Raw genomic sequence first — 144,179 nt, forward strand, 5'->3', positions numbered from 1 at the left:
GCCGGCGGCCATCTTGGTACACCCAGTAAGCTTAAACAGCCTGTACCCAGCCCTCCCTGATTTAAACCAAGATGGTTCATACCACACACCTGTCTTCCCCAATACGGGAGCATCACATTCCCAGGCCGGATATGTTAATGATGAAGAAGCGTGTGAGTGGGAAGCCCAACAGCAGGCAGCAAGGCCACCCACTGATTTAACCCCCAATCCGGCTCCGGACTCACAGTTCCGAGAGGATCTCAAACACATGCTGGCAACCGTAAAGAACAGTGCCCCTTGCCAGCCCCTGCCCCAACAACAGTCTCGGTTACCAAAAGGGGCACCAGTGATGTATGTCGCTTTTACTCTATCACAAGCAGCGGCCTTAGTGACAAGTCTGCCTGACCCAGAGAAGCAGCCAATTCCCTTCTACCACAGGATAGTGCAGATACAAGAAACTTACTCAGCTGCCTGGAGAGACTTGATCAGCCTATGCCAAATCAAAGCAGGATATGTCTTTTGGCCAGTCATGCAGACGGCCTTCAATGATGCCTGCCTGACAAGTGCCACTTCCTACACCTCAGGCGTGGAGTTCTGTGCACAACTCCACGACTGGGCAAAGGAGAAGTTGACGGATCAGAAGACCACAATCCAAGATATTACCCAAGATAAAGGGGAGTCTGAAGAAGTATCATACTAAACTCGTACAGGCCTTTGATGATCTGAGTTTCTCCCACTATGAAAAGAGACACACATGTTTCCTGCATAGGAATGGATGGGGTGCCCCGCTCCAGTCCACTTCCTGATTTGCTTGCCAGATTTGTGGTGTCCTCAACATGTCCCTTGAATCTACTAGGAGCTGATGTGTTGTCCAGACTACAGGCCTCAATCAGGACACGCCTGAAGGGGGGATGAAGTTACATACTCCCCTATCTTTAGAAGACTCATCTGCCTTGTGTTCTCTGCCTCTCCTGATGACACTTAATGAAGAAAAAACTTCAAGTTCAATACTGCAGGAAGTACTTGACAGAATCCCTGCGTGCCTATGGTCCACAGGACCGGAAGACAACGGTCACTTAAAGGTGACACCAGTTTCAGTCAAGCTAAAAGAGGGCGCATCATTGCCCCGGAAACCACAATAACCCTAAGAAGAGAACCCCTAAAGGTGAACCAGGTACCTGCTGTGGATGCCTTTGACTGCAAAATACCTCACAGAGGTGGACCTTACAAACGTTTTCTTCAGTGTCCACCCTCACCCCTCCTGCTGGTACCTTTTTGCATTCATCCACGGAAAGAAACGGAAACATACCTAAACAGTTGTGCCACAAGGGGTACAGAACTTTCCAAGCCAGTCTTCAAAAACTATGGCTATCATCCTTGACACATGACAAGAGGAACAGCCGGAAGTGATTCTCTTCCAACATGTTGATGACCTTCTCCTTTGTGCAGCTGACTTACCCCCTGTTGAAGTCACCTCAGAAAGCCTGTTGTGCTATCTTGCCAACCAGGGCTGCAGAGCCTCAAAGCCCAAATTGCAATGGTGCTCAACACCTGTCATTTTCCTTGGACACTGTTTGTCCCATGGGACACGACACCCCACTGAAGACAGGGTGCAAGTAATCTCTGACATCCCACTGCCACAAGGTCAGAAATCCCTTCATGCCTTCCTTGGACTAATTTCCTAGTGCAGAGTATGGATTCCAGAAGACTTCCTACTGATGCTCTGCAATCAGACCCTTCCAGATGTCTCCTGAAGAAATATCTAAAGTTTGAAGCCTTTAAGTGCGCCACCCCCGGCGTTAGGGCTCCCAGCCTACGGCAAAATGCTCAAGTTCTTTGTATCCGAACGTCTGGGACATGCTGCAGGTGTACTCACCCAATCACACGGCATCAGCCTACGCCCCGTAGGATATTATTCCCGTCGGCTGGATGCGGTAGCAAGAGGAGGCCTATTGTGTCTGCGAGCTGGATTTGCTATACAAGCCTTGCTTGACAAAACTTTGAACTTGGTCCTCGGACACTGCCTCGTTCTGCTTGCTCCCCATGACGTTGTTGCCATATCCAACCAAGATCCAGCCGAAACACTTGTCCACTACCAGACACTTGAGACTCCCGTGTTCCCTCCTACTGGACAGCATTACTCTATTAAGTTGTCAAACACTGAACCCTACCACCCTTCTTCCACTTCTCGAGGGGGGAAAGGAGGAGGAGTAGAGTCTTGACTTGTCACCCCATGACCACACAGGACACGCGGTCACCACTGAAAACATTGTTCTACAAGCTGAAGTCTTACCACCGGTGATGTCTGCACAGGAGGCAGAGCGTGAAAACTTGATTGATGCCTTGCTTCTCCCAACCCAAGTGACTATTCTGAGTAAAGCACACGACAAAATGAACTCAAAGGAAGCTTAAGGCAATCATCGAGCCAATACAGCTGCCAAACAGACAGCTGGTGGTCCACGGGAAGTGGACAGCAGGGTGGTAGAAGAAGACCACCCCGTGCTTACCTTACAGACTTTCCCAGTGGACAGAGTTTATCTAAAAGAACTACAGGAAACAACAAGTGCGGATAAGAAGGAAAGCTGGAAACGGAGAGGAGCAACTCTCAGAAATGGACTATTCGAGTGCAACAAGAAGCCTTGTCTACCCAGGAGTATGTACCCAGCCGTGGTGCAATGGGCACATGGAGCTGCCCACTTGACAAAGACTTTTATGAACTCTCTTATCAACAAGTGTTGCACGAAGAGTTACTCCACTGACCGACAGCTTCTGCAGATCATGCATTATCTGCACCAAATGTAACCCAGGATGCACAGAAAAAGCACAGAAGAAGCACAGAAGAAGCACCTGGCAAAAGCCCTATACCCCATTCCAGAGGATGCAAATTGATCATTCTCAAGTGCCAAGAAGTGGCAGATTCGAATACGCCCTAGTGGAAGTGGTCATGACTGCCAGGACCACAGCTAAGAAACTACTGAGTGAGATAGTATGTAAATTTGGGGTCCCAGAGGTGATATTGAGAGATCAGGGACCAGCCCTAACAACAACCCTTACTAAAGAGATTTGGGCAGCACTGGGGGTTCAGTTGGCACTACACATCCCATACCACCCTCAAAGTAGCGGGAAGGTAGAAAGGATGAATGGGACACTAAAAACAGGATGTTAAAGATGGCCCAAGAGACTAACATAAGTTGGCCCATTGCCCTGTTCAGTGTCAGACACACCCCCAGGGGAAACATGCCCTATACCCTTATGAAATTTTGTTTGGTTCAGCTCCCAGACTTGGTTGTTACTTTCCACAACAGTTACAGTTACAGTCTGATGTGTTGACTAATTATGTAACCACTTTATCACGAGAATTAACCTGAATGCATGTCCAGGTGTTTTCTTCCATTCCAGATCCTGAATTAGATACAGGAACACACCAACTACTGTCTGGAGATCCTTGAGCCAAGTTATGATGGTCCATTCCAAGTTTTGCTGACCACAGCTACCTCAGTCAAGTTGGCCAGGAAGAACACCTGAATGCACGCTTATCACTGCAGGAGAGCGTGTTTTCGGGTGCTGCATATCCTTTTTCTGTTTGATCTAGGGGGGAGGGGCCCAGGAGGTGGCCATCACAAAAATGATAACATAATTACGTTTTAGTGTAACTCTTCAGGTACACATGTGACCACCTTTACCTTAGATTACTGTGACATAGTACCTTGTCCGTTTGACCCTTCATGGTGATGCCATTGGTACAGTGATATCCCTGACGGTAAGGACATATATGTATGCCACACAGACAGTTACTGGGGACAGAGTTGTGGTTTCTGTGGGGGCCAGTGGGTTGGAACACAGGGCCAGACTGGGCGACCACAGAGTGCATTAGGAAAAAAAAGGAAGATGAAAATAGAAAGCCCCATATCCTAACCAAAGATACCCCTGATACATACACTGACCCAGCACACAGTCAGAGGAGGAAGCGAGCAGCTCTCTCCGGAAGCTTTGATCCTCATGTATACATACATGTCATAGGGGTTACAAGGGGGGTCCCTGATGAGTTTAAAGCCAGGGATCAGGTAAAAGCTGGTTTTGAGTCTTTGATCCCCATAACAACTGTCAGCAAGAATGTAGATTGGATTAACTACATGTCATGGTTAAGCAATAGAGTTTGTCGATCAGCATACCTGTCTCCACGTGTTCATCTCTAGAGACCAGCTGACCCTCACCTGATTGCTTTTGTAACCTCTCCTATAAGCATGGCCCCACCCCAGGCCCTATCAGGGAACCCTATATTAACCTGTGCACTGCAAGCCAGCAGTGCTGATCAACCACTGTGTGTTAGCCTCTGTGTGTACTTGCTATGTTTCCTACATCTGATTTTTGTTACCAACTTTGGCCTGTTCCCGACCATCCCTGTTTGCCTGTGACCCTGATGTTCCAGCCTGCTGCCTCCTTCCTCTTCTCCTGTAGTCTACCGTGAGCGTGAGCTGTGAGACCCTGGGGGCCGCGACCTGGAGCCAGACTGCAGCGCAGCCCATCCTTACCATTAAAGGCTCTGGTGAACACCTGCTGGCTCTTAGACTCCGCGCCCTGGGGAATCTATGCTCTAGCTCCCAGTGGGATCTGTGTCAGTGATCCAGTAGACCTGCTTCCCGAACCCCCCAGGGTTCAATCCGCAGCAGTCAGCCGTAGGGTCCACTACCTTGCGGTGCACTCCTGATCCCAACGGTGTGCATCTGTCACCCAGCCTCTAGGTGACCTGACACTACACATATTATAACCAACAGAGATTTGTAAATTACACTAAAGATGCCCTCCAGGGAATTGCTGACCAGTTAGCCCCCACTTCCTACATGACATTCCAGGACCTGATGGCCTTAGACATGGTGCTAGTTGGGAAAGGAGGTGTTTTGTAAAATCATAGGAAAAAACGGGAACCTGTGGTACATACATTCCTGATAATATTGGCCCAAATGGCAAGGTTACTCTAGCTATAAAGAAATTAGAAGATCTGTCACTGGAGTTGAAGAAGAACTCAGGTATCACAGACCCATGGGACCAATATTTTAGCTGGATGAGTGGGTGGCAGAAGGTGCTCGCCCAGATACGGGTAACGGTATTAATAATCCTAGTTCTTTTAGCCCTGATTGTATACTGTATTCTACCTTTCATAAAAAGTTAATGAGCAAGGCTGTAGACAATAGCACACCTACATTTCTCCACCAAGAAGAAGAGGACCTCCTTATGATGGAAGATGACAAACCCTTCACTCCTCTCAGTCACTCCCTGTTCATAATCTCACAATCCTATAGGGTTATAGGGATAGATAGTGCCTGACTGCACCTCTCCAGCTGTATCGAGGAGGGAAGTGAACAGTTGCTGCCCAATTCTATATACAGCCAAAAAGAGTTGCTGAGGAGAAGGGCCAGGCCAAAGTGGGACCTTTAGTATTAGGGACAGAAAAGAGAAAATAGTCAATTTAGGGGGGATTGTGAAGGAATGTGATGTAGATAATAATAATAGTAATCTGAAAATGTCTATTTTCTTATGTGCATACATATTTTTCTCCTTACTCATTATATAAGTATACAGGTTTGCTCTGTTCCTATATTTTCTCAAGATGGCAGGTACCCCCTACATCCCACACATCAGAAGAACGCGGAACAAGATAAAACCAAAGATCAGCCAGACCTCGTTATGAACATTCTCCATTTTCTTTTTCTATCTTAACCAATGAAATGTACCTATTTTACTAACATAGCAATGACGTATTTGTGTGTATAAAACATTAACACCGCCTTGAATAAATTAGAAGTGTAAAAAGTAACGGTGCTGAGCGTGTCTCAGAGTGTTTACTTTTATATGCATGCATATCCACACTTTTCAAATTAGAGACAGCAGCAGATAACCTTGGGCTCGATTGGAGCTCTTAATCATTTCCTTAACAGCTTTAGGTGCACACTGTGCAGAGGACGCACTACACTAACTTGTAAATACTGCAGCTGCCTGCGGTACTGTACTGACAGGATCAGAAGAACACCACTAATTTTCTTCAGGTAGCTTTTGGTGCACACTGTGCAGAGGACGCACTACACTAACTTGTAAATACTGCAGCTGCCTGCGGTACTGTACTAATAGGATCAGAAGAACACCACTAATTTTCTTCAGGTAGCTTTAGGTGCACACTGTGCAGAGGACGCACTACACTAACTTGTAAATACTGCAGCTTCCTGCGGTACTGTACTAATAGGATCAGAAGAACACCATTAATTTTCTTAAGGTAGCTTCAGGTGCACACTGTGCAGAGGACACACTACACTAATTTGTAAATAATGCAGCTGCCTGTGGTACTGTACTAATAGGATCAGAAGAACACCACTAATTTTCTTCAGGTAGCTTTAGGTGCACACTGTGCAGAGGACGCAATACAGTAACTTTTAAATACTACAGCTGCCTGCCTGTGGTATTAATAGGATCAGAAGAACGCCACTAATTTTCTTCAGGTAGCTTTAGGTGCACACTGTGCAGAGGACGCACTACACTAACTTGTAAGTACTGCAGCTGCCTGCAGTACTGTACTAATAGGATCAGAAGAACACCATTAATTTTCTTCAGGTAGCTTTAGGTGCACACTGTGCAGAGGACACACTACACTAATTTGTAAATACTGCAGCTGCCTGCGGTACTGTACTAATAGGATCAGAAGAACACCACTAATTTTCTTCAGGTAGCTTTAGGTGCACACTGTGCATAGGACGCACTACACTAACTTGTAAATACTGCAGCTGTCTGCGGTACTGTACTAATAGGATCAGAAGAACACCACTAAATTTCTTCAGGTAGCTTTAGGTGCACACTGTGCAGAGGACACACTACACTAATTTGTAAATACTGCAGCTGCCTGCGGTACTGTACTAATAGGATCAGAAGAACACCACTAATTTTCTTCAGGTAGCTTTAGGTGCACACTGTGCATAGGACGCACTACACTAACTTGTAAATACTGCAGCTGTCTGCGGTACTGTACTAATAGGATCAGAAGAACACCACTAAATTTCTTCAGGTAGCTTTAGGTGCACACTGTGCAGAGGAAGCACTACACTAACTTGTAAATACTGCAGCTGCCTGCGGTACTGTACTAATAGGATCAGAAGAACACCACTAATTTTCTTCAGGTAGCTTTAGGTGCACACTGTGTAGAGGATGCACTGCACTAACTTGTAAATACTGCAGCTGCCTGCGGTACTGTACTAATAGGATCAGAAGAACACCACTAATTTTCTTCAGGTAGCTTTAGGTGCACACTGTGCATAGGATGCACTACACTAACTTGTAAATACTGCAGCTGTCTGCGGTACTGTACTAATAGGATCAGAAGAACACCACTAATTTTCTTCAGGTAGCTTTAGGTGCACACTGTGCAGAGGACGCAATGCAGTAACTTGTAAATACTACAGCTGCCTGCCTGTGGTATTAATAGGATCAGAAGAACTCCACTAATTTTCTTCAGGTAGCTTTAGGTGCACACTGTGCATAGGACGCACTACACTAATTTGTAAATACTGCAGCTGTCTGCGGTACTGTACTAATAGGATCAAAAGAACACCACTAATTTTCTTCAGGTAGCTTTAGGTGCACACTGTGCAGAGGAATCACTACACTAACTTGTAAATACTGCAGCTGCCTGCGGTACTGTAGTAATAGGATGAGAAGAACACCACTAATTTTCTTCAGGTAGCTTTAGGTGCACACTGTGCAGAGGACGCAATACAGTAACTTGTAAATACTACAGCTGCCTGCCTGTGGTATTAATAGGATCTGAACACCACTAATTTTTTTCAGGTAGCTTTAGGTGCACACTGTGCAGAGGACACACTACACTAATTTGTAAATACTGCTGCTGACTGCGGTACTGTACTAATAGGATCAGAAGAACACCACCAATCTTCTTCAGGTAGCTTTAGGTGCACACTGTGCAGAGGACGCAATACAGTAACTTGTAAATACCACAGCTGCCTGCGATTTTAATAGGATGAGAAGAACACCACCAATTTTCTTCAGGTAGCTTTAGGTGCACACGGTGCAGAGGACGCACTACACTAACTTGTAAATACTGCAGCTGCCTGCGGTACTGTACTAATAGGATCAGAAGAACACCACTAATTTTCTTCAGGTAGCTTTAGGTGCACACTGTGTAGAGGATGCACTGCACTAACTTGTAAATACTGCAGCTGCCTGCGGTACTGTACTAATAAGATCAGAAGAACACCACTAATTTTCTTCAGGTAGCTTTAGGTGCACACTGTGCAGGGGACGCACTACACTAACTTGTAAATACTGCAGCTGCCAGCGGTACTGTACTAATAGGATCAGAACACCACTAATTTTCTTCAGGTAGATTTAGGTGCACACTGTGCAGAGGACGCACTACACTAACTTGTAAATACTGCAGCTGCCTGCGGTACTGTACTAATAGGATCAGAAGAACACCACTAATTTTCTTCAGGTAGCTTTAGGTGCACACTGTGTAGAGGATGCACTACACTAACTTGTAAATACTGCAGCTGCCTGCGGTACTGTACTAATAGGATCAGAAGAACACCACTAATTTTCTTCAGGTAGATTTAAGTGCACATTGTGCAGAGGACGCACTACACTAACTTGTAAATACTGCAGCTGCCTGCGGTACTGTACTAATAGGATCAGAAGAACACCACTAATTTTCTTCAGGTAGCTTTAGGTGCACACTGAGTATAGGACGGAATACACTAACTTGTAAATACTGCAGCTGCCTGCGGTACTGTACTAATAGGATCAGAAGAACACCACTCATTTTCTTCAGGTAGCTTTAGGTGCACACTGTCCAGAGGACGCACTACACTAACTTGTAAATACTGCAGCTGCCTGCGGTACTGTGCTAATAGGATCAGAAGAACACCACTCATTTTCTTCAGGTAGCTTTAGGTGCACACTGTGCAGAGGATGCACTACACTAACTTGTAAATACTGCAGCTTCCTGCGGTACTGTACTAATAGGATCAGAAGAACACAATTAATTTTCTTAAGGTAGCTTTAGGTGCACACTGTGCAGAGGACACACTACACTAATTTGTAAATACTGCATCTGCCTGCGGTACTGTACTAATAGGATCAGAAGAACACCACTAATTTTCTTCAGGTAGCTTTTGGTGCACACTGTGCAGAGGACACACTACACTAATTTGTAAATACTGCTGCTGCCTGCGGTACTGTACTAATAGGATCAGAAGAACACCACCAATCTTCTTCAGGTAGCTTTAGGTGCACACTGTGCAGAGGACGCAATACAGTAACTTGTAAATACTACAGCTGCCTGCGATACTAATAGGGTGAGAACACCAACAATTTTCTTCAGGTAGCTTTAGGTGCACACTGTGTAGAGGATGCACTGCACTAACTTGTAAATACTGCAGCTGCCTGCGGTACTGTACTGATAGGATCAGAAGAACACCACTAATTTTCTTCAGGTAGCTTTAGGTGCACACTGTGCAGAGGACGCACTGCACTAACTTGTAAATACTGCAGCTGCCTGCGGTACTGTACTAATAGGATCAGAAGAACACCACTAATTTTCTTCAGGTAGCTTTAGTTGCACACTGCGCAGAGGACGCACTACACTAACTTGTAAATACTGCAGCTGCCTGCGGTACTGTACTAATAGGATCAGAAGAACAACACTAATTTTCTTCAGGTAGCTTGAGGTGCACACTGTGCAGAGGACGCACTACACTAACTTGTAAATACTTCAGCTGCCTGCGGTACTGTACTAATAGGATCAGAAGAACACCACTCATTTTCTTCAGGTAGCTTTAGGTGCACACTGTCCAGAGGACGCACTACACTAACTTGTAAATACTGCAGCTGGCTGCGGTACTGTACTAATAGGATCAGAAGAACACCACTAATTTTCTTCAGGTAGCTTTAGGTGCACACTGTTCAGAAGATGCACTACACTAACGTGTAAATACTGCAGCTGCCTGGCGTACTGTACTAATAGGATCAACAGAACACCACTAATTTTCTTCAGGTAGCTTTAGGTGCACACTGTGCAGAGGACGCACTACACTAACTTGTAAATACTGCAGCTGCCTGCGGTACTGTACTAATAGGATCAGAAGAACACCACTAATTTTCTTCAGGTAGCTTTAGGTGCACACTGTGCAGAGGACGCACTACACTAACTTGTAAATACTGCAGCTGCCTGCGGTACTGTGCTAATAGGATCAGAAGAACACCACTCATTTTCTTCAGGTAGCTTTAGGTGCACACTGTGCAGAGGATGCACTACACTAACTTGTAAATACTGCAGCTTCCTGCGGTACTGTACTAATAGGATCAGAAGAACACAATTAATTTTCTTAAGGTAGCTTTAGGTGCACACTGTGCAGAGGACACACTACATTAATTTGTAAATACTGCAGCTGCCTGCGGTACTGTACTAATAGGATCAGAAGAACACCACTAATTTTCTTCAGGTAGCTTTTGGTGCACACTGTGCAGAGGACACACTACACTAATTTGTAAATACTGCTGCTGCCTGCGCTACTGTACTAATAGGATCAGAAGAACACCACCAATCTTCTTCAGGTAGCTTTAGGTGCACACTGTGCAGAGGACGCAATAAAGTAACTTGTAAATACTACAGCTGCCTGCGATACTAATAGGATGAGAAGAACACCAACAATTTTCTTCAGGTAGCTTTAGGTGCACACTGTGTAGAGGATGCACTGCACTAACTTGTAAATACTGCAGCTGCCTGCGGTGCTGTACTAATAGGATCAGAAGAACACCACTAATTTTCTTCAGGTAGCTTTAGCTGCACACTGTGCAAGGGACGCACTACACTAACTTGTAAATACTTCAGCTGCCTGCGGTACTGTACTAATAGGATCAGAAGAACACCACTAATTTTCTTCAGTTAGCTTTAGGTGCACACTGTGCAGAGGATGCACTACACTAACTTGTAAATACTTCAGCTGCCTGCGGTACTGTACTAATAGGATCAGAAGAACACCACTAATTCTCTTCAGGTAGCTTTAGGTGCACACTGTGCAGAGGACGCACTACACTAACTTGTAAATACTGCAGCTGCCTGCGGTACTGTACTAATAGGATCAGAAGAACACCACTAATTTTCTTCAGGTAGATTTAAGTGCACATTGTGCAGAGGACGCACTACACTAACTTGTAAATACTGCAGCTGCCTGCGGTACTGTACTAATAGGATCAGAAGAACACCACTAATTTTCTTCAGGTAGCTTTAGGTGCACACTGCGCAGAGGACGCACTACACTAACTTGTAAATACTGCAGCTGCCTGCGGTACTGTACTAATTGGATCAGAAGAACACCACTAATTTTCTTCAGGTAGCTTTAGGTGCACACTGTGCAGAGGACGCACTACACTAACTTGTAAATACTTCAGCTGCCTGCGGTACTGTACTAATAGGATCAGAAGAACACCACTAATTTTCTTCAGGTAGCTTTAGGTGCACACTGTGCAGAGGACGCACTACACTAACTTGTAAATACTGCAGCTGCCTGCGGTACTGTACTAATAGGATCAGAAGAACACCACTAATTTTCTTCAGGTAGCTTTAGGTGCACACTGTGCAGAGGACGCACTACACTAACTTGTAAATACTGCAGCTGCCTGCCGTACTGTACTAATAGGATCAATAGAACACCACTAATTTTCTTCAGGTAGCTTTAGGTGCACACTGTGCAGAGGACGCACTACACTAACTTGTAAATACTGCAGCTGCCTGCGGTACTGTACTGATAGGATCAGAAGAACACCACTAATTTTCTTCAGGTAGCTTTAGGTGCACACTGTGCAGAGGACGCACTACACTAACTTGTAAATACTGCAGCTGCCTGCGGTACTGTACTAATAGGATCAGAAGAACACCACTAATTTTCTTCAGGTAGCTTTAGGTGCACACTGAGTATAGGACGGAATACACTAACTTGTAAATACTGCAGCTGCCTGCGGTACTGTACTAATAGGATCAGAAGAACACCACTCATTTTCTTCAGGTAGCTTTAGGTGCACACTGTCCAGAGGACGCACTACACTAACTTGTAAATACTGCAGCTGCCTGCGGTACTGTGCTAATAGGATCAGAAGAACACCACTCATTTTCTTCAGGTAGCTTTAGGTGCACACTGTGCAGAGGATGCACTACACTAACTTGTAAATACTGCAGCTTCCTGCGGTACTGTACTAATAGGATCAGAAGAACACAATTAATTTTCTTAAGGTAGCTTTAGGTGCACACTGTGCAGAGGACACACTACACTAATTTGTAAATACTGCATCTGCCTGCGGTACTGTACTAATAGGATCAGAAGAACACCACTAATTTTCTTCAGGTAGCTTTTGGTGCACACTGTGCAGAGGACACACTACACTAATTTGTAAATACTGCTGCTGCCTGCGGTACTGTACTAATAGGATCAGAAGAACACCACCAATCTTCTTCAGGTAGCTTTAGGTGCACACTGTGCAGAGGACGCAATACAGTAACTTGTAAATACTACAGCTGCCTGCGATACTAATAGGGTGAGAACACCAACAATTTTCTTCAGGTAGCTTTAGGTGCACACTGTGTAGAGGATGCACTGCACTAACTTGTAAATACTGCAGCTGCCTGCGGTACTGTACTGATAGGATCAGAAGAACACCACTAATTTTCTTCAGGTAGCTTTAGGTGCACACTGTGCAGAGGACGCACTGCACTAACTTGTAAATACTGCAGCTGCCTGCGGTACTGTACTAATAGGATCAGAAGAACACCACTAATTTTCTTCAGGTAGCTTTAGTTGCACACTGCGCAGAGGACGCACTACACTAACTTGTAAATACTGCAGCTGCCTGCGGTACTGTACTAATAGGATCAGAAGAACAACACTAATTTTCTTCAGGTAGCTTGAGGTGCACACTGTGCAGAGGACGCACTACACTAACTTGTAAATACTTCAGCTGCCTGCGGTACTGTACTAATAGGATCAGAAGAACACCACTCATTTTCTTCAGGTAGCTTTAGGTGCACACTGTCCAGAGGACGCACTACACTAACTTGTAAATACTGCAGCTGGCTGCGGTACTGTACTAATAGGATCAGAAGAACACCACTAATTTTCTTCAGGTAGCTTTAGGTGCACACTGTTCAGAAGATGCACTACACTAACGTGTAAATACTGCAGCTGCCTGGCGTACTGTACTAATAGGATCAACAGAACACCACTAATTTTCTTCAGGTAGCTTTAGGTGCACACTGTGCAGAGGACGCACTACACTAACTTGTAAATACTGCAGCTGCCTGCGGTACTGTACTAATAGGATCAGAAGAACACCACTAATTTTCTTCAGGTAGCTTTAGGTGCACACTGTGCAGAGGACGCACTACACTAACTTGTAAATACTGCAGCTGCCTGCGGTACTGTGCTAATAGGATCAGAAGAACACCACTCATTTTCTTCAGGTAGCTTTAGGTGCACACTGTGCAGAGGATGCACTACACTAACTTGTAAATACTGCAGCTTCCTGCGGTACTGTACTAATAGGATCAGAAGAACACAATTAATTTTCTTAAGGTAGCTTTAGGTGCACACTGTGCAGAGGACACACTACATTAATTTGTAAATACTGCAGCTGCCTGCGGTACTGTACTAATAGGATCAGAAGAACACCACTAATTTTCTTCAGGTAGCTTTTGGTGCACACTGTGCAGAGGACACACTACACTAATTTGTAAATACTGCTGCTGCCTGCGCTACTGTACTAATAGGATCAGAAGAACACCACCAATCTTCTTCAGGTAGCTTTAGGTGCACACTGTGCAGAGGACGCAATAAAGTAACTTGTAAATACTACAGCTGCCTGCGATACTAATAGGATGAGAAGAACACCAACAATTTTCTTCAGGTAGCTTTAGGTGCACACTGTGTAGAGGATGCACTGCACTAACTTGTAAATACTGCAGCTGCCTGCGGTGCTGTACTAATAGGATCAGAAGAACACCACTAATTTTCTTCAGGTAGCTTTAGCTGCACACTGTGCAAGGGACGCACTACACTAACTTGTAAATACTTCAGCTGCCTGCGGTACTGTACTAATAGGATCAGAAGAACACCACTAATTTTCTTCAGTTAGCTTTAGGTGCACACTGTGCAGAGGATGCACTACACTAACTTGTAAATACTTCAGCTGCCTGCGGTACTGTACTAATAGGATCAGAAGAACACCACTAATTCTCTTCAGGTAGCTTTAGGTGCACACTGTGCAGAGGACGCACTACACTAACTTGTAAATACTGCAGCTGCCTGCGGTACTGTACTAATAGGATCAGAAGAACACCACTAATTTTCTTCAGGTAGATTTAAGTGCACATTGTGCAGAGGACGCACTACACTAACTTGTAAATACTGCAGCTGCCTGCGGTACTTTACTAATAGGATCAGAAGAACACCACTAATTTTCTTCAGGTAGCTTTAGGTGCACACTGCGCAGAGGACGCACTACACTAACTTGTAAATACTGCAGCTGCCTGCGGTACTGTACTAATTGGATCAGAAGAACACCACTAATTTTCTTCAGGTAGCTTTAGGTGCACACTGTGCAGAGGACGCACTACACTAACTTGTAAATACTTCAGCTGCCTGCGGTACTGTACTAATAGGATCAGAAGAACACCACTAATTTTCTTCAGGTAGCTTTAGGTGCACACTGTGCAGAGGACGCACTACACTAACTTGTAAATACTGCAGCTGCCTGCGGTACTGTACTAATAGGATCAGAAGAACACCACTAATTTTCTTCAGGTAGCTTTAGGTGCACACTGTGCAGAGCACGCACTACACTAACTTGTAAATACTGCAGCTGCCTGCCGTACTGTACTAATAGGATCAATAGAACACCACTAATTTTCTTCAGGTAGCTTTAGGTGCACACTGTGCAGAGGACGCACTACACTAACTTGTAAATACTGCAGCTGCCTGCGGTACTGTACTGATAGGATCAGAAGAACACCACTAATTTTCTTCAGGTAGCTTTAGGTGCACACTGTGCAGAGGACGCACTACACTAACTTGTAAATACTGCAGCTGCCTGCGGTACTGAACTAATAGGATCAGAAGAACACCACTCATTTTCTTCAGGTAGCTTTAGGTGCACACTGTGCAAAGGACGCACTACACTAACTTGTCAATACTGCAGCTGCCTACCGTACTGTACTAATAGGATCAATAGAACACCACTAATTTACTTCAGGTAGCTTTAGGTGCACACTGTGCAGAGGACGCACTACACTAACTTGTAAATACTGCAGCTGCCTGCGGTACTGTACTAATAGGATCAGAAGAACACCACTCATTTTCTTCAGGTAGCTTTAGGTGCACACTGTGTAGAGGATGCACTACACTAACTTGTAAATACTGCAGCTGCCTGCGTTACTGTACTAATAGGATCAGAAGAACACCACTAATTTTCTTCAGGTAGATTTAAGTGCACATTGTGCAGAGGACGCACTGCACTAACTTGTAAATACTGCAGCTGCCTGCGGTACTGTACTAATAGGATCAGAAGAACACCACTAATTTTCTTCAGGTAGCTTTAGGTGCACACTGTGCAGAGGACGCACTACACTAACTTGTAAATACTGCAGCTGCCTGCGTTACTGTACTAATAGGATCAGAAGAACACCACTTATTTTCTTCAGGTAGCTTTAGGTGCACACTGTGTAGAGGATGCACTTCACTAACTTGTAAATACTGCAGCTGCCTGCGTTACTGTACTAATAGGATCAGAAGAACACCACTAATTTTCTTCAGGTAGATTTAAGTGCACATTGTGCAGAGGACGCACTGCACTAACTTGTAAATACTGCAGCTGCCTGCGGTACTGTACTAATAGGATCAGAAGAACACCACTAATTTTCTTCAGGTAGCTTTAGGTGCACACTGCGCAGAGGACGCATTACACTAACTTGTAAATACTGCAGCTGCCTGCGGTACTGTACTAATAGGATCAGAAGAACAACACTAATTTCCTTCAGGTAGCTTTAGGTGCACACTGTGCAGAGGACGCACTACACTAACTTGTAAATACTTCAGCTGCCTGCGGTACTGTACTAATAGGATCAGAAGAACACCACTAATTTTCTTCAGGTAGCTTTAGGTGCACACTGTGCAGAGGACGCACTACACCAACTTGTAAATACTGCAGATGCCTGTGGTACTGTACTGATAGGATCAGAAGAACACCACTAATTTTCTTCAGGTAGCTTTAGGTGCACACTGTGCAGAGGACGCACTACACTAACTTGTAAATACTGCAGCTGCCTGCGGTACTGTACTAATAGGATCAGAAGAACACCACTAATTTTCTTCAGGTAGCTTTAAATGCACACTGTGCAGAGGACGCACTACACTAACTTGTAAATACTGCAGCTGCCTGCCGTACTGTACTAATAGGATCAATAGAACACCACTCATTTTCTTCAGGTAGCTTTAGGTGCACACTGTGCAGAGGACGCACTATACTAACTTGTAAATATTGCAGCTGCCTGCGGTACTGTACTAATAGGATCAGAAGAACACCACTAATTTTCTTCAGGTAGCTTTAGGTGCACACTGTGCAGAGGACGCACTACACTAACTTGTAAATACTGCAGCTGGCTGCGGTACTGTACTAATAGGATCAGAAGAACACCACTAATTTTCTTCAGGTAGCTTTAGGTGCACACTGTTCAGAGGATGCACTACACTAACGTGTAAATACTGCAGCTGCCTGGCGTACTGTACTAATAGGATCAATAGAACACCACTAATTTTCTTCAGGTAGCTTTAGGTGCACACTGTGCAGAGGACGCACTACACTAACTTGTAAATACTGCAGCTGCCTGCGGTACTGTACTAATAGGATCAGAAGAACACCACTAATTTTCTTCAGGTAGCTTTAGGTGCACACTGTGCAGAGGACGCACTACACTAACTTGTAAATACTGCAGATGCCTGCGGTACTGTGCTAATAGGATCAGAAGAACACCACTCATTTTCTTCAGGTAGCTTTAGGTGCACACTGTGCAGAGGATGCACTACACTAACTTGTAAATACTGCAGCTTCCTGCGGTACTGTACTAATAGGATCAGAAGAACACAATTAATTTTCTTAAGGTAGCTTTAGGTGCACACTGTGCAGAGGACACACTACACTAATTTGTAAATACTGCAGCTGCCTGCGGTACTGTACTAATAGGATCAGAAGAACACCACTAATTTTCTTCAGGTAGCTTTTGGTGCACACTGTGCAGAGGACACACTACACTAATTTGTAAATACTGCTGCTGCCTGCGGTACTGTACTAATAGGATCAGAAGAACACCACCAATCTTCTTCAGGTAGCTTTAGGTGCACACTGTGCAGAGGACGCAATAAAGTAACTTGTAAATACTACAGCTGCCTGCGATACTAATAGGATGAGAAGAACACCAACAATTTTCTTCAGGTAGCTTTAGGTGCACACGGTGCAGAGGACGCACTACACTAACTTGTAAATACTGCAGCTGCCTGCGGTACTGTACTAATAGGATCAGAAGAACACCACTAATTTTCTTCAGGTAGCTTTAGGTGCACATTGTGTAGAGGATGCACTGCACTAACTTGTAAATACTGCAGCTGCCTGCGGTGCTGTACTAATAGGATCAGAAGAACACCACTAATTTTCTTCAGGTAGCTTTAGGTGCACACTGTGCAAGGGACGCACTACACTAACTTGTAAATACTGCAGCTGCCTGCGGTACTGTACTAATAGGATCAGAAGAACATCACTAATTTTCTTCAGGTAGCTTTAGGTCCACACTGTGCAGAGGACGCACTACACTAACTTGTAAATACTTCAGCTGCCTGCGGTACTGTACTAATAGGATCAGAAGAACACCACTAATTTTCTTCAGTTAGCTTTAGGTGCACACTGTGCAGAGGATGCACTACACTAACTTGTAAATACTTCAGCTGCCTGCGGTACTGTACTAATAGGATCAGAAGAACACCACTAATTCTCTTCAGGTAGCTTTAGGTGCACACTGTGCAGAGGACGCACTACACTAACTTGTAAATACTGCAGCTGCCTGCGGTACTGTTCTAATAGGATCAGAAGAACACCACTAATTTTCTTCAGGTAGATTTAAGTGCACATTGTGCAGAGGACGCACTACACTAACTTGTAAATACTGCAGCTGCCTGCGGTACTGTACTAATAGGATCAGAAGAACACCACTAATTTTCTTCAGGTAGCTTTAGGTGCACACTGCGCAGAGGACGCACTACACTAACTTGTAAATACTGCAGCTGCCTGCGGTACTGTACTAATTGGATCAGAAGAACACCACTAATTTTCTTCAGGTAGCTTTAGGTGCACACTGTGCAGAGGACGCACTACACTAACTTGTAAATACTTCAGCTGCCTGCGGTACTGTACTAATAGGATCAGAAGAACACCACTAATTTTCTTCAGGTAGCTTTAGGTGCACACTGTGCAGAGGACGCACTACACTAACTTGTAAATACTGCAGCTGCCTGCCGTACTGTACTAATAGGATCAATAGAACACCACTAATTTTCTTCAGGTAGCTTTAGGTGCACACTGTGCAGAGGACGCACTACACTAACTTGTAAATACTGCAGCTGCCTGCGGTACTGTACTGATAGGATCAGAAGAACACCACTAATTTTCTTCAGGTAGCTTTAGGTGCACACTGTGCAGAGGACGCACTACACTAACTTGTAAATACTGCAGCTGCCTGCGGTACTGTACTAATAGGATCAGAAGAACACCACTCATTTTCTTCAGGTAGCTTTAGGTGCACACTGTGCAAAGGACGCACTACACTAACTTGTCAATACTGCAGCTGCCTGCCGTACTGTACTAATAGGATCAATAGAACACCACTAATTTACTTCAGGTAGCTTTAGGTGCACACTGTGCAGAGGACGCACTACACTAACTTGTAAATACTGCAGCTGCCTGCGGTACTGTACTAATAGGATCAGAAGAACACCACTCATTTTCTTCAGGTAGCTTTAGGTGCACACTGTGCAGAGGACGCACTACACTAACTTGTAAATACTGCAGCTGCCTGCCGTACTGTACTAATAGGATCAATAGAACACCACTAATTTACTTCAGGTAGCTTTAGGTGCACACTGTGCAGAGGACGCACTACACTAACTTGTAAATACTGCAGCTGCCTGCAGTACTGTACTAATAGGATCAGAAGAACACCACTAATTTTCTTCAGGTAGCTTTAGGTGCACACTGTGCAGAGGACGCACTACACTAACTTGTAAATACTGCAGCTGCCTGCGGTACTGTACTAATAGGATCAGAAGAACACCACTCATTTTCTTCAGGTAGCTTTAGGTGCACACTGTGCAGAGGACGCACTACACTATCTTGTAAATACTGCAGCTGCCTGCGGTACTGTACTAATAGGATCAGAAGAACACCACTAATTTTCTTCAGGTAGCTTTAGGTGCACACTGTGCAGAGGACGCACTACACTAACTTGTAAATACTGCAGCTGCCTGTGGTACTGTACTAATAGGATCAGAAGAACACCATTAATTTTCTTAAGGTAGCTTTAGGTGCACACTGTGCAGAGGACGCACTACACTAACTTGTAAATACTGCAGCTGCCTGCCGTACTGTACTAATAGGATCAATAGAACACCACTAATTTACTTCAGGTAGCTTTAGGTGCACACTGTGCAGAGGACGCACTACACTAACTTGTAAATACTGCAGCTGCCTGCGGTACTGTACTAATAGGATCAGAAGAACACCACAAATTTTCTTCAGGTAGCTTTAGGTGCACACTGTGCAGAGGATGCACTACACTAACTTGTAAATACTGCAGCTGCCTGCCGTACTGTACTAATAGGATCAATAGAACACCACTAATTTACTTCAGGTAGCTTTAGGTGCACACTGTGCAGAGGACGCACTACACTAACTTGTAAATACTGCAGCTGCCTGCGGTACTGTACAAATAGGATGAGAAGAACACCACTAATTTTCTTCAGGTAGCTTTAGGTGCACACTGTGCAGAGGTCGCACTACACTAACTTGTAAATACTGCAGCTGCCTGTGGTACTGTACTAATAGGATCAGAAGAACACCATTAATTTTCTGAAGGTAGCTTTAGGTGCACACTGTGCAGAGGACGCACTACACTAACTTGTAAATACTGCAGCTGCCTGCCGTACTGTACTAATAGGATCAATAGAACACCACTAATTTACTTCAGGTAGCTTTAGGTGCACACTGTGCAGAGGACGCACTACACTAACTTGTAAATACTGCAGCTGCCTGCGGTACTGTACTAATAGGATCAGAAGAACACCACAAATTTTCTTCAGGTAGCTTTAGGTGCACACTGTGCAGAGGACGCACTACACTAACTTGTAAATACTGCAGCTGCCTGCCGTACTGTACTAATAGGATCAATAGAACACCACTAATTTACTTCAGGTAGCTTTAGGTGCACACTGTGCAGAGGACGCACTACACTAACTTGTAAATACTGCAGCTGCCTGCGGTACTGTACTAATAGGATCAGAAGAACACCACTAATTTTCTTCAGGTAGCTTTAGGTGCACACTGTGCAGAGGACGCACTACACTAACTTGTAAATACAGCAGCTGCCTGCGGTACTGTACTAATACGATCAGAAGAAAACCACTCATTTTCTTCAGGTAGCTTTAGGTGCACACTGTGCAGAGGACGCACTACACTAACTTGTAAATACTGCAGCTGCCTGCGGTACTGTACTAATAGGATCAGAAGAACACCATTAATTTTCTTAAGGTAGCTTTAGGTGCACACTGTGCAGAGGACGCACTACACTAACTTGTAAATACTGCAGCTGCCTGCCGTACTGTACTAATAGGATCAATAGAACACCACTAATTTACTTCAGGTAGCTTTAGGTGCACACTGTGCAGAGGACGCACTACACTAACTTGTAAATACTGCAGCTGCCTGCAGTACTGTACTAATAGGATCAGAAGAACACCACTAATTTTCTTCAGGTAGCTTTAGGTGCACACTGTGCAGAGGACGCACTACACTAACTTGTAAATACTGCAGCTGCCTGCGGTACTGTACTAATAGGATCAGAAGAACACCACTCATTTTCTTCAGGTAGCTTTAGGTGCACACTGTGCAGAGGACGCACTACACTAACTTGTAAATACTGCAGCTGCCTGCGGTACTGTACTAATAGGATCAGAAGAACACCACTAATTTTCTTCAGGTAGCTTTAGGTGCACACTGTGCAGAGGACGCACTACACTAACTTGTAAATACTGCAGCTGCCTGTGGTACTGTACTAATAGGATCAGAAGAACACCATTAATTTTCTTAAGGTAGCTTTAGGTGCACACTGTGCAGAGGACGCACTACACTAACTTGTAAATACTGCAGCTGCCTGCCGTACTGTACTAATAGGATCAATAGAACACCACTAATTTACTTCAGGTAGCTTTAGGTGCACACTGTGCAGAGGACGCACTACACTAACTTGTAAATACTGCAGCTGCCTGCGGTACTGTACTAATAGGATCAGAAGAACACCACAAATTTTCTTCAGGTAGCTTTAGGTGCACACTGTGCAGAGGATGCACTACACTAACTTGTAAATACTGCAGCTGCCTGCCGTACTGTACTAATAGGATCAATAGAACACCACTAATTTACTTCAGGTAGCTTTAGGTGCACACTGTGCAGAGGACGCACTACACTAACTTGTAAATACTGCAGCTGCCTGCGGTACTGTACAAATAGGATCAGAAGAACACCACTAATTTTCTTCAGGTAGCTTTAGGTGCACACTGTGCAGAGGCCGCACTACACTAACTTGTAAATACTGCAGCTGCCTGTGGTACTGTACTAATAGGATCAGAAGAACACCATTAATTTTCTGAAGGTAGCTTTAGGTGCACACTGTGCAGAGGACGCACTACACTAACTTGTAAATACTGCAGCTGCCTGCCGTACTGTACTAATAGGATCAATAGAACACCACTAATTTACTTCAGGTAGCTTTAGGTGCACACTGTGCAGAGGACGCACTACACTAACTTGTAAATACTGCAGCTGCCTGCGGTACTGTACTAATAGGATCAGAAGAACACCACTAATTTTCTTCAGGTAGCTTTAGGTGCACACTGTGCAGAGGACGCACTACACTAACTTGTAAATACAGCAGCTGCCTGCGGTACTGTACTAATACGATCAGAAGAACACCACTCATTTTCTTCAGGTAGCTTTAGGTGCACACTGTGCAGAGGACGCACTACACTAACTTGTAAATACTGCAGCTGCCTGCGGTACTGTACTAATAGGATCAGAAGAACACCATTAATTTTCTTAAGGTAGCTTTAGGTGCACACTGTGCAGAGGACGCACTACACTAACTTGTAAATACTGCAGCTGCCTGCCGTACTGTACTAATAGGATCAATAGAACACCACTAATTTACTTCAGGTAGCTTTAGGTGCACACTGTGCAGAGGACGCACTACACTAACTTGTAAATACTTCAGCTGCCTGCGGTACTGTACTAATAGGATCAGAAGAACACCACTAATTTTCTTCAGGTAGCTTTAGGTGCACACTGTGCAGAGGACGCACTACACTAACTTGTAAATACTGCAGCTGCCTGCCGTACTGTACTAATAGGATCAATAGAACACCACTAATTTACTTCAGGTAGCTTTAGGTGCACACTGTGCAGAGGACGCACTACACTAACTTGTAAATACTGCAGCTGCCTGTGCTACTGTACTAATAGGATCAGAAGAACACCACTAATTTTCTTCAGGTAGCTTTAGGTGCACACTGTGCAGAGGACGCACTACACTAACTTGTAAATACTGCAGCTGCCTGCGGTACTGTACTAATAGGATCAGAAGAACACCACTCATTTTCTTCAGGTAGCTTTAGGTGCACACTGTGCAGAGGACGCACTACACTAACTTGTAAATACTGCAGCTGCCTGCGGTACTGTACTAATAGGATCAGAAGAACACCACTAATTTTCTTCAGGTAGCTATAGGTGCACACTGTGCAGAGGACGCACTACACTAACTTGTAAATACTGCAGCTGCCTGCGGTACTGTACTAATAGGATCAGAAGAACACCATTAATTTTCTTAAGGTAGCTTTAGGTGCACACTGTGCAGAGGACACACTACACTAATTTGTAAATACTGCAGCTGCCTGCGGTACTGTACTAATAGGATCAGAAGAACACCACTAATTTTCTTCAGGTAGCTTTAGGTGCACACTGTGCAGAGGACACACTACACTAATTTGTAAATACTGCTGCTGTCTGCGGTACTGTACTAATAGGATCAGAAGAACACCACCAATCTTCTTCAGGTAGCTTTAGATGCACATTGTGCAGAGAACGCAATACAGTAACTTGTAAATACTACAGCTGCCTGCGATACTAATAGGATGAGAAGAACACCACCAATTTTCTTCAGGTAGCTTTAGGTGCACACTGTGCAGAGGACGAACTACACTAACTTGTAAATACTGCAGCTGCCTGCGGTACTGTACTAATAGGATCAAAAGAACACCACTAATTTTCTTCAGGTAGCTTTAGGTGCACACTGTGCATAGGACGCACTACACTAACTTGTAAATACTGCAGTTGCCTGCGGTACTGTACTAATAGGATCAGAAGAACACCACTAATTTTCTTCAGGTAGCTTTAGGTGCACACTGTTGAGAGGATGCACTACACTAACTTGTAAATACTGCAACTGCCTGCGGTACTGTACTAATAGGATCAGAAGAACACCACTTATTTTCTTCAGGTAGCTTTAGGTGCACACTGTACAACGGACGCACTACACTAACTTGTAAATACTGCAGCTGCCTGAGGTACTGTACTAATAGGATCAGAAGAACACCACTAATATTCTTCAGGTAGCTTTAGGTGCACACTGTGCAGAGGACGCACTACACTAACTTGTAAATACTGCAGCTGCCTGCGGTACTGTACTAATAGGATCAGAAGAACACCACTAATTTTCTTTAGGTAGCTTTAGGTGCACACTGTTGAGAGCATGCACTACACTAACTTGTAAATACTGCAGCTGCCTGCGGTACTGTACTAATAGGATCAGAAGAACACCACTAATTTTCTTCAGGTAGCTTTAGGTGCACACTGTACAAAGGACGCACTACACTAACTTGTAAATACTGCAGCTGCCTGAGGTACTTTACTAATAGGATCAGAAGAACACCACTAATTTTCTTCAGGTAGCTTTAGGTGCACACTGTGCAGAGGACGCACTACACTAACTTGTAAATACTGCAGCTGCCTGCGGTACTGTACTAATAGGATCAGAAGAACACCATTAATTTTCTTCAGGTAGCTTTAGGTGCACACTGTGCAGAGGACGCACTACACTAACTTGTAAATACTGCAGCTGCCTGCGGTACTGTACTAATAGGATCAGAAGAACACCACTAATTTTCTTCAGGTAGCTTTAGGTGCACACTTTGCAGAGGACACACTACACTAATTTGTAAATACTGCAGCTGCCTGCGGTACTGTACTAATAGGATCAGAAGAACACCACTAGGGATGAGCTTCGAGTTCGACTCGAACATCGGCTGTTCGCCAGTTCACTGAATAGCGAACAATTTGGGTTGTACGCGGCAAATTCAAAAGCAGCGGAACACCCTTTAAAAGTCTATGGGAGAAATCAAAAGTGCTAATTTTAAAGGCTTATATGCAAGTTATTACACTTTTATTGTTTCACTTTAAGCATTATTAAAATCACTGCTCCCGAAAAACGGCCGTTTTTAAAACTTTTTTTGCATTGATCCATGTCCCCTGGGGCAGGACCCGGGTCCCCAAACACTTTTTATGACAATAACTTGCATATAAGCCTTCAAAATTAGCACTTTTGATTATTCATGTTCGTGCCCCACAGACTTTAACGGTGTTCGCGTGTTCGAACAAATTTTTTGCCTGTTCACATGTTCTGATGCGAACCGAACAGGGGGGTGTTCGGCTCGTCCCTAAACACCACTAATTTTCTTTAGGTAGCTTTAGGTGCACACTGTGCAGAGGATGCACTATAATAGGATGTATATATATACACAATACACTGTAAGCACAGCTAACTGACTGTCTACTCTATCTAACTTAAATCAAATGCAACTGTCTCTCTGTCTATCTATCTCTCACGCAACGCCGGAACACACTACACAGGGCCGCCTTGCAGGCGGCCTTATATAGTGTGGGGCGTGTACTAAACCCCCTGAGCCATAATTGGCCAAAGCTACCCTGGCTTTGGCCAATTACGGATCTCTGTACAGATAGCGCTGTGATTGGCAAGCATGCGGGTCATAGTGCATGCTTGGCCAATCATCAGCCAGAAAGGCACTGCGATGCCGCAGTGAATTATGGGCCGTGATGTGCCACTCGAATTTGGCACAAACGGCCCATATCGTTCGTAATTCGAGTTGAACATGGGTTTGATTGAACACGAAGCTCATCTCTAGTGGCAAGACACACTTGTCTTTGTACTCCTCACCTGATTGCCACCACACACGCTTGTTCTGAGTCTAACCTGTCCTGTTAAACCGCTGTATGGTCTTGGCCACTGTGCTGCAACTCAGTTTCAGTGTCTTGGCAATCTTCTTATAGCCTAGGCCATTTTTATGTAGAGTTCTTTGCCATGAGGTGCCATGTTGAACTTCCAGTGACCAGTATTAGAGTGAGAGCAATAACACCAAATTTAACTCATCTTCTCCCAATTCACACCTGAGACCTTGTAACACTAACGAGTCACATGACACCGGAAAATGGCTAATTAGGCCCATTTTGGACATTTTCACTTAGGGGTGTATTCACTTTTGTTGCCAGCGATTTAGACATTAATGGCTGTGTGTTGAGTTATTTTGAGGGGACATCAAATTTACACTGTTATACAAGCTGTACACTCACTACTTTATATTGTAGCAAAGTTTCATTTCTTCAGTGTTGTCACAAAAATGTGAGGGGTGTACCCACTTCTGTGACATATATATAATTTTTTTTTTTTTTTTAGATGCATATTCCTGGGCATTAGTTAACATTAGTTAACCTGGGCATTAACAAAACTAATTGTTATCAACAGATAAAGGATCAGCCTTTCTTTTCACAGTCTAAAGTTGGCTGAAAGGTTGCTTGTCATAAACCATGAAAGTCAAGGTGATTTTTGAAGAACAAAAATATATTTCCTTTTGTCTGTATTTTTCCTGGGTTGGTACGTAGTCTGAACCTGTCATAATATGCATCACGGCCATCCATAGATCTACTTTACAGAGGATCAGGACAGCAGTAAACTAGCAGAAATACCTAAGGTCTTGCAGCTTTGGTGTGACCTCTTAGGCAGTCTATAGATTAATTGATTTTCTTTTCTTGCACCAAGGGTGGAAGGAAAGAAGTTCGCGTGATTCCCCCATCAACACAGTTAGTGTTGATGAGGAAATCCTTCTCGTAGCACTGTTGTATTTTGCTGGCGTGGGTGGGGTGTCACGGTGAGCATCCCTGGCTGGCAGAGTACAATGATTACTGCTAACGGCTATAGCCACCATCAGTAATCACATGTAGAAAAACCTGACAGGCTGTTTGTACCCAAGGCGAACGATGGAGGCCAAAATTTGATCCATGAATGGCTGGCTTTAGAGACCTGTAAATTAACCACTTCAGCCCTGGAAGAATTTACCCCTTCCTGACCAGGCCATTTTTTGCGATACGGCACTGCGTCAATTTAACTGACAATTGCGCGGTCGTGCGACATTGTACCCAAACAAAATTTATGTACTTTTTTTCCCCACAAATAGAGCTTTCATTTGGTGGTATTTTATCACCTTTACGGTTTTTATTTTTTGCGCTATAAACAAAAGAAAAATATCCCCAAATATATATATTTAAAAAAAAAAAAAAACACATTTCTTCCTTAGTTTAGGCCGATATGTATTCTTCTACATATTTTTCATTAAGAAAAAAAAAAAAAAAAAATCGCAAGAACGGTATATTGATTGGTTTCCACAAAAGTTATATGGTCCACAAAATAGGGGATAGATTTATGGCATTTATCATTCTTTTTTTTTTTTTTTTTTTTTTTTTACTAGTAATGGCGGCGATCTATGATTTTTATCAGGACTGCGACCTTGCGGCGGACAGATTGAAAACTTTTGACGCTATTTTGGGACCACTGACATATATACAGCGATCAAAGATAAAAATAGCCACTGCTTACTGTATAAATGTCACTGGCAGGGAAGGGGTTAACACTAGGGGGAAATCAAGGGGTTAAATGTGTGTCCTTGGGAGTGTTTCTAACTGTGGGGGGATGGGACTACCTGGGGGAGGAGACCAATTATTGTTCCTAAGCAGTAGGAACAACAGATCAGTCTTCTCACCCCTGACAGAACGGAGATCTGTCTGTTTACATTGACAGATCTCCCTTCTGTCTCTGTCAGGAGCGATCGCAGGTGCCTGACAGACATTGCTGCCACCAGGCACGTGCATCGGCTCCTAAGTGACGTGGGGGGCCCGTGCATGCCATAGTTGCCAACAGTCCCGATTTTGGGACCCTCGTCCCGATTGGAGGCTGTCCCGAATCGGGATTTTCCCTAAGGAAAATCGGGAATGTTGTTTTTTTTTTTCTTTTTGGAGCAGCTGGCTCCAGCAAAATGGTGGCCGGTGCCACAGCTCGATCTTCCCCCTAGTGTTGAGTAAGTCAGTGGAGAGAGGAAGGGGGCTCGATCCGTGCAGCCAATGAAGCGGCTTCTTTAGCTGCACAGCCCCTCCCCTCTCCACTGACGCAGAAGACATTGCGCCGTCGTGTCTAGCCGAAAAGTTCCCCAGCACCGTACTGTGCAAGCGCTGCGCCTGCGCAGTACAGGGGGTCCTTACTTGCCGAGGGGAACTTTCTCGGCAGAACACCGGCCAGCCGCTCCTGCACTGAGCGGGGGGACTGCACTAATAGAGGGGGCTGCACTAATCTAGGAGGGGCTGCACTGAGGGGGGTCTGCACTAATAGAGGGGGGCTGCACTGAGGGGGTCTATACAGACTCTGCCAGGGGGCACCTGATGCAAGGACAGACTCTTCCAGGGGGCACCTGATGCAAGGACAGACTCTGCCGGGGGCACCTGATGCAAGGACAGACTCTGCTGGGGGGCACCTGATGCAAGGACAGACTCTGCCGGGGGGCACCTGATGCAAGGACAGACTCTGCCGGGGGGCACCTGATGCAAGGACAGACTCTGCCGGGGGGCACCTGATGCAAGGACAGACTCTTCCGGGGGGCACCTGATGCAAGGACAGACTCTGCCGGGGGGACCCTGATGCAAGGACAGGCTCTGCTGGTGGCAGGCGACGTGGCTAGTGACACGCTCAGGGATCCCACTGATTCGGCATTATGGTGAGTTGAATGATTTAATTTTATATTACAATGTAATAATAGAATTAATGCGCTTCAATCATCTTGACACCATAACAACCATGGTGCCGGGATGATTGAAGAGCTAACACCAGGTGTTTGGAGTATCTTTATCTGCTGATTGTTAAACTTTCTAGAATACGCATATTTCTATTGTGTAGGATCTGGGGCTGCTGTCCCATCATTCCCCTCTCCCCCTTTCCCTCTCCATCCCTCATTCATCTCAGACTCTAACCACACCCTCTTGAGCCATGCCCATTTAAGCCACGCCCACTTTTCATGTAATCCACGCCCATTTTCCACCGCAGGGCGCGAAGCACTTCTAATTTTTTGCTAAGCCACGCCTACAAACAAATGCCCCACCCCCTAATTATTGTACGGCTCCGCCTACAGCCAAAAAAAAAAAAGTGTCCCACATATTTTTTTTGCAATGTTGGCAACTATGGCATGCCTCCTATACCCCATTAAAGCGCCCACCATACAGCGACAGCAATTTGCGCAGGAGTGCCATTCTGCTGCCGTCAAATGGCGGTCGGCAAGTGATTAATCAGAGTCTGCTCTGGGAATGAAATTTACAGCCTTATTCTTCTACCGGTAGCTTACAAGGCTACAGATAACAATAACAGATGAGGTAACATCCTTGTTTTTGTTGCAGATTTGAAACAACCTGTTATGGCATTGTGAGATAGGATGGATTGTAAAATTGTGGAAGGTTCAACTATCACTCAGTGCTGCAGGGGAGTGATGCCAACCGTCAGTTTTTTTACTGGAATTTTCTCCTGCCAGTAAAAGGAAAAAGTTGCCAGTAAAAAATATGGCTGTGATGTTCAACTCGGTCCAGAGCTGGTCGAGACTATCCGAGTCCCTGCTACAGTGTGTTCGGGCAGCTCTGGTGGAGGCGGTGTCTGAGCGTGTCATGTGATGTCATGGTTCAAGGGAGCCAAGCAGAGCGGCCAGAGCCTCGTGTGGGGGTCTGCGGGACAGGAGCAGAGCAGGTCGGGAGCGGGACTGTCAGTGCTGTTTAGACTGGAATGGACTGAAGGGACCAAAAGTCAACTTCATGTGTGTGTGTGCCTTCCTACTCTAATTTCTTGCCCTCCTGAGTCCTGTCCCTGAGCTACTTACTTACTATATCGAAAATAAAATAAAAAATATGTTTTTTGCCCTAATATCTACCTTAAAATCACATTGCTAATTGCATATTGTACTTGTCTGTAGCCTAAATAAAAAAAATTGCACTTCAAATGGAAGGGGGGGGGACTTTAAATGAGGCACATATGTGGTGTACCTCCATCCCTGGTACATATGCATGCAAAAAAAAAAAAAAAAAGGGAAAGAGAAAAAAGTGGGACTTTGAATGAGGTGGCTGACATGTGGAGGTGAATTTGAACTTAAAACTGTAATTTTGTAACGTTTGGAAATGCCAGTAAAAACGTGCCTGTGTCAGGAAATTTTGGGTGTCATGTCAGTAAATTTCAATCTGGTAGGTTTGCAACACTGCTGCAGGGTATCATGCTGACTAAATTGTTGGCACTCTTGTTTTGCATTAAAACTGTTTAAAGACCGTGCAAGTACAGAAAAATATATTTTGTTTGCTGAAATGCTCTCAGCTCTTAATACCTGTTGTGGGATGACAACACTCAGCTTTTTGTGGACTGATTGGTGTCAGCCCTGCCCAGTGTTGTTTGCTAAACTACTCAACTACTCCCACTCTCAGATCTCTACAACATAAAGTCTTAGGTGGACTTCACTGGCAGGATTAGTATTTCTGGTACTTTGCAGGACTGTAAATTCCGATGTACTTATAATCAAGTGTTGCTGCACATATTTTATTCTCACGTGAGACTTTATGGGTGTGGCTTGACATCACAATTCCAAAATATCCCAAACCTTTGTAAGTGAAATCAACAAAGCTTTTAGGTACTATCCACCACCTTTATGTCTTGTTGGTTGAGTTTTCCAAAATAAAGCATCGATATCTTGTTTGCACAGCATAGATCATTTTATTGTTGCAATGAAAAGCAGACCAAATACAAAGTATGGAAAGCAAATATAGTAAAGCCAACACATGCGTTTCAGCCCGAGTAGAGCCTTACTCATAGCTAGGTATGGAAAGGATATCCAGCATTTCCACTCACACAACCGGATAGGCACCAGAGTCGGCGATTCCACATTGGTTGCCACGATTTCTGGCCAACTTCATATACCCCTTTTCACCCCAGATTGTGTCCCAGCTGCAAAGAATGTATACAAATAATATTACAGATCCAGAAATTTTAATATTCTGTACAGATTTCTAGCAGAATACTTTTCACTACTTATACAAGGCACTTATCCCCTTCCTGCCCAGGCCAATTTTCAGCTTTCAGTGCGGTCACACTTTAAATGACAATTGCGCGGTAATGCAACACTGTACCCATATGAGATTTTTATTATTTTTTCACACAAATAGAGCTTTCTTTTGGTGGTTTTTAACCGGTTCAATACAGGACATTTTCACCCCCTTCCTTCCCAGGCCAATTTTTAGTTTTCAGCACTGTCGCATTTTAAATGACAATTGCGCGGTCGTGCGATGTTGTACCCCAAAAAAAATTGACGTCCTTTTTTCCCCACAAATAGAGCTTTCTTTTGGTGGTATGTGATCACCTCTGCGGTTTTTATTTTTTGTGCTATAAACAAAAGAAGAGCGACAATTTAAAAAAAAAAAAAAAAAAACTAATTTTTTCCTCAGTTTCAGCCGATACGTATTCTACATATTTTTGGTAAAAAAAAAAAAAATTGCAATAAGCGTATATTGATTGGTACCATAGTAACACTAATACTCTGGGAAAGTGATTTTTTTTTTTTTTTTACGAAAAATATATATTTTTTTTTTACACATTATCCACTTGCCGACCGCCTAATGCATATATACGTGAACAAAATGGCACGGGCAGGCAAAATCACGTACCTGATACGTGATGCCTTCCCGTCAGGAACTTTTTTGCCTGTGAGACTCACTAGTGTACCCCTAAATTTAGAGCCCAAAATGGCAAATCAAAGGTACACTAGTGAAGAGGCCTACATGTTTCTGAGCATGACAGATAGTGAAGAGGAAGTCACTCATCTGTCAGATTCAGGCTCAGAATACGACCCTGTAGAGGACAGCGGCTCCATGACAGATAGCTCTGATGACGGAGTTGTGGTCCCTGCTAAGGTCAGGCATACCAGACCCCGAACTTCTTCTGTCCTCGCAGGGCTCTCGTATGGAGCAGAGAAGTACTAGTGCCGCTATTCCTTCTGGTGAACTGGCAAGCACCAGCGGCCTAGTACACCCTGGTCGTACATCCAGCACTGCAGTATCACGTGGTGAGTCCCATAAGTGCAGTTCAAGCTGGCGAGGTGGCAAGCACTAGTAGTGTCCCGCTGCCACCAAGAAGACAAAGACAGGCCCGTCGTGCCCATAGTGCCCTTCCTGCTGCATTCGCCAATCCGAATTGGGTACCCACCACTTCTGCAGCACCCGTACTTCCCCCATTCACTGGCCAACCCGGTGGAAAAAGTTGACTTTATGCCACTGGATTTTTATTCGCTGTTTTTCACCGAAGATCTCTATAGATCTATTGTGGACCAAAGCAATTTGTACGCTGATCAACACATCGCCACTATTCCCCAGTCCTCCCTTGGCAGAGATCGGAAACCAATTACGGTTTCCAAATTTAAAATCTTTCTGGGCCTTTCCCTCCTCATGGGCTTGAATAAAAAGAGTGAGTTGCGGTCATATTGGTCCACCGACCCAATTTACCATTCGCCCTTGTTCTCTGCTTCCATGGCCAGGGCACGATACGAGCAGATTTTGCGGTTCATGCACTTCAACGACAATGAACTCTGTCGTCCTCATGGAGACCCTGAATACGATCGGCTCTACAAAATTCAGCCCCTCGTAAACCACTTCAACCAACGTTTTGCAGACTTGTTTACTCCCCATCAAGTTGTCTGCGTTGATGAGTCCCTGATTAAATTTTCTGGCCGCTTGTCATTCAAACAGTACCTTCCCAGCAAGCGTGCCAGATACGGGGTCAAGATGTATAAGCTCTGTGACAGGGCCACAGGCTATACATGTAGTTTTATGGTTTACGAGGGCAAAGATAGTCACGTAGAGCTGACAAACTGCCCTGACTACATAGGAAGCGCTGGCAAGATAGTGTGGGACTTTGTGTCACCCTTATTCGGAAAGGGGTACTACTTGTACGTGGACAATTACACAAGCATGCCACTTTTTAGCCACCTTTTTGATCATCAGATTGGAGCATGTGGCACCGTGCGACCTAATCGCCGGGGCTTTCCCCAGTGGCTTGTAGATGCCCGTCTTAGGCTGGGGGAGAGAGCCTGCTTGCAGTGTAATAACTTGCTCGCTATGAAGTGGAGGGACAATAAGAATGTTTTCGTTCTTACCTCCCTTCATGCAGACACGACGGTCCAAATTCCTACGGCGACTGGTGTTGTGGAGAAACCCCTCTGTCCACGAATATAACCTTAATATGGGAGGGGTGGACCTCAACGACCAGTTGTTGGCGCCGTACCTAATTGCTCGTAAGGCCAGACGCTGGTACAAAAAAGTGTCTGTTTATTTATTTCAATTGGCTTTGCTGAACGCTCATGTGCTATACAGAGCTTCAGGACAGACTGGATCCTTCCTTAAATTCCAGGAAGAGATCGTCAGAGCCCTTCTGTATCCAGACGGTGCTCCACCTCACCATCCCCAACCAAATGCAGTAAGCCGGCTGCATGAGAGGCATTTTCCTTATGCCCTCCCGAGTACTCCTACCCAACGAACCCCCCAAAAAAGATGTCGTGTCTGCAACAAGCGCGGATTTAAGCATGACACCCGGTATTATTGTCCCCTCTGTCCTGGCAATCCTGGTCTTTGCAATGGTGAATGTTTTGAACGCTACCATACACTAGTGGATTATTAGCGTAGGGTACAGCACTGCACAGACTAGGACACTTTCACAGGGTCTCCCAAGATGCTGTCGCATTTTGAGAGACCCAAACCTGATACCAGTTAAAAAAATTTAAAGTTACAAAAAAAAGTGTAAAAAAACAAAAAAGTAAAAAAAGAAACAAAAAAAATATAAAATAAAAAAAACAAATATAGTTGTTTTATTGTTCTCTCTCTATTCTCTCTATTGTTCTGCATTCTATACTGCAATGTTTTATTGTTATGTTTTTATCATGTTTGCTTTATAGGTATGCAATTTTTTTATACTTTGTTTTTTATTGTTAACCACTTTTTTGTTTTCAGGTACGCCATTCAGCTGCAGAGCGGATTTATTTATCTTGACAGCAACAGCGTTTGCTCCCACGATACATAAAGCCGTGACTCCAGCGCTGTCGGAGGTGATTTCACCACCACAGTTACATACTTCAGCATATATGCCGAAGCGTGGGGGCAGCAGTGGGTGGAGGAGCGATTTGCTCCTGCCTTTTGCGGGAGGATGCCCCCATGCTTCGGCATATATATACGGTACATGTATGCCCATCATTAGAAGTGGGTGGATGAAGGGAGGTATTCTAATGGTGGGCATACCCACCGATAAATATCTTTTTTTCGTTCAGCCCACAGGCTGCATGAAAAAAAAGTTTACAATGTATGCCCAACAAGGACCAGCAACATACTGGTATGTTGCTGGACTTTGAGTGGTTATACCAGAATGATGCCTGCAGATTTAGGTATCATCTTGGTATCATTCTTTTCAGCCAGCAGTTGGCTTTCATGTAAAAGCAATCCTAGCGGCTAATTAGCCTCTAGACTGCTTTTACAAGCAGTGGGAGGGAATGCCCCCCCCACCGTCTTCCATGTTTTTCTCTGGCTCTCCTGTCCCAACAGGGAACCTGAGAATGCAGCCAGTGATTCAGCCAGCTGACCATAGAGCTGATCAGAGACCAGAATGGCTCCAAACATCTCTATGGCCTAAGAAACCGGAAGCTACGAGCATTTCATGACTTAGATTTCGCCGGATGTAAACAGCGCCATTGAGAAAGCATTTTATCACACCGATCTTGGTGTGGTCAGATGCTTTGAGGGCAGAGGAGATATCTAGGGTCTAATAGACCCCAATTTTTTATTTATTTATTTTTTTTTTTTTTAAAAGAGCACCTGTCACTACCTATTGCTATCATAGGGGATATTTACATTCCCTGAGATAATAAAAATGATTAAAAAAAAAAAAAAAAAAGAAAGGAACAGTTTAAAAATAAGATTAAAAAAAAAAAAAAAAAAAAAAACACCCCTGTTCCCCCCTGCTCTCGCACAAAGGCGAACGGAAGCGTCGGTCTGGCGTCAAATGTAAACAATTGCACCATGCATGTGAGGTATCACCGCAAAGGTCAGATCAAGGGCAGTAATTTTAGCAGTAGATCTCCTCTGTAAATCTAAAGTGGTAACCTGTAAAGGCTTTTAAAAATGTATTTAGTTTGTCGCCACTGCACGTTTGTGCGCAATTTTAAAGCATGTCATGTTTGGTATCCATGTACTTGGCCTAAGATCATCTTTTTTATTTCATCAAACATTTGGGCAATATAGTGTGTTTTAGTGCATTAAAATTTTAAAAAGTGTGTTTTTTCCCCAAAAAATGCGTTTGAAAAATCGCTGCGCAAATACTGGGTGTGAAAAAAAAAAAAAAAATGAAACACCCACCATTTTAATCTGTAGGGCATTTGCTTTAAATATATAATGTTTGGGGGTTCAAAGTAATTTTCTTGCAAAAAAAAAAAAATAATTTTTTCATGTAAACAAAAAGTGTCAGAAAGGGCTTTGTCTTCAAGTGGTTAGAAGAGTGGGTGATGTGTGACATAAGCTTCTAAATGTTGTGCATAAAATGCCAGGACAGTTCAAACCCCCCCCCAAATGACCCCATTTTGGAAAGTAGACACCCCAAGCTATTTGCTGAGTCATGTCGAGTCCATGGAATATTTTATATTGTGACACAAGTTGGTGGAAAAAGACAAATTTTTTTTTTTTTAACAAAGTTGTCACTAAAATGATATATTGCTCAAACATACCATGGGAATATGTGAAATTACACCCCAAAATACATTCTGTTGCTTCTCCCGAGTACGGGGATACCACATGTGTGAGACTTTTTGGGAGCCTAGCCGCGTACGGGACCCCGAAATCCAAGCACCGCCTTCAGGCTTTCTAAGGGCGTAAATTTTTGATTTCACTCTTCACTGCCTATCACAGTGGGAATGCCCAGATGGCACAAACCCCCCCCCCAATGACCCTATTTTGGAAAATAGACACCCAAAGCTATTTGCTGAGAGGTATAGTGAGTATTTTGCAGACCTCACTTTTTGTCAAACTTTTGAAAATTGGAAAAAAAAAAAAAAATCTTGTCTTTCTTCATTTTCAAAAACAAATGAGAGCTGCAAAATACTCACCATGCCTCTCAGCAAATAGCTTTGGGTGTCTACTTTCCAAAATGGGGTCATTTGGGGGGGGGGGTTTGTGCCATCTGGGCATTTTATGGCCTTCAAAAATGTGAAAGGTAGTGAGGAGGGAAATCACAACTTTACGCCCTTAGAAATCCTGAAGGCGGTGCTGGGTTTTTCGGGGCCCTGTACGCGGCTAGGCTCCCAAAAAGTCCCACACATTTGGTATCCCCGGACTCAGGAGAATCAGCAGAATGTATTTTGGGGTGCAATTCCACATATGCCCATGGCCTGTGTGAGCAATATATCATTTAGTGACAACTTTTTGTAAATTTTTTTTTTTGTTATTATTCAATCACTTGGGACAAAAAATAAATATTCAATTGGTTCAACATGCCTCTCAGCAATTTCCTTGTCTACTTTCCAAAATGGGGTCATTTGGGGGGGGGGTTGTACTGCCCTGCCATTTTAGCACCTCAAGAAATGACATAGGCAGTCATAAACTAAAAGCTGTGTAAATTCCAGAAAATGTACCCTAGTTTGTAGACGCTATAACTTTTGTGCAAACCAATAAATATACGCTTATTGACATTTTTTACCAAAGACATGTGGCCGAATACATTTTGGCCTAAATGTATGACTAAAATTGAGTTTATTGGATTTTTTTTATAACAAAAAGTAGAAAATATTTTTTTCTTCAAAATTTTCGGTCTTTTTCCGTTTTTAGCGCAAAAAATAAAAAAAAATGGCAGAGGTGATCAAATACCATCAAAAGAAAGCTCTATTTATGGGAAGAAAAGGATGCAAATTTCGTTTGGGTACAGCATTGCATGACCGTGCAATTAGCAGTTAAAGCGACAGTGCCAAAAATTGTAAAAAGTGCTCTGGTCAGGAAGGGGGTAAATCCTATGAATTTCACTGGTATAAACAACCATTTTTCCTGAATGAAACTGATTCATTCAGTATGTATTGTTGTGATTAGCTGTAATTGGCCAAAGCTAATCACATGGTACAGATGGGCTGTGATTGAACCTGTCTGTACCATGTAATCACTGTGACCAATCACAGCTAGTAACACAAGTGTACACAATGAATGGCATGAAAGGAAGCCATTCATTGTTTACAATTGTCATGTGATCTGCTGTGATTGGTCACAGCAGATCACATGGTAACGGCAGCAGGCCAGTACAGTGATCGGCTGTGTCCGCTGCTACGGCGCATTCCTGGAGGATGCTAGGCCCCGCCCCCTCCTCTTTTCTCAATGGAAGGCTAAACCTCCTGGGATATGTGACAAACACATCCCAGGAGGCAGGACAGACCAAGTGCAAGTCAATTGCCTATGAAAATGACTTGCACAGAGAGTGTGGCGTTGGTGGTGCTGGACCTCAATTGACAAAATAATAAAAATCCTAAACAAAAAGTGCCTGATACCCAACCCTCCATGACATTCTCTGCAGAACGAGGTAAGTGCCAGTAATATCTTGTTAAATAAGATTTCTTTACCTGGTTCTACCTGGAGAAATACTGAGGGTCAGAAGAGGCTACCACAAAAACCTTATGGTTGTAGTCATTTTATCCACAGTCTGTATGAAGTTCTCATTTAAATGTTTTCCCTTTTATATCTTTTTATAAAATGCATACCTGTTTTTAATCAGCCAGTAGTCATCTCCATTTTCTCTACCGTATCCAACTATAACTACTGCATGGGTCGGGGTTTTAGGACGGCAGTTAGGGTCATAGTACACACCTAATACATAAAAAGGAAAACAAAAAAGATCAGCTTACATTTCTCTATAATAATGACTGTAAATGAAAAAACATATTAATATACTACATGGCCAAAAGTATGTCAAATGTTGACAACCCCTCCACATTGCTGAGTTGATTGGTTCCTCCTGTTGCTGGAGGAAGATCCAGAAAGCAATGCAGGAGGGTCAACTCCATGGGTTACAAATATCTAACCTAGCCAATCTCGGAGGAGCTGTATTTGAAGGTTGGACTTGCCTGGCCATTCTTCAGAGGCTGCTCTTCCGAATTTGGTTGGTGTGTCTCCCTTACTTTGTTAAGCCACCTGACACCAACATTCTATCCCCCCATCCTTTCCCCTCTTCCTTTCCTCCATTCCCATCCCTTTTCCCTTCCTCTTTCTATACTCTTTCAAATTTCTCTATCTTACTTACTTTAATTGTTTTTAAAGTATTACCTATTATTAACCCAGACCCAGGTCACAACGCACTTATGCCCCGTACACACGGTCGGACATTGATCGGACATTCCGACAACAAAATCCATGGATTTTTTCCAAAGGATGTTGGCTCAAACTTGTTTTGCATACACACGGTCGCACAAAGTTGTCAGAATTTCCGATCACCAAGAAAGCGGTGATGTACACCACGTACGACGAGACTAGAAAAGGGCAGGTCCGAACCAAGTGCGGCACCCTTTGGGCTCCTTTTACTAATCTCATGTTAGTAAAAGTTTGGTGAGAGACGATTCGCGCTTTTTCAGACTCGTGGCTTTCAGATCGTTTTCTGCTGTTCAGTTTGTGCTTGTGGGTTTGTATCTGGTCTTCAGTGCGTGCAGTCAGTTCGTATTGGAGTTTTTTGTGCGATCTTGTCTGCTCGTTGCTGTTTTTCAGGTCGCTCTTCACAGGCCTTGCTGTTCTTCAGTGCGTTCTGTTACTTCGTTCTGAACAGCCGACCGTTTTCTAGCCATGTTGCGTATACGTACTCCTCGTAGAGTTCGTGCTGTGCGGGGGGCTTGGTGTTGGGGTCCTTACCTTGACACAAGTCCAGTCCATGAACAGGGTGGGGAGAAGTTCATGGACCAAGAATTGGTTGCTTCAGCGTGACCAGTTCTGTCATATGCCTTTGCTCCGTGAGAATAATCCTGATGATTTCAGGAACTTTCTCCGGATGATGGACCCCGTATTTCACCGTTTGTTGGCTTTGGTGACCCCTTATATTAGCAGGCAGGATACCTGCATGAGGCAAGCCATCACTCCGGAGCAGAGGCTAGTCGCCACCCTGCGGTACTTGGCGACGGGGAGAAGCCTGCAGGACCTCAAGTTCGATAGGCATCTCCCCCCAGGCTCTGGGGTTCATTATCCCAGAGATCTGTTCTGCCATCATACAGGTCCTGCAGAAGGAGTATATTAAGGTAAGATTTTTATCCTTTAATATCACATTTTATTGTATTTAATGTTTGATAATATATTGTATTTCTTTCCTCATTCCCTAATTACCATGATTGTAATATGCTGTGAATGTCCCCTTTGTCCTCATGCATGCTGGATTTTTCTGTAATTATTTTTTGTCCTTCATATATATTTGCCTTCACTTACCTCTCCAGCATGGTCTCCTGGCCCTTTATTCACCTCATGTAGTCACTTAACAATGTATTTTATCAGCTCCATAGTAGTGCTTTACCCCAAACACCCCCTAAAATGTTTTAAAATGTGATTTGTGCTTAAAATTCAGGCAGAGTGCCAGAGGCTCTTTTTTGGGGTCCCCAAATCATTTGGAACCCTCCCTCCCCCCAACTGCCAAGTCAGCTGATACCAATTCTCTATCCTCAATCATCTATCTGCTGACTTTGCCAAACCCATGCACACCTCTTTTGTGGTCAGATGTATGGATGAATTCCCCAAAACATGGAGTGCAAGGGCCTGCCTGTATACTTTCAAATGGTACTGTTTAAAGTTTTGGTATTCTATTATCTTGTTCGGTAATAGCAGAATGTCCAAATGTGCTAAAATTTGTACAATGTGTATTTATATCTTTTTATTATGACGCTTCTTACCTGTCCAGTGGGCTGCCAATAGTGTAACTAAGGAGGGGCTGGCCAAAGTAATACACATTATTTAGGCATTCATCTCTCAATGAAGTGGAGGGGGTTACCTGTCCAAGAGCTCTCCCCCTATAATGTTAGAAATGGCCCATGAGGGGGGGGGGGGGGGGGATCTGATAAGTGTACCTTATACCTTGGTCTTTAAAAACTCCCTCAAATAAATGTTATCTTGATGTTGGCCAAGAATGTTTGTGTCTAATCTGCTTTCTCTGTTTATGTGCAAAATGAATACCGTATTTATCGGCGTATAACACGCACCCCAATTTAGGAGGGAAGTTGAAGGAAAAAAAAAAAAAAAAAAAACTTACATTTAAATGCCCATCATTGCAGCCATGTCAGTGCAGCCATGTCAGTGCAGCCATGTCAGTGCAGCCATGCCAGTGCAGCCATGCCAGTGCAGCCTTCCCCAATGCAGGCTTCCCCAATGCAGCCTTCCCCAATGCAGCCTTCCCCAATGCAGCCTTGCATCCTGTGATCCCTGCCATCCTGTCTTCCAAAATCACCGACCGCGATTTGAAAATGGCGCCGCCGGTGCCAAAATACACAGAGCCGGTCCTCGGCTCTTCTCGGCGGCTCTCGTTTACTTTAGGTTCCACTCGTAGTCCCGAGCGGAGCTATCCGAACCTAGCCGAGTACACTCGGCGCTCGAGTGAAGACGAAAGTGGCCGAGAAGAGCCGAGGACCGGCACTGTGTATTTCGGCGCCACCATTTTCAAATCGCGGTCGGCGATTTTGAAAATCTGACAGCTCCGGATCGCAGGGGATTGGCGTATAACACGCACCAGCGATTTTCCCCCGATTTTAAGGGGAAAAAAGTGCGTGTTATACGCCGATAAATACGGTAATTTTTTTCTTGTTTGACTCCAGTTTCCTTCCAACCCACAGGAATGGCAGACTGTGGCCTCCCACTTTGCCCAGCGGTGGGGCTTTCCTAACTGCGGAGGGGCAATTGATGGGAAACACGTCCACATCGTCCCACCACCCAACTCGGGGTCATACTATTTCAAGTATGGGGTTCAATAGTATTGTGATGTTGGCAGTGGTGTCGGCTACTTATGAGTTCCTGTATGTGGACGTGGGGAAGAATGGCAGGATGTCCGATGGTGGAGTCATCGCCCTGACGGAGTTCTACAGGCATCTCTAGAATGGCAGCTTGGACTTGCCACCTCCAGTAGACAATGCGGAAGGACTCTGGGGGACCATCTTATGCGGCCATTCCTGACGAGGACCCTCACCCTGGACCAGAGGGTTTTTAATTACCGGCTGGCCAGAGCCAGAAGAGTGGTGGAGAACACGTTTGGAATCATGGCCAGCCGGTTCCACCTATTTCTTACACCCATACACATGGCAGAGTACAAATTGAATCATATCATCCTGGCGTGCTGTGTTCTACACAACATTTTACGGCAACATTCTGCCAACTATGCTGGCTCAGTTGGGCCTGAGGCCAGAATTCCAAATGAACCAACCCTGAGGGTGCTTGAAAGTGTCCGTCCTGGCTTGCCCCCCTTGGATGTCCGTCTAAGATACCTTGAATACTTTGCTTTAATTTTTGGGGTCACATTAGAAAAAGTAGAAATGTCCATTTAAGATAAAACAGCCATGTTTAAAAACATCAAGAAAGACACAAATCTGGAACTTATAAAGTTCAACTTTTGTAGAAATTGAAGGCAATATCAGACATGAGTATTTACAAACTGTGTTTGATATTGCGTTCAGATGGGGTGAAGTCACCCCAGCAAAAAAAGCCAAATTTTAAAGATGCACACAAATTGCCGAATGTCAACATGAGCTAGCTGCGATCATGGGGGATCAAGGGACGTGTTTTGGGGGTGCAACCCCTTCCTCCCAGCTACTTTATTATTGAGGAAGGGGTTGCACCCCCAAAACGCGTCCATTGAGCTCCCGTGATTGCAGATAGCACATATTGACACACTGTGTGCATCTTCAAAATTTGGCTTTTCGTGAATATGTCAAAAAAATGATAGAAATTTTTAGATCACCAAAAGCACAATAGGAAAGGAATTTGGAGGGATTTTAAACTCTCCCTAAAACATCAATGATGTTCTTCACTTTTTTTTTATCATCATTGATGTTTTCCAAGTCCCTATTACACCCCATGATCTCCCCAATCAGGATCTGTGCACTTTCAGAGGAGAAATGATCTGAATCCACAACATCACGATCACCTAAAAAGATAGAAACAAAAACACACCATGTATTATAAATATGCCGGCATTCATCCCTTACCTGAGCCTGTGGTCGCAAACACTCACCTAATGGTGACTATTTCCACCACGTCTCCTTCCTCCTCATGTTGTGTTTGGGGGATTTCTCCTTCTTCCAGAGGTGGGGGGTCTGTGGTCTCCTCAGATGAGGGGTGTCCTCCCAGTCTTTTCTTCCCTATGTAAAAAAAAAATATAGGTATAGTTAGCACACAGATATTTGATGGCAGAACTAGGAATATGAAACATTGTTTGGAAGTGGTGTACAATTGTCTGTTTTGGCAAGTTCCAAGATGAAGACATATTTTGTCCTTGGTCAAGCTTGAATACTTACCTGTTTTGTACCAGCTTCACAGATGGAGTCACCCCTATAGTATCCACTGGAGCACCTGTATGGGACCAAAAAAAAAAGGTGTTCTGGTGTCCCTCAGTAGTGCTCCAGCGTCCAGATGTGAAAACGGCTGCTGAGTGTCCTCTCCTTACACAGAATCTAGTTTGCATTTCATTCTAGTTACAAACCCATATAGGCAACCAACTTATTTTAAAAGAAGTAGGCCCTAAAAAAAAAAAATATTCGAATGCATATGGCCAAAACAATGGTGTTTTCTAGTCCGAATGAACAATGTTTCATACAAACGAATAATGTGCCCATGAACATAAAAGTTGCCATTTTAAACTGTACAACAGTAAAGAAAAGCACATGGAGCAGCACGAACGTAATAAGCATAAATAGGAACACAGCACAACTACTTACTTTTTGCAGCACTCTCCGGATCCTTCTGTACTGCTCGGGCTCCCTTAATTGAGGTCCGACCACCGCTTCCTGAGCTGATCTTTCGATCGTCGTACCCCGAAATTCCGGTGCAGACTCTTGACCACTTTCGCCATGATCTTGGCCTTTCTGACATTGGGGTTGGGGTAAGGTCCATACTTCCCGTCATAGTCGGCCTTCTTCAGGATGTCAACCATCTCCAACATCTCCCCAAAGGACGTATTTGATGCCTTAAATCGTCTCTTCCGGGATCGGGCGTTTCAGGCTCTGGGCTTTCCTCCTTCTCCTCATTGCTGTAATTAGCACGCACCTGCTCTTTCTCCGCCATGTGTTCTTCCCCACTGTGCCGAATGAGAAGGGGCGGGGAATAGACTAGAAAGAATGTCAGGGGTGGGCGGAGTTTCACGCATGCGCAGTGTATATAAAGCGTAACACGCGTGCGTAGTACATACGATCTGTGAGAGGAGGAAGGAGTATCGGAGGCGCCGATCATGATAATGAAGGTAAGATCTAAACTTGGTCCTATACTGCTTCTAGATTGAGGCCTATATTGTAACAAGATTAGAAGAGTTTCGCCTGACATTAGGGTTTGTTTTGTGTTGTGTCTTGCAGAAAAAATGGATGGCTTCAATGACCACAACTTCCTCCCTCTGTTCATAAACAAATACAGGGAGCTGCCCTGTCTGTGGCAGGTGAAACACCCGCATTATAATCATAAACAAAAGAGGCAGACAGCGCTGGAGAAACTGCTGGAGTTGCTGAAGCCGGTGGTCCCCACGGCAACCATCCCCTATTTAGAAGCCAAAATTGGTGGCCTGAGGAGCACTTATCTTAGGGAGCACAAGAAGGTCACAGATTACCAGAGATCAGGAGCTGCAGCAGATGACATTTATGTCCCCAGGCTGTGGTACTATGAGAGACTGCGATTTCTGTCAGACCAGACTGAAGTCAGGAAATCCCTCTCAACCCTTCCTTCCACCCCAGCTCAGGCTTCCGATGTCCAACCTGGGACTTCCAGCCAGGAAGAAGTGGAGGAGCCCAGCTTGAGCCAGGTATAGCATTGTTCTACAGATTTCTGGTCAATAAAGAAATTATGTTTACTAGATGTTATTATTGATCACTAATTGCTGATTTAATAAAGTGTTTTACATATCAATAGACAGTAGTGGGCAAAAATAATTGGAACAAGAATGCAAAATGCTGGGCTCAGGATGATAATCTGTTAGATTTGTTAAAATTCAATTTGCAACAATCATGAGGTGAAAATTGTGTGTGATTGATGACTAAAAAAACTAAGTCCCTTTTTCATACACAGGAAAACCTCAGCAAGGTGGAGGAGGCTGTGGAATGTGCCACACAGGAGGAGGCGGGGCTAAGTGGCAGCCAGTAGGAGGCGGGGCTAAGTGGCAGCCAGGAGGAGGCGGGGCTAAGTGGCAGCCAGGAGAAGCCAGACCGAATCGCAGGTTCCTCCCCTCCGCCTTCCAACCAAAAGACCCAGGAAGGGGAGTCATGTGCAGGATTCAGCACTCAGGCTGATTCAGGAGGCTTCTGTGTCCCGCAGAGCCACCCCCAATCCTGAAAAGGCCTTTGCCTGCATGGCTGCCACCAAACTGAAGGGCATGCAGGAGGGCCAATGCCTCATGTGTGAGGACCTTCTTTATAAAGTCTTAACTAAGGGGGTGAGGGGCGAAATCACACCCAATACCCACCTGAGTGAGTTGGACCCTCCTCCTCCTCCTGCCACAACTACACCACCAGAGCCACAGCGTGGAAGGAAGACCAGAGAGTGATGATCTGGGTTCAGTCTGGTCTGGCAAAAGATGCAGACTCTTGTAGTACCACAGCCTGGGGACATACATGTCATCTGCTGCTTTCAGGATCTCTGGGACTTCTGGACCAGATTGTACTCCCTTATATATGGACTCCTCAGGCCACCAATTTTGCTGTAAAATAGTTGATGTCTGCCCTGGGGGCCAAAGGCTTCACCAATTTCTGTTTCTCCAGCGTTGCCTCCCTCTTTGTTGGGTTGTGAGCCCTTAATAAAGGTTTTTTTGTTTCAGTTATACTCGCCTATGTGTGTTTTCCTTCAAAAAGAACAGTTTGTTTGTAAGGAGGCAGGTACATTTCAAAAATACAATGTGAAATTAACAAGAGGAGACACCAACACCAAACAATCTCTTTGAGATTAAATAATACAAGATAATAATGGTGTTGTGGTAACTTGACACAAAAATATTCAGGATGTAAAATAAATAAAACAAGATCACCCTTGAAAAAAATACAAACCCCAAAAAAAAAAAAAAAAAAAGGGAAAGTGCACCAACAAATAAGCCACATAAGCCACGTCCATAAATCAATGAGGATACAAAATAAGGTAGTACTGAATATTACCAGGGAGGTGGACTTTTTAGGCTAAGAACCAGTGGAGAATAGCAGTATAAAAAAAATATAAATTTATTGAAAAATACAATATCTAAAAAAACAATGACAATTGTAACTTATAGCATCTATGATTATTGTGCAGTGAGCCCTTGTATGTCTACGCGTTTCACCGTTAGGCTTCCTCAGGACACAGCCAAGGTTCACAGATGAGACAGGGGAGGAAATATCTCTCTATCTAGAATGAGATATAATGTCATTAGACACACACACACACACACAACACACAACCAAACTGTTAACAATAAAAAATCATGCGCTAAGCAACTGCGAGCATAGGAAAGAACACCAAGCCGGTACCTTTAATTGGAATGCAAAATTATGCAAGTCACGGTAGCATGAGAAAGTTCCTTGTCAAAAGAAGTTTATTGAGTATACAATGTTATAAAGATACATAAAGTAAGTTTACAAGGATCTATAAAGTAAGCTCATTGTTTTACAGTAGGGTTTATATAGGTAAATATCATGAAATTTCCTTGTCAAAAGAAGTTTATTGAGTATACAATGTTATAAAGATACATAAAGTAAGTTTACAAGGATCTATAAAGTAAGCTCATTGTTTTACAGTAGGGTTTATATAGGTAAATATCATGAAATTTCAAATATTAAACATTGGGTTCACGTAAACCTAAATTAAAGATATATATCATTTCCTTAGTTACTTTTGTAGGTATTTAAATGATTTATACCTACTATACATATTGTTTACAAGTAGAGTGTGTATATAGGTCAAATAAATTCTGATAATGAGCTTTAATCGTAAGGTGGAGAAAAGGAAAGAAAAAGAAGAAAAAGGGTTGAAAGGTAGAGGTATGGTCCACAAGGTTGTCCCGCTCGTCAGTTTATTATTCTTTTTAGTTCTCTTTGAAGCCTTAGAATGGGTGTCTCTGTAAGTCATTTAATCTGTTACCATGGCAACAGGACAGAGTCATTGAAGTTTGACAGGAACTGTTGTTTTATCCAAGGATGCCAAAGTTTTTCAAATTTTGGAATTTGATTTTGATCGATGGCTACCATCTTAGCATGGGACATTGTATTATTCATTCTGTGAATTGTTTCTGCTAGTACCAATGTAGGAGATTTCCATGCCTTGGCCACTGTTTGTTTTGCAGCCGTTATTAGTTGGATCATAAGTTTGAATTGAGAGAGTGTTAACCATTCCGGTTTTAGATTAAGTAAAGTTAAATATGGATCTGGTTGTATTATTTTTTTAAATATTTTAGATGCAATCACGAAGACTTCCTTCCAGAAGGTTTGGATTACTGGGCACGTCCACCATATGTGTAAATATGTGCCTATTTCTGGGCATCCTCGAAAACAAAGAGCTGAGGTATTAGGTGAATATTTTGCCACTCTAGCGGGTACAAGGTACCAGCGAGTTAGGACTTTATAATTTGTCTCCAGTGCTAAGATGTTGGGTGAAGATGACTTAGATGTGAGCCATATGTTAGACCAGTCCGTGTCTTCTAAAAATCGTCCCAGGTCCTCCTCCCACCTCTGAACGTAAGAGGGTCTATTAAGATTTGCTACTCCATATAATTGATTATAAAGTGATGAAATTGTACCTTTAGCAAATGAATCTTTTGTACAGATTGATTCAAAAATGGATAATTGGGATAATGGTGTATCCCCCTTTAGGAATGGTGTATAGAAATTTTTGATTTGGAGATATCTAAATATCTCAGAGTTTGGTAGATCATATTTTTCTCTAAGCGATGGGAATGAAAGGAATGATTTAGATGCTATGAAGTCATTTAGTGTCTGAATTCCTGATGTTGTCCAAGCTTTAAAAGAATTTGGGTAGATCCATGCCGGATAAAAGGCCGGATTTCTGATAAAAGAAAGGAGAGGATTGTGTGGAGATTGTAACTGATATTTGGTTTTTAGTTTATCCCAGAGAGATAAGAAGTGTTTAGTTATGGGATTATGAATTTTAAAGCGGTCTTTAGGATCAAGCCATAATAAATTTGATATTAATAGAGGGTCATTTTCTGAAGCCTCTGTAAATACCCATAATGGGATTTCCTGTTTTGCATGGTATTTGGACAGACTGGCCAAATGTGCTGCTCTGTAGTAGTTAGTAAAATTAGGGTATCCCAGGCCTCCTTTATTTTTGGGAAGATGTAGTGTGTGTATAGATATACGTGGTTTAGAAGAGCCCCATATAAACGAAGTTGCTCTTTTTTGTACTATTCTCAAAAAATAGGAAGGAATTGGAATAGGGAGGACTCTGAATAGATAAAGCAATTTGGGTAGAATAGTCATTTTGATTGCATTAATCTTCCCTATCCAGGATAAAGGAAGTTGCGACCATTGTTTTATTAGATTTGTGATCTGTCTTAATACAGGAGGATAATTGGTTGAGAATAAGTCAGAATGAGATGCTGTTAAATGAATTCCAAGATATGGGATTGATTTTTATGCCCATGTGAATGGGAGTGCAGCCCTAGCCGGGATCAATTCCATGTTTGTGAGTGAAATATTAAGCACTAGGCATTTCTTAGGATTAATCATAAGGCCGGATAGGGCTGCAAATCCATCAAGAGCTGGTATTAAGTTAGGACCAGAGACCTGTGGTGATGATAGAAAAAGTAATATATCGTCTGCAAATATACATAATTTGTGTGTAATACCTCCTACTTCAATGCCAGTTATAGTTTGGTTTGTTCTGATGTATTGGGCCATGGGTTCGAGTATAAGGGCAAATAATAAGGGAGATAATGGGCAACCCTGTCGGGTACCTCTTTCGATATTAAAGGCTTCAGATTTGTATCCAGCATATTTTATATAGGCTTTGGGTTTATTATATAATGCTTTGATCCATGTTAAAAAGTGGGGTCCAAAACCCCATTTTTGTAATGAATATTGCATATATTGCCAGGATACTGTGTCAAATGCCCTCTTAATATCGAGAGATAGAAAACATAAAGGGATTTTCCGTTTTTTAGCAATATGTGCCAATAACACTGCCCTGCGTATATTATCGCCTGCCTGTCTATTTGGCATGAAGCCTACTTGATCTCTATGTATTAATTTTCCTATAATGCTATTGAGGCGTTTTGCTATTATTTTTGCTAATAATTTAATATCGAGGTTTAACAGAGAGATAGGCCGATAATTCACACAGGAAGTATCATCAGAAAGGGGTTTTGGGATCATACAAACAATTGCCATTAGTGTTTCTTGCCGAAAAGAATGTCCATCTAGAAGTTTGTTAAAAGTTTCAGTGAGAATGGGAGAGAGTATTTCTGAGAATGTTTTATAGTATAAAGCCGAGTAGCCGTCTGGGCCTGGTCTTTTGTTAAGTTTTAGGTCTTTTATGGCGTTAGCAACTTCATCTATAGTTATAGGCTCATCCAAACAGCTTTTTTGATTCTGAGATAACTCAGGTAAGGTTATTTTTGAGAAGAAGGATTCGGCTTCTGTAGGATTAAATTCATTGTTTGTCTTGTATAAAGTTGCGAGATGTGAGTGAAATTTATGGACTATTTTAACTGGATTACAAGTGTAAACATTTTTTGATCATTTCAAACGTATTGGTTTGAAAGATTTGTTAGTTGAATTTAATGTCCGAGCCAAATATGTACCTGGTTTGTTTGTATTCATGTAGAAATTGTGTTTGGAGCGTTTGAGGGATTTATCAACTGACTCAGTGAGAAATAGATCGTATTCCAATCTAGATTTTTCCAGATGAGATTTTGTACTCTGAGATGGATTATCTTGAAATGATATGTAGGCTGCATTAAAATTGAGTTCTAGTTTTTTTGCTAGATTTTTGCGTTCCCGTTTAAATAGTGCCATTTGTCTTTGTATTGTACCACGCAAGACAGGCTTATGAGCTTCCCACAGTGTTATTGGGGAGATGTCTGTTGTATTATTAATTGATATGTATTCCTTTAAAGCTTGTTCAATGGCCATCTGATGTAGTGGGTGTTTGAGCATTATGTCCGGTAAGTACCACGTTGGGTCATGCGCTTTTGGTATGGCTGAGGCTATAGTAGTGTATACTGCATTATGGTCAGACCACGGAATCGGAATTATATCTGATGCAATAATTTCTGGTATCATTCCTATTGTTAGAAAAATATGATCTATTCTGGTGAAGGTTTGACGAGGGTGCGAGAAATAAGTGAATTTCTTTTTCATTGGGTTACTTTCTCTCCATGAATCTACCAGATTGTATTTGGAAAGAAGTTGAGAAAAAGGTAATCTAGAGGTTATTTTGGATGGTGTAAAAGGTGATTTATCTAGAAATGGGAGGAGGACCTGGTTCGAATCCCCACACATTATCACTGTTCCTATTTTGTGTGTATTAATCACTTGTAATATATGTGAGAGGAATGGTGTAGGTTGTTTGTTAGGAGCGTAGTAGGAAATCACCGTGATTGCTGTATCCATTATATAACCCATGAGTATCAGGTATCTACCTTCTGGGTCTTTAATTTCTGATGATAAGGTGAATGGTGTGGATCGGTGAAATGCAATTAGAGTTCCCCTTTGCTTGGTACAGGCAGAAGCCGTGTAAATTTGTTGATAAAAAGGAGAAATATATTTTGGAGTAGAATCTTTGGTGAAGTGTGTTTCTTGGAGGCATACTATGTGAGCCTTCTTGTTATGGTAAGTACGGAAGGCTTTGGTCCTTTTTTGAGGGACATTTATTCCCTGAACATTCAGGGAAAGTATATTCAGTGGTGCCATGGCAATAGATCAAATAGTTTTGACTTACTTTTTGTTATGCAGAGCTGACTGCGCAGATCAACCTGTGTGGACTGAAGAGATGAATAGATAGAAAAGAAACCAGTGAATTCTGGAGTAAAGAGTAAACAAAAAACATATGAGATTAGATGATACATTGTATAAATTATTTTTTGCAAGTAATCACAATTTACCCGTGAAAGAGAATAAATATCTCTCTCAGGGGAATAAGTGCCTTCGTCACACTCCCACATAATATGGTTGGGAGAATGAGGAGGGCTAATGGGGGTACACGGATCTTCCGCTTACAGAGAGAAGTGCTATGTCAAAAGACATCAAAGTGATGTTTCATTAATTGGAGTGCAGAATATAGTTTTTGTTGAAATTATTTATTCCAGGGTGGTTGTATATGGTTAGTCTTGCCCTAGGCTAAATAATTCAGTTAGAAAGGTACTGTTAATAACTTTGGTATTGATGAAGATAGTTTGAATTATTTTGGGATTTTAACCCTTTTAGAGTAAACAATTACATATTTTATTCATATGTAACTGTTTAGATATGTTAACTCATAAAATTGAGGTTGTATTGCTTCAGATTAGAATAAACAAAAACATAATTCTAGGAACTAGTTAGGTAATAATATATTTGTTTTAAGAAAAGAAAGAAAAAGCTTCCATTACTTCTGGATTATTGAACATATTTGTCCTAAAAAGTAATAAATCTATTGTTATTACCTGAAAATATATAACTGAACAAGAATTTCCTTATTTCACTTATATATTCTAAGGCTATATGAAACAGAAGTAATAAGAAATATAACTGGAATGTAACATGATCCCACACAGTGTGTGACTATCAGAATGCAGTTACATTCAGTTATAAATATAGGTTTTTTATAGAGAACCATCTCTTAGTATAATAAATGAAGAGATATCAGGAATTAGAATGTCAGTCCATTGAATCTTCTTGGTCCATGGATGATGTGGCATAACGGCCTCTTTTGTGAGAATGATGATTCCCATTTTGTTCTGAAATTTTCTGGGTGCTGCCTGAAGGTGAAGATGACGCCATTCTTCTGCGTGTGGGAGTGTTGCTGCTTGTGGGTTCTGTCAGATTTAATTTTAAAAGGGTTTGTTGTAGTTCATCTGCTGATCTGCTTCTGTAAATTGTACCTTGGTAGTTAAATCTGACTGAAAAGGGGAAGCCCCATTGATACATAATGTTGTGGCGTTGCAGTTCCATTAGTTGGGGTTTCATGGATCGTCTTTTAGTAATAGTAAGTTGGGATAGGTCAGCAAAAATTTGATAATTGTGTCCTTGAAAATTAAGTTCCTTTTTTTCTCTTGCAGCAATTAGTATTTGTTCTTTCGTTCTGTAATAATGAAATTTTGTGATTATATCACGTGGGGGTCCATCTTTCTTTTTGGCTGTGAGGGCTCTGTGTACTCTGTCCAATTCTAAACGTTCAATAGGGATATCTGGCTTTAGTTCTTGTAATAGAGCAGTAATAGTAGATTGCAGGTCTGTCACAGTTTCAGGTATTCCCCTTATGCGCAAGTTTGAACGTCTGGCTCTATTTTCGTAATCTTCGAGTTTAGTTTGAAGTATGAAATTCTCTTTTTTTAATTGTTCCAATTCTGTTATATTTTCTTGGGTTGTAATTTCAATTTCATCCATTTTAATTTCTAAGGCTGCGGTGCGGTTTCCCAGCTCTCTTATTTCTTTGGTTAGGCTTTTTGTTATTTGGTCTGAGGTTTGTTTTAAAGCCTTATGAAGCATCTTTTCAAATTGTAATAATATTACTGGGGATACTGAGGAGGCTTGTGGAGAAGTTTGTGAGAGGATTTGTTCTGTATCTGACTCAAATGGAGAGTCTTGCTGTGACATTTTCTGTCTGTGAGAGCGCCCTGATGCAGTATCTTGTGAGGTGACTGGAGCTGCTTCAGCTGCAGTGAGTGCCTGTGAGCTCTTTGTGAGGTGATTTTTATTTCTGCCACGGTTTCCTCCCAGTACCATATTTCCTGCCCAAACTTTCACAGTTTGTTCCCTGGGGCAAAAAGGTTCAAATGGATACCTTTTGAGCCCGCAGGCTCTGCTTTGTCCTTCTCTTCTCTCCTCAGCGGTGTGGAGCTCTAACAATGCATGTCTGCTCCGTTAGGCTCCGCCTCCTGCCCCCCCAGCATGAGAAAGTTCAATCAGCAGTAAGAAAGCTGAAATTAAAGCAAATGCAACCAGCGAGAATATGCGTTTGGGCAGAGAAAACTTTATAGGTTTGTTAAAGAATGAGACTTACTATATTAGATATAGCTAAATATCTCAGCAGGGGCATGTAAACAATATTCCTAATTAAGGGAGCAGCCATTAGAGGGAGGAGGGCCAACACCGGATTCACCACTTAGATCCTGGATTTAGTATCAGCAATGCTGAAGGCTCAATACAATCCCATTGCTGCATCTATAAGCATATAATGACAGATTAAGCTAAATATAGTAATCTCATGTAGAAATTTTACTGCAGCAATGGTGATAGCATATAGGGCGTTTGATGCAGCAAGGGCCAAGTGATCGTATATAGCTCAGTACTTACATTCAGGATACAAATAATTCAGCGTGCCCCTGGGAGACCGCAATACACTGACAGATATTTATATCCTTGATCAGTCACAGCTGATCCTGAGAACTAGCATCATGTGATCCCAGGATAGCAGATTGAATTATGGGGATTGTAGGCCAACAGCAACAAAGCTTTCTGCACATATGCAGAAAGATATCCCAAAAAACAAAATCCTATCTGTGAAGAGAGCTGAACGAGTACAGCGTCCGAGCGAGAAGACCTCGCACATACGCCGACTCTTAGTGCATTGTAGGATAGTGCCTCTGTCCATTACTAGACTTTTGATCTGTATCGAAATAGGTGGATTGCCAGTGTTGCAGTGACATCGCTATCTAGAAAACGCATGAACCTCCAGAACTCTGCGCAATCATTGTTGTCTCAGCTATAATTAGCAAAGGTCAGCAGGTGCTAGACAGTAAAAAATCTCTTTAAAAAATACCGTGATCAGTATGCTACTCCAGACATACATATCTGAGGAGCTGCATACTTGAAAGTAGATAAACAGCAAGTACTCAGCTTCAGATATTCCATCAATATCGCTCACAGGTGGCTAGCGTATGATACATCATAAAAACAGAACAAAGATGCATATAACACAGTATATAAACAAAATGATACACATATGTATTAGAACAATGTCTAGACCATGCATGAATTCTCCAAGTCACATTCAGTTTATGATTAATGCTCATTATGCGTACATGACATTATATCGGTATATATGTCGATATCTCCATTCATATCATCTACCAAATCTTACAAATGATACAAATACGGACTAATAGGGTGTACACACGGTCAGACTTTGTTCGGACATTCACAACAACAAAATCCTAGGATTTTTTCCGACGGATGTTGGCTCAAACTTGTCTTGCATACACACGTTCACACAAAGTTGTCGGAAAATCCAATCGTTTTAAACGCGGTGACATAAAACATGTACGTCGGGACTATAAACGGGGCAGTGACCAATAGCTTTCATCTCTTTATTTATTCTGAGCATGCGTGGCACTTTGTCCGTCGGATTTGTGTACACACGATCTGAATTTCCGACAACGGATTTGTCGGAAAATTTTATCTCCTGCTCTCCAACTTTGTGTGTCGGAAAATCCGATGGAAAATGTCCGATGGAGCCCACACACGGTCAAAATTTCCGACAACACGCTCCGATCGGACGTTTTCCATCGGAAAATCCGACCGTGTGTACGGGGCATAAGTCTGTTTAACATATGTTACCTTATCTAAAAGGAACAGAAAGGGGAAAAGGGGGGATGGGAGGGAAATAGGGAAGCAATTGAGTAGGGACACACAAGATCTGCAAGTGAAGCAAATCGCATGGTACAACATAGGATGACCGTATTAAAGAAAGGGTTTGAAACTGATCATGTCATTCAAGCCTGGATAGACTGTGGCTCGTAACTTATGTATCCATTGCGTTTCACGCTGGAGTACTTTTTTATCAAAATCACCCCCACGGGGGTCTGCATAGACAATGTCAAGAGCTGCAAATTTAAACTTCACAGGGTCATACATATGCTTGAAGGCTATGTGATAACCCATTGTGGTGTTTAAAAGACCATTTGTAACATAGTATACGTGGTCTTTAATTCTTCTCCAGAAGGGCCTAATTGATTTTGCCCACATAGAAGGCTCCACATGGACAAAAGATGATGTAAATAACTCCTTGAGTTTGACATGTGATGTGGTGCCGTAGGATGTGTGTGTGTCCATTTGGGAGAGGAACCGAAGGTCCTGTCAGTAGCAAATCGCAAAAGTCGCATTTGCCACATTTAAAGAGGCCCACAGGGGATTCTGTTGCATCAGTGGCTTTGCAATAGTGACTTCGTACTAGACGGTCTTTTATGGATCTTGCTCGCTGAAAAGTAATCTCGGGGCGGGATCCTACATACTTACTGATGGTGGGATCAGTAGTTAGAATGTGCCAACGTTTTTGGATAGTTGAACGTATGGTTTGATGTTGGTCAGAATAGGTTTTGATGAACCTAACTACCTCTGAATTAGTTTGTTTTGGTTCCGGAAACAGCAGGGCGTTTCTCGGTTTGGTTATAGCTTTTTTAAAAGCTTTTTTGAGAGTGGTTTTGGTGTATCCTCTCGCTAAGAGACGCTGATAAAGAAGGTCTGCTTCATATTTGAAGTCAGCATCCGTTGAGCAGTTGCGTTTCAAACGTATGTACTGACTAAACGGAATACTCTGGACTAGAGGGCGTGGGTGCGCACTCCGCGCGTGTGGTATTGTGTTCCCCGCTGTGGGTTTTCGAAACAGTGATGTATTTATTTGGCCCTCCTGATTAATTTTGATAGTAATGTCTAGATATGTAATTGTAGAAGGGCTGAACTGCATGGTGAATTTCAGGTTGTAGTCATTCTGACTTAGAACGACCATAAATTCCTCTAGTGCTGCTGGTGGTCCCGCCCATAGTAACAAGATGTCATCTATGTAGCGGAACCACCGCAGCACATAGGCAAAAAGATTTGAGTGTCTATCATTGGCAAATAAGTCCCGCTCCCACCCCCCCAGGTACAGGTTCGCATAGGAGGGTGCACAACATGTGCCCATAGCGACCCCCTGTACCTGGAGGAAGTGGGAGCCATCGAAAGAAAAGACGTTTTTAGAAAGAATATGTGACAGAAGTCACAAAACAAAGCCATTGAGATCCGAAAACGTAGGTCCTCTTTCATTCAAAAATCTAGCAACTGTGTTTAGATTTACTTCGAAGTACGAAGTACTTAGTGTGCCAAAAAAGACTGGCTTTCCGCTCAAAGACTTGCACTAGTTTGTGATAGACAATCTCCATTTCAACATTGTTATTTACAGAGGAACATGTTTGCTTAATGTCCAGAATAAAACCCTTCCAATTGCTTCCTGCCAGTTCCGCCATTCTGGTAAACACCTGCTGACCTTTGCTAATCATAGCTGAGACAACAATGATTGCGCAGAGTTCTGGAGGTTCATGATTTTTCTAGATAGCGATGTCACTGCAACACTGGCAATCCGCCTATTTCTATACAGATCGAAAGTCTAGTAATGGACAGAGGCACTATCCTACAATGCACTAAGAGCCAGCGTATGTGCGAGGTCTTCTCGCTCGGACGTTGTACTCGTTCAGCTCTCTTCACAGATAGGATTTTTTTCGGGATATCTTTCTGCATATGTGCAGAAAGCTTTGTTGCTGTTGGCCTACAATCCCCATAATTCAATCTGCTATCCTGGAATCACATGATGCTAGTTCTCAGGATCAGCTGTGACTGATCAAGGATATAAATATCTGTCAGCTGCTGCTAGTCCTGTGTGCAGTGTATTGCTGTCTCCCAGGGGCACGCTGGATTATTTGTATCCTGAATGTAAGTACCCCCCAATACTGATACAAACACTGCAAAGACTGATACTGCAGTGGGAAACACGGGGTTAACTATGTTTTCGAATCAAGCACAGGGTGACTCTTCTGATCTCTCTTCTACCACTATACCTCCAACTTCCAATAGAGAACTGAATACTCGATTACACATTATAGACGGCGCTAAAACCTTGATGGCATCTAGACCAGCAAGTACTGCGACAGCTGGAGCAATCCAGAAAGATACTAAGAAATGACACATAGACCAATTTTTCCCGATTACCACTAAACAGGTAAGCGCTAACTCTGACAATAGACCACTTTCTGACCCTATAACAAGTACACCTTTAGTAGTTGAACAGAATTTTTCGACCAAGAAAGATAAATTGGAAGTGATCAATTTATCATCATATCCTCTGAATACTGTTGAACGGGAGCTCCTGCAGCTTGGCCTCAGTTTCTGTCCCAACTCACTACCAAATAAGTTTGACATCATTAAAGACCTGTATTTGTTTGCAAGAAAGTTGACTTTAAAATTCATTTATGATAGTGACAGATGGGGTAAACAAGCGCAAATCGCCCACCAGGAAATCTGGAAAGATTTCTCAGTGGCTGAATTTAGAGCCCTAAAAAACTTGGTCCTACTCCTGGGGGAAAATGAATCTGTCCCAACTACCCAAGATACTCTTGTATTGGATGTAATTCTTGGCCAACAAATACAAACGACTCTATTTCTAGAAGACATCAAGTCACTAGGAGAGGCAATAAAGAAAAAATCTACCAACTTTCCGTCTTTATATATTAATTCTAATATATGGACTTTCTTGGTCCAAACCAATAAAGACATTGAATCTATGCCACTAAGGAAGATAGTAAACCCCAATCTAAATGAGGCTCATCAAGCAGCCCTAATTAATTTAAGTAACAATACTGATGTGGTGATCAAGCCATCAGATAAGGGCGGTAATGTGGTTTTGATGGATACATTATCATACAGGAACATGTGTTGGGACATCTTAAAAACCGACTCTGGTACAAACTGATTACTGCTAATATCCTAACCAAATTTGATCAACAGTATGATGATCTATTACAATCCGCCCTCGCCAACGGCCTGATCACACAAGAGATTTTTAAAGGTATTCAAGTGGCTCATCCGAGAGTACCCACTTTTTACTCTCTGCCCAAAATCCATAAACACCCTACAAAACCACCCGGTCGCCCAATTGTCTCAAGTATAGGCTCAAAAACGGAAAGAGCGAGCATTTTTGTAGATCAATATCTAAGACCCCATGTCACCACTTTACCCTCCTATATAAAAGATACCCCAGATCTGTTAAAAAATCTGGAGGGCCTAACTGTCCCCTATGGATGCCTTTTGGTAACGATTGATGTGGAAACCTTGTACTCATCTATTCCAAATGAATTAGGTCTAAACACAGTTGCTAGATTTTTGAATGAAAGAGGACCCACGTTTTCGGACCTCAATGGCTTTGTTTTGTGACTTCTGTCACATATTCTTTCTAAAAACGTCTTTTCTTTCGATGGCTCCCACTTCCTCCAGGTACAGGGGGTCGCTATGGGCACATGTTGTGCACCCTCCTATGCGAACCTGTACCTGGGGGGTGGGAGCGGGACCTATTTGCCAATGATAGGCACTCAAATCTTTTTGCCTATGTGCTGCGGTGGTTCCGCTACATAGATGACATCTTGTTACTATGGGCGGGACCACCAGCAGCACTAGAGGAATTTATGGTCGTTCTAAGTCAGAATGACTGCAACCTGAAATTCACCATGCAGTTCAGCCCTTCTACAATTACATATCTAGAGATTACTATCAAAATTAATCAGGAGGGCCAAATAAATACATCACTGTTTCGAAAACCCACAGCGGGGAACACAATACTACACACGCGGAGTGCGCACCCACGCCCTCTAGTCCAGAGTATTTCATTTAGTCAGTACATACGTTTAAAACGCAACTGCTCAACGGATGCTGACTTCAAATATGAAGCAGACCTTCTTTATCAGCATCTCTTAGCAAGAGGATACACCAAAACCACTCTCAAAAAAGCTTTTAAAAAAGCTATAACCAAACCGAGAAATGCCCTGCTGTTTCCGGAACCAAAACAAACTAATTCAGAGGTAGTTAGGTTCATCACAACCTATTCTGACCAACATCAAACCATACGTTCAGCTATCCAAAAACATTGGCACATTCTAACTACTGATCCCACCATCAGTAAGTATATAGGATCCCGCCCCGAGATTACTTTTTGGCGAGCAAGATCCATAAAAAACACCGTCTAGGACGAAGTCACTATTGCAAAGCCACTGATGCAACAGAATCCCCTGTGGGCCTCTTTAAATGTGGCAAATGCGACTTTTGCGATTTGCTACTGACAGGACCTTCGGTTCCTCTCCCAAATGGACACACACACACGTCCTACGGCACCACATCACATGTCAAACTCAAGGAGTTATTTAAATCATCTTTTGTCCATGTGGAGCCTTCTATGTGGGCAAAACCATTAGGCCCTTCTGGAGAAGAATTAAAGACCACGTATACTATGCTACAAATGGTCTTTTAAACACCACAATGGGTTATCACATAGCCTTCAAGCATATGTATGACCCCGTGATGTTTAAATTTGCAGCTCTTGACATTGTCTACGCAGACCCCCGTGGGGGCGATTTTGATAAAAAAGTACTCCAGCGTGAAACACAATGGATACATAAGTTACGAGCCACGGTCTATCCAGGCTTGAATGACATGATCAGTTTCAAACCCTTTCTCTAATACGGTCCTCCTATGTTGTACCATGCGATTTGCTTCACTTGCAGCTCTTGTGTGTCCCTTTTTCCCTTTCTGTTGCTTTTAGATAAGGTAGCATATGTTAAACAGACTTAGTCCGTATTTGTATCATTTGTAAGATTTGGCAGATGATTTGAATGGAGATATCGACATATATACCGATATAATGTCATGTATGCATAATGAGCATTAATCATAAACTGAATGTGATTTGGAGAATTCACGCATGGTCTAGACATTGTTCTAATACATATGTGTATCATTTTATTTATATACTGTGTTATATGCATCTTTGTTCTGTTTTTATGATGTATCATACGCTAGCCACCTGTGAGCGATATTGATGGAATATCTGAAGCTGAGTACCTGCTGTTCATCTACTTTCAAGTATGCAGCTGCTCAGATATGTATGTCTAGAGTAGCATACTGATCACAGTATTTTTTAAAGAGATTTTTTACTGTCTAGCACCTGCTGACCTTTGCTAATTATAGCTAACACAACAATGATTGCGCGGAGATTCGTGCGTTTTCTAGATAGCGATGGTGTAGCATACTGATCACGGTATATTTTTAAAGAGATTTTTTACTGTTTAGCACCTGCTGACCTTTGCTAATCATAGCTGAGACAACAATGATTGCGCAGAGTTCTGGAGGTTCATGCGTTTTCTAGATAGCGATGTCACTGCAACACTGGCAATCCACCTATTTCGATACAGATCGAAAGTCTAGTAATGGACAGAGGCACTATCCTACAATGCACTAAGAGCCGGCGTATGTGCGTGGTCTTCTCGCTCGGACGCTGTACTCGTTCAGCTCTCTTCACAGATAGGATTTTATTTTTTTGGGATATCTTCCTGCATATGTGCAGAAAGCTTTGTTGCTGTTGGCCGCCAATCCCCATAATTCAATCTGCTATCCTGGTATCACATGATGCTAGTTCTCAGGATCAGCTGTGACTGATCAAGGATATAAATATCTGTCAACTGCTGCTAGTCCTGTGTGCAGTGTATTGCTGTCTTCAAGGGGCACGCTGAATTATTTGTATCCTGAATGTAAGTACTGAGCTATATACGATCACTTGGCCCTTGCTGCATCAAACGCCCTATATGCTGTCACCATTGCTGCAGTAAAATTTCTACATGAGATTACTATATTTAGCTTAATCTGTCATTATATGCTTATAGATGCAGCGATGGGATTGTATTGAGCCTTCAGCATTGCTGATACTAAATCCAGGATCTAAGTGGTGAATCCGGTGTTGGCCCTCCTTCCTCTAATGGCTGCTCCCTTAATTGGGAATATTGTTTACATGCCCCAGCTGAGATATTTAGCTATATCTAATATAGTAAGTCTCATTCTTTAACAAACCTATAAAGTTTTCTCTGCCCAAATGCATATTCTCGCTGATTAATGCTGGTTGCATTTGCTTTAATTTCAGCTTTCTTACTGCTGATTGAACTTTCTCGTGCTACCGTGACTTGCATAATTTTGCATTCCAATTTAAGGTACCGGCTTGGTGTTCTTTCCTATGCTCGCACTTGCTTAGCGCATGATTTTTATCGTTAACAGTTTGTTTGTGTGTTAGTTGTGTGTGTCTAATGACATTATATCTCATTCTAGATAGAGAGATATTTCCTCCTCTGTCTCATGTGTGAACCTTGGCCGTGTCCTGAGGAAGCCTAACGGTGAAACGCGTAGACATACAAGGGCTCACTGCACAATAATCATAGATGCTATAAGTTACAATTGTCATTGTTTTTTAGATATTGTATTTTTCAATAAATTTATATTTTTTATACTGCTATATCTTCTCCACTGGTTCTTAGCCTAAAAAGTCCGCCTCCCTGGTAATACTCAGTACTACCTTATTTTGTATCCCCCAAAAAAAAATTATATAGATTTTTTTGTCAGATGTGACAAATCCAAATATATTGAGGGAATCACGATAAATAATAAAGAAAGTTTGTGTGAATATCAGCAACAAAACTACTTCATTCTTCTAGCATTATAAAGAAGAAGAGAGTGCGCTGTATTAAACAATTTTAAACATTGCAGCCTGAAGAAAGTGCTCTATCCTTTCTGAACGCTAATTTTACCAGACCAAGCTGTTCCGTCTCAGAATTTCTTCTGAGCATGCGTAGCACTTTGTGCGTCGAATTGTCCACACACGGTCGGAATTGACGCGATCGGATTTTGTTGTCGGAAAATTTTATAGCCTGCTCTCAAACTTTGTGTGTCGGAAAATCCGATGGGAAAAAGTCCGATGGAGCCCACACACGGTCGGAATTGGCGACAACACGCTCCGATCGCACATTTTCCGTCGGAAAATCCGACCGTGTGTACGGGGCATTATACTTTACTCCCATGTACTTGCCGCCCCTGATGATCTTTGGGTGATTCTTCTATATTTAGATTTGTTATAGACATTATGCTTATGTCTTTTCTGTTTGTCAACATTTTTTCTTCAATAAACAGATATTACCCCCTTCAGATCTGCGCTATAGCCGAATGACGGCTACAGCGCGGATCTGCTTTGCCGGGAGGCCGTCAATAGACGTACTCCCCTTTGCACTCTTGTCATGCCCCCCTGAAGGGCACACGCTGTGATCACCCGAGTCAATGAGACTCGGGTGATCACAGATCGGAGCAAGGGGTCGATCCCGGGGGTTTAGGTGCCCAGTAAGCAAGTGGTTAAACAAAACCAAAAAAAAATCAGAGGCTTCTCCTAAAGGTGCTGCTAATTCAGTATATCTGTCCTACATTTTAGTGCTACTTTTTCTTATCCTGTATCTCTACATCCTTTCTCTTAGTACTGAGATCTGCAATAAAAGATAAAAGACTTGAGTGACTGGAACCCAATGCAGGTGAAAAACCTGGAGGCTTTACAACCTCTTTAAACCTATTGAACAACTACAGTATGGGATTAATGAAATGGTGACTGTGAGCCAGGCCTTCTCATTCATTATGAGTGCCTGACCTCACAAATGCTATTTTGCCTGGTTGCAAATTCCCTTAGACACACCCCAACATTGTGTGGACACTAGAATATCTGCAAAGGGTGGGTGTAAGAGAGCCCAGAGCCTCCCTCCTTACATCAGGGTCCCCAGAGCCTCCCTCCTTACATCAGGGTCCCCTGAGAGCCTCCCTCCTTACATCAGGGTCCCCCGAGAGCCTCCCCCTTACATCAGGGTCCCCCGAGAGCCTCCCCCTTACATCAGGGTCCCCCGAGAGCCTCCCCCTTACATCAGGGTCCCCCGAGAGCCTCTCCCTTACATCAGGGTCCCCCGAGAGCCTCCTCTTACATCAAGATCCCCAGAAAGTCTCCCCCTTACATCAGGGTCCCAAGAGAGCCTCCCCCTTACACCCGGGTCCCCAGAGAGCCTCCTTTTACATCAGGGTCCCAAGAGACCCTCCCCCTTACATCAGGATCCCCAGAGAGCCTCTTCTTACATCAGGATCCCCAGAGAGCCTTCCCCTTACATCAGGATCCCCAGAGAGCCTTCCCCTTGCATCAGGGTCCCCAGAGAGCCTTCCCCTTTACATCAGGGTCCCCAGAGAGCCTTCCCCTTTACATCAGGGTCCCCAGAGAGCCTTCCCCTTTACATCAGGGTCCCCAGAGAGCCTTCCCCTTTACATCAGGGTCCCCAGAGAGCCTTCCCCTTTACATCAGGGTCCCCAGAGAGCCTTCCCCTTTACATCAGGGTCCCCAGAGAGCCTCCCCTTTACATCAGGGTCCCCAGAGAGCCTCCCCTTTACATCAGGGTCCCCAGAGAGCCTCCCCTTTACATCAGGGTCCCCAGAGAGCCTCCCACTTACATCAGGGTCCCCAGAGAACCTCCCCCTTACATCAGGGTAACCAGAGAGCCTCTTACATCAGGGCCCCCCCCCGAGAGCACCCCCGCACATTAGGGTTCCCAGAGAGCCTCCCTCTTACATTGGGGGGAGAGAGAGAGATTTTCCAGCAGCACTCTCATTCTTCCGCCCCAGCCATGGCTGTTCTCCTACTGCTGCCCTCCGGCATAATCACAGTGTAACTCTGCAGGCCGGGCACCAGACTAGTGGGAGGCACTGCGCCGGCAAAGAGAAATCTAGCACCACGGGCGTTGGCAGGTCTCCTGCTGGCTTCAGGCATTTCACTCTGTCTCCGCTGGTAACAGTTTAGTGGGAGGCGCCGCACCGGCCGGTTTGAAGAGAAGGCATCGCATCGGAAAATGCGGCTTCGGCCACTGCTGACTGGCACTGAGGGCAGGCGGCCTACATACTCGGGGCTATAGCCCCAATTGCCACCCCCTAGCAACGCCACTTGGGGGAGCAATTCCATATTGATGCACATGGTTTTGGAATGGCATAGTCAACAAGTTCATACAGTATATGTGTGAGGATCAGGTGTCCATGAACTATTTGCTATATAGTGTAAATGAATGTAAAGCACGAGTACCACTACATCCAGGGCAGACAGTGCACTTGCACCATACCCAGGAAGAGAGGGCCCATTTCAAGGTGACCCTTTTCTTTTTTGGTCGGTTTCTTTTATGAACAGCTAGATTAATCAAAGCCCTTTATCAACAACTGACAGTAAACAAATTGAATGGATTATTAAAGTAGGTACTTTTGTCAGTATAGATGTTTACTTAAAGCTTAGTTGAAGCTTTGTTTTGTATTACAAAAAGTAAAAAAGAAAGTTGCCCAAGAGACTTTTTTTGGAGGTTAATACATGTACAGATCCAGCATATAAAAAAATCTTAAGCTTTATTGCATACAAAAAGATTAACAACAAAGGAATGCACCAGGGATAGTTCTTATGATTTTCCACATTTTGATTATACACTCGCTCCTTAAAAAGAGCTGTGAAGATTTGTGTAGTCATCAACAGAAGAAATAGAAAACATTACAGATCTCAACGCGTTTCATTAAAACAAATTTGACTTCATCAGGAGTTTGATGCTTCTGACAGGGTGTAACTAATCATGGCAATCAAAGTTTAACCAATCCAAAACAGTCAGGAGATCAACCAACAGATGGAGAGTCTGTCCTGGGGTTTGTGGTGACAGGGGACAGGCGAGAAGTAGCCTGAGGGGTAAAGATCAATGGGCAAGCATGGCTGAAGCACCCAGCCAAAAAACTCAGAAATCCACGGTAACCATAAGTACAGGATCTAAGTGATATGAACATTAGGGCTCTTTTACACTGGGGATAGGTGGGGTTGATAAAAACAGGTGGCTGAGCTGCGGTTTTACTGCCCCAAAGCCCCCTTCCCCAAAATTCTAACATTGCAGCCCCATAGGGCTGTATACATGCTTTTTCAGTGAACCAAAGCAATTTAAGTTGGGCAGCACCACCTGTCAATCTCGCCTAATGAGATTAGTGGGGATGCACCACAACTGTACACCAAACACTTGGCTCACCGGTTGTAACACGGTGTCACAATGTAAAAATGCCATTTTGCATTAAATTAAAAAACAGTTCAAATGAAAATAAACAGACAACAGGAGGTGGCAGTAGCCAGCTACTGCTACAGCACCCTCTGAAAAGTAATCCACTGAGGATCGCTTGCCATGTCACCTGCCACCTGAAGCAGATTGTCACCTGTCACCATTTGCAGATTGTCACTTGCCATGTCACCTGCCACCTGATGCGGATTGTCACTTGCCACGTCACCTGTCATCATTTCCAGATTGTCACTTGCCACGTCACCTGCCACCAGATGTGGGTTGTCACTTGCCAACTGATGTGGATTGCCACTTGCCATGCCAGCCAGTGCCACCAAATGTGCATTGTCGCTACATTGGTGGCAGGCTGGCAGCACTGGTCCATTTAGTGAGGGCAGGCAGTGAGAGATGATGTCATCTCTGCTCATCCGCCCGCTTGCCTCTCTCTTCTCATCCACCTCTAATGCAACCCGCCGCAGCCGTGGCCCGCTGGTTAGGCAGGGACCCTGAGGCAAGAGACTCAGGGCTATGGGCCACCCCCTAGTGATGCCTCTGGTGGTAAGCATTAATGCCTGCTGAAAGAGCAGTGTTATTAAATACGACTCTAGATCTGACTTGTGCATTGGGTACAAATACATCATACGCACCCTTTTTGTATGTCTTGAAGGACTGTAGAGAAGAATGTAGTCTAACAGACACGGGTCCATTGATTGCCACAGCTTGTTGAAGTGACAGTTCATCCCCAGATGTTATATTCACATAACTGCTGCAATTAGCAGCTCTAGGAGCAGAGATGCAGGTGCCTTCCTAGTGAATGGATAAATACTATTAAGTACAGGATTCATGGTCTGAAGTCTGATAACTTATTGCCCATGTCAACCAATTAAAGTTGAACTCCAGGAATATATAAAAGACACAAATTATTTCAGCTCTGCACTCATTATTATATCAATAAATGTATGTTTTTTTATTAAATGTAAAAATTTAATAAATCCTAATATAAATCCCTGCTATGTATCAGCCTCATGTAGACCCTGTATAGCAGTTCAGATGGGGGTCAGAGAAGCAGCACAAGGAGCCAATCAGATGGGCTGCAGTCCAAGAAGCATGTTGATAGAAGGAGAGAGCAAAGTGACTAAAAGATGAGCTGCTTCTCCTTTTACTGTCCAGTCACATGCTAGGGTGGAACAAGACCTGTAAGTGTTACTGAACTAATTTCAGTACAATACAGCCTGAATTTTGTGAAAGGGGCACAGGGATTTGTGATACTAGTTAGAGCAGGGGCTTCAAACTTTCTAAATAAAGGGCCAGTTTTCTGTCCTTCACAGTAAATTATGGCCAGAGGAAGTAGAAAATGCCCCAGCATCCAAGGGAGTAGACAATGTATCAACCTTGGTGTTCAGTGGCAGTAAGTAAATTACATAATGCCCCGTCATTGGTGTCAGTAGAAGGAATAGTGCCCCATCATTGGTATCAGGAGGAGGAATAGTGCCCCATCATTGGTATCAGTGAGAGGAATAGTGCCCCATCATTGGTGTCTTGTGGAAGGAATAGTGCCCCATTATTGATATCAGTGGGAGGAATAGTGCCCCATCATTGGTATCAATGGGGGGAATAGTGCCCCATTGTTGGTGTCTTTGGGAGGAATATAGCCCCATTGTTGGTGTCAGTAGAAGGAATAATGCCCCATCATTGTTATCAGTGGGAAGAATATTGCCCCATCATTGGTGTCAGGGGGGAATAGTGCCCCATCATTGGTATCAATGGGAGGACTAGTGCCCCATCATTGGTGTCAGTGGGGGGAATAGTGGCCATCATTGGTATCAATGGGAGGACTAGTGCTCCATCATTGGTGTCAGTGGGGGGGAATAGTGCCCCATCATTGGTGTCAGAGGGGGAATAGTGCCCCATCATTGGTATCAATAGGACGACTAGTGCCCCATCATTGGTGTCAGTGGGGGGAATAGTGCCCCATCATTGGTGTCAGTGGGAGGAATAGTGCCCCATCATTGGTGTCAGTGGAAGGAGAAATACTCCCTCAATGGTATCAGTGGAAGAAATAGTGCCCCATTACTGGCGTCAGTGGGAGGAATAGTGCCCCATCATTGGTGTCAGTGAAAGAAATCGTGTACCATCGTTAGTGTAACTTGGAGAAATGGTGCCACATTGTTGGTGTCTTTGGAAGGAATTTAGCCCTATTGTTGGTGTCAGTGGGAAGAATAGCACCCCATCATTGGTGTCAGTGGGAGAGATAGTGTCCTATCATTATCATTGTTTATTATGGGGAGAAATAGTGTCCCATCATTGGTGTCACTTGGAGGAATAGTGTCCCATAATAGGTGTCAGTGAGAAGAGGATAGTATCTCAGGACTGTGTTTTGTTACCTTTGCTTGGTATGGGTATGAGGATTCCAGTGCAAGTCCATGTTTAATGATGTAATTAAAAGCCTTTTCAAACCGTCCTCCCTTGCATCCATGGTTTCCAAAGCTCTTGCTGCAATCCACAAGCTCCTGTTCGCTCAGTGACTGCAACTTTCCTGTCTTCAGCTTCATCTGGCATTCAAGAGCGCCTGTTGCAGCGAAAGCCCAGCAAGACCCACATTGTCTCTGCAAATATGTATAATGCTGAGGATCAGATATATTGTGATTGTGCAATTTTTTTCTTTTTAACTATTTATGACATCACTATTTATGACATCATGCATGTACACAGTAAGTTCCAAGATAGAGGAACAAGCAAAACGGCATTACCATAAAGTTACAGAAAAAACATGTAACATATAGTTCCAGAGAAAAGAAATAACCCCCCAATAGACAGTAACCAAAAAACATCAATTGTATCCAGCACAGTGTCACCCAGCATATAATGTCCGAAATCCTTGCAGTAAGTGCCACATATATTGTGAAAGCCTCGGGCCCTACGTCCAGCCATGGGACTACCAAACCCATATGTAGCAGCCTCTAGTGTGCTACTAGTGTAATTGTAGGCACATTTATGCTTTTCTTATGGTCTAATTGATGGCTTTTGAATCTGGGTCAAGAGTTTACTGCAGGCAGGCTGGATAACTCATATAGGCAGGCAGGGGCGTTGCTAGGTCTGCAAAAGATCTGGGGCTAGAGCCCCAGATCTTTTGCTAGAGCCCATAGCAGCAGTCACCTTTTTGCATGCCCGCGGGGGGAGAGACAGGGTGATTGAAGTGCATTATTTCTATTGTTACATTCTAATATATAATGAAGTGGTTCAACTCGCCATACTGCAGAATCAGTGGGAGCCCTGGGCGTGTCACTTGCCACATCTCCTGTCACCAGATGCAGTGTGTCACTTGCCACCGTCACCTGCCACCATTTGCAGATTGCCACATCACCTGCCACCATTTGCAGATTGCCACGTCTCCTGCCACCATTTGCAGATTGTCACTTGCAATGTCTCCTACCACCATTTGCAGATTGTCACTTGCCACGTCTCCTACCACCATTTGCAGATTGTCACTTGCCACATCTCCTGGCTCCATTTGCAGATTGCCACATCTCCTGCCACCATTTGCAGATTGTCACTTGCCATGTCACCAGCCACCAGATGTGGGTTGTCACTTGCCAACTGATGTGGATTGTCACTTGCCATGCCAGCCAGTGCCACCAAATGTGCATTGGCGCTGCATTGGTGGCAGGCTGACAGCACTGGTCCATTTAGTGGGAGCAGGAGAGCGGTGATGCGGGGCGGGGAATGAGAGATGATGTAATATCGCTGCTCCCCACCGCACCAGGTCTGGCTGCAAAGTGGAGCTCCATGATGACAGGAAGCACGTGACCTCCACTCCACTGTGCTGTGAGGGTGGAAAAGTGCTGATGTGTGGCGGGCAATGAGAGATGATGTCATCTCTCTGCTGCTCACCGCACCTCACTTCCAAATTGAAGAGGCCTGGCTGTGAAGAGAGCAGATGTGGAGCAGGCAAAGAGAGGTGTCATCTCTGCTCGTCTGGCCACTTGCTTCTCTCCTTTCCTCTCCCTCTCTCATGCAGCTAGCCCGCCCGCCGTAGCAGTCACAACCCGCTGGTTAGGCAGAGACCCTGCAGCAAGAGACTCTGGGCTATGGGACCCAGATTCAGGCCTATAGCACCAGTAGCCACCCCCTAGCAAGGCCCCTGCAGGCAGGTCTCTGGTGCCTCCCCCTGGTTCTGGATGTTTGGAGAAATTTCTAGAAGCTGGAGGCCAGAGGGGTTGATCTGCATACTTAGGGGAACTTAGCCAATCCCCAGGCCATGGGCCTGGCATGGTGTCTGAGCCAGCCCATATATACAGTATGGATGAGTCATGACAGGAGGGGAGTCGGGTGGAAGATGGAGATGGAGTGCTAGGGAGACTGTCGGTGGAATGGAGGGCCTTCTAGGTCTAAGGGGGGCCCTACCCACAGAGATTTCCAGAGCAGCCAGGAGGGCTGGTAGGACCTGCTTAATAGTTGGAGCTGGTATCCGTTCTACAGAACTGGGGATATATTCCTGCAAACAGTTATCTCCTAGTCTGTAATGGACTTTTGCTCATAATTTACAAACAGTGTTTTGTACATAAAGAAGCAGTTCAGGATTTTTGTATCGAGAGAGGAAGATTGTCCCCAAGGTTTGCTGTGTTCATCATCTGCTGGGCATCCCATAAATCCCTTCACCTTATCCAAGTTGTTATCCCCTAATAAGAGCAACAAAAACAAGCCAAGGGACTGACTTCTTGTGTCTGAATGCAAGTGGAAAATGCATCTTGCCTGGCTGTGCAGGATTAGGGGGTCCAGTTACCAGCAGCCAGTGGTGTCGGGAGGGGGGCTGACGGGGGCTTGAGCCCTGAGTGTGCCCCCAAAAAGCCCCGGGTCTCGATATTCCTAAATGCATTATTAGCCCCGAGCCGTTTACACAGGCAACAAGGATTGATTGCCCGCTTATCCAGCACGGGCAAGTGACGTAGAAAATGTCCCGCCTCTGGGACTCGGCTCCTATGAAGGATGTCAGACTGGTCCAATGTCGGGACCGCAGGACGTGTGACGTCCATCATAGGTGCTGCCGGGTCCAGGAGGAGGTGGGAATGACACTGCAGCTGCACTGGGCACTTGGAGATCCCCGCTCGCTCTGTGTAAATGGGCGGGCGACTCTTCTATCCTGGCTCTGGCTGCCTGGTGCCTGCAGGGCTGTCTGAGTAGAGGTGAATGCCGGATGAGTGTACTCCCACACTACAGGTAAGGCTGAGCAGCAACAGTCTGGACTCAAATTTCTAAAGTGATATGGAAATTCAATGATTGAATGCCAGTTATTAAATAAGAGCTGAAACTTGTAATAGACATGGAAAGAAAAGCTTGAACTGTATAATTATACTTATATAACTGCCTGTGACAAGTTATAAATGGATGTGTTAGGAGATCAGAGGTCACCTGAAGTCAGACGTGTGCTGATGTGCCATCAGGTAGGTCAGTGTATATGTCAGGTAGGTCAGTGTATGTCAGGTAGGTCAGTGTATGTGTCAGGTAGGTCAGTGTATGTGTCAGGTAGGTCAGCGTATGTGTCAGGTAGGTCAGCGTACGTGTCAGGTAGGTCAGCGTATGTGTCAGGTAGGTCAGTGTATGTCATAGGGTTGCCACCTTTTCTTCAAGTCAAACCCGAACACTTTAGCGTCGCACAGCAATTTTTTTTATAGTATAAACTATACATATATTTTACTATTAAATAACATTTTTGATCATATGAAGTTAATAATAAGAGTTCCCCTTTTACATCTGAACTCGCAGAGTTCTCTTTTACTGTAAGGGGGGACTCTGCAGACTCTGATGTAAGGGAGAACTCTGGGGACTCTAACATACAGTGCCTTGCAAAAATATTCACCCCCCTTGGCATTTTTCGTGTTTTGTTGCCTCACAACCTGGAATTAACACAGATTGTTTGAGGATTTGCATCATTTAATTTACAGAACATGCCCACAACTTTGAAGATTTTTTTTTTATTGTGAAGCAAACAACAAATAGGACAAAATAACAGAAAAAGTCAATGTGCATAACTATTCACCCCCCTAAAGTCAATACTTTGTAGAGCCACCTTTTGCGGCTATCACAGCTCCGAGTCGCTTTGGATAAGTCTCTATGAGCTTGCCACATCTTACCACTGGGATTTTTGCCCATTCCTCCTTGCAAAACTGTCATTGTGCTGCTGGAAGGTGAACCTCCATCCTAGCCTCAAATCACACACAGAGTGGTACAGGTTTTGCTCAAGAATATCCCTGTATTTAGCACCATCCATCTTTCCCTCAACTCTGACCAGTTTCTAAGTCCCGACTGCTGAAAAACATCCCCACAGCATGATGCTGCCACCACCATGTTTTACTGTGGGGATGGTGTTCTTTGGGTGATGTGATGTGTTGGGTTTGCGCCAGACATAGCGTTTTCTTTGATGGGCAAAAAGTTCAATTTTATTCTCATCAGACCAGAGCACCTTCCTCCATATATTTTGGGAGTCTCCCATGTGCCTTTTTGCAAACTCAAAAACTGCCATTTTGTTTTTTGCTGAAAGTAATGGCTTTCTTCTGGCCACTCTGCCATAAAGCCCAATTCTATGGAGCGTACGGCTTATTGTCGCCCTATGTACAGATATTCCAGTCTCTGCTAGGGAACTCTGCAGCTCCTCCAGGGTTACCTTAGGTCTCTGTGCTGCCTCTCTGATTGATGCCCTCCTTGTCTGGTTTTGGCGTGCGGCCATCTCTTGGCAGGTTTGCTGTTGTGCCATATTCTTTCCATTTGGTTATGGTAGATTTGATGGTGCTCCTAGCTATCATCAAAGATTTGGATATTTTTTTTTAACCTAACCCTGACTTGTACTTCTCAACAACATTGTCCCTTACTTGTTTGGAGAGTTCCTTGGTCTTCATGGCAGTGTTTGGTTAGTGGTGCCTCCTGCTTAGGTGTTGCAGCCTCTGGGGCCTTTCAAAAAGGTGTGTATATGTAATGACAGATCAAGTGACACTTAGATTGCACACAGGTGGACACCATTTCACTAATTATGTGACTTCTGAAGGTATTAGGTTGCACCAGAGCTTTTTATGGGCTTAAAGTGGGGGTTCACCCACACCGCCAAAAAAAAAAAAATATTAAAAGCCAGCAGCTACAAATACTGCAGCTGCTGACTTTTAATACATGGCCACTTACCTGTCCCAGGGTCCAGCGATGTCGGCAGGGGACGCCGAGAACCCGCTCAGTTCTCGGCAGCTGCCGCCCCCATCCTAGGTGAGGGAATCAGGAAGTGAAGCGTTGCGGCTTCACTTCCCTGTTCACTACTGCACATGTGCGAGTCGAGCTGCGCGTCCCTAGTGGTCCCCGCTCTCTCCTGGGAGCTGTGTGTTCCCAGCAGACAGCGCAGTCAGGACGGGAAGAGGCATAGACTCCCATGGGAGTCTATGCCGGAAGTGGGTGCAAATACCTGTCTTAGACAGGTATCTGCACCCCCCTCCCCCCTGAAAGGTGCCAAATGTGACACCGGAGGGGGGGAGGGTTCCGAAAAGCGGAAGTTCCATTTTTGTGTGGAACTCCGCTTTAATAACAAAAGGCGTGAATACATACGCACATGCCAATTATCGTTTTTTTATTTCTGAAAATTTTTTTTTTTTAACAAGGAACACTGAGAACTCTGATGTACGGAGAAGACTCTGATGTAAGGGGGAACACTGTGGCCTCTGGTGTAAAGGGGAACTCTGATGTAAGGGGTGCTCTGAGAACCCTGATTTACCTTAGTGTACTCACTCAGAGGCAGGAGAGAGAAGGGGGGAGACTTTAGTCACAGACACGAATGGATGGTGAGCTCACTCACCCCTTGGCAGTCAGCACCTCTCATCCAGATGTAGCTCAGGCTGCTGGACTTCAAATTTCCAGCCCCCACTTTCCTTTTCTGAGGCACAGCGCCAGGGATTGGAGTGTGGGCAGACACAGAGGGGTGGGGGGGGGGAAGGTGCAGATCAAAGCCTCTCTCCTCTCCCGTCGGTGTGTGTGTTGGGGGGGGGGTTGTTAGTGCTGGCTTTGGGCAGTGTGAAAGAGAGTGTAACAGACAATCTCAGCTTAGACAACTGGAGCCAGCAACCCTGCTTGGAAGCCATAATTCAGTCTAAATAAGGTGTCCAGGTTTCAGGCAGTCTGAAACCCAGACACATGATTACAAACCCGAACTGTCTGGGTGAATCCCGGACAGGTGGCAACCCTAGTATGTCAGGTAGGTCAGTGTATGTGTCAGGTAGGTGTCAGTGTATGTCAGGTAGGTGTCAGTGTATGTCAGGTAGGTGAGTGTATGTCAGGTAGGTGAGTGTATGTCAGGTAGGTGAGTGTATGTCAGGTAGGTCAGTGTATGTTAGGTAGGTCAGTGTATGTTAGGTAGGTCAGTGTATGTTAGGTAGATCAGTGTATTTCAGGTAGGTCAGTGTATGTTTCAGATAGGTCAAGCAAGTGAGCCTTTCACTCTCCCCGCCCCTCCGGGCTGAAGCCCCTGGTCTTTTTCCCACCTAGCAACACCCCTGCCAGCAGCCCTAACGGAGGTAGTGCTACACGTCATATCTAGGCAGCACATTATCACAATATGGAGCGTGTCTAGTAAACTCTCCCTTATAGCAGAGACATTTTACTAGACAAATGTACCATCAGCGATTTCCTATAACGACGCAAAGGTACTGATTGTACAGTGTTTATAGGGTCACAGGATACCAACTACAGAAACAGTAGTTATGAAAATTATCATAGATTTTCTGATCCTATTAATACCACAGGCAGGCAGCTGCAGTATTTACAGTTAGTGTACTGTGTCCTCTGTACAGTGTGCACCTAAAGCTACCTGAAGACAATTGCTGGTGTTCTCATACTAATAATACTACAGGGAGGCAGTTGATTCAGCTAGCTGCAGTATAATTAGTTTATATATACATCCCAGCTTTGTGCAGCTACATCTCACTGCAGGCCATTATTATGTCTGGAAGGCCAACAAGGAGAGGCAGACAGTCACAAGCCAATAAAAGAGGGCAAGCAGGCTCTGTGTCTAGAGGCAACAGTGCTGGTCGTCGACACGGTGCATCCTCATCAGCACGTGGCCGTGGGACTCGCTTGTCCTTTTTTTTCGGCAGCTGGCCGTGTTGAGCCGCAACCAGGGGCGTAACTAGAAATCACAGGGCCCCATAGCAAAATGTTGTTTGGGGCCCCCCCTGCAAACAGCCCCTCCCCAAAAAAAAAACTAATTCCATTGAACAACAGATTATCACACTCATGTGGCACAGTACTTCTAATTCATCAGTGTCTGTGACCAGTAAATTCATTCATCAGTGACTGTTACCAGCAAAATCATTAATCAGTGACCAGTAAATTCATTCATCAGTGACCGTAACCAGTAAATTCATTCATCAGTGACCAGTAAATTCATTAATCAGTGATCGTGACCAGTAAATTTATTCATCAGTGACCAGTAAATTCATTCATCAGTGACCGTGACCAGTAAATTCATTCATCAGTGACCAGTAAATTCATTCATCAGTGACCATGACCAGTAAATTCATTCATCAGTGACCAGTAAATTCATTCATCAGTGACCGTGACCAGTAAATTCATTCATCAGTGACCAGTAAATTCATTCATCAATGACCGTGACCAGTAAATTCATTCATCAGTGACCAGTAAATTCATTCATCAGTGATCGTGACCAGTAAATTCATTCATCAGTGACCAGTAAATTCATTCATCAGTGATCGTGACCAGTAAGTTCATTCATCAGTGACCAGTAAATTCATTCATCAGTGATCGTGACCAGTAAATTAATTCATCAGTGACCAGTAAATTCATTCATCAGTGACCAGTAAATTCATTCATCAGTGACCGTGACCAGTAAATTCATTCATCAGTGACCAGTAAATTCATTCATCAGTGACCGTGACCAGTAAATTCATTCATCAGTGACTGCAACCAGTAGATTCATTCATCTATAACCGTGACCAGTAAATTCATTTCTCACTGACCGTGACCAGTAAATTCATTCATCAGTGACCAGTAAATTCATTCATCAGTGACCAGTAAATTCATTCCTCAGTGACTGCAACCAGTAGATTCATTCATCTATGACTGTGACCAGTAAATTCATTCATCAGTGATCGTGACCAGTAAATTCATTCATCAGTGACCAGTAAATTCATTCATCAGTGACCAGTAAAATCATTCCCCAGTGACCGTGACCAGTAAATTCATTCATCAGTGACCAGTAAATTCATTCCTCAGTGACCGTGACCAGTAAATTCATTCATCAGTGACCAGTAAATTCATTCATCAGTGACCAGTAAATTCATTCATCAGTGACCGTGACCAGTAAATTCATTCATCAGTGACTGCAACCAGTAGATTCATTCATCTATAACCGTGACCAGTAAATTCATTTCTCACTGACCGTGACCAGTAAATTTATTCATCAGTGACCAGTAAATTCATTCATCAGTGACCGTGACCAGTAAATTCATTCATCAGTGACCAGTAAATTCATTCATCAGTGACCATGACCAGTAAATTCATTCATCAGTGACCAGTAAATTCATTCATCAGTGACCGTGACCAGTAAATTCATTCATCAGTGACCAGTAAATTCATTCATCAATGACCGTGACCAGTAAATTCATTCATCAGTGACCAGTAAATTCATTCATCAGTGATCGTGACCAGTAAATTCATTCATCAGTGACCAGTAAATTCATTCATCAGTGATCGTGACCAGTAAGTTCATTCATCAGTGACCAGTAAATTCATTCATCAGTGATCGTGACCAGTAAATTAATTCATCAGTGACCAGTAAATTCATTCATCAGTGACCAGTAAATTCATTCATCAGTGACCGTGACCAGTAAATTCATTCATCAGTGACCAGTAAATTCATTCATCAGTGACCGTGACCAGTAAATTCATTCATCAGTGACTGCAACCAGTAGATTCATTCATCTATAACCGTGACCAGTAAATTCATTTCTCACTGACCGTGACCAGTAAATTCATTCATCAGTGACCAGTAAATTCATTCATCAGTGACCAGTAAATTCATTCCTCAGTGACTGCAACCAGTAGATTCATTCATCTATGACTGTGACCAGTAAATTCATTCATCAGTGATCGTGACCAGTAAATTCATTCATCAGTGACCAGTAAATTCATTCATCAGTGACCAGTAAATTCATTCCCCAGTGACCGTGACCAGTAAATTCATTCATCAGTGACCAGTAAATTCATTCCTCAGTGACCGTGACCAGTAAATTCATTCCTCAGTGACCGTGACCAGTAAATTCATTCATCAGTGACCAGCAAATTAATTCATCAGTGACTGTGACCAGTAAATTCATTCATCTATGACCATGACCAGTAAATTAATTCCTCTGTGACCAGTAAATTCATTCCTCAGTGACCGTGACCAGTAAATTCATTCCTTAGTGACCGTGACCAGTAAATTCATTCCTCAGTGACCGTGACCAGTAAATTCATTCATCAGTGACTGTGACCAGTAAATTAATTCATCTATGACCGTGACCAGTAAATTCATTCACCAGTGACTGCGACCAGTAAATTCATTCCTCAGTGACCAGTAAATTAATTCCTCAGTGACCAGTAAAATCATTCATTAGTGACTGTGACCAGTGCAGCCTGCAGGACATTAATACAGCAGTCAGTTACAGTGCAGGACATTTACCCCCCTCCCCCCGCCATGCTGCATATTACAAAAATCAAAGTCACAGTCTAAAGACAGTTCATATTCTTCAGACTGCATGGCATCACTGGGTGGCTGCATCAGCTTAATTTAGTTGTGCCGCTTCCCTACCTGGAAATGTGAGTGATCGCTTCACTGAATCTGTCTCTGGCTCTCTGCAATAGTGGGTCACGGACCGGTGTATGAGGTTCCTCCTCGGCGACGCTGCCTGTGCTTGCAGGCTCCAGTAGCTCTCGCCTCTCCTCCCATCATGGCTCCGGCTGAGTGACATCACGCCGCTGGGACGGAGATGGCACCGGTTATTCTGTCCCTGCACAGAAGCTTGCCGATGCCGAGGGCCCGGCTGGAGGGCCCCACTCGGCAGCGGGCTGGGACCCCATAGCGATCGTGGGCCCCATAGCAACCGCGTGGGTTGCTATGGCGGTAGTTCCGCCACTGGCCGCAACATGCCGAAGACTTGGTAGAGTGGATGACCAAGCCGTCCTCATCCTCCTCATCCTCTCTCACTCAGGATCAGGGTACTTTGTCTGGCAAAGGCGCTGCCAAAGCGGCATCTTCCCTCGGCTCAATGGCATCAGTCACTCCTTCCCTAGCCCCACGATGTCCTCCTGAGGAGTCCCCCGAACTGTTTGACCACAGTGTTGGGTACATGCTCCAGGAGGTTGCTCAGTGTTTTGAAGGCTCCTATGATGGTACCCAGCTAGAGGAAGGCAGTAACGTGAGCCCAGAAAGAGGGGGTGCCCAAGAAGGGCAGCAATCTGGCAGTCATGTTCCCCCAGCTGCAGCATACTGCTAGCTTTGCTCCAGTGATGAGAAGGGAGGGGATGATGAGGAAGTCACTGACTCCACGTGGGTGCCTGATAGGAGAGGGGAGGAAGAGGAGGAGGAGGAGGAGGCACATCTCCAAAGAGGCAGGATGCCCTCCAGGGGCCAGCTTAAGGGCAGCACACCGACTGCATCACACCGCAGAGCCCGCATGTGCAGGGCGCTGCTGTCTCTGCACGTTATTCCAAAAGTTCTTTGGTGTGGGCCTTTTTTGAGACGAGTGCATCAGATCGCACCGCTGCTATTTGCAACATATGTCTCAAGCGTATCTCGCGTGGCCAAAACATCACCTGCTTGGGCACCACATGTTTGACCAGATATATGTCGACCTGCCATGCAGTTTGTTGGCAAACGTACCTAAAAGACCCACACCAAAGAACAAAGTGGACCTCTCCTTGCTCCTCATCAGCTGGGATCTCCAACCCCACTATACCTTCAGTCCTCTATGAAACCTGCACTGAGAGGAATGAAGGTGTAGAATTAGGTGTGTCACAGCCAAGTACTTGCAGGCAATCTGCTATCGGTACACTGACGTCAGATTGTACCAGGCAAATTTCCCTGCCCCAGCTGCTGCACCGCCGAAAGAAGTTCGCTCCCAGCCATCCACATGTCCAGTGGTTAAATGCTGGCTTAACTAAATTGCTAGCACTTCAACTGCTGCATTTTCAGCTGGTAGGCTCTGCCCCCTTCCATGAGTTTGTGGAATTTGCGGTTCCTGTGTGGCAGGTTCCCAAACGCCACTTTTTCTCATGGAAGGTGATTCCGGCTCTCTACCGGCATGTGGAAGGCAATGTCTTGGCCTCACCAATGTCTTGGCCTCGCTGGACAGGGCGGTTATGGTCCAGCAGGCATGGACAGGGACGTTACCTATCTTTCACCGCACATTGGGTGACTCTTTTGGCAGCTGGGAAGGATGCAGGACAGGGTGCAGTAGTGTTGGAGGTTGTTCTGCCAGCACACCTCCAAAATTCTACTAGTGATGATTCTGCCACACCTCTCTCCTCCACCCCCTCCTATTCTTCTTCCTCCATGGCCTCTTCCTGTGCTGATTTGTCCTTGGAACCAGCGGTGCTCCGTAGGAGTTCAATGGGCTACACAAGCGCGTAGGCAAAAAGATGCCATGCGGTGCTTGAGTTGGTATGCTTGGGGGACAGAAGCCACACTGGGGAAGAGATTCTGTCAGCTCTGCAGGGGCAGGTTCAGTGGTGGTTGACATCACACCAGCTTAAGCCAGGAATGGTGGTTTGCGACAATGGCACCAACCTCCTCTCCGCCCTCTGACAGGGACAACTGACCCATGTGCCTTGTTTGGCTCACGTCCTTAACTTGGTGGTGCAGCGGTTCTTGGGCAGGTAGCCGGGCTTACAGGATGTCTTGAGGCAGGCCAGGAAAGTCTGTGTGCATTTCCGCAGGTCATATAATGCCAGTGCTCGGCTGGCTGACCTCCAAAAGGAATTTAACCTGCCCAAGAACCGCCTAATCTGTGACATGCCCACCAGGTGGAACTCGATGGCCATGCTGCAGCGGCTGCACACGCAGTAGAGGGCCATCAATGAGTACCTATGCAACTATGGCACCAGGGCAGGGTCAGGGGAGCTTGTTTTTTTTCCCCACGGCAGTGGGCTATGATCAGGGATGCATGCACTGTCCTGTCTCCATTTGAGGAGGCCACAAGGATGGTGAGCAGTGACAGTGCATGCATCAGTGACACTGTCCCTCTTGTCCACCTGTTGGAGCACATGCTGCATGGAATAATGGACAGGGCACTTGATGCAGAACAGAGGGAGGAAGAGGAGGACTTCCTCACCTCTCAAGGCATCCTTTATCCAGACAGTGTTCCTGCATGCCCGCCGATCACACAGGAAGAGAACAAGGAGGAGGATTGTGTCAGCATGGAGGTGGAGCCTGGCACTCAGTATCAGCAGCAGTCTTCAAGGGATCATTTACAGTCTGAAGAAACCCATGGACTTGTACGTGGCTGGGAGGAGGTGGCTGCGGATCATGTCGTTCTTAGTGATCCAGAGGACTCTGGACCGAATGCCTCAGCAAACCTATGCTGCATGGCCTCCCTGATCCTGCAAAGCTTGCGGAAGGATCCTCGTATTCGTGGTTTCAAGGGGAGGGATCATTACTGGCTGGCAACCCTCCTTGATCCACGTTACAAGGGTAAGGTTGCGGACCTTATCTTGCCGGAGCAGAGGGAGCAGAGGATGAAACATCTTCAGGAGGCCTTGCAGAAAGGTTTGTGCAATGCATTTCCAGAGCGTGGGAGGTTAGAATTTCCTGATCCTCCTGGACAACGTGATGCTGAGGCTTCGGTCAGTCACAGAAGGAGTGGTGGAGAAGGTGGCCGTCTGACCGATGCGTTCAGTCAATTTTTTAGTCCACAGCCCCAGGGTATGATCGGTTCCAGCAACCATCGCCAGCGTCTGATTCACATAATGCAGGAATACCTAGGGGCAAGATCAGACTTGGACACCTTTCCCACCGAAAATCCTCTGGGTTACTGGGTCTTAAGGATGGATCACTGGCCAGAGCTTTCACAGTATGCAATTGAGCTACTGGCCTGTCCTGCATCCAGCGTTCTTTAGGAATGCACATTTAGTGCTGCTGGAGGCTTTGTAACCGATCACAGGATGCACCTGTCCGCCTAATCGGTCGATCGGCTGACCTTCATGAAAATTAATCAGTCTTGGATCACCAGCTACCAGGCACCTGATGTTGATGTAACCGAATATTTTTTTTTTAATGTGAGATCCCTTCAAGACTACCTGTGCTGATGCTGAGTGACTATCATGTTATGCTGAGTTACAATCCTCTTCCTCCTCAATTTTCATGCTGATAGCTTGTAAGAACATTTTTGGTTCTGGGCACCGCCACCAGTGGCTAAGGCCCAATTTTTCTGCCCCTGTTTAACAATTACAATTTTTGATGCAATACTTTGCAGCAGGGCTCATTCCTGCGCTTCAAATATAGCATCTATGAGGGGTTGCAGTGTTGTGGCAGCAGTGCCTAAGGCCCAATTTTTCTGCCCCTGTTCAACAGGGGCATGTAATTACAATTCTTGATCTAAAATATTTCACAGCAGGGCCCATTCCAGTGCCCACCAAGAGTAATTGTGAGGGCTTACAGTGTTTTTGCAACACCACCACCAAAGGCCCAATTTTTCTGCCCCTGTTCAACAGGTGTATGTAATTACAATTCTTGATATAATATTTCACAGCAGGGCCCGTTCCAGCACCCGCCAAGAGTAATTGTGAGGACTTACAGTGTTGTGGCACCAGCACCACCACCACCAAAGGCCCAATTTTTCTACCACTGTTCAATAATGGCATGTAATTACAATTCTTGATCTAATATTTCACAACAGGGCCCGTTCCTGCGCCCACCAAGAGTAACTGTAAGGGGTTACACTGTTGTGGCAAAACCTAAGACCCCAATTTCTGCAGAGTATATAGGGCAGGCCCCTACTTTCAAACATCCAACTTACAAACGACTCCTACTTGCAAACGGAAGGAGACAACAGGAAGTGAGATGAAATCTACCCCTAGGAAGGGAAATTCTCTTCTGTAAGAGTTAATAGGCGATGGGGGGGAGGGTCCAGAGACAGTGATAGCCAGCGCGGAAGATATTCCAGAGGGTAGTATTGGGGGCATTAGTGGTAGGTTAACCAAAGCACAAAAACACAAGGTGAGTATAGTAGCAAGTCCAAGTTGCAATCTTGAAACACCCAATACGAGGACAATATGCGACCGGTCTAAACTATGTGGCATGTTCACCAATGCCAGGAGCCTGGCGGACAAGATGGGTGAACTAGAGATACTGTTGTACAAGGAGGATTTGGATTTTGTGGGAATTTCAGAGACCTGGTTCAACAGCTCTCATGATTGGCTGGCAAACATTCAAGGGTATACCCTATACCGCAAGGATAGAGAGGGTAAAAAAGGGGGAGGGGTATGCCTATATATCAAGAATAATGTACAAGTGAATGTGAGAGATGACATCACTGAGGGGGCTAGGGAGAAGGTGGAATCTTTATGGGTAGAGCTCCAAAGGGATGAAGCTAAGGGGAAAATAATACTGGGAGTATGCTATAGGCCCCCTAACCTGAGGGAGGAAGTGGAGACGGATCTCCTATCACAAATTGGATTAGCAGCAAGGATGGGAAGTGTTATCATAATGGGGGATTTTAATTATCCAGACATAGACTGGGCGGAGGGAACCGCGCATTCATTTAAGGCTCGCCAGTTCCTTAATGTCTTGCAGGACAATTTTATGGGTCAGATGGTAGACGCACCAACTAGAAATAAAACATTACTAGATCTACTGATTACCAACAATACAGACCTGATAACAGATGTGGAAATACGGGGCAATTTAGGTAACAGCGATCACAGGTCAATTAGTTTCAGTATAAATCACACAAATAGGAGACATGAAGGGAACACAAAGACACTGAATTTCAAAAGAGCCAACTTCCCTAAACTACAAACCTTGCTAAAAGGCATAAATTGGGATAAAATATTAGGAACAAAGAATACAGAGGAGAGATGGGTTTGCTTTAAGAGCATATTAAACAAGGGCATTAGCCAATGTATCCCATTGGGTAATAAATTTAAAAGAGCGAACAAACATCCTGGATGGCTTAACTCCAATGTAAAAATGCATATAAAAGCAAAGGAGAAGGCCTTCAAAAAATACAAGGTTGAGGGATCATCCACAGCATTCAGAATTTATAAAGAATGCAATAAGAAATGTAAGGGTGCAATTAGGATGGCTAAGATAGAACATGAAAGACACATAGCGGAGGAGAGCAAAAAAAATCCCAAGAAATTCTTTAAGTATGTAAACAGTAAAAAAGGGAGGACAGACCATATTGGCCCCATAAAGAATGAGGAAGGACATCTGGTTACAAAGGATGGGGAGATGGCAGAGGTATTGAATTTATTCTTCTCCTCAGTATTCACGAGTGAATCGGGGGGCTTCAGTAACCAAAACTGCAGTGTTTATCCTCATGACACAACACAGGAAGCACCTACATGGTTAACAGAGGACGGAATTAAAATTAGACTTGAGAAACTTAACATTAATAAATCACCGGGACCAGATGGCTTGCATCCGAGGGTACTTAGGGAACTCAGTCAGGTGATTGCCAGACCGTTGTTCCTAATTTTTACAGACAGTCTATTGACTGGAATGGTGCCAGCTGATTGGAGAAAAGCCAATGTAGCACCAATATTTAAAAAGGGCCCAAAAAACATCCCTGGGAATTACAGACCAGTTAGCCTAACATCAATAGTATGTAAACTCTTGGAGGGGATGATAAGGGACTATATACAAGATTTTAGTAATAAGAATGATATCATTAGCAGTAATCAGCATGGATTCATGAAGAATCGTTCTTGCCAAACCAATCTATTAACCTTCTATGAGGAGGTGAGTTGCCATCTAGATAAAGGAAGGCCCGTAGACGTGGTGTATCTGGATTTTGCAAAAGCATTTGACACAGTTCCCCATAAACGTTTACTGTACAAAATAAGGTGCGTTGGCATGGACCATAGGGTGAGTACATGGATTGAAAACTGGCTACAAGGGCGTGTTCAGAGGGTGGTGATAAATGGGGAGTACTCAGAATGGTCAGGGGTGGGTAGTGGGGTTCCCCAGGGTTCTGTGCTGGGACCAATCCTATTTAATTTGTTCATAAATGACCTGGAGGATGGGATAAACAGTTCCATCTCTGTATTTGCAGATGATACTAAGCTAAGCAGGGCAATAACTTCTCAGCAGGATGTGGAAATCTTGCAAAAAGACCTGAACAAATTAATGGGGTGGGCGACTACATGGCAAATGAGGTTCAATGTAGAAAAATGTAAAATAATGCATTTGGGTGTCAAAAATATGAATGCAATCTATACACTGGGGGGAGAACCTCTGGGGGAATCTAGGATGGAAAAGGACTTGGGGGTCCTAGTGGATGATAGGCTCAGCAACGGCATGCAATGCCAAGCTGCTGCTAATAAAGCAAACAGAATATTGGCATGCATTAAAAGGGGGATCAACTGCAGAGATAAAACGATAATTCTCCCGCTCTACAAGACTCTGGTCCGCCCGCACCTGGAGTATGCTGTCCAGTTCTGGGCACCAGTCCTCAGGAGGGACGTACTGGAAATGGAGCGAGTACAAAGAAGGGCAACAAAGCTAATAAAGGGTCTGGAGGATCTTAGTTATGAGGAAAGGTTGCGAGCACTGAACTTATTCTCTCTGGAGAAGAGACGCTTGAGAGGGGATATGATTTCAATTTACAAATACTGTACTGGTGACCCCACAATAGGGATAAAACTTTTTCGCAGAAGAGAGTTTAATAAGACTCGTGGCCACTCATTGCAATTAGAGGAAAAGAGGTTTAACCTTAAACTACGTAGAGGGTTCTTTACTGTAAGAGCGGCAAGGATGTGGAATTCCCTTCCACAGGCGGTGGTCTCAGCGGGGAGCATTGATAGCTTCAAGAAACTATTAGATAATCACCTGAATGACCGCAATATACAGGGATATGTAATGTAATACTGACACATAATCACACACATAGGTTGGACTTGATGGACTTGTGTCTTTTTTCAACCTCACCTACTATGTAACTATGTAACTATGTAATATGGGAAAAACGTGTCTCCTCTCCATTGATGCTTTATCACCAATCCTTGTTTCACTAAAAACCCCAAATTTTCAAAAAACATTTGTCAGTGGGACAGAAAGTGAGGTGAAATCTTCTGAAGAGGTGCACAGACAGCAAAACAAATGTCACAGGGGTGATAACCCTTCCCTATGTTTTCCAAAAAGCTTAAAAATAGATTTTTTGGCTGGAGCTACACTTTAAAAATGTACCAGTTCAAAATTACAAACAGATTCTCCTTAACAACAAACCTACAGTCCCTGTCTTGTTTGCACCGCCTGTATACTGCTGTTCAGAGTATATAGGGCCTGGGGCCCCACGCCTTTCCTTTTTTTAATTTGGGTGCGGGGTTCCCCTTAATATCCATACAAGACATAATGGGCCTGGTAATGGACTGGGGGAGGGTACCCATGCCGTTTGTCTCACTGATTTTCATCCATATTGCCAGGACCCGACATTACATTAAAGCCGCAAGCAGTTTTAAATGACTTTTATTCCTTTACAAATGTCATTTTGTGCAGGGACTGTTCTAAGCACGGGAAACACGTGCCACTTTACAGACATGCTATACAAAGAAGAAAACTAATGTGCAAAACCAAGACGAGCCAAAGCAGCTAAAGATGACTAAGAAGCCGCCACACATACGGCAGTGTTCCCACACAGAAAAACAATAAGGTAAATAGAGATATGTGGCGCTAACTCAAAGTGCATAAATGTGATGAAATACCATCAATCGATCAGTCTCAGCACAGACCGGAAGTACTGGGATCTTTGCTGTTCATTTTATGCTGTATAGGCCTTCCATTTGGAGATTTGCCAGACCTGTGACGATCGGAGAGACTGATCGATTGATGGTGTTTCATCCACTTCCTGATTGCAGGCTCGATTTGACCCTAGGGGTCTTTGCTAGAGGTGAGAGGCTGGGGGAAACGTGTGGCGCACCACGGAGTACGGTTATAAAGAGGAATCTGTCACCTATTATCCTTTGCACTTGCATTTTTTTGCACAAACTGTTTTATGAAGGCTCACTTTGTTCACATTGGAACTGTATTACATTAATTGGATCGACCTGTGGCTATCTTTATAGCGTTTCTGCACTTTTTTGCACCTTATGCGATTTTTGTTATTACATGCGACTTTATCTCATGCAATCTTTTTTTTTATTTTTTTTCTAAATTTGTGATTTTTTTTAATCTTGATGCACTTTTAGACTATTTTTGGATGTATTCACCTTCATTTGGATTTATTTATTTGATGTCATATTTCATGAATTTTCACTGTCATTTATCCGATGTCACTTCTTATGAATTTAATGGATGTTTAGTCACTTTATTTATTTGATTTTGTTCTTTACGCATATGCACTTTACTTGAAGAATTGGATTATATTTATTTCATCATATTTATGCACTTTGAGTTAGCACCACATATCTCTTTTTAGAGGCATACTATAGACACCCCCCAGGTACGATATTTAAAGGAATATTTCACTTTTTTTTTTCACTTTAAGCGTCATTAAAATCACTGCTCCCGAAAAAATGTCAGTTTTTAAAACATTTTTTTGCATTGATACAGGTTCCCTGGGGCAGGATCCGGGTCCCCAAACCCTTTTTAGGTTAATAACTTGCATATTAGCCTTTAAAATTAGCACTTTTGATTTTGAACGTTTGAGTACCACAGACTTTAACGGGGTTCTAAAGTTCACGTGCACTTTTGGTCCATTCGCAGGTTCCGGTGTTAACTGAACAGGGGGGGGGGGGGGTTCAGCTCATCCCTAGTGTATAGCCACTGGAAGACCAGGCCTATTCTGAGATAGATAGATAGATAGATAGATAGATAGATAGATAGATAGATAGATAGATAGATAGATAGATAGATAGATAGATAGATAGATAGATAGATAGATAGATAGATAGATAGATAGATAGATAGATAGATAGATAGATAGATAGATAGATAGATAGATAGATATACAGTGCCTTGAAAAAGTGTAACATCCAAAAACATTTATTTATTTTATTGGAGTTTTATGTGATAGACCAGCACAAAGTGGCACTTGTGAAGTGGAAGGAAAATGATAAATGGTTTTCAACATTTTTTACAAATAAAAATCTGAAAAGTGTGGCATGCATTTTTATTCAGCTCCCTTTACTCTGATACCCCTAACTAAAATCTTGTGGAGCCAATTGCCTTCAGTAGTCACCAAATTAGTGAATAGAGTCCACCTGTGCGTAATTTAATCTCAGTATAAATACAGCTGTTCTGTGAAGCCCTCAGGTTTGTTAGAGAATCTTAGTGAACAAACAGCATCTTGAAGGTCAAGGAACACACCAGACAGGTCAGGGATAAAGTTGTGGAGTTTAAAGCAGGGTTAAGTTATCAAAAAATATCTCAAGCTTTGAACATCTCACAGAGCACTGTTCAATCCGAAAATGGAAAGATTATGGCACAACTGCAAACCTACCAAGACATGGCCGTCCACCTAAACTGACAGGCCGGGCAAGGAGAGCATTAATCAGAGAAACAGCCAAGATGCCGATGGCAACTCTGGAGAAGCTACAGAGATCCACAGCTCAGGTGGGAGAATCTGTCCACAGGACAACTATTAGTCGTGCGCTCCACAAAACTGGCCTTTATGGAAGAGTGGCAAGAAGAAAGCCATTGTTGAAAGAAAGCCATAAATAGTCCCGTTTTCAGTTTGCAAGAAGCCATGTGGCTGACACAGCACACATGTGGAAGAAGGTGCTCTGGTCAGATGAGACCAAAATTGAACTGTTTGGCCTAAAAGCAAAACGCTATGTGTGGCGGAAAAGTAACACTACACATTACTCTGAACACACCATCCCCACCATGAAACATGGTGGTGGCAGCATCATGTTGTGTGGATGCTTTTCTTCAGCAAGGACAGGGAAGCTGGTCAGTTGATGGAAAGATGGATGGAGAAAATACAGGGCAATCTTAGAAGAAAACCTGTTATGCCGCGTACACAGGACCGGTTTTGCTGTAGGAATAAACTCTGAAGGTTTCTCCGACGGAATTCCACTCAAGCGTTCTTGCCTACACACGGTCAACCCAAACTCCGACCAAAGTCCGACCACCCAGAACGCGGTGACGTACAGCACGTGCGACAGGACTAGAAAAAGGAAGTTCAATAGCCAGTAGCCAATGGCTTCCTGCCTCGTACTTGCTTCAGAGCAAGCGTGGTTTTTGGTCCGTCGGAACAACATACAGACAAGCGGTTTTCCCGATAGGAATTGGTTCCGTCTGAAATATTTAGAACATGTTCTATTTCTAGGTCTGTCAGAATTTTCAAAAGTCAGATGAGGCACACACACGATCAGAATAGACATCACCTTACAGCAGGACAACGACCCTAAACATACAGCCAGAGCTACAATGGAATGATTTAGATCAAAGCATATTCATGCGTTAGAATGGCCCAGTCAAAGTCCAGACCTAAATCCAATTGAGAATCTGTGGCAAGACTTAAAAATTGCTAGGACAGTATATAGCCAAAGAGCACAGAATTAGAGTTTTAAAGTGCAGAAAAATCAAACCATACCAGGCTGCATGCCCTCAACATGGGGGGTAATCAAGTATAATATGTAGCAGCGCTCAAGTCCAATAGTATAGGTAACAAAAATAGTCCAATGCTATATGGTGGAAACATATATAATAAAAGTCTATTATAAGGTCTATGGATAGTCCGTGATTGGAGATGGATATAGAAACCAGGGGCATCTCGATAGACACAGTACTGAGGGCAGCTTCCTGTTGAGTGAAGTCAGCTCTCCATAGTAATCATGAAAAAATAAAGAGAAAGCGCCTCTAAGTACAAGTGTTTAATTCAATATAAAAAGCACATATTCGCACTTACATAAAGATGTATGAGTGTCAGCTTCCAATGGGAACTGTATCCAGGGTAAGTCAAAGGACCGTATGCGTGGAGCTTCAATGTAATCCGAGGGGATGGCTGCGGACCTCCGCACGGAGAAGCCGGCTGCAGTGCAGTTAGGCTGGATAACCACTTCCACATTCCAGCGAGGCACACGGGAACGTTGACGTCACCCGGATAGTTACGATAGATGGGGATATACTACGCATTTCTGAGCATGCACGAGTCTCTCAATGGGCATGTGCGCTCCTTTGTCAAGTGTAAATAGAACGGGAATGAAGGAAGCTTAAATAACTCAGCATTGGGGACAGGCAATTGCTCCGGTCAATTAGAGGAGGGGCGTGTATGCAACATAAAAGATTAAGGGCATATTAAGGGCATATGATATCAAACAAGATCATCTCACTAATTTATTCGGTTTTATTTTACCTAATCGATATATAATTGTATTTATACATGGCAAATAATTTTATGTACTTGTGTGATGGTAAGACATTGTTACGGATATATATATTTTTTTTAATGTTTTAATTATCACCATTGTTTTTATTTTATTTTATTTTATTTTAATCTAATATTTTATCTTGATATGGAATGTCTTCTGATAAGTCTCATTACTGATAATGCATAGCGTATTGTAATCTATGGAGAATTATCTCCTTTTATTGTTGTTTATTTCTTTTATGTTGCATACACGCCCCTCCTCTAATTGGCCGGAGCAATTGCCTGTCCCCGATGCTGAGTTATTTAAGCTTACTTTATTCCCGTTCTATTTACACTTGACAAAGGAGCGCGCATGCCCGTTGAGAGCCTCGCGCATGCTCAGAAACGCGTAGTGTATCCCCGTCTATCGTAACTATCCGGGTGACATCAACGTTCCCATGTGCCTCGCTGGAACGTGGAAGTGGTTATCCAGCCTAACCGCACTGCAGCTGGCTTCTCCGTGCGGAGGTCCGCGGCCATCCCCTCGGATTACATCGAAGCTCCACGCATACGGTCCTTTGACTTACCCTGGATACAGTTCCCATTGGAAGCTGACACACATACATCTTTATGTAAGTGCGAATATGTGCTTTTTATATTGAATTAAACACTTGTTCTTAGAGGCGCTTTCTCTTTGTTTTTTCAACATGGGGGGGTGGGTGCTTTGGGGCAGGGGAGCTCTGCGCCTTGGACCCATCATGCCCTGGGTGGTGACATCACAAGGGGCGGGGCCTCCAGGTGACATAATCCAGTGGCCACGCCCCCATCGTTATCTAAGAAATGCTTGACATCGGTGTGGACAGATCAGCAGGACGCAGCATCGGAGGAGGGTCGGAAGAAGAACACCGGACAAAAAAGACAGAAGAAAGGAGAAGAGCAGAAGAAGAAGCAGGAGAAGCCCAGAGGCTGAAGATGCGGGAAAAGACGGAGGAAGACCGGAGGAAGAAGCGGGAAAGAAGATATTTTCAATAAAAGACTTGTCAAAAACTGTCAATATGGGGACAAGGTGTATTGGGGTGGGGGTGCCCCAAAGCACCCATCCCCCCATGTTGAGGGCATGCAGCCTAGTATGGTTCAGGAGGGGGGGCACGCGCTCATCCCCTCCCTTTCCTGACCTGCCAGGCGGCATGTTCGGATAAGGGTCTGGTATGGATTTTTGGGGTGGGACCCATGCTGTTTTTTTTTTTTTCAAGATTTTTTTTTTTTTTTACCAAGCAACTCTTTTTTTTTTTTTTATTGCATTCAGCGAGGAATCCTGCTGACAGCTGATGACATATCGGTTGTTAAGGACGTTGCAGCTGGCTTCCTGGCCCCCTCCTTAGCAACCAGCTATATCCATGTAAATGTGTAAAAAAAAAACCGCAAAAGCAAATCACGGCAAAATCGCTGTAAAAACACGTGTCCAAAAACACAGCAAGCACTGCAAAAAGCATTGCAGAAACGCTCAAAAGCAACATGCATAGATGTGAATCGAGCCTCAGGCTTGATTCACACCTATGCATTTTTAGTGCTTTTTGCATTTTGCAGGTTTTCACTACAGAACATATTCCATAGGAAACTATGTTGGATCTACTGTAGTGCAAACCTGCAAAATGCAAAAAGCACTAAAAATGCATAGGTGGGAACCAGGTCTTATGCATGTATGTTCTGAAAAAGGCCCAACTGCTCCCATAGTCTGCTGTCCTATTTTTGAATTACAATATTTGGGAGTTTTGTTCAAGTTCAGTAAGGACTGCATACCTCCCAACTTTTTGAGATAGGAACAAGGGACACCTAATAGCAAAAGTATGTAGGCATAGGACACACCCCCCTGTTACGCTCCTTTAAAGGAGAATTATATGGGAAAAAAAGGGTTTGACTAAACCCACAAGTGTTTTATTATTTTCTGTACAAATGCAGCAATTTAGAAATTGGATAAAAGGTTTAGCACTGGGAAACAATTTTTGAAAGATAAATAGTGCATTTTATATACAACTATATATATATATATATATATATATCAGACAAAAATGATGGAGAAATGAGGAGGAAAGAGGGACAGAGGGACAGTCCCTCAAAATCAGGGACAGTTGGGAGCTATGCATATGTGCCGAAAAACTGATGGAAAATATGTGCAAGTTTGACTTGCTTAGAATATATTGGGCTTGTTCTAACGTAAGTCTCTGCAAGGACATAAAGAAAACTATTGATTTCTGTGTGTCTTGTTCCCACTATAATGTTATTGTCAGGTAAGTTCTAATATTAATTCTATTATTTATTGTATTTATCGGCATATAACACGCACCTTTTCCCCATTAAAACCAGGGGAAAATTGTGGGTGTGTGTTATACGCCGAAACGCTGCCTCGGAGGGGAAGGAGGGAACCCAGCGCCGCCGAAATAGACAGAGCCGAGTGTACTGTGTACTCGACTAGGCTCGGCTCCACTCGGCTCTGCTCGCAGTCACGCCCAGTCCTGCCTCCTAGCATTTACATCCCGCCATTGGACCAGTGTTGTGTCCATCATAGGAGGCGGGCCAAGTGGTGGGACTGGGCGGGACTGCGAGCAGAGCCGAGCGGAGCCAAGAGGAGCCGAGTACAGCCGAGTACACAGGACATCCGGCTCTCTCTATCTCAGCGGTGCAACAATTAAAAAAACTATCATGCTGCAATTTGGGGCAAGGCTGCAGATGGACAGTGACCATTCTGCAACGATGGGCAAGGCTGCAGATGGACACTGATAAGGCTTCATTGATGGCCATTTAAAATGTAAGTTTTTTTCCTTAAACTTCCCTCCTAAAAGTTATTTTCCTTAAACTTCCCTCCTAAACTTGGGGTGCGTGTTATACGCTGATAAATACAGTAAATCTATTTCTACAATAATTATGGTTATATCTACAGCTCGCTGATCAGATCCAATGTCCCATGAGCTGTAGATCTGAATTTTTTTTTCAGGGGTTCCCCTGAGATCTTAGACTTTTTGCCAAGGGATCCTCCACGGTTAAAACATTGAGAAACACTTCTCTAACACAAAGCGGCCTCAAAGGCCCTGATGAAAGGGCATCTAATAGCCCTACAAACATGTTGGCTTCTTATTTTTGGACTTCTATAATGAAATAAGTAGTCTTGGACTCCCGAACCTTTGGTGTGATACTCATCTTTCCCATATACCTTCCAAAGTAATATATAACAGTGTATTCTTAGAAGAAGTACAAGTGACTAGGACCTTACTGTACCCCACCTGGGATTAGGAAGTGGGTACAGCTCTAGTCTGAAATGGAAAACTTCTATAAATGTGACATACCTGGGCCTTCACTTTTGTGACACAGTCTTTAGTTCTCCAGTCAAATGAATCCGGAACTTTAACATCCAGTTGATCTAATCCACTTGTGTAATTTGGCTCTGGGATGTCAGTGATTTTGCCCCCCACTTCCTCCGGTGTCTGGAATGAAAAAATAAGAATAAAAACAACATCTCTGAAATTAATGTTTTCACTTATACAAGTGATACAAGGACTGTCCCCGAGGCCCGCCCCTTTCATTCACTGGATTTCAGTTCTTTCAATCATTGAGGCTCAGCGTCACATGTAGGTGTTACCTAGGGTGGTCTGCATGCAAATGCAGCCGGCCTAGGAACGTTCACTCCCCCAGACTGACATCCAGTCATTAAGAAATTTGGATATTTGCATAACTCCTCCCACTGCTGACATCAGGGCCGAAGGCTCTTGAGAGGATTGATAAAGCAGGGTACTGTGATGTTTTCAGGAATCTATGTACAGCACCCTGCTGGGCCCTCCCATTAGTCATGATCTGCCTGCATTGGTGTAAAATAAAGTATGTAATGAAAATGGAAAGGTGTTATTTAATTTAATTCTATTTTAGTTTCAAATTACTACACAAATTTGGAAACACATTTTTACCATGTCTGCCAGATGGTTCATTTCAACCTCATAGGTGTGAAGGCCCAGGCTGTACTCCAGATTGTGGATGGTGACAAATTTCAGAGTTTCTTCCCAGATCATCCGTCTTCTCATCTCTTCCATCTATGACATCAGGAAATGGATATCATCATCACAACATCCAGGATACACATAATACAGATGCAGAGTCATATTAAAGTGCAGTGTATACGAGTCACAGGTATTATTTCAGTTTTTTCTTTTATTTCCAAAATGTATATGAAGTAGATGAGTAATAAAATCATTTTTACCTTCTACATTAGACTTTACAAGCTTCTTCACATGAACCTATAACATTTGTGAGGACTCAAAAAGCATTTAAATAAAAAAGAAAGTGTTTGTATGTACTTTATGTATCTCAGCGGCGGCTAGTGAAGTTTTAGGATGAGGGGGCGCCACACCCCGCCCTTCATTGGACCCCTCCCACTTCTCATAATCCACACCCTTATTATAATTAGGAGTGAGGCATTCATTTGTAGGCATGGCATAGAGAAAAATTTGCGTGGTTTCAGCGAAATAGTGGGTGTGGCTTAACCACCTCAATACAGGGCACTTAAACCCCCTTCCTGCCCAGACCAATTTTCAGCTTTTGGTGCTCTCACACTTTGAATGACTATTACTCAGTCATGCAACACTGTACCCAAATGAAATTTGTGTCCTTTTTTTCACACAAATAGAGCTTTCTTTTGGTGGTATTTAATCACTAATGGGTTTTTAATTTTTTGTGCTATAAATAAAAAAAGACCGTAAATTTTGTGAAAAATTGCCTTTTTCTTTGTTTTTGTCATAAAATTTAGCAAATTAGTAATTTTTCTTCATAAATTTTGGCCACAATTTATACTGCTATATATCTTTGGTAAAAATAACCCAAATTAGTGTATATTATTTGGTCTTTGTGAAAGTTATAGAGTCTACAAACTATGGTGCCAATCACTGAAAATTGAAAACATCTGATCAGGCCTTCAGTACATCAGGTGAATCTCATTTCTTGAGGTACTAACAAGTGAGAAAAGTACAAATACCCCCCAAATGACCCCTTTTTAGAAAGTAGACATTCCAAGGTATTAAGTAAGTAGCATGGTGAGTTTTTTTAAGGTGTAATTTTTTCCCACAATTCTTTGCAAAAGGAAGATTTTTTTTTTTTTTTTTTTTCAAAATTTTCATATTAACTGGTTATTTCTCTCACAGAGCATATGCATACAACAAATTACACCCCAAAATACATTCTGCTACTCCTCCTGAGTATGGCGATACCACATGTGTGGGACTTTTACACAGCCTGGCCACATACAAAGGCCCAACATTGAAGTAGCACCATCAGGCGATCTACGAGCATAAATTGCACATCTCATTTCTCAACCACCTATTACACTTTTGAAGGCCCTGGAGCACCAGGACAAAGGAATTGCCCACAAAATGACCCCATTTTGGAAAGCAAACACCCCAATGTATAATCTATGAGGCATAATGAGTCTTTTGAACGGTTATTTTTTTACCAGATGTTTTTGGAAAATGTGGAAAAAAAATGAAAACGCATTTTTTTTACACAAAGTTGTCCATTTATAAGATATTTCCAACACATAGCAAATACATAGCAAAAATGACACCCCAAAATACATTCTGCTACTCCTCCTGAGTATGGCGATACCACATGTGTGGGACTTTTACACAGCCTGGCCACATACAAAGGCCCAACATTGAAGTCGCACCATCAGGCGATCAACGAGCATAAATTGCACATCTCATTTCTCAACCACCTATTACAATTTTGAAGGCCCTGGAGCACCAGGACAAAGGAATTGCCCACAAAATGACCCCATTTTGGAAAGCAAACACCCCAATGTATAATCTATGAGGCATAATGAGTCTTTTGAACGGTTATTTTTTTACCAGATGTTTTTGGAAAATGTGGAAAAAAAATGAAAACGCATTTTTTTTACACAAAGTTGTCCATTTATAAGATATTTCCAACACATAGCAAATACATAGCAAAAATGACACCCCAAAATACATTCTGCTACTCCTCCTGAGTATGGCGATACCACATGTGTGGGACTTTTACACAGCCTGGCCACATACAAAGGCCCAACATTGAAGTCGCACCATCAGGCGATCTACGAGCATAAATTGCACATCTCATTTCTCAACCATCTATTACACTTTTGAAGGCCCTGGAGCACCAGGACAAAGGAATTGCCTACAAAATGACCCCATTTTGGAAAGCAAACACCCCAATGTATAATCTATGAGGCATAATGAGTCTTTTGAATGGTTATTTTTTTACCAGATGTTTTTGGAAAATGTGGAAAAAAGATGAAAACGCATTTTTTTTACACAAAGTTGTCCATTTATAAGATATTTCCAACACATAGCAAATACATAGCAAAAATGACACCCCAAAATACATTCTGCTACTCCTCCTGAGTATGGCGATACCACATGTGCGGGACTTTTACACAGCCTGGCCACATACAAAGGCCCAACATTGAAGTAGCACCATCAGGCGATCTACGAGCATAAATTGCAAATCTCATTTCTCAACCACCTATTACACTTTTGAAGGCCCTGGAGCACCAGGACAAAGGAATTGCCCACAAAATGACCCCATTTTGGAAAGCAAACACCCCAATGTATAATCTATGAGGTATAATGAGTCTTTTGAACGGTTATTTTTTTACCAGATGTTTTTGGAAAATGTGGAAAAAAAATGAAAACGCATTTTTTTTTTACACAAAGTTGTCCATTTATAAGATATTTCCAACACATAGCAAATACATAGCAAAAATGACACCCCAAAATACATTCTGCTACTCCTCCTGAGTATGGCGACACCACATGTGTGGGACTTTTACACAGCCTGGCCACATACAAAGGCCCAACATTGAAGTAGCACCATCAGGCGATCTACGAGCATAAATTGCACATCTCATTTCTCAACCACCTATTACACTTTTGAAGGCCCTGGAGCACCAGGACAAAGGAATTGCCAACAAAATGACCCCATTTTGGAAAGCAAACAATCCCAACGTATAATCTATGAGGCATAATGAGTCTTTTGAACGGTTATTTTTTTTCCAGAAGTTTTTGGAAAATGTGGAAAAAAAATAAAAACGCATTTTTTTTACACAAAGTTGTCCATTTTATAAGATATTTCCAACACATAGCAAAAATGACACCCCAAAATACATTCTGCTACTCCCCCTGAGTATGGGGATACCACATGTGTGAGACTTACACAGCTTGGCCACATACAGTGGCCCAACATCCAAGTAGCACCTAGATAATTTCCTGGCAACCTATCATTTTTGAAGGCCCTTCATATTTCTAACACATAGCATGTACATACCAAGAATTACAATCCAAAATAAATTCTATTGCGGAAAGGATTAAAAAAAAAGTATTACCTGTGCTTTTAGTAGTGTCCACAGAAGAGAGCACTGGTCCAGGCAGCAGTCAGGGATGTGCTTAGCGACAGCAATAACTATCCAGGCAGCAGGCAGGAATATTGTCTATAGTCGGCACAGCACAGTCCATAGGAATTGTCCAGGCAGAGACAGCCAGCACAGCCATAATATTGGTCCTGGTACACTGTTACCTGCAGACACACATTATTGTACCGCTCTCCAGCCCTTCATAAACATACTGCCTCTTGCTACAGCGAATTATTTGCATAGTCCAGGTAGCAGGCAGATGTGTGGTCCGTTCATGCGGCAGGCAAAGGCATGATGGCAGTAAGTCAGCAGAAGGCTGAGGGCCGCAATCGGGTAAGACCTGTGCACAGGGGCACAGGGGTAGAGGCTTCGACCCACCCAAATCTCTATGAAGCCTCCGGACTCCAGACCCTAATCCGGAAATTACAAAACCGGGAGAAAACAAAAAAAATTGTTATCTCCATCCGGAAAAACTTTTCTGGAGCCCCTCACATATGTGAGACCCCTGTGTACTATAGTAGCAGGGCAACAGATCAGTCCAAGTGGTAGGCAAAAGCATAGTCCATAAAACAAGCCAGGGTCAGTTAACGTGCAAGCAGTCCAAGCGGTAGGCAGAAGAGTAGTCACAAAACAGGCCAGGGTCAGTTCACGAGCAAGCAGTCCAAACGGTGGGCAGAGGCATAGTCAAAACAGGCCAGGGTCAGTTCATGTGGAAGCAGTCCAAACGGTAGGCAGAGGCATAGTCAAAAAGCAGGCCAGGGTCAGTTCACATTGAAGGCAGTGGCATGGTTATTTTGGGGAAGCATGGAAAATGATCAGCGAAAATGGGGAAAATATGGGCTAATAACTTGGGGATGTATGATACAGTTCGAAGCATTCACCAATGCAAAGGCCAGGTTGGGAGGGACACTGGGGACAATGGTAGCTTGTATCTTTTCGAAAACCTCTTCTGCTGCACACACGACATTTTTTTTGCCGTCTTCGGCCTGTTTCCGATGGTGGAATGTTGTACTGGAAGTGGCGTTCATGAAGTCGGCTAACAGCATCAGAAAGAGGTAATTCTGGGAGGGGTCTTTGTGGATAGATGAGGGACGTGACTACTTCTTCTATGAATTTTAGGAAGGAGGCGGGGCTTTCTGTGGATTTTGTGTAGATTATGTAGGAATTGTAAATGGCCAAATGGATTAGATATATTGCTACCTTCTTATACCAGAATCGGGACCTCCTTATTGACAAATAGGGCTGAATCATTTGATCATTGAAATCCACCCCCCCATGTAGAGATTATAGTCTTGGACACATGTCGGTTTTTCAATGGGACCTCGTCTTCGCTGAACTACAACTGCAGTGTCATCATGAATGGTGGACATCATGTGCACGTTCCTGTTATCCTTCCACCTCAAGGCCAGCACTTCATTACATCTCAGTGTTGCTCTTTCCCCCTTTTTCAGCCTTTTGTTCACAATGGATTGTGGGAAGCCCTTCCTATTTTTTCTTGAAGTTCCGCAGGCCAGGGTTTTTTCAATATAAAGGTGTCTGAAAAGGGGCAGGCTGGTATAAAAGTTGTCCAGGTATATATGATAGCCTTTTTTTAGAAGTGGGTAAGCCAGGTCCCATACAATTTTTCCAGTTGTGCCCATGTAGGCCGGGCACTCAGGGGGCTGGAGCTGGGAATCTCTTCCCTCATATATGCGGAATGCATATAGATATCCCGTGGCTCTCTCACACAGCTTGTAAAATTTGACTCCATATTTGGCTTTTTTGGTAGGAATATACTGTTTTATTCCTAGCCGGCCTGAAAATGGTACCAGGGACTCATCCACACATATAATCTTCTCGGGGACATAAAGTTCTGCAAATCGTTGGGAAAATGAATTTATTAGTGGGCGAATCTTGTACAGCTTATCGGAATTTGGATGATTGCGGGGAGGGCACTGGGTGTTGTCGTTAAAATGAAAGAATCTCATAATCATCTCATATCGGGACCTGGACATAGCGGCAGAATACATGGGCATATGGTGTATGGGGTGGGTGGACCAATAGGTATGTCCTTCATTTTTTTTTGTAAGCCCCATATTTAGGGTGAGGCCCAAAAACAATTTGAACTCCTCCATATTCAAATCTCTCCACTCAAACGGACGGGCATAAGATGATTGGGGGTTGCTGGCAATATACTGCTGGGCATACAAATTTGTCTGGTCGACAATGAACTGCAGCAAAGTGTCGGGCAAAAACAGGTGAAAAAAATTGATCTCTGTAAAATTTTGGGTGTTGGCCTGCACACCTGGTTGTGCTGTGAAAGGGGGAATATTTGGTGATCCCGAGTTGGAAGGCAGCCATGTTGGGTTGGCAAGACCATCTGGCATATAGGTAGCGGCCCTGGCTCTTGGGGGACGTGACACTCCAGTAGTTGGGGGAGTTGAATTTCCTGTGCTGGAACTCAGGTGTGATGTGGCAGCACTGGTACTGGGCATTTGTGCAAGGGGCCTATCTCTGGTGGCAGCACTGGTACTGGGCATTTGTGCGCGGGGCTCATCTCTGGTGGCAGCACTGGTACTGGGCCTTTGTTCCTGGGGCCTATTGCTGGCGGCAGCACTGGTACTGGGCCTTTCTTCCTGGGGCCTATTTCTGGTGGCAGAGCTGGTACTGGGAATATAATCCCGGTTGCTGGCGACTTCCTGGGTTCCAGAGTGTCGTGCCCTTTTAGCAGGGACCCATTCTTCATCCGAACCATTGCTACTCTCGATCGGCTCAAATGCCGAACTTGATTCGGAATCAGAATGGGACTCTGATGAGAGCTCCCCGGTGCTCTCATCAGTCATAGAGAGGATCTGGAACGCCTCCTCACTTGTATATCCTCTTTTGGACATGGCTGTGTGGTGGGTAGCTGTGCGACAGGTGACAGATGGGTGGCAGGTGACGGTCACTGATGGGCTGTGCGATGGGTGGCAGGTGACGTTCACTGAGAGGTGATGGTGTGATGGGCGATGGTCACAGATAGTTGACAGGCGACGGTCACTGATGAGTGACAGGTGCACCGCTGATGGTCACTGATGGGTGACAGGGTACAGTCACTGATGGGTGACGGGTGAGAGGGCACGGTCACTGATGGGTGATAGGCCACGGACAGTGACAGTCACAGATTGTTGACAGGCGACGTCACTGATGGGTGACGGGTGCACCGCTGATGGTCACTGGTGGGTGACGGGTGACAGGGCACGGTCACTGGTGGGTGACGGGTGACAGGGCAGGTCACTGATGGGTGACGGATGACAGGGCAGGTCACTGATGGGTGACGGGTGACAGGGCAGGTCACTGATGGGTGACGGGTGACAGGGCACGGTCACTGGTGGGTGACAGGGCACCGCTGATGGTCACTAATGGCAGTCTCTATGTGACAGGTGCACTTTTTATGGGGTGACTGTTGGGTGACAGATGACAATTGGGGGGGGCGATGGGACAGAAGTGGTGTTGGTGCAGACACTACAAATACAAAGATCTGTAACTCACTGCTCCTGGCTCTTCTCTCCTCACACTGGAAACGGTGTGTGAGGAGAGAAGGGCTAGTAACAGCTAGTGACAGGTCTTTGTTTACACTTAGTGATCGGCTGTGAATGGATCACAGCTGATCACATGGTACACAGTACTGGCCAATGGATGTAAACTATCGTCGGTGACGAGCAGTGTTCCCGGGGAACACGCCGCCACCGACGTGCACGCGCAGCGCGCTCACGATCGCGCGCATGCGCCGTGCAATGCGGGATGTACCATTAGTGATCGGCCGTGACTTCATCACGGCCGATCACGTGGTAAACAGCCATGCGCAGTGGCTGTTCACCCCTGTCGGTGACGAGTGGTGTCTCGGTGACACGCCGCCACCGACAGTACAGGGCTGCGCGCTCACGATCGCGCGCATGCCCTGTTTAAACGGTGGACGTCATATGACGTCCACTCAGAACAATAGGCTTACCGTCCGGCCGTCATATGACGGTGGGCGGTAGGCTAGCGGTTAAAGGGGCTTGGCTCAAAGCGGGTGTGGTTAGAGTCTGAGATAAACGAGTGAGGGAGGGAGAGAGAGATGGAGGGACAGCAGGCCCAGATCTTACACAACAATAGAAATATGTGTATTCCAGAAAGTTTAACAATCAGCAGATAAAGATACTCCAAACACCTGGTGTTAGCGCTTCAATCATCCCAGCACCATGGTTGTTATGGTGTCAGGATGATTGAAGCGCATTATCTCTAATATTACAGTGCAATATAAAATGAAATCATTCAACTCATCATAATGCAGAATCAGTGGAAGCTCCGAGCGTGTCACCTGCCACGTCGCCTGCCACCAGATGCCATCAGGTGCCCCAGCGGAGTCTGTCCTTACATCAGGTCCCCCAGCGGAGTCTGTCCTTACATCAGGTGCCCCCAGCGGAGTCTGTCCTTACATCAGGTGCCCCCAGCGGAGTCTGTCCTTACATCAGGTGCCCCCAGCGGAGTCTGTCCTTACATCAGGTGCCCCCAGCGGAGTCTGTCCTTACATCAGGTGCCCCCAGCGGAGTCTGTCCTTACATCAGGTGCCCCCAGCGGAGTCTGTCCTTACATCAGGTGCCCCCAGCAGAGTCTGTCCTTACATCAGGTGCCCCCAGCGGAGTCTGTCCTTACATCAGGTGCCCCCAGCGGAGTCAGTCCTTACATCAGGTGCCCCCAGCGGAGTCTGTCCTTACATCAGGTGCCCCCAGCGGAGTCTGTCCTTACATCAGGTGCCCCCAGCGGGGTCTGTCCTTACATCAGGTGCCCCCAGCGGAGTCCGTCCTTACATTAGGTGCCCCCAGCGGAGTCAGTCCTTACATCAGGTGCCCCCAGCGGAGTCTGTCCTTACATCAGGTGCCCCCAGCGGAGTCTGTCCTTACATCAGGTGCCCCCAGCGGGGTCTGTCCTTACATCAGGTGCCCCCAGCGGAGTCCGTCCTTACATTAGGTGCCCCCAGCAGAGTCCCTCCTTACATCAGGTGTCCCCAGCAGAGTCCCTCCTCACATCAGGTGCCCCCAGCAGTGGACTCCCTCCTCACAACTGTGTCCCCATCAGTGGAGTCCTCCTTACACCTGTGTCCCTATCAGCTGAGCCCCTCCTTACTTCTGTGTCCCTATCAGTGGAGTCCTCCTTACATCTGTGTCTCCATCAGCGGAGCCCCTCCTTACATCAGGTGCCCCCAGCAGCGGAGTCCCTCCTCACATCTGTGTCACCATCAGCGGAGTCCTCCTCACATATGTGTCCCCATCAGCGGAGCCCTCCTCACATGTGTCCCCATCAGCGGAGTCCTCTTCACATCTGTGTCCCCATCATCAGAGCTCCTCCTTACATCTGTGTCCCCATCAGCAGAGCCCCTACTTACATCAGGTGCCCCCAGCAGCGGAGTCCCTCCCCCCATCTGTGTCACCATCAGCGGAGCCCCTCCTTACATCTGTGTCCCCATCAGCAGAGTCCTCCTTACATCTGTGTCCCCATCAACGGAGTCCTTCTTACATCTGTGTCCCCATCAGTGGAGCCCCTCCTTACATCAGTGTCCCCATCAGCGGAGCCCTTCCTTACATCTGTGTCCCCATCAGTGGAGTCCTCCCTACATCTGTGTCCCCATCAGCGGAGTCCTCCCTACATCTGTGTCCCTATCAGCAGATTTCTCCTCACATGTGTGTCCCCATCAGCAGAGTCCTTCTCACATGTGTGTCCCCATCAGCAGAGTCCTCCCCACATCTGTGTCCCCATCAGCGGAGCCCCTCCTTACATCTGTGTCCCCATCAGTGGAGTCCTCCTTACATCTGTGTCCCCATCAACCGAGTCCTTCTTACATCTGTGTCCCCATCAGCGGAGTCCTCCTTACATCTGTGTCCCCATCAGCAGAGTTCTCCTCACATGTGTGTCCCCATCAGCAGAGTCCTCCTCACATGTGTGTCCCCATCAGCAGAGTCATCCCCAAATCTGTGTCCCCATCAGCGGAGCCCCTCCTTACATCTGTGTCGCCATCAACGGAGTCCTTCTTACATCTGTGTCCCCATCAGCAGAGTCATCCCCACATCTGTGTCCCCATCAGCGGAGTCCTCCTTACATCTGTGTCCCCATCAACTGAGTCCTTCTTACATCTGTGTCCCCATCAGCGGAGTCCTCCTTACATCTGTGTCCCCATCAACGGAGTCCTTCTTACATCTGTGTCCCCATCAGCGGAGCCCCTCCTTACATCTGTGTCCCCATCAGTGGAGCCCCTCCTTACATCAGTGTCCCCATCAGCGGAGCCCCTCCTTACATCTCTGTCCCCATCAGCGGAGCCCTTCCTTACATCTGTGTCCCTATCAGCGGAGTCCTCCTTACATCTGTGTCCCCATCAGTGGAGCCCCTCCTTACATCAGTGTCCCCATCAGCGGAGCCCCTCCTTACATCTCTGTCCCCATCAGCGGAGCCCTTCCTTACATCTGTGTCCCCATCAGCGGAGTCCTCCTTACATCTGTGTCCCCATCAGCAGAGTTCTCCTCACATGTGTGTCCCCATCAGCAGAGTCCTCCTCACATGTGTGTTCCCATCAGCAGAGTCCTCCTCACATGTGTGTCCCCATCAGCAGAGTACTCCTCACATCTCAGTGTCCCCATCAGCAGAGTCCTCCTCACATGTGTCCTCGGCAGCGGAGCCCCTCCTTCATGCTGCATCTGTCCCCTTCAGCGGCAGCTTGTCAGTTCCTGACTTTCTCCTTGTGTTCAGTGGAGAGGGGAGGGGCCTTCCCTCTCCACTGAACACAAGAGGATTAGTCCTCACGGCAGCGGCTACCATCTTTTTGAAGCCCGTGATACAAAGGTGGGCGGAAGTTGTCCGGTCGATGGACTGCGCCACAAGCCCATTCAAAACCCCGCAAATGAGGCGTCTTGTCTTCAATCTCGTGATTGCATAGATGTGGCGCTTCCCATAGTGCACTGTGTCGGGCGCCTGAACACGGTGCACTTAAATTTTTTAAAGGGCTTTTTTTTGTTTTTTAAATTATTATTTTTGCCTGTGCACCCCCAATGGCTCCTGCTGCTATCAATCTATCCAATGAGGACAGAGACAATGGCTGGAGCCGCTGGGCTCGTGCTCGTCACTGGAACAAATGAGTTCAGGTAACAAAAAAAAAGGGGGGGCTCTGGCGACAGCTGCAGCACAGAAGGTTTTTGTACCCTAATGCATAGAATGCATTAAGGTGGAAAACCTTGAGACTTTACAACCCCTTTAACTACTTAAAGACCGGGCATTTTCTGGCACTTTAGTTAGAACCCCAAAACATTATATATTTTTTAAAGCAGAGACCCTAGCGAATAAATTGGTGGGTTTTGCAATTTTTATTGTCACATGGTATTTGTGCATATTATTAATATAATTAGGGGGAAAAATACACTTTTTTTACATTTTAATGCAAAAAAATGCAATACATAACCCAATGTATTTGAAAAGTATAAAACATGATATCATGCCAAGTACATAGATACCAAACATGTCAAGCTTTAAAATTGCACACTCCCGCACAATGGTGACAAACGACTAACATTTTACTATCCATAGGCAATGTTTTAAAAGCTTTTACAGGTTACCACTTAAATGTATAAAGGGGATCTAGTGCTAGAATCACCGCCCATGATCCGACGTTTGTGGTGATACCTCACATGTGAGGAACGATCGCGGTTTGCAATGCGTTCAGGACCAAAGCATGTGTTCGCCTTTGCACGCTAGCGGGAGGACGGGGCACTTAAAAAAAAAAAAGTAATTATAAATTTATATATATATATATATATTTTTTTACACTGTTGCTTTAATTTTTTTTTTTAGTACTTTTATTGCTGTCACAAGAAATTTGACAGGTACTATTTATGGAGGGATCTGGGGTCCCTAAGACCCCATATCCCTCCTCCTCACTTTAAAGCATTCAAAACACCAAGATCGGTGCCTTTCAGACTCCAGTAAATGGGAAGTGATGTCCTGTCATCGCTTCTGGGTTTCCATATCCGAGACCCAATCAAAGCTGATCCTGTCTTTCTTTGGGTCTCCCTCTGATCATTTAGGTCTCCCAGTGGGATGGGAGAGCCTGGGAAAGCCACGGAAGGTGGCGGGACGGGGACATCCCCTGCCACTGCTTGTGAGTTATAACAACTGAGTGGCTGCTTAGCCGCTCCGGTGGTTATTACAAGAGAGCCGAGCCGACTGTCGGCTTTAAAAAAACTTTATTGGAATCACCTAGTGCTAGAATTACTACCCATGATCCAGTGTTCACTGTGATACTCCACATGTGGGGGACAATCACAGTTTGCGTGCATTTGGGACTAAAGCATGCATTCGCCTGTGCACGCTAGCATGGGGGACGGGGGCACTACTTTAAAAATACATTTCTTTTTAGTTATTAATTTTTTTTTACACTGTTGCTTTAATTTTTTTATCACATTTATTGCTGTTACAAGGAATGTAAACATCCATGTGACTCACCCAAAGTAACTTGTCCCCATGTTGATGGGGACAAGGGCCTCACCACACAACTATGGCCGGTGGTTGTGGGGGTCTGCGGGCAGGGGGCTTATCAGAATCTAGAAGCCCCCTTTAACAAGGGGGCCCCCAGATCCCAACCTGCCCTATGTGAATGAGTAGGGTGTACATTGTACTCCTACTCATTCACCAAAAAAAGAGTCAAAAATAAATAAAAACAGTGCACAGGATTTTGACAATTTTAAATTAAAAAAACAATGACCCCCCGATGTAGATCCATGCTGCCTGCCGTGCCCGGAAAAAAAAAGGGTCCGCCTGCGATGAAGGCTAGCTGCCTACTGCAGGCTCCGCTGTTTGACAGTTCCTAAATGGGTAAGAGGCGGGGCCACCTGGTGACATTGCCTGGTAGCCCTGCCCCCTTGTAACATCACTGACCAGTGCATGCTGGGTCGAAGATGTCACAAGGGTGTGTTGCCACTAGGTGACATCGCCAGGTGGCTCTGCCCCTTACCTATAAAAGAACTGTCAAACGGCAGAGCTTGCAGCAGGTGGCCAGCCTTCACGGGCAGAATGTTGTTGGTGTGGTGGGCGTAGTGATTGACGATGGATCTACATCGGGGGACATTATTTTTTTTAAGTAAAGGACTTGTCAAAAACCGTCTACTGTTTTTCTTAATTTTTGACACTTTTTTGGGGAATGGGTAGGGGTACAATGTACCCCATACTCATTCACCTGGGGGGAGGTCGAGATCTCTAAGCCCCCTGCCCGCAGACCCCCACAACCACAGCCCAGGGTTGTCGGGAAGAGGCCCTTGTCCCCATGGGGACAAGTTGCTTTGGGGTGGGGGTGGAGCCTTCCCCAGCCCAAAGCACACCCCCCCACTGAGGGCATGTAGCCTGGTATGGTTTAGGAGAGGGGCATTCGCTCGCCCCCCCTTTCCTCACCTGCTGGGCTGTGTGCTCAGATAAGGATCTGGTATGGATTTAAGGGGGACCCCACACCGTCGTGGATTCGCCCTAAAATCCTTATAAGACCCGAATAGAGCCTGGTATTAACTGGGGGGAACCAACGCCGTTTTTTTTCTTTATTGGGGTTCCCACTTTAAGCTAAACAATAAAAATGAAAAATTCCTTTAAATATAGTGCCTGGGGGAGGGGGTTCCCTTAGTCTGCTTGTAAAGTGGCACATCTATAGAATGTATGAAACATGCTGGCGCAAAAATGACATTTCTAAATTAAAAAAATGCATGAAATGACATTTAAATTGCAGGCAATACAATACCATTGCTGGCAATAGAAAAATGTTTAAAAAAACAGTGTGGAGTCCTCCCAGTTCATACCAGGCACACTTCGGGTGTGGTATGGATTTTAAGGGGAACCCCACGTCAAAAATGAAAAAAAAAAAAAAAAAACAGCATGGGGTCCCCCCCAAACTCCATACCAGATCCTTATCTGAGCATTCAGCCCAGCAGGTCAGGAAGAGGGGGGGGTGGATGAGCAAGAGCCCCCCTCCTGAACCATACCAGGCCACATGCCCTCTACATGGTGGACTTTGGGACAGGGGACAGGGGGGCTTCATGTTAATTGGGACAAGGGCCTCTTCCTGACAATCCTGGGCTGTGGTTGTGGGGGTCTACGGGCAGGGGGCTTATCAGAATCTGCAAGCCCCCTTTAACAAGGGGGCCTCCAGATCCAGACTCCCCCTTTGTGAATTATAATGGGGTACATTGTACCCCTACCCATTCAGCAAAAAATATATCAAAAACAAAAAAAAAACTGTGTCATCTGATGATTTTTTTCAGTTGCGGCGGGCGGCATGATTGACGATGAATTTACATCCATGGAACATTGTTTTTTTTATTTTTTAATAGAGGAATTGACAAACACCTGTGTACTGTTTTTATTTATTTTTGACATTTTTTGGGGGGGTGAATGAGTAGGAGTACAATGTACCCCATACACATTTACATGTTGGTGGATCGGGAGATTCAGATAAGCCCCCAGCCTGCAGACCCCCACAACCACTGGCCACGGTTGTGGGGATGAGGCCTTTGTCCCCATCAACATGCAGTCCCCCCCGCCCCAAAGCTCCCACCCCCCCATGTTGAGGGCATATGTGTGGGGGTCCCCCACACCGTTTCTTTAAAAAATGTTGGCTTTTTTAAAAAAGAATGTATTGCCAGCATTCTTTTCTTTACATTCATTTGTCAATGGCAAAGCGCACTGACAGCTGATGAGTCATCAGTTGTTAGGGATGGGGTGGGCGGCCGCTTAACAACCAGCTATTCTTCCCTCAGAATTCGAATTCGGTTTTTCGACCAATCTGAATTCTAGTTGTTCTGAGGAGTTGGGATTCATTAGAAAGCGGATAACTGAAATAAATTTTAACGGATTTCAACGAAACTCGTTACTATTCGTTACTATTTCATATATCGGATACATCGGAATCTCTGAATAACCAAATATTTGTCCGAATTTGTTACCAGGACCTGGATTGCTCCACTGCTCTTTTCATACCATTTTTGCTTGTTCTACTAATTTACAGAGTAATAGTAACACCTTATAAAAAAGGACAAGATGGTTTCATGCCAAAAATGGTATAAAAACAATGATATGAAAACAAACACCATATATTGGTCCTCATCTGCATTATACGTTACCGCATTCATGTAGACTTTCTTGTGTTTTCTAGTCCATAGCTTCCAGTGGTCATCCAAGGTGGAATCAGAACCACCATAAACAGACATTATAATGATGAGCAAGCATACAAGACTGGTCAGAGGGGAGCCCATTGTCTTACAATGCTGACCTGTTAAAAAAAATTTTGATTCAAAGTGAGGGGATTTTACAAATTTATACCAACTCTGTCTGTAGAAATGCTCCAGGGAAACTTACCTACTTAAATCCTGTGCACACGATCAGAAAATCGTACGAAAAATACTGCTTTCGAAACAATTGTACGATAATGTGATCGTTAGTACAGAGAACCAGGACAGTTCATCCGATATTATCCGATCGGGCATGCACAAAAAATTTTTGGGACGATACCAGATCGTACGATTTTCGTTCAATCAATACAGTTGTCATTCAAAAATGCAATACAAATACACTACAACACATTACATCACTTCCGATTTTTTATTCTGTCATACAGGAATCTTCGTAACTTCAATAAACTTTTCATTTTTGATATGCGATTAGCATGCAAAAAAAAACAGGCGATCATTCGTTCAATAATCTCATTGTGTGTACGAGACATTACTAATGATTTACTAACTATTAAAGCCAATGACCACTACTGAAGTAGACCACCTGCCCCTTCAGTCCCACATCCAGTCACTGTCCAGATCTTGCCACCTTCATCTTTGTAACATTTGAAAAATATGCCCCAAAATACACTTTTCTTAATCAATAACGCTGCCTGGCTACTAATTCATTTCTCTGTTATCTCTCACCTAAACTATTTCAACTCCCTCCTCGATGGCCTAACTCTACACAAGCTGTCCCCACTAGTCTATTTTAAATGCCATTGCCAGACTCACCCACCTTACCAACCCCTTGGTGTCTACCATGCCACTGACTTCCTATTTTCCCATTTAATCAAATTCAAAATATTAACACCATAAAAAGACATGCACAACTCTGCCCCAAGCTATATCACAAACCTTGTCTCACAATATCACCAAAGCCATCCTCATTGCTCCTCCCAATAGCTGCTGGTTTCTAGCTCCCTCATCACCTCCTCCCATGCTTGCCTCCAGGAATTCTCTAGAGTCTCTTTCATCCTCTGGAACTCCCTACTTCAATCAGTCCAGCTATTTCCTACTTGGTCTGCCCTTAGGCAATAGAAAACAATAGTGGACAATGCCTCAGGCCTTGCTGCCCTCAAGCAGAGGGGTATCCTTTCAGTCAAAAGAGAAAAAGAAAAAAGAGGGCACACCAAACTTGTGCATTATCCTTAGATATATTTTATTAAAAGAATAAATTAAAAACTACTCACAAACATGTGAGAGAAAACTGCAATATAAAATAGCCTTCAGATGATCGCAATCGGCCGGCAGTGGCCTTCAAAGTCTTCTCTATTACCATCTGCAGACTGTTGTCGTCAGACCAACATCATCATAGGGCTATTTTGTATTGCATTTTTTTCACATGTTTGTGAGTAGTTTTTAATGTATTCTTTTAATAAAGTATATCTAAGGATAATGCACAAGGTTGGTGTGCCCTCTTTTTTCTATTTCTCTTTTGCCTTTAGGCAATCTCTGAATACTCATCTCTTCAGGGAAACCTGAAGAGATTTGTTTTTTACTTTGGGTACAAAGGCATATTCCACCATAAAACATCATAAATTAAAACATAGTAATTTTTCGTCCAGCAAGACAGTACTATACATGGTATGTTTAGATGTACTAGCTTGAAAACAGAGTGTCTCTGGAAACCATTAAAAATGCTGACAATTATGGTTGCTACTCACCTAGATTTATTCACAGCTGCTGCTGGTGTAGGAATGGTAAAATTGGAGAACTATTCTTTGCTTTATATATTCTTTTGAGTCACAGTTCATTTTGCAATTTCCAATTGGTTAAATGATGGGCGTTGTCTGAACTGTTGTCACTTGCTGAAAGTGTTCTATGATACCAGTGACCCAACCAAAAGCTAGAATGACTATCAGTGTAAAGTTGCACAGTCCCACTACAAGTACATAGACAATCTAATTCTGAATGCAGAAAATCTTTGAATAATCAGTTCTGTACAATATATGGCTAAAGATGTCTAAACACCTGATCATCACACCTATATAAGCTTGTTGGACATTCCAAAACCATGTATGTGTTGGAGGCCACGCTGAACTGACTGAATCGGTCGCTGGACCTGGGTGAGTGGTTAAATGGGCAGATCTAGAGAATTTCTTTTGGTAGGGATTGTGCCCAATGGTGGATATTGATCATGAACCCTGTTGGGTCTTTGGCTGCTGTGTTCTTGGTACAGCCTTAAGGCCTTTTCCGCATATTAGACTGAGAATAATTGAAAAAAGGTGTACCCAGTATCCAAAAGAGAGTTTTTATTGAAAGTAGCAGCATGTACATCAAGCCTATGTATTTTGGGAGAAAGGATTCAGGGCTGTTGCTGCATGCTAGCTGACTGGGAGTGAATCCCAGGCAGGATGTTTGTTTTTCAAGGTTGTCTGAAGGCAGGCTGGCAGAGTGATAGCTGTGGTTGCAGGGGCAGCAATGAAGCACGTTGGCTTGATGTATTAGTTACTACTCTCAATAAAAACTTTTGAATCAAACTCTGAACTTGCAATTCTTTTGCATACCAGATACTGGGTGCTCCTCCTTTTCTAATTTTTTCCAGTCATTTCAAAACCATGGCAGTTAACCCCCTTTTTATTGCTTGAACAGCCTCCAATGTGGGAAAGGCATATTTTCATTCAATTCTATTCAATCCCCATTCAGCCAAAAGAGTTATGTGAGCTCAGATACTGATATTGGATGGGAAGACCTGGCTTGCAAATGGTGTTCCAATGCATCCCAAATTATTTTATTAGAGTTGAGGTCATGGCTCTGCAGGCCACTTGAGGTCACCTGTATCAAACATATCAAACCAAGATTCAATGTGCACAACTGTCTAAAATGTTTTTGTATGCTGTAGCATTAACAGTACCCTTTACTGGAAATACTTGAACTTAGTAATTTGAGGGGATGTCCACAAACATTTGCCCATATAGTATATCATTAATAGCAGCCTTCTAAGCAGAATATCATATTACAGTACCAAGGAGCACAGCAATGAGTAATCCCTGCCTTCCATCCTACTGGTGTAATCTTGTTGCAATTTCTTTAAATGAAATGTAAAACTTAAAGGGGTTGGAACCCCCTTGAAATTGTTACAGGAGGGGCACAACCACAAGAACTTCCAAGAATGTACATTCTTCAGCATTCCAGTAAAAATTCCCTATCTAGGGATCTTACTTAAGAGTCTTTGTGAAATAAAGGGTCCTGGCTCTGCAGCTCCCAAGTCCTCAGGATCCCAACACATGTAAGAAAATTTGTTAAAAAAAAAAAACACAGGAACACTGCAAAAGCATGATTCCTCTTCAACACTCTGGATAATTTACAGAGGATCCCCTCCCGCTAACTTGTTAACAAAATTGCTTCCCTTTTTTGCGACACTTCAGTTGCCCAGTTGATGGGCAAAGTTCAGTTCTACGGTCAACACGGGATCTCTTAACATATGAGCAGCCAATTCTTGGAAAAAAGCCCCCCCCCCCCCAAAAAAAGCAAAAAACACAGTAACAAGATCCAGAGAGTTACATAGCTGTAGGCCATGTAACAGGAGTGGGTAGGCTGGTGCACAGCCTGCCAGTAAAAAGCAGGATCAGGGACCTGGGCCATTCTCCCATCCAGTCCCCAGATATTAGCGGACTATTCCTGGTCCCTCCACTCGGCTTTCTTAATGACCACGCAGTCCTTGTAGATAAACCTTCCCCAGCTCCAATTTTTCTTGATGCTAAGGAACTTGTCCCAGAATTTCGTAGCTCCTGAATAACAATAGGGTTTAGGCACAAGGAGCAACTCCCAGATCTCATCATTACACCAGCTTTCTCTGAGAGCTTCCACCTCTTCCATTACTGCTAGGGGCACATATGGATATTCATACCCAAATTCAAGGGCTACCCTCCTTGCACATTTCACTGCATTCTGGAGAATTGGGGTAGTTTATCCTTAACTCCTCTGCCCAACAGGATATATGAATTAGCAGCCCTTTTAATTAGCTCATGATGGGCCTCATCCCAAGCAATCACCCCAGCCCAGGTGTGAGGGGGAGAAAAGTCCAATGTACTTTGGGCACACTGTAGACTCTGGGCACATTGTAGCTTCTGAAGAGCATGACGCATAAAGGTGCTTCGCTCTCTGGACAGTGCCCAAAGCGATACTACCCCGATGCACCAGCCTCACACCTGTGTCAGTGAGACATACTGAATCTTTAGCCACCAGGTTCAGTCTCTCTTCCGCCAAGCCTGGACTCTGAAGAGACAAGCGTGGGTAATGAAATGGGATGCCACCCGCCATCCTGATACTTTCACCACCTGAAGGGTGTACTTCTTTTCTGGGACACATATCACAACTCCGCCCCTCTCCTCAGTGCTTGCCAGAGTCGCTTCTCCTGCACCACAGCTTAACTGTTTACTTCCCATATAGAAATGGTTATGTGACTGACAATTGCATTCACTATAGGCACTTTACACCATCACAGCTGTCAGCAATTGCCTTTCCTTGCACTGATATGCACATGCCACTGCCCACAGCTTCATAATTCCCCTCTTGACTGACAATAAGGGAACAAACAATTCAGGGACTCCATACTTAGGAACAGCCCCAAATAAGCAACTCTGAAATGAGTGTTCAACTGGGTTAAGCAGCAACAGTCACTAGGATCTCTCTCTCTCTGACCTGTACTCACAATGTCCTGTGTGCTTGCCTCTGTCCGATAACAGCCAGACACTTCTCATGTGAGCTCCCAGGCCAGATCCTCAGTGAACCCCCTTCAGCTTGGCCCCAACTTCTCTCCCTGAGCTGGGACCTTGATGAACTCCTGCAGACTTCTGCTAAATTACCCAGGGGGCAGCAGCTCTTCAGGCTGGTATCTTCTCTTCCTGGACAAGAGCCATGCTGTTCCAGGCCCCAGACTATTTATGTACCCCTCAGCCACCTACTGGGCATTCTGTCCCCCAGGGATTGGCTGAGACCACATGAATATTCAGGCCAAGGGTCTGCCTCTTCCAGTCCACTCGAGTACCTGTCTTCAGACCAGATTACCTGAGTACCTATCTCCAGCCCATCAGAGTAACCAAGTACCTATCTGCAGCCCATCAGAGTAACCGAGTACCTGTCTCCAGATCATCAGAGTACCCGAGTACCTGTTTCCAGCTCATCAGAAAACCTGAGTACCTGTCTCCAGCCAAGAGTACCCGAGTACTTATCTGCAGACCATCAGAGTACCCAAGTACCTATCTCCAGCACATCAGAGAACCCGAGTACCTGTCTCCAGCCCATTAGAGTACCTGAGTACCTATCTGCAGCCCGTCAGAGTACCCGAGTACCTATCTGCAGCCCATGCCTCATAGAATATACCTTTGCAAAATGGGGTCATATTGTAGGTAATTCCACTGTCCTGGTGCTCCAGGACCTTCAAGAGTGTGATAGGTAGGAATGAAATTAGATGTGTAATTTATGCTTCTAGAACGCCTGATGGTGCTCCCTGCATGTTGGGCCTCTCTATGTGGCCAGGCTGTGTATAAGTCTCACACATGTGGTATCGCCATACTCAGGAGGAGTAGCAGAATATATTTTGGGGTGTAATTGTTGCTATGTACATGCTATGTGTTAGAAAAATCTTATAAATTGACCACTTTGTGTAAAAAAAAAAAAAAAAAACACGTTTTCATTTTCTTTCCACATTTTTCAAAAACTTGTTCAAAAGTTGTTCAAAAGACTCATAATGCCTCATAAAATATACGTTGGGGTGTTTGCTTTCCAAAATAGGGTCATTTTGTGGGTGATTCCATTGTCCTGGTGCTCCAAGTCCTTTAAAATTGTAATAAGTAGTTAGGAAATGTTATGTGTAATTTATGCTCCTAGAACGCCTGATGGTGCTCCCTGCATGTTGGACCTCTCTATGTGGCCAGGCTGTGAAAAAGTCTCACACATGTGGTATCGCCATACTCAGGAGGATTAGCAGAATGTATTTTGGGGTATAATTGGAAATATGCATATGCTGTGTGTGAGAAATAACTTTTTATTATGACAATTTTGTGTAAAAAAATTACAACTTAAAAAACTTGGCGTGCCTTTTACTAAATACCTTGGGTTGTCTACTTTTCAAAAAGGGGTCATTTGGGGGGTATTTGTACTGTCCTGACATTCCAGGGCCATCAGTGCATCAGGTGTGATCAATTTTCAATGATTGCCACCATAGCCTGTAGACTCTATAACTTTCTCACAGACAAAATAATATCCACTAATTTGGGTTATTTTTATCAAAGATATGTAGCAGTATAAATTTTGGCACACGTTTATGAACAAAGATTACTTATTTGCAAACTTTTATTATAGAAACTAAAAAAAAGTTGTTGCTTTTTTCAAAACTTTCGCTCTTTTTTCACTTATGTCGCAAAAAAATAAAAAACCCAGTGGTGATTAAATACCACCAAAAGAAATCTGTATTTGTTTGAATATAATGATAAAATTTTGTTTAGGTACAGTGTTGCATGACTGAGTAATTGGCATTCAAAGTGCCAGAGCACTAAAAGCTGAAAATTGGTCCGGGGAGGAAGGGGGTATAAGTGCCCTGTATTGAAGTGGTTAAGGAACTCATGAAACGCTTTAACAAAAGTGAACAAAAGTTGAAGCATGGGACTGCTGGCAACATGACAATATTACGCACGTTTGGTAACATTAGATTATTGTATTTTGTAACACAGTGCGTCTACTCTCATGGAGTGAGTCTGTCTGTCTGCTCTATATTGCAAATAAAAAATTGCTCAGACTACCCAAGAAGAACAAACCACCAATATAATTTCCCCAAAATACCAAACCACACCTTATAACCACAATTTATGAACAAATTTTGTATAATTATAACAGCTCACAAATAGCTGAATGTGCAAAATGCACATAGAAAAATGTTAGGATCCACCAACTAAGCAAACATTTTTTCTTTTAGAAATGTTAGCCTGCTGTGCTGTGCACGAAAACAAAACACAAAAGTTAACTCAAAAAATGTGCTCTAGGGTGTGTCTTTGGTCCCCTATTAAAGAAGAAGGACCCCTTCCTAGCCCCCTGGGCCACAAGGCTCTTGATGGGGACAAGGCATATTCAGGTCCACCTGGCAAAATTGCCCAATGGATTCTGCCAAAGCCAATGAATACTAGATGGGGAATACTCTCCCGAAGAAAGATTCCCCCAAAGCAGGGGAGGAAGGAACCCAATGGCCACCTATCCTCCCCCTAGACTTCAGGGTAGGCCCAAAGACCCAAACCCTACTATCTATGAGTAAAGAAAAAAATACATAAAAATAGTGCAGAGAGAAATGTGGAGAGTGTATAAATAAAAAATAAAAAAAGTGCCAATGTGAGCATAATAGCAAGGCCTGCGGCCAACTAAGCAAATGTTATGATCTGTAAGTGTATACTGTATAAGAAAGACATGACATGTGATCCACCAAACATAGGGGCCAGCAGTCATACCAAATCAATAAATATGGAGATAAAATCCAATTTTACATTATGAAAGCTGAATAACAAGCTAAAGTATACATTCTGCACATGGTGTAGATCCATCTAAAGGTCCTTTCAAAACAAGGATGTCCAGCTGTCGTGCATCCCTCTCAGGGTTTTAATTCACCCAGTAGGGACAGATGCAACATCCAGTTCAGCAGTTGCAGACAACCTGATGTAATAGGAAAGACCCTGAGGAATGTACCCATCAATGGAGATCAGTCCTGGAAAGTGACAGCCACTGAAAACTGGATGTGGCTAAGATGCTTCAGAGTGACCAACTCTACTCAAACTCTTCTGTTATCTTCAGCCTCAGTACAACAAACACATGAGGAGTTCCATTTCATTTTCTTCATGAACTTGCTGACTTGCTATGATTGTCTTGTTTAAAATGGTTGTAAACCATTGAAATGAAAAAAAGAACAAAGCATATTCCTCTATAGTGTGTACTTGTCTCAATCCAAACCACTAAGTCTTGTTCCTATCTGATCTCTCCTCCCTCTGCTTTAGACAAATTAAGCCAACACTGCAGAATCCTGGGCGATGGCCTTGTCCACGTTCCAGCACATGGAGGGTGATTGACACCCTCGGCTGTGCATGTTTCCCTATGAGACTGTGTAGGGGGGTGTCCCTTTTCTACATTCAGATCTAATTTTACACTAAGCTTCCTGCTCTGTGCTGTGCAGCAGGGGTCCCCAACCCCATCTGACATCTCTCAGTGCCCGCCCCGCATCACCGCTGTTCCACCATCACCTGGCAAGTGACAATCCGCATCTGGCAAGTGACAAGCTGCATCTGTTGGCAGGCAACGGTGGCAAATGACAAGCTGCATCTGTTGGTAGGCGACGGTGGCAAGTGACAAGCTGCATCTGTTTGCAGGCGATGGTGACAAGCTGAATTTGGTGGCAGGCGACGTGGCAAGTGACACACTCAGGGTTCCCACTGATTCTGCATTATGGTGAGTTTAACTATTTCTTTTTTTATTACAATGTAATAATGGAAATTATGCACTTCAATCATCCTGACACCTTATCAACAATGGTACCGTGATGATTGAAGCGCAAACACCAGCCATTGCCTCAACAAATGGCCTGTGAAAAACCACATCCCCCCTCCCTCCAGGCCTTGGTATAATTTTATTCCACACAGCCAGTCCCCAGTGTCAAAAAGGTTGGGGACTGCTGGCTGTAGAGTCAGATCCCTGCCCCCTGACTTCTGCAGCTGAGAAAAAGCTTTTGATCTGCATGTTTTAGAAGACTGTAGAGAAGAGAGGGATGCAGATAAACGCATGAAAATTACGTAGGAGAATTTGTTTAATCTCTGTGTATCACTGAGGCTAGTAACTTCACTGGGTATATGTAAGGGTTTACAGCCACTTTGAGAGTTTATAACCAATTAAGCGAAAATTCATCTATAGGGTGGTTTTGAGTTTTGAGTCTGAGGAATTGTGTTTGATGATCTAGGTGTGGCTCCAAGGGCTTATCTTGATTGGGTTTGAATGGTCTGGACAATAAAGCATGTTCTTTGATGGCAACGTCTTCATTTTTAACTTGGTGGAAAGTTGTGGATTTTTTTATTAAGTGATCATACTCAATACTCAGTTTCTTTTGTACTATTTGATACTGATAAAATAACTATTAGCTATACTGAAGTTGTCCACTGAATAACCTCTGAGTTTGTGACCGCTCTTCCATGGTAGTTTGAAGTAGATTTGTTTTTTGGTTATGATGGTAACATTTAAATGCTTGAATAATTGCCTGCTCTATAATTACTCTATGAAAACAGATTGGGAGCCATTGAATTCATGGATGCCTTGTATAACTCATGTTGAAATACGTGAGACTTTTGAAACACTAAGCAAAGTTTGTTCTGCACGTTTTCATTAAATTATATATAGGCATTGTCTTGGATTATCCTTGTTAAATACATACAGCTTGATGCTGAAATAAGTCTATGCCTATGTACACACGATCGGACATTCTGACAACCAAACCATTTTTTTCCGACGGATGTTGGCTCAAACTTGTCTTGCATACACACGGTCACACAAATGTTGTTGGACATTCCGATTGGCAAGAACACGCTGACGTACAACACATACAGTGGAGCAAAAAAGTATTTAGTCAGCCACCAATTGTGCAAGTTCTCCCACTTAAAAAGATGAGAGAGGCCTGCAATTGTCATCATAGGTATACCTCAACTATGAGAGACAAAATGTGCAAACAAATCCAGACAATCACATTGTCTGATTTTTGAAAGAATTTATTTGCAAATTATGGTGGAAAATAGGTATTTTATTAATATCAAAAGTTCATCTCAATACTTTGTTATATATTCTTTGTTGGCAATGACAGAGGTCAAACGTTTTCTGTAAGTCTTCACAAGGTTGTCACACACTGTTGCTGGTATGTTGGCCCATTACTCCATGCAGATCTCCTCTAGAGCAGTGATGTTTTGGGGCTGTCACTGGGCAACACGGACTTTCAACTCCCTCCAAAGGTTTTCTATGGGGTTGAGATCTGGAGACTGGCTAGGCCACTCCAGGACCTTGAAATGCTTCTTACGAAGCCACTCCTTCATTGCCCGGGTAGTGTGTTTGGGATAATTGTTATGCTGAAAGACCCAGCCACGTTTCATCTTCAATGCCCTTGCTGATGGGAGGAGGCTTGCACTCAAAATCTCACGATACATGGCCCCATTCTTTCTTTCATGTACATGGAGCAGTCGTCCTGTTCCCTTTGTAGAGAAACAGCCCCAAAGCATGATGTTGCCACCCCCATGCTTCACAGTAGGTATGGTGTTCTTTGGTGGCAAATCAGCTTTCTCTCTCTCCTCCAAACACGACGAGTTGTGTTTCTACCAAACAGTTCTACTTTGGTTTCATCTGACCATATGACATTCTCCCAATCCTCTACTGGATCATCCAAATGCTCTCTAGAAAACCTCAGATGGGCCCAGACATGTACTGGCTTAAGCAGGGTGTCACGTACCTTACAGCGGAGCCCGAAATGATGAGGGTGGCCTCTTGCACGGTTCCGGTCCCAGGACCCCTGGTGGTGGGTACAGGGAGTGTGAGGGCAACGAAAGAGTGCAGGTGCCTGCAGGCAGGAGGCTGGAACTTGGATATACAGGAACCTCTGCTGAGGAGATGTGTTCAGCGGGAGCCAGATCAGGATCAACTGCAGAATCAGGAACAGGCAGGAGTTGGCAACAGGCTGGCAGCAGGGTACCAAGTCAGAAGGTAAAACCGTAGTCAGAAACAGGCAGGGGTTGGCAACAGACGGACAGCGGAGTACAGAATCAGGAGGCAGAGCCGTAACCATAAGTTCGAACCAAGGTCAGTATTGCAGGTAGAGGCAGGTTCATCAGACAGGGAAGACCCAAGAGAATGGTCAGAAGATAGCTGGGTTTTCAGGAACAAGGTCAGTCAGGCAGAGTAACAACAGGAACACAGGAACAAGCTGAAGACAACCCAGCACTGATGCTAGGCAGACTCTCTGTTTATATAGGGTGCTGTGTGCCAGGATTCACGCCCGCGTACGTGCGTACGCGCATGCGCAGTAGCACCTTAGCACATTGGCACATGCGCGTTAGCACATTTGCTCTTTAGTACATTGGCGCATGCGCATTAGCATATTAGCGCTTTGGCACTCGTAGGTGCACCTTAGCGCGCGTTCGCATAGAGGTGCCATTGTGCATGCCCACCCTGGATCCCATTTGTCTCTGGCTATGGTTCCGTGCATGCACATTGGCATTAGCAGAACGAGGATTGGCAGCTGCTGCATGGAGATGGGTGCTTGCTGTGTGAGTTCTCTGACACAGGGGGACACGTATGGCACTGCAAGATCTGAGTCCCTGGTGGCGTAGTGTGTTACTGATAGTAGCCTTTGTTACGTTGGTCCCAGCTCTCTGCAGGTCATTCACTAGGTCCCCCCCGTGTGGTTCTGGGATTTTTGCTCATCATTCTTGTGATCACTTTGACCCCACGGGGTGAGATCTTGCGTGGAGCCCCAGATCGAGGGAGATTATCAGTGGTCTTGTATGTCTTCCATTTTCTAATTATTGCTCCCACAGTTGATTTCTTCACACCAAGCTCCTTGCCTATTGCAGATTCAGTCTTCCCAGCCTGGTGCAGGTCTACAATTTTGTTTCTGGTGTCCTTCAACAGCACTTTGGTTTTCACCATAGTGGAGTTTGGAGTGTCACTGTTTGAGGTTGTGGACAGGTGTCTTTTATACTGATAACAAGTTCAAACAGGTAATTAATACAGGTAATGAGTGGAGGAGAGAGGAGCCTCTTAAAGAAGAAGATACAGGTCTGTGAGAGCCAGAAATCTTGCTTGTTTGTAGGTGACCAAATACTTATTTTCCACCATAATTTGCAAATAAATTCTTTCAAAAATCAGACAATGTGATTGTCTGAATTTGTTTCCACATTTTGTCTCTCATAGTTGAGGTATACCTATGATGACAATTGCAGGCATCTCTCATCTTTTTAAGTGGGAGAACTTGCGCAATTGGTGGCTGACTAAATACTTTTTGCCCCACTGTATGATGGGACTATAAAAAGGAAGTTCAATACCAAGTGTGCCACCCTTTGGGCTCCTTCTGCTAATCTTGTGTTAGTAGAAGTTTGGTGAGAGACGATTCACGCTTTTCAGCCTTGTACTTTTCAGTTCATTACTGCTCTTCAGTTTGTGCTTGTGGGTTCGTATCTGTTCTTCATTGCGTGTTGTCAGTTCATATCTGTTTTGCAGTGCGTTCTTGTCTGCTCGTTTCTGATTTTCAGATAGTTCTTATCAGGTTCTTTCTGATTTTCAGTGCGTTCTGTTAGTTCGTTCTGACCAACCGACTGTTTTCTAGCCATGTTGCGGGTATGTACTCATCTTAGAGTTCATGCTGTGCAGGGTTGGGGTTCTTACTTTGACCCAAGCCCAGTCCATGAACAGGGCGAGGAGGAGTTCATGGACAAAGAATTGGTTGCTCCAGCATGACCAATTCTCTCATATGCCTTTGTTGTGGGAGATCCGTGAGAATAATCCTCATGATTTCAGGAATTATCTCCGGATGACGGACCCGATTTTTTACCGTCTGTTGTCTTTGCTGTCCCCTTATATTACCAAGCAGGATACCTGCATGCGGCGATCCATCACTCACAAGCAAAGGCTCATCGCCACCTTGCGGTACTTGGCGACCAGGAGAAGTCTCCAGGACATCAAGTTCTCGACTGACATCTCCCCCCAGGCTCTGGGGATCATTATTTCAGAGACCTGTTCTGCCATCATACAAGTCCTGCAGAAGGACTATATTAAGGTAAGTTTTTTCCTTTAACATCACATTCTATGTATTTAATATTTGCTAATGTATTGTATTTATTTCATTATTCCATAATTACCATGATTGTAATATGCTGTGAATGTCCTCTTTGTCCTCATGCATGCTGGAAGCTTTTAATGCTCCTTTTTTTTCCTTCATGCATATTTGCCTTCACTAACCTCCCCAGCATGCTATCCTGGGCCCATACACACCTAGCCTAGTCACTTAACAATGTATTTTGACAGCTCCATTGTAGTGCTTACCCTAAACACCCCCCTAAAATATGTCCAAATGTTATTTTTGTCCTTACATTCAGGCAAGAGTGCAAGAGGCTCTTTTTTGGGGGGGGGCATAACTCATTTGGAACCCCCCCCCAACCACTAAGTCAACCGATACCAATACTCTATCTGCTAACGTTGCCAAACCCATACACACTATACCTACCTCTTTTGTGTTCATATTTATAGATTAATTCACCAAAGCATGTAGTGCAAGGGCCTGCCTGAATACTTTCAAATTGTACTGTTGAAAGTTTTGTTCTCCTATTATCTTGATAGGTAATTGCAGAATGTAAAAATGTGCTTCAATTTGTACAGTATGTATTGATATTTTTGGATTATGACACTTCTTACCTGTCCAGTGGTCTGCCAATAGTGTAATAAGGAGGAGCTGGCCAAAGTAAAACACATTATTTATGCATTCAGCACTCAATGAAGTGGAGAGGGTTACTGTGGCATCTCAGTTTGCCCAGCAGTGGGATTTCCCAAACTGCGGAGGGGCAATCGATGGGAAACACGTTTGCATCGTCCCACCCTCCAACTCGGGGACATACTATTATAATTATAAGGGGAGTTTTGTAGACGGCTCCAGAATGGTGGCTTGGGCTTGCCACCTGCGGAAGACAATGTGGCTGGTCTTCCGTTTGTGTTCGCCGCTGATGAAGCGTTTGGGCTAGGTGACCATCTTATGAGGCCGTTTCCAATAAGGACCCTCACCCCGGACCAGAGAGTTTTTAACTACCGGCTGGCCAGAGCCAGAAGAGTGGTGGAGAATGCTTTTGGAATAATGGCCAGCCGGTTCTGCCTATTTCTGACACCAGTCCACATGGCGGAATATAAACTGAACCATATTGTGCTTGCCTGCTGAATTTTACACAATTATCTCCGCAAAAATGCTACAAACTATGTGGCCTCAGTTAGGGCTGAGGCCGGATTACCAACTAGTAATTTGACGGCACTTGAAGCTGGCCGTCCTGGCTTGCCCCCCCAAAGCGCCCGCGAAGTGAGACAAAATTATCTGGAGTACTTTGCGGGTAGAGGGGCCATTGATATGCCAGCAAATGTGTGAAACATTTTTAAAATAAATTTTTAGTTTAAACTGAAATAAATATTTCAATTCATTTACTGCTTGTGTTTCTTTTAGCTGTCTCCTAGGTTCTCCAATGGGCTTTTATTTTTGGCCATTTACTTCAATAGTGCAAACGTAATTTATTAGATACATGAGGTAACAATCTCTTCTTCAGCTAACTATTATGTTGTGGGTCTGCTACACACACATATTGTTTTTGTTGTTAATGTATGTAATGCATTAATGATAAAAATAATCATCCTTTTCAGCACCATGAATGAATTGTTTTGAGTCCCTAAAATGGCCTGATTGGGGAAAATTTTAGAGCACTGTGGAGGTTATTTACTAAAGGCAAATCCACTTTGCACTACAAGTGCACTGAAACTGCACTGAAAGTGCACTTGTAGTGCAAAGTGGATTTGCCTTTAGTAAATACTCCCACTGTCACTGTAAACACAAACTTACTCCAAAAACTGGTATTGAGCATTGAAAGAAGAAGCCACACTGTCACGTACCTTACAGCGGAGCCCGAAATGATGAGGGTGGCCTTTTGCACGGTTCCGGTCCAAGCACCCCTGGTGGTGGGTACAGGGAGTGCGAGGGCAACGAAAGGGTGCAGGTGCCTGCAGGCAGGAGGCTGGAACTTGGAGATATAGGAACCTCTGCTGAGGAGATGTGGAAACTGATCACCAAACTTGTTCAGCGGGAGCCAGATCAGGATCAACTGCAGAATCAGGAACAGGCAGGAGTCGGCAACAGGCTGGCAGCGGGGTACCAAGTCAGAAGGCAAAACCGTAGTCAGGAACAGGCAGGGGTTGGCAACAGACGGGCAGCAGGGTACAGAATCAGGAAGCAGAGCCGTAATCATAAGTTCAAGCCAAGGTCAGTATTGCAAGTAGAGGCAGGTTCAGCAGGCAGGGGAGATCCAAGAGAATGGTCAGAAGATAGCCGGGTTTTCAGGAACAAGGTCAATCAGGCAGAATAACAACAGGAACACAGGAACAAGCTGAAGACAATCCAGCACTGATGCTAGGCAGACTCTCTGTTTATATAGGGTGCTGTGTGCCAGGATTGGCGCCAGTGTACGTGCGTACGCGCATGCGCATTAGCAACTTAGCACATTGGCACATGCGCGTTAGCACGTTAGCACTTTGGCGCGTTGGCGCATGTGCGTTAGCATATTAGCGCTTTGGCACTCGCGGACGCGCGTTAGCGCGTGTGCGCATTCGCATAGAGGTGCCATTGTGTATGCTCACCCTGGATCTCATTTGCCTCTGGCTATGGTTCCGTGCATGCACCTTTGCATTAGCAGAATGAGGATTTGCAGCTGCTGCATGGAGACGGGTGCTTGCTGTGTGAGTTCTCTGACACACACATTGTTGAGTATAAAACATTTTACTCCGTGCACATTCACATGTGCGTTAGAAAAGGGTTTTTGAACAAACCAACATCTTTGGTGTATAACATTTTTAGGTTTGACAGTAGAAATATCCTTTTTTTGCTTACACACGCATGTTTCAAACCATAATAACATACAACTCAGGAACTTAAAAGTTCAACTTTGAAAAAGTGAAGGCAATATCAGACATTAGTATGTCCAAACTGTGTTGATCTTGCCTTCATCAGATGGGGTGATGTCACCCCTGTAAAAGCCACATTTTGAAGATGCACACAAATTGGGACTCAAATGTGGATTTAACTCCTGATCCCATGGCTAATGTCAACATGTGCTATCTGCCATCATGGGGGATCAATGGACGTGTTTCGGGGTTCAGCCCTTTCCTCTCACCTACTTGAGTTGCGAGGAAGGAGTTGCACCCACAAAACGCGTACATTGATATCCCGTGATGGCAGATAGCACATGTTGACACACTGTGTGCATCTTCAAAATTTGGCTTCCAAATTACTTTAAAACTTGATTTAAAAGAACAAATTCCACGACAAAACAGTACAATTTTTGTGTGTTTTAGATTTTGCCTAAAACATCAGTGATGTTCTTCATTTTTTGTGGAACATCATTGATGTTTTCCTTTATCTTCTCTAAATCACGATTGCACACCATGATCTTCCCGATGAGGACGTGTGCACTTGCACTGGTGAAATTAGTTTCTTCTTCTACAACATCCACATCACTTCAAATAAAAAAACACACCATGTATTATAAATATGCAGGCATATATCTATTACCTGAAGCTGTGGTCTCAGACACTCACCTGTTGTGGTCACTATTTCACCCAATTCATGTACCTCGGTATCCACATCCTCAGGTTGTGGTGTGGGGATTTCCCCTTCTTTAGGAGGTGTGGTGTTCTTGGTGTCCTCAGATGTCCCAAGTTATTTCTCCCCTATGTGAATATAAAAAAAAAGGTATACTTAGCACACAGATATTTGAGGCAAGAAATAGGAATATGAAACATTGCTTGGAAGTGTCGTACAATTGTCTGTTTTGGCAGAGTTCCAAGCTGAAGACATGATTTTTTTCCCTTTCTTAAATCTGGAATACTTACCTTTTTTGTTAAAGTATCACACATAGAGAGACCCCTAGTATCCACTGGAGCACCTGTGTGGGACACCCTAAAAAGGGTGTTCTGGTGTCCCACACTAGTGCTCCTACATCCAGATGTGTAAACAGCTGCTGAGTGTCCTCTCCTTACACTGAATCAAGTTTGCATTTCATTCTAGTTACAAACCCATCTAGACAACAATGTAATAAACTTCTTTTATTATTAATTCATCTTTATTTAAACATATTAATTTATTACAAACAATATCTACATTCCATATTTTATATAGAAACATAGAAGTAGACAACAAACAAAATAATAGATATTTATAAAATAAGTAATCGTATCTTATATAAACCTGCCGATAGCATGGGGGGTTTGCCCCACCCGGCACCCCTCCGATCTTGTTGTTAGATCTCCCCCTCTCCTCGCCCCCCCCTCTCTCTTCCTTTGCATATATTAAAGTATAGTGATTTAGTTAGTGAAATGTGAGTAGAAATTATATTAAGTGAATGATAATTACTATTAATAATAATGATAATGTCAGTAGAAATCTTTCTATATTCGTGTTTTAAGTGTATTATATATCAGTGAAAGAGAAAAAAAAGAAAAAAAAAAAAAAAACAAGAGAGTGGGGGGGGGGGGAGAGAGAAGGTTGGTACCCTAAGAATGGGTTGTGTGTTTGGTGAGATCTTCCTGTGCTCATGCCTTTTATGTGTCAGTGCTATTGTGGGTGGTATAATTCAATATTATTTCTCAATGTTGGTGCCTTAACTTATTTACTTACCTTGTTGGGGAAAAAAAAAAAAAACATGAAAGAGAGAGAGGAAGAGAAGGGAAAAAAAGGAAGGGTGGGGGCAGAAAACCCCCATAATTCTCCCCTTCCTCTCAGAAATGGGGGGTGGGGGGAGACCACACCAGGAGAGTGGGAGGTAGACATTGAAGGAGTGCCTGCAGGGGCGCCACCCCCCCCCCCCCCACCCGACATATACCATTTTATCGCTTACTCAATTTATACCATTTTTTAACATTAAAAAAAAAAAAAAAATTAAAATTTGATTCTCCTCTATGTGAATTTAAAAAAAAAAGGTATACTTAGCACACAGATATTTGAGGCAAGAAATAGGAATATGAAACATTGCTTGGAAGTGTCGTACAATTGTCTGTTTTGGCAGAGTTTCGAGCTGAAGACATGATTTTTTCCCTTTCTTAAAGCTGGAGAATACTTACCTTTTTTGTTAAAGTATCACACATAGAGAGACCCCTAGTATCCACTGGAGCACCTGTGTGGGACACCCTAATAAGGGTGTTCTGGTGTCCCACACTAGTGCTCCTGCGTCCAGATGTGTAAACAGCTGCTGAGAGTCCTCTCCTTACACTGAATCAAGTTTGCATTTCATTCTAGTTACAAACCCATCTAGACAACAATGTAATAAACGTCTTTTAATACAAATGGCCTGAACAAATGTAGTTAACCTTCATCTGTCAAAAACATCATATTAATGGGCGAACTAACGATGTTTACTACGAACAATTACTGTGCCCACGAACCTGAAACTTGCCATTTTAAATGCCATTTTAAACTGTACAACATTAAAGAAAAGCACAAGGAGCAGCATGCAAGTAATAATAATAATAGGAACACACGACAAATACTTACTTTTTTGCAGCACTCTCTTGATCCTTCTGTACTGATCCTGCTCCCTCAATTTGAGGTCTGACCAGCGTTTCCTCAATTGCTCCTTGGATCGTCGTACCCCAAAATTCTTCTGCAGAATTTTCACAACTTTAGTCATGATTTTGGCCTTTCTCACATTTGGGTTGCTGTACGGTCCATATTTCTCATCATAGTCGGCCCTCTTCAAGATATCCACCACCTCCACCATCTCCACCATCTCAACAAAGGCCATATTTGAGGTCTTAAATCTCCTACTAGATCGGGACGTTTCTGGCTCCGGGCTTTCATCGTTGCTGCTCTCCTCTGCATGCACCTGTTGTCTCTCCGCCATGTGCTCTCCGACTGCGCTGAATATACTAGAAAGAAGGCCAAGAACGGAGTTTCACGCATCGTATGTATGATCTGTGAGCGGAGGACGGAGTAGCGTAAGCGCCGATTGTGCAATAGAAGGTACCATTTTTACTTGGGGCATCAGTGGCCTATACTGCTTATAGATTGAGGCCTAGATTGGGACAAGATTAGGAGAGGTTAGCCTGACATTAGGGTTTGTCTTGTGTTGTGTCTTGCAGAGAATATGGATAAATTCAATGATCATGACTTCCTCCCCAACTTCATTGATAAGTACAGGGAGCTGCCCTGTCTGTGGAAAGTGAAACATCCATTTTATAATAACAAACTAAAGAGGAAGGCAGCGCTGGATCAACTGTTGGAATTGGTGAAGCCAGTGATTCCCATGGCAGACATCACCTATTTGAAGTGCAAAATTGGTGGCCAGAGGAGCACATATAATAGGGAGCACAAAAAAGGTCCAGGATTCCATGAGATCAGGAGCAGCAGCAGATGAAATTTATGTACCCAGGCTCTGGTACTACGACAGACTGCGGTTTTTATCAGACCAGAGTGAACCCAGGCCATCACTATTTACACTTCCTTCTACTCTTCCTTCCACCTCAGTTGAGGCTTCCGAAGTCCAACCTGGGCTTTCCACCCAGGAAGATGTGGAGGACCCCAGCTTGAGCCAGGTATAGCATTGTTCAACATATTTCTTGTCAAAAAATTAATGATGTTAACTAGATGTTATTATTGATCACTAATTTCTGATTTAACAAAGTGGTTTACATAGACAGTAGTAGCCAAAAATGATTGGGACAAAAATGAAAAATGCTGGGGTCAGAAGGATAGTCTTTTCTATTTGTTAACATTCAATTTGCAACAGTCTTGAGCTCTAAATTGTGTGTGATTGATGACCAAAAAACTAAAACTATGTCCCATTTTCATACACAGGAAAGTCTCAGCCAGGAGGAGGGCATGGAAAGTCTCAGCCAGGAGGTGGCCGTGGAACGTGGCAGCCAGGAGGTGGCTGTGGAAAGTGGCAGCCAGGAGGTGGCCGTACCCAGTAGCCAGACCAAATCGCAGGTTCCTCCCCTCCACCTTCCAACAAAAAGGCCTAGGAAGGGGAGGAACGTGGAGGAGTCAGCACTTTGATTTGTCAGGCTACTGTGATCCTCACAAACACCTCTAGTGTCCAGGAGGCCTTTGCGTATATGATGGCCAGTAGGGTGCAGGAAATGGAGGTGGGCCAATGCCTCATCAGTGAGGAGCTCATATTTCAGGTCCTAAATAAGGGGGTGAGGGGCGAACTCACCAAGAAAAGTCACGTATGTGAGTTGGACCATACTCCTCCTCCACCTCCTGCCACAACTCCAACACCACAGCCACAGCCTGGAAGGAAGCGTGGAAGGAAGTTTTGAGAGTGATGGCCTGGGTTCGGTCTGGTCTGGCAAAAGATGCAGGCTGTTGCAAGACCACAGCCTGGGGACATATATGTTTTCTGCTGCTGCTCCCGATTTCTCAGAGTCCTGGACCGTATTGTGCTCCCGATTAAATTGACTCCTCAGGTTACCAATTTGGCCCTGGGGAACAAAGGCTTCACCAATTGCAACAGTTTATCCAGCGTTGCCTTCCTCTTTATTTTGTTATGACCCCTAATAAATTTCTTTTCTTTTTTTTACAAATCCTTGGCTATGTGTTTTAGTTCAAAAAGGACAGTTTGTTTTGAGTAGGTAGGTACATTTCAAAAATACGATGTCACATTTACAAGGGACACCAACACCAACCAATCTCCTTGAGGTTAAAAAATATAAGATAATAATGGTGTTGTGGTAACTTGACACACAAAACGACAATAAATATAATGGAGATCAATAGAAAATGAAAAAATTAAAAAATTCAGGAGATCTTGATTAAAAAAAAAAGTAGATCACTCTAAAAAAAAATGTAAAAACATTATTCTGGAGATCTGGTGAAAAAAAAAAAAAAAGATTATACAGGAGATCACGAGGAATAATAAAGAAATCAGTTTGTCAGAACTCTGTGTGAATATCAGCAGCAAAACAACGTCATTATTCTAGCATTATAAAGAAAAAGAGAATGCGCTGCATTGAAATATTAAAATATTTGCAGCGTGACGAATGTGCTATCTCCATTACGAACGCTGGTTCTACCAGACCGTGCGCTTCCATCTTGTACGTGATTCTGAGCATGCATGGAATTTTGTGCCTCGGACTTGTGTACACACGCTCGGAATTTCTGACAACAAAGTTTCTCGTCGGAAAAATTTGAGACCCTGCTCTCAAACAGTTGTTGTTGGAAATTCCGACAGCAAATGTCCGATGGAGCATACACACGGTCGGAATTTCCGACAACACGCTCACATCGAACATTTCCCGTCGGAAAATACGATCGTGTGTAGGGCCCACATGTTTACAGATTTGGAACTTTGTACTAGAGTGGTGCAGATACCCTGCGAGAGAGAATGTGTATGTAGCGCCAGCATTTTTGCTTGTTAATGCAATGCAAAGTTAATCTATGAGCAGTGTTATCGTTTAGTATTTGGCACCATCTAGTGGCCAAAATGTGGAATGGACATGAGTTTATTTTTCTATTTCAAGAACGTGAGAAATGTTATAGGAAGTGACTGTTTGTTTACATTTCACAATGACCTACCTACCCAGAATGCCGGGTGACTTACCCATGAACACTCAGCACTGAATTGCATGCTGGGTAGGCTATAAAAGGCCCTGCGCAGCCATCTTAGCTTTCTTCTGGACGTGTGGCCTGCCTGTGAGGACTTGTATGGAGGTGTTCCAGAGAGCCCGGCCTACACCTACTGTGGAGTGGCACGACCAGCGGCTTCGCTTTGTGCTAGTGAGCTGGAAAGATGGTGTAGCAGAACTGGGAAGGATTCAGAGATTCCTGTTGGAGCCACCTGAAGGTTCCGGTACATCTTGCTGAGCGGAGCGGTGTAACAGCGCCGGCTAGGAAGGAGCAAGACCCACTTTACTTAACCCTGGTTTATTTAACCGTTGGATTACAATTTAGACCTCATAAATAGCTAGCAGAAGACAGAAGAAGGAAAAGACTTCATCTCTCATTGCAAGGCCTTGCACCCTATTGTTTATCAGAGGGACTGCATTATAAAGCGGGGGAGCTCCCTAGGAATTGCATTTGTGCTTTATTTAATAATGTTAGTCTTCTTGTGGTTATAAAGGCGCACTGGAAGTGGGAAGGTGCCCAGAGTTAAGGTGTTTTTGCTCTGGGAATTAGTCCCACTTGGAGATGCACTTACCTAGACCAGTTAATACAACTTTATGAGTACAAACAATTGTGTATACTTATTGGGCTGTTGCATTACGTTTGTGTGACAGTGCAAATATTGTAATTACTATTTTTATACCAATTCCAGTAAAATTACGTTCCTGGTTAAATACAATTGGTGTGGAGTGTTGTTCTTTTTCCAGCAGGTGGAGCATCGGATACCCAGGTGATAACAAAGGTATATTATTGTTATGTTACACATTGTGGGGTTATCCTTTACCATTAGCTTCACACTAATACTGCACCACAGCTGTGTCAAGGGGATTGAGTCAAGTAATTGGGGGTGTAAAGGCAGAGTACAGGCCCAATCAAATACCATCAGCTCCTTCGGTAGTCAGTGCTACACATGGGGGCTCGTCCGGGATATCTGTTACTCTGCAAGCAAGCCCACTCTCTTGGCACCAGTATGGACCCTGACTCTGCGATTCAGTGGTGCGAAGAAGAAGGTGCCATTCCAGAATCAAGTGTAGTGATTGAACTCCCCAGAGAGGCCTGGACCGAGGAGAAGATTGGTCAGATTGTGCAAACATTGTCCTTCGGCAAGAAAATATGGGTGATCGATGTCAGGCCTGATGGTGAGGCCTCATGCACTCATGTGCTACTGGAACGGAAGAAGGGGATTCCTGACCATTTCCAAGGATCCAGTATACAGTTGTCTGACCAGTTTTGTTTAATCCAGACACCAGACAGGTGTCGGGCAAGTAAAAGTCGAGTTAAGGCCACAAAGGAAGAAGCCCCACCCACGGCACCTTTAGCCACTATCGGGCCAGAGTTCTTAACAGCCATGGGGACTTTGTATCCAAATGTCAGAAGAGCAATTCAGTTTGTTCTGGGGCTGACTATCGAAAGCTACGATTCTTCTCAGGAAGAGTTCCCATCCCCTCTGAAGAGTATGATTTTGACACTTGGTTTGATCAAGCTGTCCAGGCAGTCGAAGAATGGGAGGTAGCTGATACAGTAAAAAGACAGAGATTGGTCGAAAGCCGACGAGCTCCAGCTTCTGATTTAATTCGGAACCTGAAGAGAGACGAGCTCAGCTGTGCCACCTCTGAGTGCCTGGAAGCGCTTTGAGGGAATTATGGAGGAACTGAAGATTGCACAGAGTTACTCTATCTCTTCTCTCACACCTATCAAAAGAAGGATGAGAATAGCAACTAAGAGCCTAGTATCACAAATGATTAGAGTAGCACAGCCAATGGATCCCATAGTGCTACAGTTTTGGGCCCAGGGTTCGGGTAACCTTCACACTTACTCAAAATTAATGAAGGTTATTAGAGAAGAGGAGGCACTCATTACAGCAAAGGAGGCAAGGCCTGAGTTTACTAAAGGACCCAAACAGGGTGCCTCAGCTTGCATCATACAACTGGGATCTAGAATAGAGACCAGCACAGAGGAAGAAATTTACAATCCCATTGACATTTTGGAACAAGCCGTGGCTCAACTGATACAAACACAGACTGCTTTACAGAACACCTGTAGTAGGTTTCAGCAGAAAATTGATGAAGTAATGAAGGTTCAAGCTGATATACAAAAGGCACTCTCAGAAGGGAAACACATTGTGCCCACCCCTACGGCTGGAAAAAGAAATGTGATCTCTTCCCCAGCTGCGAAATGTTATTAATGCGGGGAGGTAGGACACTTTATCGTGCAATGCCCAGATGGGAAGGGCTTGGCAAATATCGCAGTGGAAGTTGCCAAAGCACTGAAGAAAATATCTGCCAAGAAGCCAGCGGAAAACTCCAGGGGTCCCCGGTGAAGGAGCCAACCAGGTACCTATCTATGGTGGCTCACCCCAGGAATGACAATGCAACCAGACCACAGTGGAAGCTAAGGTCTTTACCGAAGGCTTCCACCGCTGCCACGGAGCAACCTGATGACCCTCTCCCTTCTGCCGTCACTTTCGGGCGACAGAAGATCAAGCCGAATCCAAACTCCCGCAAGAAAGGTGTGAAGGTACAAGCTACCAAACAGGTTAAGCCTGCCACTTAACATGGATTACTTCCCAATCTGGTGGGACCTTCTCCAATTATCCCCATTCGATTGGAAGGAATTTACTTTTGTACAATTAGCAAGACATGAACCGGTCAAGACCTTTTCACCTTATTAAAGGTAGAAGAAACTGAAAATGAATTACCACAGCAAATAGCTTAGTTACTAACACAGATATGAAGAATCAAATGATTTGTAATGACTCACTTCTCACAGTTTGAGCCAGAAAAAAAAAGGCATTTATCACAGCAAAAGCAAAACTATCACTACGCAAGACAGTACCAACTTGCCAAGCCCATGACGCAATAAAGGGTTGTACTCCAGTAGCTTGTGGTAACATCAACATTTTTAAACTTAAAACAACTTAAGCCTCGTACACACGATCGGATTTTCCGACGAGAAATGTGTGATCACAGGCTGTTGGCGGAAAATCCAACCCTGTGTATGCTCCATCAGACAATTGTTGGCCAACTTTCCGTGGACAAATATTGGCTAGCAGGTTTATAAATTTTCCGCGGACAAATGTCTGTTGTCGGATTTTCCAAGCGTGTGTATACAAGTCCATCGGATAAAAGTCCAAAGTACAAACACGCATGCTCGGAAGCAAGGACAAGCCAGAAGCGGTCAGTCTTGTAAACTAGCGTTCGTAATGGAGGACTAACATTCGTGATGTGGCAAATTCTGAAATCTCGAAATGCAGCGCACATTCTCTTCTTCTTTAATGGGATAATAATGAAGCTGCTTTGCTGGTGATACTGATGGAGTTATTGCAAACAAATTGTCAAAGGCTTTTTTTTCTAGTGATATTAAGAATAATATTATTATGCTTTTTTTTTTCTATTTTTTTTTTGCACAAGTTGACACAACACCATTATCCCGTAGTTTTTAAGATCAAAGAATGTTGGTGTCCCTTGTTAATTTTACATTGTATTTTTTAAAATGTAACTGCCTACTCCCAAACTGTCATTTTTAAGTAAAATACATAGCCAAGTATTATTCCACACAATTCTTTTTTTGTGCATTAAAAAAGAAAACAAATAAAATTAGACATGCTATCTGCCAATAGAACTTAACAAAAAAGTGCATTCTATGCATCCAAAAATATAGAAAATATACCAAATCAAATCATTATTTAACCAAAAAAATAATAACAAAGCAATAACTCCAAGGCCAATAATAAATAACACATTACCTCCTTCCATTCCGCAACATGTCTGGTTGACGAACGGCTGTTCAGAAAGGAACAGAAAAACACGAAATGAAAAACGCAAACTGAAAAGCGCTAAATGAAAAACGCGAAAAGAAAAGCGCAAATCAACACTCACCAAACTTCTACTAACAGGAAATTAGCAGAAGAAGCCCAAAGGGCGGCGCTAAAGAGCTGAAAAACAACGTAGTAAGTCACTTCGTATTTGTTGGCCAACAATTGTGTAGCCGTGTGTACGCAAGACAAGTTTGGGCCAACGCCCTATGGACAAAATTCCACGGTTTTGTTGGCCAACAATCCGATCATGTGTACGAGGCTTAAGTTATAACTGTTGTTACCACTAAAAGCCATTTATGTCAAGAAATAGAAAAGTATTAATAAGCAAGGCATATACCAAACCCAAACAGCAATTCCAAAAAATCTTGAGGAAAAATCAAGATTTTTACCTTAAAGAACCTTTATTTTTGCAGTATTGGATGTAGGAAGTCATTAACCGTCGACCATTATGCCATATAAAAGTTGCTAGTAAACATAAACATGCTTAAAATATGGTTGTCTTGCCTCCAGTTTTCACCTTAGAAAATCATACACCATTCTATATTGGCTCACAATAATCTACATTTACAAGAATGCATAGACTGTAGTTTTTGTATTCATCCTTAAAGAAAATTTTTTGGAGAACTAAAGAGGTATGAATAAATGTATTTAGGGTGTCATCATTAATTGCTGATATTCCTCTATATTCCTTTAGTAAAATGAGGGATTCTAGAAGTTCCTGACTAATCAAAGACCTTAATCTTAGACAGTTGAATACATGCAAGACTAAAAAGTACTTTATATACTGCAAAAAGGTTTGTAAAGATATGGGGGCTGGATTTACCAAAACTGGAGAATAAAAATATAATGCAAAATATAATGCAGCCTCACTGTGCCCATCAAATGCAGCCTCGCTGTGCCCATCAATTTCAGCCTCACTGTGCCCATCAAAAGCAGCCTTACTGTGCCCATCAATTGCAACCTCACTGTGCCAATCAATTTCAGCCTCACTGTGCCCATCATATGTAGCCTCACTGTGCCCATCACAGTAGGCCAATCACATCCACATTTCAAGTAAAAGAAAATAAAACCACTTAACATAAGGTGTCCTCATCAGAGTCCCCTTTTACATCGGGTGTCCCAATCAGAGTCCCTCTTTACAGCAGGTGCCCCCCTTTACATCAGGTGTCCCAATCAGAGTCCCCCATTACAACAGGTGTCCCCATCAGCATCCCCCTTTATATCAGGTGTCCCCATCAGAGTCCCCCTATACATCAGGTGTCCTCATCAAAGTCCCTCTTTACAGCAGGTGACCCCTATAGATCAGGTGTCCCACTCAGAGTCCCCTATTACAACAGGTGTCCCCATCAGCATCCCCCTTTATATCAGGTGTCCCCATCAGAGTCCCCCTATACATCAGGTGTCCTCATCAAAGTCCCTCTTTACAGCAGGTGCCCCCCTATAGATCAGGTGTCCCACTCAGAGTCCCCCTTTACAACAGGTGTCCCCATCAGGGTCCCCCTATACATCAAGTGTCCTCATCAGAGTCCTCCTATACATCAGGTGTCCCCATCAGAGTCTTCCGATACACCAGGTGTCCCCATCAGAGTCTTCCTTTAGAACTGGATAGTTTTAGTTGAAAACAAGAAACATAACCTTAAGCTGAACAATATGAACATTAACCAACTGAGCTTCAGCTTCAGCTTCTTTTGGAATGTCACTTTGTTCTAGCAAAATCATTCAGGGTCTAAATATTACGGATCAAAGTTATATTTTTTGAGAATGATACTGGAAAATGATTTGTTTTGGAAAACTGTATACAGTGAGTGAGGTATGATCTCAAACGTACTAAAAAAGCTTTTATCTATACAGAGTATAAAGTTTAAAGTTTTTAGAAATATTGTTAGTTACCTCAGACTAGGCCTCAACACTGTTAGATGGTGAAGGATATTTCTTTGTGTTGTCTTATGCTTGCCACCTTTTGACCTGGTGATGGGATTTGTGTTGGGGAATCAGCCTTTTCTGAAAAACAAAACAAATACCGTTTTTACATAACTATAATTTAGGGGCCTAATAACTGGGCTCACGTTACTGTGTTCCATCTGGCTTGGCATCCATTGACCTTAGGATGGTATTGGGAAAGGAGCAATGCTGCTGGAGAACATTACTGTTACATTATAGTTGAAACATGTTGACCTACGGATGGAAATGAAAGTATTTGCAGTAGGCTGCTGAGTGGAAGTGGTCATTAGCTGATGGATGATGTCTAGATGTTCCAACATGACTTAGACACACTGGCACGTAGGTTAAGTAGCACGAGTCACCCTGTGCATACAAGGAGGAGGGTGGGTCATAGTAGCACCTGTCAAATAATTTTCATAGTGTGGTGCCCTGATGGTATGGTGTATCATGGTCGGGGCAGGCAAGTTGCTTGACCTGTCATCAAAGGCTTCATAGCAGCCATATCGGCAGGCCCATTGAAGCATTCTCCTGCTCTCTGGTGGACCAGTCGGAATCTTTCTAATATTTTATTTAGATTTTTAGGAAGTGTATAATAACGTATTCATGTTTTTAACCAATAAAAAGGCATGTAATCACACATACATAAATGCATCCATAAACTGCACATGCATATAATTGAAATCTAAAATAAAGGATATAAAAACACATCTGTTTCCGTCTTTCTGCAATATGCTTCTAGATACCAAGTAAGAGCACACTTGTATGAGTCAGCCTTCATAACAGAGACATTTATGGTTGGAGAGATTAAAGTAATATGTGAGTAGACTTTCTTATCGTTCCATATTAGACAGAAGAGGAAGTGGTAGCACGATGCAAGGTTTTACGTCGGCTGAGCCCACAATGTTGAATTGTACAGATGAGTTCCAGACAGTGATGGCCATAGATAACTTCTCTGCAGAAATATTTTTTTTTCTAATTTGCAGCACTGTCTTTAAATGATGACTGTTATGGCAAGTTTGGTGCATCTACCACTAAGCCCAGGAGCCTAAAGTGTCACCAACTAAAGGCAAAACATTTTTTTTTTTTAAACTGACAATTTTCAGAAATTTCCAACAAAAATAAATATAAGAAAAAGCACACTGTTGTATACAGCATATCTCTGACAAGTTATCAGTATACATTAAGGCCGGTGATAAACCTCGGTCAGGACACACAAATCATATATCCATAAACATTCTGTGATATCGTCAGATTGGTTGGATAGGATTCAGAGTTGCTGTAGCACAACAGAGTTCACCCTGCAGAAGTGCTTGCGGGCGTGTGAAGGAGATAAAGAGGATAGTGAGAAGGTTAGAAAAGGTCAGAAAAGCGAAAAGGAAGCGGAGAAAACCAGATAGGGGAAGTAGGGGAGAGAGGGTGGAGGGGGATGACCAATCACTCCAGGAGGACAAGCGACCCCCTCGGGGTCAGGTCTCCTTGGGATATCAGATTGTGGGGATCTCCAGCATAACCCATGGCTCCCACAGTCGATTGTGTATTTCAAGAGTGTTGTTTAGGGAGGCTGTCAAGTACTCCATCCTTTTAACATCTCTAAACCTGGAGTGCAGTTCAAACAGTGTGGGGGGTTCCCTCCTTTTCCACTTCAGGGCTACCAAGGTTGGGATCTGATCTAAGGACCTTAGTGATGCAAGGCAGGAAAGCATACCACTAAGCCACTGTGCTGTCCAATAGTTGCTGGGTAAATACAAATCTATCATGGGAGAATAATGGAGGCTGCCATTGCTAACCTTTCATTTTGATAATACTAGTTTCCTGCTGCTAAGCTGATGGCTTCAATGCTGTTTGTCAATGACCTGGAACAAATTTAGGGATATGTAATTCTGGCACTTTTCTGACACTAATTTTCAGCATGCTTGTTTTGGGCTATTGACTTAAAAGTACTGAAGTCAGACATAGCCAGGCATCTAATGCCGTGTACACACGAGCGAACTTTCGACGGACTGAATCACATCAGACTTTTTGATGGACTTACAACGGAGTTCCGCCGAAACGGACTTGCCTACACACGATCACACCAAAGTCCGACCGTCTAGTACGCGGTGACGTACACCAGATCCGACGAGACTATAAAAAGGAAGTGCAATAGCTTGTCCGCCAACCTTTAGGCCCCTTCTGCTAATTTCATGTTTACCTCGTGTTAGTAGAAGTTTGGTGAGAGACGATTCACGCTTTTAAGACTCGTGTTTTTCAGATCGTTTAGCTGTTGTTCAGTTTGTGCTTGTGAGGTTTATATCTGCTTTTCAGAGCATGTTGTGAGTTTGCATTGGTTTATTCAGTGTGTTCTTGTCTGCTCGTTGCTGATTTTCAGCTCGCCCTTCACAGGCCTTGCTGTTCTACAGTGCGTTCTGTTAAGTTCGTTCTGACCAGCCGACCATTTTGAAGCCATGTTGCATGTACGTACTCATCTTAGAGTTTGTGCTTTGCTTGGGCTTGGTGTTGGGATTCATTCTTCAACCCAAGTCCAGTCCATGAGCAGGGTGGGGAGGAGTTCATGGATGGAGAATTGGTTGCTCCAGCGTGACCAATTCTCTCACATTCCTTTGCTTTGTGAGATCCATTAGAATAATCCTGACGATTTCAGGAGCTTTCTCAGGATGATGGACCCTGTTTTTCACCGTTTGTTGGCTTTGCTGACCCCTTATATCAGCAGGCAGGATACCTGCATGAGGCAAGCCATCACTCCGGAGCAGAGGCTAGTTGCCACGTTGCGGTACTTGGCAACTGGGAGAAGCCTGCAAGACCTCAAGTTCTCGACAGGCATCTCCCCCCAGGCTCTGGGGATCATTATCCCAGAGACCTGTTCTGCCATCAAGGTAAGATTTATCCTTTAACATCACATTTGATTGTATTTAATAGGGATGAGCTTCGTGTTCGAGTCAAACCCATGTTCGACTCGAACATTGGCTGTTCGGTCGTTCGCCGAATTCCGAACTTTATGGGCCGTTCGCGCCAAATTCGTGTGGCGCGTCACGGCCCATAATTCACTGCGGCATCGCAGTGCATTGCTGGCTGATGATTGGCCAAGCATGCACTATGACCCGCATGCTTGGCCAATCACAGCGCCGCCTTAACAGAGAGCCGTAATTGGCCAAAGCCAAGGAGGCTTTGGCCAATTATGGCTCAGGGGATTTAGTACACGCCCCACACTATATAATGCCGCCTGCACGGCGGCCCTGTGTAGTGTGTGTTCCGGCGTTCATTAAGAGAGAGAGAGAGACAGACAGTAACATTTGATTTGAGTTAGATAGATTAGGCAGAACAGTCAGTCAGTTAGCTGCACTTACAGTGTATTGTGTATATATATGCATCCCAGGTGTTGCATATATATATACACTGTATTCAGTTTAGCTAGATCCGTTCCTGTTATCTTCTAGACTATTTACATTTAGTGCAGTGCGTCCTGCTCACAGTGTTCAGCTAGATCCGTTCCTGTTATATTCCTACTGACAGGCAGGCTTGTCTTGTTACAGTATTTACAGCTACCTGAAGAAAATTACTGGTGTTACTTTGATCCTATTAGTACCACAGTCAGGCAGCTAGACTATTTACAGTTAGTGCAGTGCGTCCTGCTCACAGTGTTCAGCTAGATCCATTCCTGTTATCTTCTTACTCACAGGCAGGCTTGTCTTGTTACAGTATATACAGCTACCTGAAGAAAATTACTGGTGTTCTTTTGATCCTATTAGTACCACAGTCAGGCAGCTAGACTATTTACAGTTAGTACAGTGCGTCCTGCTCACAGTGTTCAGCTAAACCTACAAGTTAGTGGGGTGCGTCCTGCTCACAGTGTTCAGCTAAACCTACAAGTTAGTGTGGTGCATCCACCTCACAGTGTTCAGCTAAACCTACAAGTTAGTGCATTGCGTCCTGCTCACAGTGTTCAGCTAGATCCGTTCCTGTTATCTTCCTACTGACAGGCAGGCTTGTCTTGTTACAGTATATACAGCTACCTGAAGAAAATTACTGGTGTTCTTTTGATCCTATTAGTACCGCAGTCAGGCAGCTAGACTATTTACAGTTAGTGTAGTACATCCTGCTCACAGTGTTCAGCTAAACCTACAAGTTAGTGGGGTGCGTCCTGCTCACAGTGTTCAGCTAAACCTACAAAAGTTAGTGGGGTGCATCCTGCTCAGTGTTCAGCTAAACCTTCAAGTTAGTGCGGTGCGTCCTGCTCACAGTGTTCAGCTAGATCCGTTCCTGTTATCTTCTTACTGACAGGCAGGCTTGTCTTGTTACAGTATATACAGCTACCTGAAGAAAATTACTGGTGTTCTTTTGATCCTATTAGTACCACAGTCAGGCAGCTAGACTATTTACAGTTAGTGCAGTGCGTCCTGCTCACAGTGTTCAGCTAAATCTACAAAAGTTAGTGGGGTGCGTCCTGCTCAGTGTTCAGCTAAACCTTCAAGTTAGTGCGGTGCGTCCTGCTCACAGTGTTCAGCTAGATCCGTTCCTGTTATCTTCTTACTGACAGGCAGGCTTGTCTTGTTACAGTAAATACAGCTACCTGAAGAAAATTGCTGGTGTTCTTTTGATCCTATTAGTACCACAGTCAGGCAGCTAGACTATTTACAGTTAGTGCAGTGCATCCTGCTCACAGTGTTCTGCTAAACCTACAAGTTAGTGGGGTGCGTCCTGCTCACAGTGTTCAGCTAAACCTACAAGTTAGTGGGGTGCGTCCAGCTCACAGTGTTCAGCTAAACCTACAAGCTAGTGGGGTGCGTCCTGCTCACAGTGTTCAGCTAGATCCGTTTCTGTTATCTTCTTACTGACAGGCAGGCTTGTCTTGTTACAGTAAATACAGCTACCTGAAGAAAATTGCTGGTGTTCTTTTGATCCTATTAGTACCACAGTCAGGCAGCTAGACTATTTACAGTTAGTGCAGTGCATCCTGCTCACAGTGTTCTGCTAAACCTACAAGTTAGTGGGGTGCGTCCTGCTCACAGTGTTCAGCTAAACCTACAAGTTAGTGGGGTGCGTCCAGCTCACAGTGTTCAGCTAAACCTACAAGCTAGTGGGGTGCGTCCTGCTCACAGTGTTCAGCTAGATCCGTTTCTGTTATCTTCTTACTGACAGGCAGGCTTGTCTTGTTACAGTAAATACAGCTACCTGAAGAAAATTGCTGGTGTTCTTTTGATCCTATTAGTACCACAGTCAGGCAGCTAGACTATTTACAGTTAGTGCAGTGCGTCCTGCTCACAGTGTTCTGCTAAACCTACAAGTTAGTGGGGTGCGTCCACCTCACAGTGTTCAGCTAAAGCTACCTGTAGAAGGTTGGTGGTGTTCTCATACTACAGGCAGGCAGTTGATTTTGCTAGCTGCAGTATCAGTACATATATATATATATATATATATATATATATATATCCCAGCTTAGTGCAGCTACAGGCCATTAGTATGTCTGGAAGGCCAAGAAGGAGAGGCAGACAGTCACAAGCCAATAAGAGAGGGCAAGCAGGCTCTGTGTCTAGTGCTGGTCGTGGAGAAGGTGCATCCTCATCAGCACGTGGCCATGGGACACGCTTGGCCTTTTTTTCGGCAGCTGGCCATGTTGAGCCGCAACATGCGGAAGACTTGGTCGAGTGGATGACCAAGCCGTCCTCATCCTCCTCATCCTCTCGCACCCATGCCCAGGGTACTTTGTCTGGCAAAGCAGCGGCCTCTTCCCTCGGCTCAATGTCATCAGTGACTCCTTCCCTAGCCCCACCATGTCCTCCTGAGGAGTCCCTCGAACTGTTTGACCACAGTGTTGGGTACATGCTCCAGGAGGATGCCCAGCGTTTGGAAGGCTCTGATGATGATACTGAGTTCGATGAAGGCAGTAACACGAGCACGGACAGAGGGGGTGCTCAAGAAGGACAGCAATCTGGCAGTCATGCTCCCCCTGCTGCAGCATACTGCCAGGTTTGCTCCAGTGATGAGGAGGGAGGGGATGATGAGGTCACTGACTCAACGTGGGTGCCTGATAGGAGAGAGGAGGAGGAGGAGGAGGAGGAGGCGGCACATCACCAACGAGGCAGGATGCCCTCCAGGGGCCAGCCTAAGGGCAGCACATTGACTGCATCACACCCCAAAGCTCCACATGTGCAGGGCGCTGCAGTCTCTGCGCGTTATTCAAAAAGTTCTTTGGTGTGGGCCTTTTTTGAGACGAGTGCATCAGATCGCACCGCTGCTATTTGCAACATATGTCTCAAGCGTATCTCGCGTGGCCAAAACATCTCCCGCTTGGGTACCACATGCTTGACCAGACATATGTTGACCTGCCATGCAGTTCGTTGGCAAGCGTATCTAAAAGACCCACACCAAAGAACAAAGAGGACCTCTGCTTGCTCCTCATCAGCTGAGATTTCCAACCCCACTAGACCTTCAGTCCTCTCTGAGACCTGCACTGAGAGGAATGAAGGTGTAGAATTAGGTGTGTCACAGCCACGTACATGTGGGCAATCTGATTTTGGTACACCGACGTCAGATTGTACCAGGCAAATTTCCCTGCCCCAGCTGCTGCACCGCCAAAAGAAGTTTGCTCCCAGCCATCCACATGCCCAGCGGTTGAATGCTAGCTTGGCAAAATTGCTAGCACTTCAACTGCTGCCTTTTCAGTTGGTAGACTCTGCCCCCTTCCGTGAGTTTGTGGAATGTGCGGTTCCTCAGTGGCAGGTACCCAAACGCCACTTTTTCTCACGGAAGGCGATTCCGGCTCTCTACCAGCATGTGGAAGGCAATGTCCATGCCTCACTGGACAGGGCGGTCAGCGGTAAGGTGCATATTACCGCTGACTCATGGTCCAGCAGGCATGGACAGGGACGTTACCTAAGTTTCACGGCGCATTGGGTGACTCTGCTGGCAGCTGGGAAGGATGCAGGACAAGGTGCAGTAGTGTTGGAGGTTGTTCCGCCACCACGCCTCCAAAATGCTAATGATTGTGACACACCTCTCTCCTCCACCCCCTCCTCTTCTTCTTCCTCCATGGCCTCTTCCTCGGAACCAGCGGTGCTCCGTAGTCGTTCAAGGGGCTACGCAAGTACGCAGGCCAAAAGATGCCATGCGGTGCTTGAGCTGGTGTGCTTGGGGGACAGGAGCCACACTGGGGCAGAGGTTCTGTCAGCTCTGCAGGGGCAGGTTCAGAGGTGGTTGACGCCACGCCAACTTAAGGCAGGAATGGTGGTTTGCGACAATGGCACCAACCTCCTCTCTGCCCTCCGACAGGGACAAATGACCCATGTGCCCTGTTTGGCTCACGTCCTTAACTTGGTGGTGCAGCGGTTCTTGGGCAGGTATTCAGGCTTACAGGATGTCCTGAGGCAGGCCAGGAAAGTCTGTGTGCATTTCCGCCGGTCATATAATGCCAGTGCTCGGCTGACGGACCTCCAAAAGGAGTTTAACCTGCCCAAGAACCGCCTAATCTGTGACATGCCCACCAGGTGGAACTCAACATTGGCCATGCTGCAGTGGCTGCACACGCAGCAGAGGGCCATCAATGAGTACCTGTGCGACTATGGCACCAGGACAGGGTCAGGGGAGCTTGGTTTTTTTTCCCCACGCCAGTGGGCCATGATCAGGGATGCATGCACTGTCCTGTCACCATTTGAGGAGGCCACGAGGATGGTGAGCAGTGACAGTGCATGCATCAGTGACACTGTCCCCCTTGTCCACCTGTTGGAGCACACGCTGCGTGGAATAATGGACAGGGCACTTGAGGCAGAACAGAGGCAGGAAGAGGAGGACTTCCTTAGCTCTCAAGGCCCCCTTTATCCAGACAGTGTTCCTGCGTGCCCGCCGATCACACAGGAAGAGGACGAGGAGGAAGAGGAGGTGGAGGAGGAGGAGGAAGATTGTGTCAGTATGGAGGTGGAGCCTGGCACTCAGCATCAGCAGCAGTCTTTAAGGGATCAGTCCCAAGAAACACATGGACTTGTACGTGGCTGGGAGGAGGTGGCTGCAGACCATGTCGTCCTTAGTGACCCAGAGGACTCCGGACCGAATGCCTCAGCAAACCTACGCTGCATGGCCTCCCTGATCCTGCAAAGCCTGCGTATGGATCCTCGTATTCGTGGTATCAAGGAGAAGGACCAATACTGGCTGGCAACCCTCCTTGATCCACGTTACAAGGGTAAGGTTGCGGACCTTATCTTGCCATCGCAGAGGGAGCAGAGGATGAAACATCTTTGGGAGGCCTTGCAGAAAGGTCTGTGCAACGCGTTCCCAGAGACTGGGAGGTTACAAACTCCTGTTTCTGGACAACGTGTTGCTGAGGCTTCGGTCAGTCAAAGAAGGAGCGGTGGAGAAGGTGGCCGTCTGACCGATGCGTTCAGACAATTTTTTGGTCCGCAGCCCCAAGGTATGATCGGTTCCAGCAACCATCGCCAGCGTCTGTTTTACATGGTGCAGGAATACCTAGGGGCAAGATCAGACTTGGACACCTTTCCCACCGAAAATCCTCTGGGTTACTGGGTCTTGAGGATGGATCACTGGCCAGAGCTTGCACAGTATGCAATTGAGCTACTGGCCTGTCCTGCATCCAGCGTTCTTTCAGAACGCACATTCAGTGCTGCTGGAGGCGTGGTAACCGATCACAGGGTGCGTCTGTCCACTGACTTGGTCGATCGACTGACCTTCATAAAAATGAATGAGTCTTGGATCACCACCAGCTACCAAGCACCTGATGCTGATGTAACCGAATAATTTTTTTTGAAATCTCAGATCCCTTCAAAGACTGCCTATGCTGATGCTGAGTGACTATCCCTGAGTAATTATCCTCTTCCTCCTCAATCATCACGCTGATAGCTTGTAAGAACATTTTTGGTTCTGGGCGCCACCACCAGTGCCTAAGGCACAATTTTTCAGCCCCTGTTTAACAGGGGCGTGTAATTACAATTTTTGATGTAATACTTTGCAGCAGGGCTCGTTCCTGCATTCCAACTAGAGTGTCTGTGAGGGGTTGCAGTGTTGTAGCACCAGCACCAGTGCCTAAGGCCCATTTTTTCTGCCCCTGTTTAACAGGGGCGTGTAATTACAATTTTTGATGCAATACTTTGCAGCAGGGCTCATTCCTGCATTCCAACTAGAGTGTCTGTGAGGGGTTGCAGTGTTGTGGCACCAGCACCAGTGCCTAAGGCCCAATTTTTCAGCCCTTGTTTAACAGGGGCGTGTAATTACAATTTTTGATGCAATACTTTGCAGCAGGGCTCGTTCCTGCATTCCAACTAGAGTGTCTGTGAGGGGTTGCAGTGTTGTGGCACCAGCACCAGTGCCTAAGGCCCATTTTTTCTGCCCCTGTTTAACAGGGGCGTGTAATTACAATTTTTGATGCAATACTTTGCAGCAGGGCTCGTTCCTGCATTCCAACTAGAGTGTCTGTGAGGGGTTGCAGTGTTGTGGCACCAGCACCAGTGCCTAAGGCCCAATTTTTCAGCCCTTGTTTAACAGGGGCGTGTAATTACAATTTTTGATGCAATACTTTGCAGCAGGGCTCATTCCTGCATTCCAACTAGAGTGTCTGTGAGGGGTTGCAGTGTTGTGGCACCAGCACCAGTGCCTAAGGCCTAATTTTTCAGCTCCTGTTCAACAGGGGCATGTAATTACAATTCTTGATCTAATATTTCACAGCAGAGCCCTGTGAGGGCTTACAGTGTTGTGGCCACAGCAACACCTAAGGCCCAAATTTCTGCTGAGTATATAGGGCAGGACCCTACTTTCAAACAACTAACTTACAAACGACTCCTACTTGCAAACGGAAGGAGACAACAGGAAGTGAGATGAAATCTACCCCTAGGAAGGGAAATTCTCTCCTGTAAGAGTTAATATGGGAAAAACATTTCTCCTTTCCACTGATGCTTTCCAATCCTTGTTCCACAAAAAAACCCAAATTTTCAAAAAACATTTTTCATTGGGACAAAAAGTGAGGTGAAATCTTCTGAAGAGGAAGAAAGACAGCAAAACAAATGTCACAGGGGTGATAACCCTTCCCTATGTTTTCCAAAAAGCTTAAAAAAGATTTTTTGGCTGGAGCTAAACACGTTAAAAATGTACCCGTTCAAAATTACAAAGAGATTCTACTTAACAACAAACCTACAGCCTGTATACTGCTGTTCAGAGTATATAGGGCCTGGTGGCCCCACACCTTTCCTTATTTTAATTTGGGTGCAGGGTTCCCCTTAATATCCATACAAGACCCAAAGGGCCTGGTAATGGACTGGGGGGTACCCATGCCGTTTGTCTCACTGATTTTCATCCATATTGCCAGGACCCGACATTACATTAAACCCGCAAGCAGTTTTAAATGAGATTTTTTCCTTTAAAAATGACATTTGGTGCAGGGACTGTTCTAAACACGGGAAACACGCGTCACTTTACAAGCATACTATAGACACCCCTCAGGTACGATATTTAAAGGAATATTTCACTTTTTTTTTTTTTACTTTAAGCATCATTAAAATCACTGCTGCGAAAAAACGGCCGTTTTTAAAAGTTTTTTTTGCATTGATACATGTCCCCTGGGGTAGGACCCGGGTCCCCAAACCCTTTTTAGGACAATACCATGCAAATTAGCCTTTAAAATGAGCACTT

General features: G+C 44.2%; 1 protein-coding gene and 1 pseudogene across 1 annotated transcript; one reads left to right on the forward strand and one right to left on the reverse strand.

The window, feature by feature from the left end:
- Window positions 1-30,645: 30,645 nt before the first annotated feature.
- Window positions 30,646-106,384, reverse strand: LOC141116619 (cathepsin S-like). The gene is made up of 7 exons (XM_073609013.1): window positions 106,240-106,384; window positions 91,626-91,748; window positions 91,011-91,148; window positions 66,517-66,738; window positions 64,780-64,939; window positions 37,581-37,686; window positions 30,646-30,760 (listed from the first exon to the last, which is right to left on the reverse strand). Exons 1-7 carry the CDS (start codon window positions 106,369-106,371, stop codon window positions 30,661-30,663), a joined length of 981 nt encoding a protein of 326 aa, XP_073465114.1. The 5' UTR covers window positions 106,372-106,384; the 3' UTR covers window positions 30,646-30,660.
- Window positions 106,385-130,009: 23,625 nt separating this feature from the next.
- Window positions 130,010-144,179, forward strand: part of LOC141116620 (procathepsin L-like) — a 68,943-nt pseudogene continuing 54,773 nt past the window's right edge.

This window comes from Aquarana catesbeiana, linkage group LG13, assembly GCF_042186555.1.
Source record: "Aquarana catesbeiana isolate 2022-GZ linkage group LG13, ASM4218655v1, whole genome shotgun sequence".
Classification (NCBI taxonomy): Eukaryota; Metazoa; Chordata; class Amphibia; order Anura; family Ranidae; genus Aquarana; species Aquarana catesbeiana.

What these genes read in the sequence shown, in the direction of transcription:
- LOC141116619 (XM_073609013.1), bottom strand. Translation starts at nt 106,371, where the DNA reads ATGGGCTCCCCTCTGACCAGTCTTGTATGCTTGCTCATCATTATAATG. An exon ending in AGAAAGTCTACATGAATGCG is followed by an intron (nt 91,749 to 106,239) that starts GTAACGTATAAT and finishes CTGATGTCATAG; the next exon opens with ATGGAAGAGATGAGAAGACG. An exon ending in TACTGGCTGATTAAAAACAG is followed by an intron (nt 30,761 to 37,580) that starts GTATGCATTTTA and finishes CATTCTTTGCAG; the next exon opens with CTGGGACACAATCTGGGGTG.